Raw genomic sequence first — 144,179 nt, 5'->3', positions numbered from 1 at the left:
GGGCAGAACTCACAGCCCGGAAGCTCAGACAAGGATCTGAGTCCAGGAGAACGGAACTATCGCCATTGTTTTCTCCCATCCCTGCTCTCGCTCCCGCCCGGCCCCCACATATAACGTCACACACAATCTAGCGACTGGGGTGCCCAGCCCCAGTGAGCACCTAAGGCTCCGCCCCCCACCGTAACAAGAGCGACAAGACCAGGGGAAAATAAAAAAAAAGGAGAGACGGGGAAAATATGTTTTCAACAGAGCAGATCAGTCCCCCAGGACTCATCCTTTTGAGTGACCAAGAAATAGCCAATCTATCAGATGCACAGTTCAAAACACTGGTGATCAGAAAGCTCACGGAATTGGTTGATCTTTGGGCGCAATTTAAGTGAAAGGGTGCAGGTTACCATAAAAGAGATGCAGGAAGATACGCGGAGGACAGCCAATAGTGAAAGGAAGGAATATGAGTCTCAAAATAATAGAGTGGACCAGAAGGAAGATAGAATCAACCAAGCAGGAAAGCATGATGAAATAAGAATTCAAAAAATCGAGGAAAACCTTAAGAGCATCCAAGATACCTTTAAACGTTCCAATATCCGAATTATAGGGGTACCAGAATCGGAAGGGGAAAAGCAACAGATTGAGCACGTATTTGAACAAATAATAAAGGAGAACTTCCCCAATCTGGCAAAGGGAACAGTCTTCCAAGAAATCCAAGAAGCTCAGAGAGCCCCAAAGAAGCTGGACCCAAGAAGAAACACACCAAGGCACATCATAATTACATTAGCCAAGGTAAAAATGAAGGAGAGAATCCTAGAAGCAGCAAGAGATAAGGGGACAGTAACCTACAAAGGAGTTCCCATCAGACTGTCAGCTGATTTCTCCAAAGAGACCTTACAGGCAAGAAGGGGCTGGAAAGAAATATTCCAAGTCATGAAAGGCAAGGACCTACATCCCAGATTGCTCTATCCAGCAAAGCTCTCATTTAGAATGGAAGGGAAGAAAAAGTGCTTCTCAGATAAGGTCAAGTTAAAGGAGTTCATCATCACCAAGCCCTTATTTTATGAAATGCTAAAGGGACTTATCTAAGAAAAGAAGATAAAGAAAAGACATGTATAGTAAAAGGACAGCAAACTCACAAATATTAACAACCACACCTAAAGCAAAACCAAAAGAAACTAAGTAAACAATTAGAACAGGAACAGAATCACAGAAATGGAGGGCACATGGAGGGTTAGCAGCAGGGGGGTGGGAGGAGGAGAGAGGGGGAAAAGGTATAGAGAATAAGTAGCATAGAATGTAGGTTGAAAATAGATAGGGGGAGGGCAAGAATAGTACGGGAAATGTAGAAACTAAAGAACTCATAAGTATGACACATGGACATGAACTAAAGGGGGGAAATGTGGGTGGGAGGGGGGTACAGGGGGGAGGGGAGAGAAGCGGGGAAATGGGACAACTGTAATAGCATAATCAATAAAATATATTTAAAAAAAAGTTTATATTGAGGCCTTCACTGGGCTCAGTTACGTATGCGTCTGGATGGTCTAAACAACTCTCTCAAGGCTGTGTCTTTGAACGGGCTCTGGCTGTAGGAACAGAGAGTGGAGAACACACTCCAAGGACAGGTGAAGGGGTAAGGAGCCTCCAATTACCCAAGTCCAGCTCACAGGTCAAAAGGGGTCACATCCTTCTGATGACCTCATCCAAAAGAGACACTTTACAAAAGAAGACATGAATAGTCAATAAGCCCATGAAAAGGTGCTTAACAATGAGATACCACTATTCCTCCCATTAGAATGCTAAAACTTTAAAATATCAAATAGGATATGGAACAGAACTCTAATACATTGCTGGAAAGAGTGTAAAATGCTAATACCTTTTGAAAAACTGCTTAGTGGCTTCTTAAAAAGTTAAGAAAAAGTTATTCCTTTTTCAAGTTTTCCTATAGTGGAAGAGAGAAATAAGTCCTCTAGAAAAGGATATGGGATAAAGAAGCTTTTTATCTTAAAATGGGTAATATTACAGCCAATGTACATGCTTGTAGGAATGTTCTAGTAGGTAGGGGACACCGGATGATGCAGGAAAGGGAAACTGTTGGAGTAAGGTGCTTGAGAAGGCAAAGGAAGATGGCACACAAAGTAACAGCAGAGAAAGGCAAAGTACACCCAGGGGGAGCCATTGTGTAGATGTGCTGATGGGAAGTATGCAGGTTCTCTTTGATGGTTGAAAGTGAGAACGAGAAAGAAGGTATAGGAAGTTTCAAGGGTTAAAGAGTCATCTAGGAGAAATCCATTGCCCTCTTCCCATTTTTAGGGCCTGCTGCTCTCAGTACACTGTCTAAGAATTATTCCTAAGGTGTTTATACATTAGGCTTAATGTAAATACTTACTCTTCACCACTAGATAACAGAAGTGATGAACATTCCTTACATAAAGTAATTACACTGTACTCCCATTTGCTCTGTTCTCAACTGCATAGTTTAGAAGCTACTTATACTAAAATTATCCTTGTACACATCAAACCCATTACTTTAAGAAGCTAGTCTCTTTTATGAAAATGATCTAATAATCTATAAGAAGGAACTCATGTTCCAACTTCCCTATAAAGTATGTTAAGAGCAGAACTATGCTTTAATGCCAAATACATCTTTAATATTACATTTTAAAATGCATTGTGTTCACATAAACAACAAGATAACAGCCTGGAAATTCAGGAACAGATAACGCAGCTTTCAAGCATCAATCATGAAGGTTCATTTCCTCCACGCCAGCCCTGTCTCTATAGCCCACTCATACACGATGTATGAACAGCTTCCATAAACGTGATGCTTCTGAGTAGATTTTCCTCGCCCTGGTTGGTTTTGGGGTCAGAGGACCAAGACACTAAGAGTCAAGGAACTATGTGACTCAGCTTCCCTCTCCTACCATCTACACACTCAAATTGTAAGTAAATATACCTGCAGACAGAAACTTCACTAGACCCAGAACCAAGACCCCAGAACTCTGAGGATCCTGTCCCTCACCCCAACTATACACATATAGACACTAGGATTATGTTAAATATACCTGGAGATGTTGGGGTTCAAGGGCAACTACACTGGAGCAATAGCCAGCACTCCTAAGAGCTTATCCCAGTCTTGCCATAAAGGAGAAGTGGGCTTGATAAACTACAGTTGACATGGTCTTGACCAGACTGTGATGTGAACTTTAGCTCTGTTTCTAACTAGCTCCCTAGGTTGGTCTCCTTGACCTAGAATATCTTTGGACCTAGAATATTAATTTCCACTCTGCAGGGGTGCAGGGCACAACAGAGATTCAATGAATGTAAGTATTATCATTACTTTATCTCTCTTACCTGTTTCCTAACCTTTACAAATGCAGTGGCTCCTAATACCTGCTCCCCTTACTCTGAAGGGCTGCTGAGAGGATCCAGTAAAATCACATAGATGAAGTATGGGCACACTACAAGATGGTCACCCAAACAAAAAATTGTCACTGTCACTGAGGCTGAAGGAGAGATGAAATGGTGGGAGTGATATGATCATTTGTTGAACACAAATAAAATGTTTCTATTTTGGAGAAGTACACTTTGTCAACAGAGAGCCTGGATTAAAAAGAGAGAGAGAGAGGACTAACTAAAAAATGGATTATTGTGAGAGGAAGGCTAGAGAAAGCCTGCCTTAGCACATGGTGAAAATTAAGGCATAAATTCATATGTGCAGTCTATTCTTCCTACAGACTCCAAAGAATAATCTGTTAAGGTTGCCTGTAGCCAAAAGTGGTGTTTCCCAAAGTAGGGCCCTAAGGACCACCTTCTTTTCACACCCTAATGAGATTTTTTAAAAATACAGATGCCCGAGACGTTATCCCAAGGATTCTGACCTTTATATCTGGAGTTAAAGCCAGAAATCTACATTTTAATAAATCTCCCAGGTGATTCTGATATCTCCAAATATTAAAGACCACTAAAGCAGCCAGCCTGGCCCAATGGGCAGCCCACTCTGGGCTCCTGCTTACTCTGAGGACACCTAATGGTGAGCTCAACCCCTGCACTCCACAGGCTGGTATCTGCAGTGGCCTGGGTCTCCACCCACACTCTATAGTTCTGAAAATGGAGAGCTTGCTTTATGGGAATATAATTATTATTAAATGATTACACCTTGCCCTGGCTAGTGTGGCTCAGTGGACTGAGCACTGACCTGCAAACTGAAAGGTGGCCAGTTCAATTTCAGGTAGGAGCACATGCCTGCATTGTGGGCTGGTCCTCGACTGGAGATGTGCAAGAAGCAGACAGTCGAAGGCTCTCTCACACATTGATGTTCCTCTCCCTCCCTTCCCCTTTCTCTAAATAAATAAATAAATAAATAAATAAATAAATAAATTTTTTTTTAAATGATTACACCTTGAGCAGGAATGTTGAATATCCTGATACAAAACACTGCTAGCATCAGAGGAATGAGAGAAACTCCACACATCTGCATTTTCAGTCAGAGAGAACAAAGTTTACAATGTGTATCAATGTTTTAAAAATATCCAAACCTTTTGAGCCAGCAATGTGACTTCGAGAAAACTACCCTTAGAAAATACAGAAATGTGCACAAAGATATATGTACAAAGATATTCACTCCACCCTATATATAATAGAAAATAATTTAAACCAATCATCCAAAAATTATAAACTAGCTAGAAAAACAATAGAACCATAAAATGGTACTAAAATAGAACCACTATATAACTACTATTACTTTTAGAACTCATGTTCTAAAAAATATTTACTGATACAAAAAAAGATTCATAATACATTGCTAAGTAAATAGCTGGTTACATTATAGCATTATCATATATAGCAAATATTTTATATATACATATAAAACAAATACATATTCATCAAACATGGGAAGGAGATGAAAGGATACTGATTAAACTATTGAGTTTTCCATTCCCCCCACTCTCATTGCTGACAAAATCCACCAATGGATTCTAAAACTAGTGGGCAAAAGTTGAAAGAAAAACAAGATTTGCATAGTCTCAAAGATATTTAATACAAGGGAAAAGATAGCAACATGACAGTAGAGAACCCCAGCAGACACCACCATAACCAAGCGATTGAGGTTAATAAATCTCATTAAGGCATATTGAGATCATAAACCCTTGGATATGATGCACTGAGAAAATCACACTTCTGTGGTATTCATGCCAACAGTACATACTTCATTGAAATCATGTAGGAACAGCTAACAAACTCAAATCATTATATTCTACAAAATAACTAGTCAGTGTTCATCAGAAAAGTCAAGGCCATGAAAGAGCAGGGAACTGTCACAGATGGGAAGAGATTAAGGAGACATGAGGATTAAATCACTGTTCAATCCTAGGTAGGATTCTGAAACATAAAAAGGACACTAGTGGAAACTAAACTAATTATTTGAAATTCAAATAAAGTCTGTAGTTTAGTTAGTACTCCCAGCATCAATGTCCTGGTTTTGATCATTGTACTAAGTTATGTAAAATGCTAACATTAAGACCTTGACCAATGTGGCTCAGTTGTTTGGGTGTCATCTCACAAAGCAAAAGATCACCGGTTCTATCCTCAGTCAGAGCACATGCCTGGGTTGCAGGTTCTGTCCCCAGTAACTAGAGGCAACCAGCTGATGTTTCTCTCTCACATCAATATTTCTCTCCTTCTCTTTCTCTCTCCCCTCCCCTCCCCTCTAAAAATAAATAAATACAATTTTTTTAATGTTAACATTAAGGAAAACTGAATGAAGGATATACAGGAACTCTTTGTGCTGTTGTATGAGTCTTCTATTGCTGCACAAGTTATCACAAATTTCACAGCTTTTTTATTATCTGTATTAACTGTACTATCTCACAGTTATGTCAGTCATAAGTCTGGCATGGCATGGCATGTCTAGGGTCTCTGCTCAGGGTCTCACTAGGCTAAAATCAAAATATCCAAGGAGGCTATGGTTCTTATCTGGGACTCAGGATCCTCTTATAAGCTCACTCAGGTTGTTGGCAGGACTCAGGTTCTTACAGTTATAGGATGTTCTATTTCCTTGCTGGCTATCAGCCAGGAGCCACCCTTATGTCCCAGAGGCCTCCCTCTAGTGTTAGAACATGGCCCCCTCCATCTCACAGCCAGTAAAAGCATGTTGACTCCTCATGCTTTGAATCTCTGACTTCACCAAGAGAAAGTACTCTGCTTTTAAAGGCTCGTGTGATTAGATTGGACCTACCTAGATATTGCAGGCTATTTCCCTATTTTAAGGCTTGTAACCTCAAATACATCTGCAAAGTCTCCTTTACCATGTAATATAGTATATTCAGAAACTTGAGACTAGGGCATGAATATCTTTGGGAACCAATTTTTCCTACCACAGCTATATTTGCAAATTATTTTAAGGTTAAAATTATTCCAAAATTTTAAATTTCAAAAGAGTGATTATCTCTTGGTGTTGATGTTTGGGAGGACTTATTTTTTAGTTTTTTGTAAGTCTTCTACATTGAGTATATAATAGTTCTGCAGTCATAAGCAGGATTTCTCTGTTGTCTTAAGAATATGTATTTGGTGTTGTCTTAAGGATATGTACATGGCTCTTCCTGTTTCTCATCATGGCACAAGATCAAGGTGAAAAGGACAACCCCATGCAGAAACTTTACATCAGCAAGCTCTGCCTCAACATCTGTGTGGGGGAAAGTGGAGACAGACTGACCTGAGCAGCCAGTCTGAGCAGCTCAGACTGACCTGAGCAGCCATATCTGACTTTGAGTGTTCTCCAAAGTCAGATATGCCATCAGATCCTATGTCATCAGGAGAAATGAATAGACTGCCATCACCACACGGTCCGTGGGGCAAAGGCAGAAGAAATATTGAAGACAGGTCTAAAAGTGTGAGAGTACAAATTATGAAAAAATAACATTTCAGATACTGAAATCTTTGGTTTGGGTTCAGAAACACATCAGTCTGGGGGTCAAATATGACCCAAGCACTGGTATTTACAGCCTGGATTTCTGTGCAGTGCTGGGTGGGCCAGGTTTCAGCATCGCAGACGAGAAACACAGGACAGGGTGTTCTGAGGCCACACAGAATCAGCAAAGAGGAGGCCATGCACTGGTTCCCGCAGAAGTACAATGGGATAATCCTTCCTGGCAAATAAATTCCCATTTCCATCTACAAGGCCAATGAAATGTTTTCAGTGAAGTGTAAAAAAAGAAAAGAATATATATATGCTTTTCTTTAAATACATTTTACTGATTATACCTTACAGTTGTCCCTTTTTTTCCCCTTTATTCCCCTCGTCTCTCCACCACCCCTCCCTTCAGCATCCCCCCCTTAGTTCATGTCCATGGGTCGTACATATAAGTTCTTTGGTTTCTCCATTTCCCATACTATTTGTAACCTCCCCCTGTCTATTTTGTGCCTATCATTTATGCTTCTTACTCCCTGTAACTTTTCCCCCATTCTCTGCCCCCTCCCTGCTGATAACCCTCCATGAGATCTCCATTTATGTGATTCTGTTCCTGCTCTAGTTGTTTGCTTAGTTCATTTTTGTTTTTGTTTTAGGTTCAGCTGCTGATAGTTGTGAGTTTGTTGTCATTTTACTGTTCATGTTTTTTATCATCTTCTTTTTTCTTAGATAAATCCCTTTAACATTTCATATAATAAGGGCTTGGTGGTGGTGAACTCCTTTAACTTGACCTTATCTGAGAAGCACTTTACCAGCCCCTCCATTCTAAATGATAGCTTTGCTGGATAGAACAATCTTGGATGTAGGTCCTTGCCTTTCATGACTTGGAATACTTCTTTCTAGCCCCTTCTTGCCTGCAAGGTCTCTGTTGAGAAATCAGCTGACAGCCTGATGGGAACGCCTTTGTAGACAACTGTCTCCTTTTCTTTTGCTGCTTCTAGGATTCTCTCCTTAATTTTAATCTTGGGTAATATAATTATGATGTGCCTTGGTGTATGCTTCCTTGGGTCCAACTTTTTTGGGACTCTCTGAGCTTCCTGGACTTCCTGGAAGTCTATTTCCTTTGCCAGATTGGGGAAATTCTCTTTCATTATGTTTTCAAATAAGTTTTCAATTTCTTGCTCTTCCTCTTCTCCTTTCTGGCACCCCCATGATTCAGGTGTTGTAATATTTAAAGTTGTCCCAGAGGTTCCTAAGCCTCTCCTCATTTTTCTGAATTCTTGTTTCTTCATTCTGTTCTGATTGAATGTTTATGTCTTCCTTCAGATTCAAACCATTGATTAGAGTTCTGGTTTCCTTTTCATCACTGTTGCTTCCCTGAATATTTTTCTTTCATTTTGTGTAGCCTACACTTTTTCCTCTCTTTTGCAACCATACTCAACAATTTCTGTGAGCACCCTGATTACCAGTGTTTTGAACTGTGCATCTGATAGGTTGGCTCTCTCTTCATCACTTAGTTCTATTTTTGGAGTTTTGATCTGTTCTTTCATTTGGGTCCTATTTCTTTGTCTTGGCACACTAGTTATGTTGTAAGGGGCAGAGCCTTATGTATTTGGTAGAGCAACCCACATCACTGCCTTGTGGCACTGTATTTGGGGGGGAGGTCAGAGAGGGAACAATGCCACTTGCTTGGCTCTCTGGCTCTTGCTTGGCTCAGCCATCTTTCAGCTACTTTCCCCACTACCTACAAGCAAATTGGGACCTTCTGGTTCTGATTCAAATGTGGGACCATCTGGCCCACCAGCTGCCACTTGTCACATGTCTTCTCATCCCAGCTGCCTGTCTCTGCCCCTTCTACCAGTCTGGATGAATATTTCTTCTTTAACTCCTTGGTTGTTGGACTTCCATACAGTTCAATTTTCTGGCAGTTCTGGTTATTTTTTGTTTTTAAATTTGTTGTTGTCCTTCTTTTGGTCGTGTGAGGAGGCAAAGTGTATCTACCTATGCCTCCATTTGGCTGGATGTCCTTATATGCTTAAATAATGCTGTGTAAAGTCAAACTGCCTAAGAAAACTCTGCTGACTTCTTCACAACCAGAGTGGTTCAACAACTGCAAACAGAAATGTTGCCCCTCTGTAAATGATCAAACTCTATTCTTTTTCTCAGGCAAACACTGCTTAAAATGCAAACGGAATTTTAAAACTAACTTTTTCCATCAAAGGAGTCACTTGTCACTTCATGTCAAGGTCTTACCTGTCATAGAGATCCTGCAACATATTTTCTCAAGATAACTTGTCACTTGAGAATTTAAAGGCACTTGAATTGCTTTTAGTAATAAGTCAAAATGTTTGAGCAGGTTGTTATCATCAGGCCTAGAAATGTCATTTTCACTGATCATTGGATCAATTTAGATGTTGTTACTCATTGAATAATAACAGCACCATGCTGTCTTTCTAAAACTCCAACACAGAGTAATGAGACCAATTACTGGGTAAACTCAGCCCTCAGGAGGCCAAGAGGGCGAATATTCTTGGCAGCTATCCAATGTGGAGGAACTCCAGATGTTGTTCAGAGGCTGCTGACAATGCAGAGCTCAGCCAGAAGGCTCAAAGCATGAGGGAGAGGATGGATTTAAAGTATTTGCCAAATACAAAACAATTTCAAACCCTTTAATAATTCTGCAAGGCATTAACTCTTAGTCTTTCAATAAATAGCTATTGAGCATTGTTTTAGAGCTAGAGATACAGTAGTACAGAGCTTTCAGCCTAGTAGGAGAAGCAGATATTAAACTAATAACCACTCAAATAATTACAAAACCATAACAAGTGTTCCAAAGGAAAAGGACAGAGTTCAACAAGAATATTAGTCTGGAGAGTCAGGAAAAAGAATGCTCTGAAAATGTGAAAAAATTTTAATTAAAAATTTTATTTTGAGATAATTGTGGATTTATTACATGCAGTTATAAAAATGATAGGAATCTCTTTTTAACATTCATTTTTGAGGATTCTTTACATTTTGTAAATATTGGTGCTTTGTTGGGTATGTGTTTTGCAAATATTTTCTCCCACTCAGTAACTTGTCTTCTTATTTCTCTTCACATGGGCTCTAGCAGAGCAAATGTTTTTAATTCTCATGAAGTCCAATTTATCATTTTTCCTTCTGTGTATTATGCTTCTGGTATCAAGTCTAGGAACTCTACCTAGTTCTAGGTCTTAAAGATTTTTCTCCAATTTTTTTCCCTAAAAGCCTTGTAGTTTCTCATTTTACATTATAGGTTGAGTTTCATTTTCTACCTATGAATGTCATTTTGCTTCAACTCTGTTGAAAAGCTGTGCTTCCTGCATTGAATTGTTTTTGCAGTTTTTTCGGAAATAAATTGGGTATACATTTGTCTGCTTCTATTTATGGGTCATCTATTCTGTCCCATTGATCTATGTGTCCATCCCTTCACTGCTATCCCACTCTCTTGAATACTGTAGATGTATTCAATGCATCTTAATATTAGGTTGGGGTGATTCTTTTATTATTTTTTAAAATTGTTTTAGAGACTCTAGTCCAGTAGTTCAGTTGGTTAGAGTGCTGTCTTGTACACCAAGAGACTGCTGGTTCAATTCTTGGTTATGGCACATACCTAGGATGCAGGTTTGACCCCTGGGTTGGGGCACATACAGGAAGCAACTAATCAATGTTTCTCTCTCACATTGATGTTTTCTTTTTCTTTTTTTTCACTGTTTTAATCATTGTTCAAGTACAGTTTTCTGATGTTTTTCTCTCTCTGCCTTTCTTTCCAAAAATCAATAGAAATATTTTCAAGTGAGGACTTCTTTATTTAAAAATTAAAAAAATTGTTTTAGTGATTTTACAGCCTGTGGCTTTCCACATCAATTTTAGAATAAGAATAGCTGCATCTATAAAACACCTTGCTGGGATTGTATAGGAACTGCATTAACCCTATAGATCAATTTATGGAGAATAGACATCTCTACTATGTTCCAATCTATGAACACAGTATGTCTCTTCATTTATTCAGGTCTTCTTTTATTTACTTTATCAACATTTTGCAATTTTCAGTATTTAGATCCTGTACATGTTTTATTAAGTTTATACTAAGTGTTTCATTTTCTTTGGAGCAGCTGTAAAAACTGTGTTTTTAATTTTGGCTCCCACATTATTAGTATATAGAAATGCAATTGATGTTTGCATATTGACTTTGTACCTTGTGATCTTCCTGAACTTATTTATTAGTTCTAAAAGGGGTTTTTTGTAGATTTCTTGAGACTGTCTATGTAGATAACCATGTCATCTACAAAGAAAGACAATCTTCCTTTTCAATCTATGTATATTTTACTTGATTTTCTTGCTTTATTGCAGTGGCTAGAACTTCTAGTACTGGCTTAATAAGAATGGTAAAAATACACGTCTTTGCCTTGCTCTTTATCTTAAAAAGAAAGCATTCAGTCTTTTGCTATTAAGTATTTGTTAGCTGTAGGTTTTTGTACATGTTTTTATTCAGTTGAGGAATTTCTCCTCTATTTCTAGTTTGCCAAAAGTTTCTATCAAGAATGAGTCTCATTTTTTCAAATACTTTTTGTGTCAACTGATAGAAGCATATGATTTTTTTTCTTTAGCTTATTCACATGGTGGATTACACTGACCAATTTTCAAATATTGAAGTAGCCTTCCATGCCTGGAATAATTCCACTTGTCATGGCATGCAATTCTTTTCACACATTGAAAATCCTAATACTAAGACTAAATTTCCTAGTATTTTGTAGAAGATTTTCATATCTAACCTAATGAGAAATATTGGTTCATGGGAGAACTCCATCCTGTGGAGCTCTCCCAGCCGCCACGGATGAGAATAAGTTGTCCCGGACACAATCTTGTTGTTTCAGAGGGAAAGGAGGTGGCAATTCCCTCTAGTGGGGAATGCCCTGAGCCCTTCTCCAAAATGGCTTTTATTGGGAATGGTATGTATAGGGGTATACAGCATACATACATAGGTCATCAATCAATGTCAAAAGGCTATAGTCATACAAAAACAGGTATTATCTATAGATAACAATAGAAAGAACACAGAAATCTGCCTCAGGGTCTGTGTCTGTTAGTCATGCTGATGCCAGAGGGTCTTTAAAACGTGTTTCATGAGATAAGGAGTTTACTCCTTATGCCTTGAACTTAAGCATCCAGTTTATATCAATAGGGCTATACAAAGCAAAGCAAGCTTCAAAGGATACAATGTATTTATCAGGACTGATTTTTCCCATGGGAACCCTCAGTGTTGGTGTCAGGTTGTGCCTGCCACCTGCATCTCCTGGTTTTGCAGCAAGACTTACTGGCCTCTTTCAAGGCTTGCTCTCATGGAGCTACAGTCTCTGAAACCACACAGAGAGGTCCCCAACATTGGTCTATAGTTTTACTTTTGGTAGTATCTGATTTTGGAACAGGTAATCCTAGCCTCATAAAATGAGATCAAGGTATTCCCTTCTCTTCTATTTTATGGAAAAGATTATATAAAACTCGTCAATTCTTTCTTAAGTGTTTGGTAGAATTCTCCATTGAAACCATCTGGGTCTGGAGATTTCTTTTGGGGGAGCTTTTAATTACAAATCTAATTTATTTAATGATTATAGGACTATTCAGATTGTCTATTTCATCTTGCTTGAGTTTTAGTAAATTGTGGTTTTTGAAGAATTGGTTCATCTATTCTAAGTAACTGAATTTGAGATTGTTTGTAATATTCCCATATTATCCTTTATTGGCTGCATGACCGGCAGTAATATCCCTATTTTATTCTTGATATTGGTGATTTGTTTCTTCTCTTTTTTTCCTTCTCAGTCTTCCTTGAGAGTTATTAATTTTCTGGATTTTTTTGAAGAACCAGTTTTTTGTTTCATTGATTTTCCCCATAATTTCCTGTTTTCAACTCCACTGATTTCTGCTCTTTATTATTATCTTAATTCTGCTTGCTTTGGGTTTATTTTGCTCTTTTTCTGGTTTCTCCATGTAATAACTTAGATTATTAGTTTGAAATATGTCATCTTCTCCAATATTTAGTGCTATAAATTTCCCTCTCAGCACTGCTTTAGTTATAGTCCACATATTTTGATATATTGTATTTTCTTTTTTCTTTTTTTATTGTTGTTCAGTTAGTTATCCCCATTTCCCTCCCTATTATTCTCCCCATGCCCTACCCACCCAACCTCCCACAATCAATGCTCCCCCCATTGTCTTTGTCCATGGGTCCTTTATACATGTTCCTTGACAACCCTTCCTTTTCTTTCCCCCTATTACCCCACTCCCCTCTGGTTACTGTTAGTTTGTTCTTTATTTCCATGTTTCTGGTTCTATTTTGCTCACATGTTTGTTTTGTTGATTAGGTTCCATTTACTGGTGAGATCAACTGGTATTTATCTTTTACCACCTGGTTTATTTCACTTAGCACAATGCTCTCCAGCTCCATCCATGCTGTTACAAAGGGCAGGAGTTTCTTCTTTCTTTCTTCTGTGTAGTATTCCATTGTGTAAATGTACCACAGTTTTGTAATCCACTCATATACTGATGGGTACTTAGGCTGTTTCCAGCACTTGGCTATTGTAAATTGTGCTGCCATGAACATTGGGGTGCAAAGGTTCTTTTGAATTGGTGTTTCAGGATTTTTTTGTTATTATTATTATTATTATTTTTATTTTTCACATTTTTTATTGTTGTGAAAATACAGTTGTCTCCATTTTCCCCCTACCCCAGCCATCCCCACTTCCCACCCTTGATCCAACCCCCCTTTGGTTTTGTCCATGTGTCCTTTATAGTTGTTCCTGAAAACCCTTCCCCTTTTCCCCCCATTATCCCCTCTCACCTTCCCTCTGGTTACTGCCAGTTTGTTCTTAATTTCAGCATATCTGGTTATATTTTGCTTGTTTATTTGTTTTGCTGATCAGAATTCTTAGGTTATAACCCCAAGCAGTGGAATTTCTAGACCAAAAGGCAGTTCCATTTTTAGTTTTCTGAGGCAGTTTCATACTGTTTTCCTGTTTTCACACAGTGGCTGCATTCCCACCAACAGTGCACTAGGTTTCCCTTTTCTCCACAACTTCTCCAACATTTGTTTGTTGATTTGTTTATGACAGCCATTCTGACTGATGTGAAATGGTATCTCATTGTGTTTTTAATTTGCAGATGGCTAGAGATGCTGAGCATCTTTTCATATGTCTCTGGGCCCTCTTTATGTCCTCCTTGGAGAAGTGTTTGTTCATGTCTTTTGTCCATTTTTTTAATTGGATTGTTGGTCTTCCTAGTGTGATGTCATGTGAATTATTTACATATTTTGGAGATCAAACCCTTGTCCGAGGTATCATTGGCAAATATATTTTCCCATACAGTCCCTTTTCATTTTGCTGTTTTCCTATGTTTTCGTATGTATTCAATTCCATGTACTTTTTAATCTTTCTCTTATAAGACGGTGATGTGAAATTTAAACTGCAACTTGGAAAATGAGTTAGCCAAGACAAGTGAAGGGTAAAAAAAAAGAAAGCATTAGGTTGGTGGACTGAAACTACATCACCCAATCTTCCCTCTCAATAACTAACAAAATAAATGAAAACTCCTAAAAACTAGTAATCATATTCTCCATCAGGAAACAAACAGATATAAGTTCCTAATATAACATAATGCGGTCACCTTATATACCATAATAACTTCAAAAGCTGCTGGGTTATAGACATGGAAAGCACAATACCATTAGTTAGAGGAGGCTTTGAGAGCATTCAACCCATATAGTCACAAAGGGCCCATGCTCAAAAGGGACCCAAGTTCAGTTTAATGCTCTGTTGTCACCATCATGGAATTCACAATAATTTTATCTTTGAAAGTAAAGTCACATGGGACAATTGGGTGTGCTCATGAACAGAAAAGATAATGCAATATGCTTGACCCCCATTTCTTGCTCTTCTTTTGCAAATAGTGTTCATGACACTCCGTAATGTTTGAGAATTCAATGAGAATCAAAGCAAGTACAAGGTAAGTATGTTCCTTCTATAACTGAGTAAGCAGGAATACTGCTAACCCCAACTTTCCATTCAAAACAGAACTTGCTTCAAATATAGAAAGGAGGCAATGTTGTTCTAAGAAAACACTAATGACCAAGAAACCTTACTGTAACCTTTCTCATCCATGTCATTGCCCTGTACTAGCCAACCATTTACGCTGGAAATGATGACACAGAGGAAGAAGAAAATAAGGTAATCTAAAGTTCCTTTTTTTTCCCATTTTTACCCATCAGTAACCTGAAAGTTGATAGTGTGGGTGGAATGTACACATATAAATAAGTGAAAAAAAAAAAACAGTTCATTTAGTTGTGTGCCACTTTTCTGCTGTTCTGGTAAGAACAAAATACAGATACAGGCACAAGCTGTAAAATTTGTATTGTATAATTTTGGTAACTCTACATTAAATGCTTGTAGATATGCATTTAAAACTAGCATTATACAATATAAAGATCAACAGTAAGATTCTTGCTAATAACTTAAGTTTTAAATTTTTCTTTTCTTAGTATGATATTAAACAGCTAACAAAAAGAAAAAAACATTATGACAAGTCAAGAAAGAGCCCACTAAAGAAAAAAAGTGTTAAATATATATATATATATATATATATATATATATATATATACATACATACCTTTAATGGTACCCTTATTGTAGTATTTTTTAACATAGATCCCCATATTTTCATTTTGCACTGGGCCTTGTAAATTATGCAGCCAGTCCTAATTGTCGCAGCCTATGACTATTTTTAACAGTTCTAACATTGCATCAAAAGTAAGCTCTGTTTCAAAATCTAAAATTATCAAAAATATGACACCAAAAATATTATTTTTGCAATTTGTATGTATATGTTGTTATTCATTGACCACTATTGTCCTATTAGTTTTGATAAATAATGGAAATATTGTTAAAGAAAAAACTTTATATTTTGGTATGTGTTGTGGTACATTTTTCCTACTTTTTGAACTAGGGCCCCACATTTCCTTTAGCCCTTGGTCCCACAAATTATGTAGTTGACCTTGTTTGCAGATCAGGCTCTCAACTGAGCAATCCCCCCAACTCATACCTCCACGCCACCCTCCTCTGCCATTCCTTCAGGGCACAGAAAAGTGAATAACACAGGAAAAATCCAGCCCTCTCACTCTGTGGCTCCTGAAGGAAAACAAATTGCCCAGATACTGTAGAAACACTGTGAAGAAGTCACCTCTCTTGAGTCACCTCAATAATGGCTAGACAAGCTTACCCACATGCTGAGCTGCCCAAGTATGAGCAGGCTGAAAGGAAACATCACACAATATGCAAACACAATCCCAGGAACTCAGCATACAAAACTGACCCTGAAGAAAATTAACGCAAGCACACAGGAACACTTCCCCACAATTGCTTCTCACTATACAAAGTCCAAAAGTACATGAATTTAGAAAGCTCAAGGACACAATGGAAAACAACAGAATGACATAAAAAATTTAGATTGTAGACTTAAGGAAAATTTGAATTTGAGCACCATTACAGAACTAATTAAGACATTAGAAATGGCAAGAAGCAGACTAGAGCACAGCTGATGATCAAATCAATGACAAAGGTGGGCTGGGGAAACATTTTACAGAACAGCAGTGAACAAAGACTCAAACATAAAAATAAAAATAAAAACCCTAAAACAATTACAGGGAAACATATAACTGTGGAGATCAGATGAGGATGATCATGTATTAGGATGATCAGTGTCCCTGCACAGAAAAACCCAACCAATGGAACAGAAGTTTTCAAAGACAAAGCGCAATATAATTTCCCTGAATTAGAAGTCTACATAGTGGAAGGACATATCATATAACAAGAAATTTGATATAAAGAGCTCAATGTTCTATGAAGCTACTGAAATTCAATCATAAAGATTTCTTCAGGTAACAGATAAAAGAATCAGGATAACATCAGACTTCCCCACAGCAACATTCATAGCCAGAAGACAACACAGAAATGTACTACAAGTGATAAAAAAAAGGCTGTATACACATGTACACATGTGTGTCTGATATGATGCTCATTTAATGTTAACAAGAGTTATTTCTGGGGAGTGAATATAAGAAGGGTTATATATTTTTTAAATTTTATCAATGCAGTTTTCTCTATTATTTCAACTCTTTATAATGAACAAATAACATTATCAAGCTGATGGTGGTGTTTCCTTAACCCTGCAGAGGTCGCAGACAAAAAAATTACAGCGTAGGTACAATTTACTATCATATATCACACACCCCTCCAAAACACATGTCAGAACCAAACTGATAGCTTAAACATTATGATTTAACATTAGTTATGTACAAATGCGCAGCTAGTCATGACCTTAAACCTATGCGCTGGATATATGCAATGATGTTTAAAGGTTGTTTGTATGTCTCAGATTAGCTTCAACCCATTCAGGGTTATAAAAAAAAATTGACTTCCAATCAAGATGGCAAGCCCTGGCTGGTGTGGTTCAGTGGATTGAGACCAGCCGGAGAAGCAAAGGGTCACCAGTTTGATTCCCAGTCAGGGCACATTCCTGGGTTGTGGGCCAGGTCCCCAGTAGGGGGCACATGAGAGCCAACCACACATTGATGTTTCTCTCCTTTTTCTTCTACCCTTCCCATCTGTATAAAAATAAATAAATAAAATCTTTTTTAAAAAAGATGGCAGATATGTAAAATGCGGTATTTACATCCTCCCACAACCACATCAAAATCACAGCTAAATGTAGAACAACCATCATTAAGAACCACCTGAAATCTGGCTGAACAGAAGTTCTATAACTAAGGATATAAAAAGAAGCCACATGGAGACTGGTAGAGGAGGGGCAGAGACACAAAACTGCCAGTCCTACACCCATGTGTGGTGGTTAAAAATCAGAAGGAATACCTTGGCTACAGAGGTATTGCTGAGGAGCAAGGAGTCCCAGCCCCACACCAAGGCTCCCAGCCCAGGGTTCCAGTGCCACGGAAGAAAAGTCCCCATAACTCCTTGCTGTAAAAAAACAGCAGGGGTTGTGGCAGAATGAGAGGGAGGGCTTCTGGAGTCCCAGGCAGTTCCTCTTAAAGGGCCCACATACAGATTCACTCACACTGAGCTCCAGAACTGTGGCATCAGCTCAAAAGATGTATCAGGGACATGGGACACTGAATTGTCCGACTTCAGGGTGAGAGCTGAGGTCCAATCTTTCTCTCAGGCAGAAGTGCTGGCAAAGACCATTGTTCTTTGCTGAGCCCTCCCCAGACAGAGCCAGCAGGCTTTCACTGTATCTGAGTCTCCATCAACCTAGCTAACAGTTCCCCCCTGACCTGGTGATTCCCTGAGACCCTACCCCACCCAAGTTGCAGGTCCACCCCAGCCTTTTCCAGTGGCTTTTCCATACAAACACCCTCTGCTTACTCATGCTGAACTTCCCTAAAATCTCTCAAATATTCACAAAGCCCAAAAAAACATCATCTGGCCTCAATGTGCCCTGTACCTCTTGCTAAGTGGTCCCAGGCCCATCATTAGTGGTATCCAGCCTCAGTTTGAAGCTTGGCCTATCCTGGGCACCTCCAAGCCAAGCACAAATAGTGGCCACCTACAGATCACTTTGTAGCTCACGCCGAATAGCCCCAGGCAGGGCACAGGTAGCAGCTGATCTTGGCCTCTGCCTCCCAGGAGGCCAAGAGCCAGCAAACCTGGTGGCCAGCTTCAGACCACACTGGAGCACTACCCAACCACCTCCACCAGCAATACACTCAAGGGGCAGACTCATCAGGCACTAGAGCTCCACTGAACTGTTCCATAGGGTCAGCCCCTACATAACAGTTTCTCCACTACGGTCCAGCCAGTCCTTGAAGCAGATCAGCCTGGGGGGTGATCTGCTTCCAAGTTGCAGGCCCACCCAAGGCATTTCCAGTGGCTTTTTCATACAATGATCTACCTTGGTTCATACTGCAAACTTTTCTAAAATCCCTCAAACAAGCAGCATCAGTGTTCCCCCTACCTCTTGCTAAGTGGCCCCAGGCCTGGCACTAGTGACAGCTGTCCTTGGTTCACAGTGTGGCCTCTCCCAGACATCTCTAAGCCCACCAAAAGTAGCCATCATCTGTGGGTCACTCTGTAGCTTATGCTGAGTGGCCCCAAGCATGACATAGGTGGCAGCTGACCTTGGCAGACACCTCCTAGGAGGTCTCAGGGCCAGTGTACCCTGTAGAAAACTTCAGAACATACAAGAGCAACACTCAACTACCTGCACAAGTGACACATTTAAGGAACAAACTCAGCAGGTATCAGAGTCCTGCTGAAGCAAGTCCTCTGGTGGGTAAGTCCCTGCACAGCAGATCTACCACAGTGGTAGCAGCCAGTCTTCACAGCCAATCAGATACGAATAAATCCCTCCCATTGGCATGTCAACAGCAATCAAGGCTCACTATAACAGGAAGGTACACACAGCCCACACAGGGTCTCACATGAAACACCCAGATTAACTGACTTGGTAGCCTGTGCCACTGGGACACCTACTACCTAAGAACACTCTACAAAGACCAGGAGACATAGCAGTTCTACCTAAGACATAGAAACAAACTTGGGGAGGCAGCCAACAAGAGACAAAAAAAAAAATCCCAAATGTCTTTCCAGAAAAAGAACTAAACAAAATGGAAAAAATCAACCTACAGATGCAGAGTTCAAACTACTGGTTATAAACCAAAAAACTATTTGACCTAATAAGTGGATTTGGCAAAACAGTGGGATACAGAAAAGAGAACCAAAAAAAAAAAAGTGGGATACAAAGTCAATATTCAGAAATAGAAGGCATTCGTATATACCACCAACAGTGAAATATCAAAAACAGAAATCAGGGGAAAAATCTCATTTGATATAGCAACAAGAAACATCAAGTACCTAGGATTAAACCTAACCAAGGAAGTAACACACCTGTACTGAGAAAACTACAAACACTGAAGAAAGAAATTAAGGAAGACACAAACAAATGGAAGCATATACCATGTTCGTGCATTGGAAGAATTAACATTATCAAAATGTCCATACTGCCCAAAGCAATTTATAGATTCAACGCAATCCCTATCAAAGTACCAAAGGCATATTTCATAGATACATAACAAATGTTTCAAAAATATATATGGAATCATAAACGACCCTGAATAGCTGCAGCAATTTTGAGAAAGAAGAACAAAGTAGGTAGGCTCTCCATACCTGATATCAAACTATATTACAAGGTTGCTGTAATCAAAACAGTCTGGTACTGGCATAAGAACAGACACATAGTCCAACAGAACAGATTAGAGAGCCCAGAAATAAATCCAAGTTTCTATGGTCAACCAGGATTCAACAAAGGGGGTAAAAGCATAAAATGGAGTAAAAATAGCTTCTTCAACAAATGGTGGGAGATCTAGATGGCTACATGCAAAAAAGTGAAGCTCGATCACCAATTTACACCATACACAAAAATAAATTCAAGGTGAATAAAGACTTAAATATAAGTCATGACACCATAAGATTTCTAGAGAAGAAGGTAAGCAGGAAAATCTCAGATATTCCATGCAGCAGTATTTTCACTGACATGTCCCCTAGGGCAAGGGACATAAAGGAAACAATAAACAAATGGGATCTCATCACAATAAAAAGCTTTTGCACAGCTAAAGAAAACAGCATTAAAATGAAAGAGAACCAACTATATGGGAAAACATATTTGTCAATGACACCTTAGACAAGGGTTTCATCTCAAAAATATATAAAGAACTTACACGACTCCATGCTAGGAAGACAAACAATCCAATTAAAAAATGAGAAAAGACTTGAACAGACACTTCTCCAAGGAGGACATACAGAGGATCGAGAGACACATGAAAGGATGCTCAGTATCACTAGCCATCAGAGAGATGCAAATTAAAACCACACCACTTCACAGCAGTCAGAATGGTCATCATAAACAGATCAACAAACAAGTGTTGGAGAGGATGTGAAGAAAAGAGGACCCTAGTGTACTGTTGGTGGGAATGCAGAATGGTGCAACCACTATGGAAAACAGTGTGATACTGCCTCAGAAAACTAAAAATGGAACAGCCTTTTGACCCAGAAATTCCAGGGCTTGGATTAATACCGTCTTGTGGGAGAGCAGGCTCTGTATCATCTCCAAGCAAGGGGGAGTGAGAGGTAAGCTCTTACTGAGAAGGAGTGGGTTACTTCTGCAGGCTCAGAGGGTTCAGATGAATCTGGGGGCTCAAGGTTTTCAGGGACATAATACAGATCATTCCACCCCATTTTTCCCATCTGGGCCTAGCTCTGCCTGCATTAGTAACTTATCCTTCTTTGAACTTTGGATATTCTGACCATTAAACTTTGGACCTGATCCTCAGTTTCTCTGTCTTTCCATAGGAGATGAGAGTCTGTGTAATACCAAGGAGGGCCCTGGCTGGTGTAGCTCACCGGATTGAACGCAGGCTGTGAACCAAAGGGTTGCCAGTTTGATTCCCAAGCAGGTCACATGCTTGGGTTGTGTGCTGGGTCCCCAGCAGGGGGCGTGCAAGAGACAATGACACATTGATATTTCTCTCCTCTTTCTCCTTCCCTTCCCCTCTCTCTAAAAATAAATAAATAAAATCTTAAAAAGTACCAAAGAAGCTGTGGTGGTTTTAAGATATGTTCCCAAATTCTTTGACACTCCCCTCTTTAAGAAGTGGAGATTAATTCCTCTCTCCTTGAGTGTGGGCAAGATTGGCTACTTGTTATAAAAGAATAAAGTTAAAGTAATGTTGTACATTTTAGAAACGAGGTCACCAAAGGCCCTGAGCTGCTTCCCACTCATATTTTTCAGGTGGAGTATAAAATGGTACAAACACTTTAAAAACTGTTAAGTACTTTCTTAATTTAAACCTAGCAATCCCACTTCTAGGTATTTATCCAATAGAAATATAAATGTCCACAAAAATCCTTGCATAAGAATGTTCATAAAAGTTTTATTTATATCAGTATCAAAACTGAAAACAGCCCAGGTGTCCATAGGCAAAGAGATAAACTGTAGTGTAGTCATATTAAGAGAAAACTACTCAGCAATAAAATGGGATGAATTATTGATACACATAACAACATAAATTGATCTCAACAACATTATGCTAAGTGAGAAAAGCCAGGCCCAGAATAGCACCTAGTACATACTTCCATTCAGAAAGTCTAACACAGGCAAACTGAATCTTTGGTGATAGAAATCAGATAAACAGTTGCTCCTGGAGAGGGGATTGACTGGGGAGGTGCACAAGAGACCTCTGAGGGTGAGGGAAATGCTCTATATCTCGATAGGGCTATGAGTTACATGAGTATATGCATTTATCAAAATTGACTGAACTGTATACTTAAGATCTATGCATTTCATTATATGATTAAGAAAAACAATCAAACTCATCATTCTTCTTTCCAAACCTTTTCCTCCCACTTTTTATTTAGTTAAACCATCACCATCTATTTAGTATTCTTCAAACCCAACACAACCTAGACTCCTCTCTCCCTCTTCCTGACACCCTCATCTACACTATCACCAAACCCTTTAGAGTGCAGCTCCTAAATAACTCTCCAATCTGTCCCCTCTTCTCCATTACCAATGACCCATGCTTAGGTCACACCCTGGACTAATTAACAGACTTATAATTGGGCCTGGCTTTTCCTAATTAATTCTCTACAATGCCTACAGAATGATCCTCTTAAAATTCTTCATTTATTTTGTCACTCCCTCACTAAAATTCTTTAATAGATTTATGCTACCTGTAAAAGAATATCTAAACTCCTGGCAGAACAACAAGTCAAGAGCTACCTGGTATTGTCTCTGAACATTCACAAGGGATTTGCATGCCATCAACTAGTTCCCATTAGACCATGGTTAGATTTTCAGCCTCCTAGAGATTCCCATTTTCCCTGGGTATCACCATAACTGCTGCCTTAATTGAAGTTTTATAGTCTAAACTTCAAAAAGATTAACTAAAAAGTGAGGATTCTTAGTGATCACATCAACTGTCCATGTTTATGGTTTACTTTAAGTTAGCATCAGAGGCTGGTCCAACACCAAAACAAAGGCTTACTTTCATCTCTTCGAAAATGTTTGGGCAAATATTCAACTGCTTTTCTTAGGATTGTTATTTAGAAAAGCATCGTCCAAAATATGGCAGGTTAAAAGATATTACCTTTGATATTCCTTCTAATGAAAATATTTTTCTAATATTCAATGCAGTGGATTAAAGATGGTCATAAATTAACACTCCTCCCATTACAGGTGGGGTCTTTGTCGCCTCCCCTTACATTCTAGCAGATTCCACAACTGCTTTGACCAACAGACCATCACAAGAGTGAAGCCAGGCCCAGACCTCAAGAGACAAGCAGCATCCATTTCTTACGCTTGAAACAGTCGCTGTTTGAGCCCTCAGCCACCGTGTGGGAATTCCAACGACCCTAAGGCCACCATGCTCTGGGGAGGTACTGAAACTACACAAACAGAGAGAAACTGCCAGCCATCCCCAAATGAGGATGATGTCTGAGGGGCCTCAGACATCATGGAGCATAAATGAATCTTCCTCACTGTGTTTTATCTAAATTCCTGTCCCACAAAACTGTGAGAAAAATAACAATATGATTGTTTTAACTCACTAAGTTGTGGGGTAGTTTGTTATCCAGAAGTTGGTAACTGGTACAATAAAAACCTGATATCCCTGGAGGGTGTGGCTCAGTTGGTTGAAGCGTTGTCCCAAGGACTGAAGTGTTGCAGGTCAGGGTGCATACAAAAGGCAACTAAATCAATGTTTCTCTCACATCAATATTTCTCCCACTTTCTCTATCTCTCCCCCTTCCCTCCTCTCTTCCTCCCTTCCTGTCTGTCTCTCTCCCTCTCTCTCTGCAATGAAAAAAAATGTCCTCCAGTGAGGATTATCCTATAGAATTAACCCAGGCTGGTGTGGCTCAGTGGATTGAGTGTTGGCCTGCGAACCAAAGGGTCACTGGTTTGATTCCCAGTCAGGTCATATGCCTGGATTGTGGGCCAGGTTGCCAGTTGGGGGCACGCAAGAGGCAACCACACATTGATGTTTCTCTCCCTCTCTTTTTCCCTCCCTTCCCCTCTCTCTCAAAAATAAATAAATATAATCCTTTTTAAAAAAAAACTGATAAAATTAGAAGTTTTGAATGGAATTCTCATTCTACAGAAATATTTTGCTAATGAAAAGAATCTGGTCACATGACCTGGGGAAAATGCCTGCATTGACTGCAGAAAACTTTGCAGCACTCCAGAGTCTGCTGAAGGCCTCCTCCAAAGATGTTGTCAGACAGCTATGCCAAGAGAGCTTTTCCAGTTCAGTCCTTGGCTCGAAAAATCTCTTGGATATCATATGTTCCAGCTTGTCTGTGACCGAGGAGAAGGCAGAGCAACTGCTCCAGGCTCTGCAGTGCCTCACCAGGCTGGCAGTGTTTAGTGACCTGCCCTTCGCTGAGGCAATTCTGGCTCTCATTCCTGAAAACTTCCACCAGGACCTCAAAAATCTGCTGACAAAAATCATTCTGGAACACATACCTACTTGGAGACCTGAAGCCCAAGCAAAGCTGATCTTTCAGCCATGCCTGGTCAACCTCGACATCAAAAACAGCCTCGACAGCATCAGCCACATGACTGTCCCCCACCTGCCTATTCCAGATGAAGATCCAAGAAGATCCCAGTCTATACAGGGACAAACCCTTCATCTCAGCTGTCACCATAGAGCTGAGTAAGGAAACACTAGACACTATGTTGGACAGGCTGGGTCACATCCTAGACCAGCTTTCTACCATGGCCAACAAATGACCCAGGCCAGCTACCAGTCCCAGCTGCTGTCAACAGTGGAGTGCCTCGAGACACCTGGAGGGCTGCCCTGGCTGCTCTGGTTGCTCTGGTTGCAGCAGCTGCAGCTGACAACTGGCGCTGACAGCTGGCAGGGTGGTGGGACAGAATGGGGCTGCCATCTGGAAGGCACAATTGCTTTGGGAAAAAGCAACCATGGCCCCCACACTGTTCTCCTCACTCATCTTCTCTGTCCTCTTTCCAGGGCTGTTGACCAGAAGCCTCCATCTTTGAAAGGCTCCTGCAACATAATTACCACAGTGGTGGGTGAGAGGGCCTTTGCTTTGTCCACTGCCTCAGCATGGCTGCTTGGAGAGCTTGTCCCAGCATTAGCTCAGAATAATCCATTCCCAGCCCTGGAGCACATGGAAGGAGGCAGGTGGGTGATGCCAGCGGCTCCTGCTGCTCTGTGGGAGAAACCAAGCAGAGCCCACAGCTGGGTCACCACAGTGAGGCCTGCCTGCCCTAAGTCCAGAGACTTCCCAGCTCTCTCAGCCCTGCTGGGTGGCCTATCAGCACAGGAAGTCTGAGAGAGGGGCCAATTCCTTTCTTCGTGAAGCTGGGGGTCCCTTGGTAAATGCAGCTACTCCGGGGTGAAGAAGTGGGAGTGACTGGGAATAAATAGTAGTTCTGAAAACTTAAAAAAAAAAAGAATCTGATTATAATCCTCATAAAATTGTAAAGTAAATTAGTTAGAAATGAAACAAAGAGTGGAACGTTTTGATGTGTGTGTGGTCTTGTTTTTTTATGAGAAAATTAGAGGTTAATATTGGAATACTACCACATTTTGCTCTTTCAAATACACATCCTCGAGAACACATGTCAAATTCCACTTCTGAATGACTACCAAATTCACACTTTGACACACTCTTTTTCAAAACAAAGCATTTCATTCAATTATTTATCCAATGAATATGTATTGGATTCCTTCTACCTGTCAGGATTTGTTCTGATTTCTAGGGATACAGTGATTAACAAAACTGACCATTCCTATCCTCTGGGAGCTTACAATGAGTGGTAAAATATAAAAAGAGAAAACCAACAAGCCACAGCTATACTCAGAATGAGAAAATCATCTCAGTGGACAGCACACGGATATACACAGTGGTGACAGGGGCACACACCCAGGCCTATTGGTTGCAGCCCATCACAGGCAGCCAGGAATCCAATTCCTATAGAGTAGAGGAGTTTTACTCTCTGCAAGACAATAGTCCCAAGCCAAACTTGAAGACTGAGGCCCTTCCTCTTAACAAGAAGCTGAAAAGGACAGCTACCAACTGGAGGAGGTGCCCTGACTTCACAGGAAGCTGCGGGCCTGGGAAGGTGAACAGAGACTCCAAGCCAAGCTGGACCTGAGGGTCCCAGATATGACCACAGAACAAAAGCAGCAAAATATCATAAGATTTGTTTCTGAGCCAAGGGGGGGGAGAGGGAGCAGAGAACAACATGTGATGGCAACTATAAAATCATAAAACCACTCAGCAGGACGGAAGGAGAAGACTCATCCCTAAAACTATGCATCTGTTCCTAATACACACAAACCATACACCACTGAAAATATCACCAGAGCCTCTAAGGTCCACTTAAGACACTTGGCCCACATGGCAGAAAAGCTGTAGTACTACTTCATAAGGGAAGTTTGTGCTTTGGTTTCTCATCTATTGAGAGTTTTTATTTTTGTTCCTAAAGTGTTCAGCAATTGCTAGAGTGGGGAAGGAAAACTCAGCAGCCTGCCAAGCATCTAGAAAAGTCTGATGGTCATGGTCACTTGAGCCTATTCAGCAGGCTGGCAGGGGCAGTGGTGTCCCTGGGGAGGACTCTGGGCCAGCCCAAAGTGAAGATAGGGAGCTACTGTAACTCTAAGGAATGGACAAAAGTTGCAGGTATTCTCACAGATTTACTACTTTAAGACAAAAGTGAAATTAAGAGTGTTTTGCATCATAAATAAGTTTTTTATAACCTGATCTCAAGTAAAATAATTTCCTAACTAAGGTCTTTTAAATTCAGATATGAATGGAACACATCAGGTTACCCTGGGTAACTTTTTCCCCATATACTAGTGAGCCAAATTATTATCCAGGATCCAGGTCCCAGATTTTTTTAAGCAAATGAGGTAAATATTAGCCACAATTTGACAAGAAAATAATCTGGAGGCAATGCTGGATAGTCAAGAAGAAAATAAGCTCTAAAGTCCAAATGTTGAGACCCCGACCTGGGCTCTGCCACACATTAAGTGTGAAATATTTACAAGGCACCTTTGCTCCACTGTGCGTCAGCTTCCTCATGCACTCACCAACTGTATTGGCACTGACATCATACATTTTAAGGTGATCTTCACATAGCAAACTGAGTAGTAGAACAATAATAAAATATATTTTATTTTGTTTTGCCCGGAGAAAAAATATGAAAACATACGTTTTTGCGGCGATCTATATACCGGTATTGCGCCAGTCTAATTGAGCTGCTCCCTAAGACCTCTCCTTCATTTCCAAATGCGACTGGGGACTCTGTTTTAATTTTTAAATAGGTTATCTTTCACAAGCTCAGAAAGGAACAACTGTATTTAAACCTACAACTCCCCACCCAGGAAGAAGCAAACCACCCAGGTGCTGCGTTGTTGTTTTTTTTTTTACCGTAGGGCACCTTAAGCTGGCGGGAGAATAGTGGAAGCACCGCCTAGGTAGCTGTCCCACTCCCTATGGGACTTGAGGGCTTGGACCTAATAAGAAGAGGGACCCGGGGAGGGTTAAGGCGGCCCTGAGCAGCAGGCGCCAGGAGGGGCGCAGGGCACCCGGGTGCGGGGTAAGAGGGCCCAGGGGATCCGGGACTGAGGCATGCCCGCAGAGCCTCAGGCGGGGCCCCCTCCTGCCCCACTCTCTGCGTGTTGGCTGGAGCTTCTCTAAATGTTGGTTTTGCCATCCTATTCTGGCTCCTATTCTGGCTCTCTGAGCCTCCCAGCCTCCCCAGCCCTCCACCCTGGACACCCCTGCTGCGGCCCTCGGTCTCCCTGCTTCGGATTTAGGCAACCAGCCTCAGTCTCCCCAGTGGGGTCCGTCTACCGCCCCCTGCTCTTTCCTAGAACACCACTGATGCTCATCTCCTCACATGTACCTGGCAGTGCGCTAGTTACATATGCTGTGCCATTCATTCCCCTCTACAACTGAGACAGTGACACAGAGAAGTTAAGGAACTTGCTTAAAGTCATAGATCCAAAATGCACTAGAGCTTCAAGTTGATTGCAGGCTGCCTGCTTCCCTTCCACCTTGCATATTACCAAAAAAAGCTGAACGCCTAGCCAAGTTCCCTAAGCTTTACTTAAGTTTCCCCTGTTTCTTAAACTCAGAGAGGGCAGAGAGGGCAGTATTATTTCTACAGCCCAGAGTCCTAAGTGACTTGTCCAAGAACACCAGCTCAGCCTTTCCTGATGGCAAAATATGGACAATTTACAATATCACACTGGTATCTGTGTTTCTCCATATCTTTTTTTTAAGTTTTATTGGTGTGAATCCTGAAAAGAAATATATTTGCCATAAAGGACTGTTCATGTTTAACTAGACCCAAATTCATAACCAGAGTCTATTGCTGTTGCTAACTGAGGCCTCTCACACTCCATTTCAGGAGAAGTCCCAAGCTGAGCTGTCAACCTCCTGTACCGTGCTTGTGCCACCTGACTCAACCCTTATTTGTGGTTTCACCTTTCCACCAATGAACTGAGACCCGCCCTATACTATTGTATCAAAACTGGTCAACTATATCCTCCTTTGCACTTATACTGACCAATCAGGACTGCAGATTTGGATTCCTCATTTGCATAAAAATATATTAGTTGGGAACCAGGGTGGGACCTTTCTCCATAAAAGGTACTCTAACCTCTTGTCTTAGTGGCACACATTCTCAGTATTCAACTGAAGCTGCATTTCCCCTCTTTGCAAACTGTTCATCTGAATAAAGTTTTCCTTTCCACACCTCAGATAGGGAATTATTGTTGACATTGATATGACATACAAAAAACTACACATTTAAAGAGTGTCATTTGATGTTACAGTAAGTCCCTGAAACCTTCAGCACAATCGAGACAGTGAACATATCCACCAACCTCCAAAGTTTCCTTCTCCCAGTCACAATCTATCACAACACCTCCTCAAATAACCAGAGTTCTGCTTTTGGTCACTCTACATTAGTTTGCATTTCGTAGAATTGCACATAAATGGCATCATATAATATGTGCTTTGAGGAGGAGGGGAGAATCAGGCTTAATTAATTTGAGATTCATCCATATTTCTGAGTGTCTCTGCAGGTTGTTTCTTTCTATTACTGAACAGTAGTCTGTTACATGGACACACCACACCCTGTTTATCGTCACAGCATTGTTGGGCTTTAGCTCATCTCCAGTTTCTGGCTCTTGCAAACAAAGCCATCAACATTGATATACAAGTCTTTCGTGCACACATAGGCTTTATCTGGATTAATACCTAGGAGTGAAATGGCTGTCATGTTGTAGGTTTATGTTTAACTTTTTAAGAAACTACCAAACTATTTTTCAAAGTGGCTGTTCCATTATACATTCCCACCAGCAGTCAATGAGAGTTCTAGATTCTCCATATTCTCAATCATACTTGCTAGACAGTCTAAAATGCGTGCAGTAGTATCTCATGGTAGGTTTAATTTACATTTATTTAATGATGAATGATGTTAAGCATCCTTTCATATGCTTATTTGCCATCCACATATCTTTTTTAATGATGTGGCAATTCAAATCTTTTGCCCATTTTATAAAAGTAGGATCCTCATTCTCCCACTATTTAGTTTTGGAAGTTCTTTACATAATTTGAATATGCCTTTCAGATATGTGATTTGCAAATATTTTCTTCCAGTCTGTGGCTTGTACCTTCATTCCCTTAAGAGCATGTTGCAAAAGCTGATATATTTAATTTGATATTATTTAATTTACAATTTTTTATTTACAGATTGTGCTTATAGGAAGATATGTAAGAAATCTTAGCTTAACCCAAGGCCCCAAAGCTTTTGTCCATTTTTTCTCTACAAGTCTTATGGTCACAAATTTTAAATTTTTGCAATTTTAAATTTGTGACTATGATCTATACTACATTAATTTTTAAATTTTTTTATTGATTGATTTTAGAGAGACAGAAGAAGGAAAAGACAGAAACATCGATTTTTATGCATTCACTGGTTGCTTCTTGTATGTGCTCTGACCAGAGATGGAACCTACAAGCTTAGCATATCAGGACAATGCTGTAACCAACAGAGCTACTTGGCCAGGGTTTATGCTACATTAACTTTACATATACAGTAAGATATGGGTTGATGTTAATTTTTTTGCATATAGATATCCAATTGTTTCAATCCTTTGTTGAAAACATTATCTTTTCTCCACTAAATTGCCTTAGCTACTTTCTTGAAAATCAATTGGTCATAAATATGTGTTTACACAGAATCTCTTCTGTTCATTGACTTATACAGCTACCTTGATATCGATACCACATGGTCTTGACTATCATAGCTTTATAATAAGTCTTGAAATCAGATCATTTAAATTTTCCAACTTTGTTGTTTTTTCTCAAAGTTCTTATGACTATTCTACATCCTGTGCATTTAAAAATGAATTCTAAAATGAATTTTAGAATTAGTTTGTCAGTTTCAACAACAAAAAAATCTGCTTTCCTTTTGATTGGGATTGCAATGAATCTACAAATCAACTTAGTAAAACAAATTGACACCTTAAAAACTTTGAGTCTTCCATCCTGGTTGGTGTGGTTCAGTGGATTGAGTGCCAGTCTGCCAACCAAAAGTTTACCAGTTCTATTTCCAGTCACAGCTGCAAGCCAGGTCCCCGGTTGGGGACATGTAAGAGGCAACTGATTGATGTTTCTCTCACACACTGATGTTTCTCTCCTACTTTCTCCCTTCCTTCCCATTCTCTCTAAAAGATATATAAATCTTTTAAAATATATTTTATTGATTATGCTATTACAGTTGTCCCATTTTTCCCCCTTCACTCCCCTCCACCCTGCACACCTCCTCCCACCCATATCCCCCCCTTTAGTTCGTGTCCATGAGCCATACATATAAGTACTTTGGCTTCTAGTTTTCCATACTGTTCTTACCCTCCCCTTGTCTATTTTCTGCCTATCATCTATGCTACTTATTCTCCATACCTTTTCCCCCACTCTCTCCCTCCCACACCCCTGTTTATAACCCTCCATGTGACATCCATTTCTGTGGTTCTGTCGCTGTTCTAGTTGTTTGCTTAGTTTGCTTTCGTTTCTGTTTTAGGTATGGTTGTTAATAATTGTGAGTTGCTGTCATTTTACTATGCATGTTTTCATCTTCTTTTTCTTAGATAAGTCCCTTTAACATTTCATAAAATAAGGGCTTGGTGATGATGAACTCCTTTAACTTGACCTTATCTGAGAAGTACTTTATCTGCCCTTCCACTCTAAATGAAAGCTTTGCTAGATAGAGCAATCTTGGATGTAGGTCCTTGTCTTTCATGACTTGGAATACCTCTTTCCAGCCCCTTCTTGCCTTCAAGATTTCTTTTGAGAAATCAGCTGACAGTCTGATGGGAACTCTTTTTCTTGCTTCTGTTAAGATTCTGTCCTTAATTTTAATCTTGGCTAATGTAATTATGATGTGCCTTGGTGTATTCCTCCTTGGGTCCAACTTCTTTGGGACTCTGAGCTTTCTGAACTTCCCAGAAGTCTCCTTTCCTTTGCCAGATTGGGGAAGTTCTCCTTCATTATTTGTTCAAATATCTTTTCCACTTGTTGTTCTCCCTCTACTCCTTCTGGTACCCCTATGATTTGGATGTTGGAACATTTAAAGATGTCCTGGAGGTTCCTAAGACTCTCCTCATTTTTTTGAATTCTTATTTCTTCATTCTTTTCTGTTTAGTTGTTTATTTCTTCCTTCTGGTCCACTCCATTGATTTGAGTCCCAGTTTTCTTCCCATCACTATTGGATCCCTGTACATTTTCCTTTACTTCACTTAGTGTAGCCTTTATTTCTTCATCTAGTTTGCAACCAAATTCAACCAATTCTGTGAGCATCCTGATTACCAGTGTTTTGAACTGTGCATCTGATAGGTTGGCTACCTCTTCATTGCTTAGTTGTATTTGTTCTGGAGCTTTGATCTGTTCTTTCATTTGGGCCATTTTTTTTGTCTTGATGCGCTTGTTATGTAGTGAGGGGAAGAGCCTTAGGTGTTCATTAGGGTGGGATAACCCACATCAGTGCATTGTGATGCTGTATGTGGGGGGAAGGAGTCCGAGAAGGAACAATGGCGCTTGCTCCACTCTCTGCTGGATTTTAATCACTTCCCCCTCTTCCCACAAGCAAATTGGGCCCTTCTGGTGCTGATTCCCATGTAGGTGGGCTTGTGTGCATTCTAGGACCCTGTGGGTCTCTCCAATAAACTCTCCTGTGAGGCTAGGAGTTCCCGCTTCCCCTTTGTTTTGCCCAGTCTATCCGCACATGAATATGCAACTGCCTGGTCCACCAGCTGCAGCCTTGTGCACCCCGTTCCACAATCTGCCACCTCACTGGTGGCCAGCCACTGCTCTGTGCACCCTGGTCCACCAGCCACTACCTTACCGCAAGTCCTTTCCACCCCAGCTGCCCGATTCTGCCCCTCCTACCAGCCTGGATGAATATGTCTTCTTTAACTCCTTGGTTGTCAGGCTTCCATACAGTTCAATTTTCTATCAGTTCTATCAGTTTTGTTTTTAAATTGTTGTTGTCCTTCTTTTGGTTGTGTGAGGAGGCACAGTGTGTCTACCTATGCCTCCATCTTGGCCAGAAGTCCTAAATCTTTTTTTAAAGTATTGAGTCTTTTGATCTATAAATATGGCATGTTTCCATTTACTTAGGTATTCTGTAATTTCCCTCAGAAATGTTTTGTAGTTTTCAGTGTATAGGCCTTGCACATCTTCTATCAGATTAATCCCTAAGGATTTTGTACATTCTATGCTATTGTAAACAGTATTGTTTTTAAATGTTAATAGTTCGTTGCTAATATATAGAAATACAGTTGATTGTTGAATATTGATCTTGTATCCGGAACACTTGTTAAACTCACCTGTTAGTTTGAGTAGTTCCTTATACATTCTATAGGATTTTCTATATTAACAATAACATCATCAGTGAATAAAGACCTTTTCTTCTTTTCTAATCTAAATGACTTTTATTTCTTTTTCTTACCTAATTGCACCAGCTAGAACTTCCAGTACAATTCTGTGGAGAAATGGATTCCCCCCCAATTCTGGGGGGGGGGTCTTTTCAATAAATGAGCCTGGGTCAGTTGGATATTCACATAAGAAAGCATGGACCTTGGATTTCTGGCCAAGACAGAGGCATAGGTAGATACACTGCGCCTCTTCGCACAACCAAAAGAAGGACAACAACAAATTTAAAGACAAAGAACAACCAGAAGTGACATAAAATTGAACTGTTTAGAAGTCCAACAACCAAGGAGTTAAAGAAACATTCATCTGGACTGGTAGGAGGGGCAGAGATAGCAGCCAAGCACAGAGGAATCACAGCAAGGCACTGGCTGGACCACAGGGGCAAGCAAGGCAGCAGCTGGCAGAGTGGGCAATCCCACATTTGCGTGCAGATAAACTAGGAGGAACAACTGGGGAGCAAGGCAGGCCGCACAAACCAGGGTTCCAGTGTAGGGAAATAAAGCCTCAAAACCTCTGTGGGGGTTGCGGTGGTGGGAGAAACACCCAGCTTCACAGGAGAGTTCATTGGAGAGACCGAGAGATTCCTAGAATGTACACAAACCCAGTGACCAGGAATCAGCACTAGAAGGGCCCAATTTGCTTGTAGGAAGAGGGGAAAGTGAGTGAAATCCAGCAGAGAGCTAAACAAGCAGCATTGTTCCCTCTCAGACCCCTCCCCCACATACAGCACCACAACACAGCCACGTGGGTTGCCCTACCCTGGCAAATACCTAAGGTTCAGCCCCTTACACTGTAACAGGTGTGCTGAGACCAAAACAAAAAAAAGGCCCAAATGAAAGAACAGATCAAAGCTCCAGAAAAAATACAACTAAGAAATGAAGACATAGCCAACCTATCAGATGCACAGTTCAAAACACTGATAATCGGGATGCTCAGAGAAATGGTTGAGTATGGTCCCAAAACAGAGGAAAAAGTGAAGGCTATGAAAAGTGAAATAAAGGAAAATGTATAGGGAACCAAGAGTGAAGGGAAAGAAACCAGTACTCAAATCAACAGTTTGGACAAGAAAGGAGAAATAAACAGTCAACTAGAATAGAAGGAAGAAACAAGTATTCAGAAAAATGAGGAGAGGCTTAGGAACCTCCAGGACATCTTTAAATGTTCCAACATCCAAATCATAGGGGTACCAGAAGGAGTAGAGGGAGAACAACAAGTGGAAAAGATATTTGAACAAATAATGAAGGAGAACTTCTCCAATCTGGCAAAGGAAAGGAGACTTCCAGGAAGTTCAGAAAGCTCAGAGAGTCCCAAAGAAGTTGGACCCAAGGAGGAATACACCAAGGCACATCATAATTACATTAGCCAAGATTAAAATTAAGGACAGAATCCTAGAAGCAGCAAAAGAAAAGAAGACAGTTACCTACAAAGAAGTTCCCATCAGACTGTCAGCTGATTTCTCAAAAGAAATCTTGAAGGCAAGAAGGGGCTGGAAAGAAGTATCCCAAATCATGAAAGACAAGGACCTACATCCAAGATTGCTCTATCCAGCATAGCTATCATTTAGAATAGAAAAGCAGATAAAGCGTTTCCCTGACAAGGTCAAGTTAAAGGAGTTCATCATCACCAAGCCCTTATTATATGAAATGTTAAAGGGATTTATCTAAGAAAAAGAAAACCAAAAATATGAACAATAAAATGACAACAAACTCACAACTATCAACAACCAAACCTAAAAAAAAAAAAAAAAAAAAAAAAAAAAAAAACAGAAACAAAAACAAACTAAGCAAACAACTAGAACAGGAATAGAATCACAGAAATGGAGATCACATGGAAGGCTGTCAGTGGGGAAGGGGAGTGGGGAAATGAGGGAAAAGGTACAGGAAATAAGAAGCATAAATGGTAGGCACAAAATAGATGGGGGGGGGTTAAGAATAGTATAGGAAATGGAGAAGCCGAAGAACATATACATACGAAGACCCATGGGCATGAACTAAGTGGGGAGGGAATGTGTGTGGGAGGGGGTATGGAGAGCAGAGAGGAATAAAGGGGGGGAAATTAGACAACTGCATAATAGCATAATCAATAAAAATATATTTTTAAAAAAGAAAACATGGACTTTGACTCCTACATCATACCACATACCAAATATAATTTGAGAAGCATCATAGACCTAAGTGAAAGGAAAGACAATAATGTTATTAAAGAAAACATAGGAGACTATGTTAATGGGTAAGGGCAGGCAAAGATTTCTTAAACGGGACACAAATAGCAGTGACCATAAATGTTTAATAAATTAATTCAATTTAGTTATAAGTTAAATGAGTTTAGTTTATATAGTAATTAAATTAATAAAACTTCTGTTAGTCAAAAGATACTATTAAGAAAGTGAAAAGTTAAATGACAGGCTAGCAAATAATATTTGCAAAACATGTATCTGACAAAGGGCTTCTCTAGAGTAATAAGAAAACATCTGAATCAATTTTAGGGGAGGGAAGAGGCAGAAGATTCACACTGACCTTCACCAAAGAAGATATCCAAATGTCCAATAAATAGTTGAAAAGGCACTTAACATCATTAGTCATCATCCAGGAAATTCAAATCAAAACCACAGCTGAGACACAATTGTGCACTCAAAATGTCATTTTGGACCATGTTGATGACAACAGTCCAATGAGATTACAATGGAACATCACACCTAGTGATGCTGTAGCCATCCTAACCTAGCAGCACAGAAGCATTACTCCCATGTTTGCAGTTATGCGCGTGTAAACAAACCTATTGTGCTGCCAGTGAGTGTAGCTCATACAATTACATTAGTAGACTGTACCATCTGGACTGCTGTGAACACACTCTGTGGTGCTTCTGCAATGACAAAATTGCCTAATGCTGCATTTCTCAGAACGTGTCCCTGTCATCAACAGAGTGAGACTGTAATGCTGCAAACCAACACTCTCCACCACCACTACGGTGCAACTACTGAGGAAAACTGTCACTATCTACTAAGGCTAAACACATGTGTTTTTCCTATGACCCAGCAGTTTCATTTCTGGGTACATATCCAGCATAAATGAGTGCGTATGTCCACCAAAAGAATGCTTGAAGCAATTTTATTTGTAATGACAAAAATCTGGAAACAACCCCAATGTCCATTAAAAACAGAATGGATAAGTACGTTATGTTCATAAAATGGAATATTACTGTGTGGAATGGAGTACAGCAGCTTCTAAAGTAGTGTCATCCCATTCAGTGTCCTTCAATTATAACATTGACAGATGTCTGGAGACATGCCATAAGAACTTAACTCTTACCTATATTAATTAGCCTGTGTTAAAAATTGGTTTCATTATGTCATTTAACTTAAAGTTGCAGAACCTATGGATAACATCAAGTAAGGACTTATTGTATGACAGTGATGAAAAAGGACAAACTCCTGTCACATGCGAACTACTTGATAAATATAAAAAATAAATATTAGTCAAAATAAGCCAGCCACAAAAGCTTACATATGCATGATTCTATTTATGTGAAGTTCATAACCCCTATGTCTACTTTTGGTGGGGGCAGTGAAAGACTAACAGAGTACAAGCAAAGCTATTGGGGTACCAGAAATGATCCATGTCTTGATCTGTGTGGTAGTTAACCACATACATACATGGAAAAATTCACTGTGCTGTACATATAATAGTTATGTGTTTTGTGTGTGTCAGTTGTATGGCATTAAAAAGAAAACTAAACGAAGTGTCTGTTTTTGAGCATGATTATTGAGTTCTGTGGATATGTATGCCTATTTTCTGGGCCAAAGCTATACTCTTAGTCACTGAACTTTCTAGTAGGTTTCATGTCTACAAAATAAGTCCAATATTTTTACACATATATGCTTCCAGGTGAACTTTAGGACCAATTTTTCAAATTCTTTAGAAAAATTCTATTGGAATATTTATTGGGATTATGCCAATTTGTAGCTCATTAGAAGAGCACTTATGTCTCCACAATATCGACTCTTTCCATTCAATTAATATGGTTCATTTATTCAAGAATTAGGAATCAAGCATGAAACTATTCCTCACACAGGGCTCAAATATTTTTGGCATATTATGTATATGATGTATATTAAGCAATTATGGTTTCTGTTGCTATTTTAAAAGAAACATTTATCCCATAACATTCTCTAATCATTGCTGATAATTAAAAGACTGTAAAAAAAAATCTTGCCCTGGACTTCCGGCAAGATGGAGGACTAGGTCGATGCAACGTACCTCCTCGCACAACCAAGAATAGAACAACAATAATATACAGTCATAATTTCACGCAGAACTGTCAGAGGATTTGTCTGAATGGAAGTCGGACAGCCAAGAAGTTGAAGTAGACCCGTACATCCAGACTGGTAGGGGACGACGAGCCGGGCAGGCGTGGGGCTGGCACAGGTCGGCAGCGCGCGGAGGTCGGGGGAAATTTGGCACAAAATTGGCGCGACAGCCATCTGGGGTGCAAGAACGCAGCGGTGATCCCTGAGTACGCAAGCTGCGGCTGGGGGAACCAGTGGGGCAGCGATTGTGGACCAGGGCAGAGCTTGCGGCCCAGGATCCCTAGCAAGGGAGTGTCTGAGCCCAGGAGAATGGAACTGCCGCCATTATTTCCTCCCATCCCCACTCCCGCCCCCACATATAATGTCACAATCTAGCGACTGAGGTGCCCAGCCCCAGTGAACACCTAAGCCTCCAACCCCCACCGTAACAAGAGCAACCAGACCGGAAAAGAAAAAAATAATAATAATAATAGGAGAGATAGGGAAAGACATAAGACATGTTTCCAGCAGAACAGATCAGTCCCCCAGGACTCATCCTTTTGAGCGACCAAGAAATAGCTAATCTATCAGATGCACAGTTCAAAACACTGGTGATCAGAAAGCTCATGGAATTGGTTGACTTTGGGCGCAATTTAGATGAAAGGATGCAGGTTACCATAAAAGAGATGCAGGAAGATACGCGGAGGAGAGCCAATAATGAAAGGAAGGAATCTGAGTCTCAAAACAATACAGTGGACCAGAAGGAAGATAGAATCAACCAAGCAGGAAAGCATGATGAAATAAGAATTCAAAAAATCGAGGAAAACCTTAAGAGCATCCAGGACACCTTTAAACATTCCAATATCCGAATTATAGGGGTACCAGAATTGGAAGGGGAAAAGCAACAAATTGAGCACGTATTTGAACAAATAATAAAGGAGAACTTCCCCAATCTGGCAAAGGGAACAGTCTTCCAAGAAATCCAAGAAGCTCAGAGAGCCCCAAAGAAGTTGGACCCAAGAAGAAACACACCAAGGCACATCATAATTACATTAGCCAAGGTAAAAACGAAGGAGAGAATCCTAGAAGCAGCAAGAGATAAGGGGACAGTAACCTACAAAGGAGTTCCCATCAGACTGTCAGCTGATTTCTCCAAAGAGACCTTACAGGCAAGAAGGGGCTGGAAAGAAATATTCCAAGTCGTGAAAGGCAAGGACCTACATCCCAGATTGCTCTATCCAGCAAAGCTCTCATTTAGAATGGAAGGGAAGATAAAGTGCTTCTCAGATAAGGTCAAGTTAAAGGAGTTCATCATCACCAAGCCCTTATTTTATGAAATGCTAAAGGGGCTTATCTAAGAAAAGAAGATAAAGAAAAAACATGTATAGTAAAAGGACAGCAACTCACAATTATTAACAACCACACCTAAAGCAAAACTAAAAGAAACTAAGTAAACAACTAGAACAGGAACAGAACCACAGAAATGGAGGGCTAGCAGCAGGGGGGTGGGAGGAGGAGAGAGGGGGAAAAGGTATAGAGAATAAGTAGCATAGAAGGTAGGTTGAAAATAGATAGGGGGAGGGCAAGAATAATACGGGAAATGTAGAAGCTAAAGAACTCACAAGTATGACACATGGACATGAACTAAAGGGGGGAAACGTGGGTGGGAAAGGGGTACAGGGTGGAGGGGAGTGAAGGGGGAAATGGGACAACTGTAATAGCATAATCAATAAAATATATTAAAAAAAAAATCTTGCCCTGACTGGGCGGCTCTCTTGGTTGTATGTCATCCTACAAAGTGAAAGGTTGCCAGTTCAGTTCCTGGTCAGGGCACATGCCTGGGCTTCAGGTTCAGTCCTCAGTCAGGGTGCTTGCAAGAGGCAGCCAATAGACAAATGCTTCTCTCACACATTAATTTTTCTCTTCCTCTCTTTTCCCTCATGTCCCCTCTTTCTAAAAGTAAATAAAACCTTTTTTTTTTAATCTGGTCATCTTGCTTAACTCCTTCATTCATTTTTGTAGTTTTTCACTCAATTCTTTTAATTTCTGGGTTGTGAGTAAAGTATTAAAATCTTTCCTTCTTTGTATGAGAATCTGACTTCTGGTTAATTTTCTATGTTTTCCTCAAAACAGATAAAGATGGTATGTGTCAGCTATGTTAGTAGGCAACATTGCTTATAATAAAAGTGATTGCTGGTTTGTGAATTTTATTTGGACTGGGAGTCACCATAACCTTGGGTTCCTTTTCTCACCAGCAAGTCCTTTCAGGGGACCCTGGAAGCCAGGCTTGTAGAGTTGTAACTGGAGACACTGTTTACTGGATGACATGAAATCAGGGCAACTTGTGCACCTGCTCAGTGTGGATCTTGCCTTTTTCTAAGTTCTTAGTTTATTAATCCTCTCGTGAAAAATCTGCACAGTCACCAAAGATAAAGTCACTGAAGAATCTTTACTCCTTCTGTTGTTCCATCTCCAGCTCACTTTTCTAAAGATTTTATTTATTTACTTTTAGATAGAGAAAGGAAGGTAAAATGAGAGGGAGAGAAACATCCATCGGTTGCCTCTCATACACCCGCAACCAAAGACCTGGCCTGCAACCCAGGAATGTCCTGACCAAGAATTGAACCAGTGACCTTTTGGTCTGTGGGATGACACCCAAACCACAGAGCCACATCAGTCAGAGCTCCAGCTCACTTTTTGCCAGCACCAATACTGGCTTTTGTAGTTCCCCTGAGTTTCCTCATTCTGTTCTTGTGTTCCTTTCTATGATTTCTAGAGGTCTTCCTTTCATACAGGCCATGTCTTGCAAGTCTATATTTGGATTCTTTTTTCTCTGCATAATCCAAAGAATCAAAAATCATGCCAAAGCCAGTTGTCTTTACACCACCAGAATAAGTTCTGAACTCAAATACAAAGATGAGCCCTGGCCGATGTTGCTCAGTTGGTGGAGGCATCATCCCTTAAACTGAAAGGCCATAGGTTCAATTCCCAGTCAGAGGACATACCTAGATTGTGGGTTCAGTCCTCAGTCGGGGCACATACAAGAGGTACTCTATCGATGTTTCTCTCACATTGATGTTTCCTCCCTCTCTTTCCCCCTCCTTTCTCTTCTCTCTAAAATTGATAAGCATATCCTCAAGTGTGGGTTAAAAAAAAAAAGATGATATCTGGTATAGTCTTAAACATTTAGGCTTGTTTTTCCTGAATTTCTGTCTTAGGTATTATTGCTTTCCCCTTAGGGTGAAGGACGTTGATGATCATTTTTTCCACTGAAGTAGTCTGTTGGTCATGAACTTCCTGTTCTGGATAGTTACTGTGTCATTCATGATGGTGGCTGGTCTTCAAGCAGCCAGGGAGGAAAAGGATCTTGTCTTCTTGCACCTAAGAAGTCTGCTGAGTAAACTACTACAAAGATTTCCACTGCCAGGAATATCTGACACTGCCTTGCTGGCATGTGTGCTTCCTGTCCTACATCCTTACAGATAGGCTAGGTTGCGTGTGGCCTCCAGTAGTCTTATGGTTCTGATAGTCTAGTCGAATCTAAGAAGACCATCCTGTAGGCATTGCAGAGTGGTGGCAACAGTCAGATAGATTTTCACACCCTCAATTCAATTTGACCAATGGACTATGAGATAAAGGAATAAAGAATGAAATGCTGGCAAGGCACCAAAAGCCTTGTCACTTACTCTTTCTCTAATATTGAAAGCTCTGTAATATATGATAGGATAAATCATCCCCTTGAAGAGCAAATGCGGGTTGGAGTACAACCAAATTCACACTAAGAACTACTCACTGTTCAGGAAAGGGACGTGGCCAGAAACCCAGCTACAGCTGGGCTACAGGAATAAACTGATGTCTGGCTGAGTGGGTGTTGGACAGTGGCTGTGCACCCAAAGATTCCATGCTTGTGATGGGACTGCCATCTGATAAAGCAGGTACTGACTCCACATGCAGAAATGTTTGAGAGCACCCAAGAGAGTAGAGGACAAAAGCAGACAAATGACTGTGTGGTGGCCAGCAGGTCCAAGAAGGCCTACAATGAAAACAGTTTAATAGGATTCCCAGGCACCGATAAAAGGTTAAGGAAAGCTCTTCATGTGCGTTAATGACAGACCACCCCCAGTCCGGCAGAGGCTATGGACTGAGTGCTGAGTGAATGTAAGGCTGCGCTGAAGCCTGACTGGTGTCCTCTGCTGCCACCTCGTGAAAAATTGATGGGAATGCAAACATGTCTAAAGTGCCAGATGAGATTTTTAAAGCAGTAATTGGTTATTTTAGAGGCCTAAAATGTACTTTTAAACTAAATGAGACCCTTGATTTACACATGGTATATGGAAAAAAGACACTTTTTCTTAAAAAAGTTAAATATATTTTAGCAGTATTTTAGTTTTGCTAAAAACTATCATGTGATATCATTTGATGTAAAATATGTGAAATTCCCATAATAAAAAATGGCACTATAAAGACAGATGACCAAAGAATATTTCAGTCACACAGGATATTGAGGAGACAGTCTTACTCCACTGGGTAATAGAAATTTTGGAGATCACAAAATTCTCTAACTTGTCATATTTTTATTTAAGTGTTAACCAGGGGACTTCCAGTCAAGATGGTGGCATAAACACAAAACTTAAATCCTCCCACAACAACACCAAAATTACAACCAAACTACAGAACAACCATCATGCACAACCACCTGAAATCTTGCTGAATAGAAGTCTTACAAGTAGGTATTTAAAGAAACCTCATCAAGACTGATAGGATGGGTGGAGACATGGAATGGGCTAATTCCCCACTTGGGGTGGTTTAAAATTGAGAGGGATATCTTGGCTGCAAAAGTCCCCCCAGAAGAGCAAGGAGTCCCAGCCCCACACCAGGCACCCCCACCCAGGGTTCTAGTGCCAGGAAGAGAAGTCTCCATAATTTCTGGCTATAAATACCAGTAGGAATTAAGACTGAGGGAGACAGAGGGCTTCCAGAGTCCCAGGCAGTTCCTTTTAAAGGGCCCACATATGGACCTATTCAAACTCACTCCCTCTGAGCTCCAGTGCTCAGATATAAGCTTGAAAAAAAAAGGACATATGGGGGAAATTGAATTGTTCACATCAGGGGAAGAGTTGGGGGTCAGCTTCCCACCAGCCACAAGTGCTGGTAGAGGCCATTGTTCCTTTTCTGAGAAACCCCTGCCACAAAGCCAACAGGCAGATGCCATGTCTGAGTCTCCACCAAGCTGGCTCACATTGTTTGCCCCACCCTGGTATTCCCTAAGATCCCATGCCCCCCTCCACAACTTGCAGATCCACACAAACCATTCCCAGAGGCTTTTCTATACAACTGGCCTCTCTTGTCTCATGCTTCAGACTTTCCTAAAATCTCTCAAACAAGCACCAGCTGACTTCTGCATACCTTGTACCTCTAAGTGGTCCCAAGGCTAACACTAACAGTAGCTGGCCTTGGGTCACAGCTTTCCTTTTCCTGGACACCTCCCAGCCCAGCCCAAGTAACAGCCATCTGCAGATCATTCTATAGCTCATGCTGGCTGGCCCCAGGTAAGGCACAGACAGTAGCTGACCTTGAACCTACCAGGAGACCCCAGAACCAGTATACCTGGTGATCAGCTTCAGACCACACCAGGTTACAACCCAACCACCTCCATGAGCTACACACTCAAGGGGCAAAATCAGTGAGCACCAAAGCCCCACTGAAACATGTCCTGCTCCACAAGGTTGACTCCTCCACAGCAGCCCCTCTGCTGTAGTTGCTGCCAGTCCTCCCAGCCAATTAGCCTGGGAATCAATCCCTCCCAACAGCAATGATTGCTGTTGATGCCAACAGCAATCAAGGTTCAAACTACAACAGGACAGTGCACACAGCCCACACAGGGGACCACCAGAACACCCAGATCGAGTAACTGGGGCAGCTGTGCCACTGGGCCATATAGGACACCTACCACATAAGGCCACCCTACCAAGTCCAAGAGATGTGACAGTTCTACCTATTATGTAGAAACAAACACAGGAAATCTTCCAAAATGAGGAGACAAAGAAAAAGTTCCCAAATGAAAACACAGGCTTTCCAAATCTCCAAATTTCCAAAGAAATAACTAAATGAAGTGGAGGCAAGCAAACCACCAGATAGAGAGTTCAAAACAATGGTTATAAGGATGGTCAAAGAGCTTAGTTAGAACTTCAAAAGCATGAAAAAGGACATAGAAACCATAAAAAAGAACCAGTCAGAAATGAAGGATACAATGACTGAAATGAATCAACAGTAAAGTAGATGACGCCAAGAATCAAATCAGCGATTTGGAATAAAAGAAAGCAAAAAATTCCCAATCAAAATAGCAAATAGCAGAAAGAATCCCCCCAAAATGAAGATAGTGTAAGGAGCCTCTGGGACAACTTCAAGTGTACCAACATTCATATTATGGGGGAGCGAGAAAGAGAAAAAGAAGACTAAGAAATTGAAAACCTACTTGAAAAAATAACTCCAGAACACTTTCCTTACCTGGTGAAGGAAATAGACGCACAGGTCCAGAAAGCACAGAGAATCCCAAACAAGATAAACCCAAAGAGGCCCACTCCAAGACACATAATTAAAATGCCAAAGGTTAAAGACAAAGAGAGAATCTTAAAAGCAGCAACAGAAAAATAGTTAGTTACCTTCAAGAGTACTCTCATAAGACTGTGAGATGATTTCCCACACAAACTCTGTAGGCCAGAAGAGATTGGCACAAAATATTCAAAATGATGAAGAGCAAGAACTTTACAAACAAGATTACTCTGCACAGCAAAGCCAGTATTTAGAATCATAGGAGAAATAAAGAGCTTCTCAGATAAGAAAAAGCAAAGGGAGTTCATTACCACCAAACCAGTTTATATGACATATTAAAAGGTCTTTTTTAAGAAAAGAAAAAAACAGCCAAGATGGAGGTGTAGGTAGATACACTTTGCTTCTTCACACAACTAAAAAGGATAACAACCAATTTGAAAATGAAAAACAACCAGGACTTCAAGAAAATCAAATTGTATGGAAGTCTGACAACCAAGGAGTTAAAGGAATACTCATCCAGACTGGTAGAAGGGGAGGAGATGGGAGGCTGAGGTGGTGAGGACTCACTCAACAAGGCTGTGGCTAGCAGACTGGATAATCCCACATTTGCATGCGGATAAGCTGGGAGGAACAACTGGGGAGTGAGACAGACTGAACAACCCAGGGTTTCATCATGGAAAAATAAGCCTTCAAAAGCTCTGGCTGTAAAAATCTGTGGGGATTGTGGTGGTGGGAGAAATTCCCAGTCTCACAAGAGAGTCCGTTGGAAGGGCCCACAGGATCCTAGAATGCACACAAGCCCACCCACCCAGGAATCAGCACCTGAACAGCACAGTCCACTGTGGGAAGTGAGGGAAATGACTGAAAGGGGGCAAGAGCCAAGAAAGTGTCACTATTCTGTCTCTGACCCCTCCCCCACATATAGTGCCACAATAGGGCAAAGTGGGATTCCCTGCCCTGGCAAATATCTAAGGCTCTACCCCTTAAGACGTAACAGGCATTCTGAGACAAAGATATATGGCCCAAATGAAAGAACAGATCAAAACTCCAGAAAAAGAACTAAGTGATGAGGAGATAGACAACCTATCAGATGCAAAGTTCAAAACACTGACAATCAGGGTACTTACAGAAATGATTGAGTATGGACACAAAATAGAGGAAGAAGAGAAGACTATGCAAAGTGAAAGAAAAATATACAGGGAACCAACAGTGAAGGGAAGGAAACTGAGACTCATATCAAAGATTTGAACAGAAGGAAGAAATGAACATTCAACCAAAACAGAATAAAGAAACAGGAATTCAGAAAAATGAGGAGATGCTGAGGAATCTCTGGGACAACATTAAACATTCCAATATCTGAATCATAGGGCTGTTATAGGGAACCAATTAGTATGGCAATGGCGAATGTAGCCCAGTACTGATCAATGCTAGGTGGCACACAGGAGCCAAGTGTGCAGATCAGCTTTCCCATGGGGAATCAGCCATGCATTGTACCTAAGCTGCTATGAGACTTGCTTTTGGTAAAACTCCATCACCCTGAGTTAAGACTGCAGATGTTTAATGTATCTCTCTGAAGCAACTCTCTAAAGTCTGTGCTAAGATGTCCCAAGGACAAAATGTAACCAAATCAATCATTTTTATCATTCCCTTGCATTTGCAACTTTTCTCCTTTTTTGGTTATCTGTTAAGAAATAATCACTTAACTGAATCTAGAGATAATGAGAACTTTCTTTAATGTGATGTGACTGGAACCCAATAAAAGCCTGTCCAGGCAAGGGTTGAGGTGCTCTCCCCTTGAGAGAGTGGCTGTGCTATCCCTTTTTCTCCACAGGACTCAGTAGTCCATGTGAATTTGTGTACCGCATCCACAACACACAGACTCTGGAGGGCCAGAGTCTACATGAGGCTGCCAGAAGGAGAAAAGGAAGAGCAGAAATTGAAAACTTATTTGAAAAAATAATGAAGGAAAACTTCCCCAATCTGGCAAAGGAACTAGACATGCAAGTCCAGGAAACAGAGAGTCCCAAAGAAGGTGGACCCAAGGAGAAACATACCAAGACACATCATAATTACATTACCCAAGACTAAAGATAAGAAGAGAATCTTAACAGCAGCAAAAGAAAAGGAGACAGTTACCTACAGAAGAGCTCCCATAAGGCTGTCAGCGGATTTCTCAAAAGAAATCTTACAGGCAAGAAGGGACTAGAAAGAAGTATTCAAAGTCATGAAAGGCAAGGACCTACACTCAAGATTACTCTCTCCAACAAAGTTATCATTTACAATGGAAGGGCAGATAAAGTGCTCCCTGGATAAGATAAAGTTAAAGGAATTCATCACCACCAAGCCCTTATTATGTGAAATGTTAAAGGGACTTATCTAAAAAGAAGATCATCAAAACTATGAATAGTAAAATGGCAACAAACTCACAACTATCAACAATTGAACCTAGGAAAAAAAAACTAAGCTAACAACTAGAACAGGAACAGAATCACAGAAATGGAGATCACATGGAGGGTTATCAGCAGAGAGGGGGAGGGTGAAGAATGAGGGAAAAGGTACAGGGAATAAGAAGCATAATCGATAGTCACAAAATAGACAGGGGGAGTTTAAGAATAGTATAGGAAATGGAGCAGCCAAAGAATGTATATGTCTGACCCATGGACATGAACTAAGGGATGGGAATATGGGAGGGAAGGTGGTGCTGGGTGGAGGGGAATAAAGGGGGGGATGGGACAACTTTAATAGCATAATCAATAAAATATATTTAAAAGGTCAAAATATGAACATTAAATGGTAATAAATATATATCTATCAGCAATTGAATCTAAAAATCAAGCAGAACTGAAACAGATTCATAGATACAGGGAACATTGTGATGGTTACCAAAAGGGAATGGGGTTAAGGGGATGGATGAAAAGGGTAAAGGGATGGAGAAGTACAAACTGGTTGTTACAGAATAGTCATTGGGATATAAAGTACAGCATAGAAAATATAGTCAATAATATTTTTTTTTTAGTTTTTTTAAAGATTTTATTTATTTGTATTTAGAGAGAAGGAAAGGGAGGGAGAAAGAGAGGGAGAGAAACAACAATGTGTTGTTGCCTCTCATGCACCCCCCAACCGGGGACCTGGCCCGCAACCCAGGCATGTACCCTGACTGAGAATCAAACCAGGGAACCTTTGGTTCATAGGCCAGAGCTCAATCCACTGAGCCACACCAGCCAGGGCCAATAATTCTAATAACTATGTATGGTATCAGATAAGTATGAGATTTATGGAGATATTCACTTAGTTATATAATGTCTAATCACTAGGGTGCACATCTGAAACTAATACAGTATTATATATCAGCTGTAATTTTAAAATAAAAATGATTAAAAAATAAGTGAATGGGTATCAAAAAAAGATTAACAACAACAAGGAAAGAACAGCCCTGACTGGTGTGGCTTAGCTGGTTGGGCTTCATCCCACAAAGCAAAAGGTAGCAAGTTCAGTTTCCTCTAGGGCACATGCCTAGGTTGCAGGTTTGGTCCTTGGTCAGGGTGCATATGAGAGGAAACCAATCACTGTTTCTCTTTCACATCGATGTTTCTTTCCCTCTCTCCTACCCTTCCTCTCCCTCTATAAATAAATAAATAAATACAACTGGATATTCCTAGGGAAAAAGAACTTTGCCTCAACTCATTTCACACCACAAATAAAAATTTATTTGAAATGGAAAAATTAGGAAAAGATTAATTAGCTTTAAAATGGTTAGGATATAATAAGATGAAAATGTACATAATGATTGTAATCATGTTAAAACACTTAAGCATTTTGACAAAAACTAGTAGGAAATAAAAATGAAAATAGACTAGGGTGCCACACTCACAGATTATTTGCTTTTCCCTATTTTCCAAAACTTTGATTTTTATTTGTTTTATAATGTCCAATCTGGAACATAATAAAGTTCAACATCAGCCAGTGCAAAGTTCCAGGATAGCTCACCCCCAGTCCTTTAAGACTGAACAGTGCTTACTAAATTCTCCATGACACATCCAAATGGTAGAATGCTATGCAGATAGTTTTGAATTTAGAAAAACATATAATGACAGAGAGAAATATTAATAGCATATGGTTAAATATATGATTCCAATTTACTTGGACAAACAGATGATTGACTGATCGATAGACATGTGACAGAGCACTATGACTGTTGGAATATATACCAAAACTAATATCTCCAGGTGGTACAATCTCAGATGATTTTAATTTTCTTTTGTGTGTTTTCTTATAGTTTCCAGAATTTCTACAATGAATGTATTTTATATTTGTAATTATAAACTATAAACATTATTTTTAAAACTAAAAAAACCTTCTCTGGCTGGTGTGGCTCAGTGAATTGAGTACTGGCCTGTGAACCAAAGGGTCAAAGGCTTCCCTTGCAGAGACCTGGAAACCTATGCCTGTGAAACTGTTGTAAGAATGTCTCCTGTGAGGCATGGGGCTTTTAAATCAGAGCAGCTATCGCATAAATAACTGATGTGGATCTCACTGTCTTACACCTACTGAGTGAACTGTGGCAAAGACCCTGCTGCAAAGAACATCTGAAGCTGCCCTGCTGATAGCTGTGGGTCCTGCCCTATATCTAACTAGACTGAGTGTGGTTTGTGATCACCTTGTAAGTCTGAATAAGCCTAAGAACACCTCTGAGGGGCCTTGCATAGGTAATTACATCAGATGCCAAAAATGGGTCTTTTTCTTTTCCATTCCATAACTGTACTAATTTTCTTTTCATTTACTTATTATAAATTGTTGAATTATGATGAACATAACTTGGGGGAGGGGTGAAGATGAGACAGGAAACGCCTTGTTCCCACATTTTATTTTTTCACTTTTTATTATGAAATAATTTTGAGCTTGTAGAAAAGTTGCAAAAAGAATATAAAGAACTCCTAGAAAGACTTCACTAGCTGTTAACATTTTGCCACATTTGCTTTATTTCATTTTCACTTTCTCTCTACATAAATATGTATTATTACTATTATAGAGTAAGTGGCAGCCATCATATCCCTTTACCCTTAAACACTTTATTGTGTATTTTCTAAAAATAAGAACTCTATTTACATAATCAGAGTATAATTCTCAAGTTGGGAATTAACATTAATACAATGCTATTACCTAATTAACAGACCCTTGAAATTGTACCAGTTGTATCAATACTGTTTATTATAGCACATGTTTTCCTGGTCCCAGATGCAATATTCTAGTTGTCTCCTTGCTTTTAGTTGTCATGCCTCCTTAATCCTCTTTAGCTGGGAATAGCTCCTTATTCCTTCTTTTGCCTTTCATGGCATGGGCCTTTTGTTATAAGAGAATATCCTTTAGCTTAGATTTGTCTGATGTTTCCTAATGGTTGGATTCAAGTTTGGGGCCCCTAACTTAGGGAACTTCACTCTGGCCCTCCCCTAGCTGCATCCCTCAAGCCTGGAGCCAAAGAGGGGAAGTCCACTGGAGCCTGCCACACCCCTTCTAGAGCGGGTGTCAGCAAATTTTTTCTTTAAATGGCCAGAGAGTAAATACTTTAGGCTTTGCAAGCCAAATGATCTCTGTTGTAGCTGAGCCCTGATTGCTGTTTATACATCAATGGAAGGGATTAATTCCCATCTGATCAGCTGCAAAGATTGACTACTACCACTATGGAGGATCTGCTGTGCACAGGCCAACTCCACAGAATAGGACTTGCTTCAGTGGGGATCTGGTGAAACCATTCCTTGAGTGTGTTGCTTGTGGAGGTGGTTGGGTGGTGCTTCAGTGTGGTCTGAAGCTGTTCACTGGATATGCTGATGCTGAGTGCTACTGGGTGGTGCAAACCAATGTCAACTGCCATTCATGACCTATCTGGGGCCACCCAGCATGAGCTACAGAGAGATCCTCAGATGGCTGCTACTGGTGCTGGGCTTAGGGGTGCCCAGGAGAGGCCAAGCTGTGAACTAAGGGCAGCTGTGGCTAGTATGGGGCCTCAAGTCACTTAGAAAGAGATACAGGGCACATGGAGGCCAGATGTTGCTTGTTTGAAAGATTTTAGAAACATCCACAGCATGAGCCAAGACAAGCCATTTGTATGGAAAACCCACTGGAAACAGCTTGGGTGTGCCAACAGTGTTAGACAAATTGATGGAGACTCAGACATGGCACTTGCCTGCCAGCTCTGTGGGGGCAGTGCTCAGAAAAGAAATAATGGCCTCTGTCATCCAGCATTTCTCTCTGAGAGAAAGCTGCCCTCTTGGTCCTCACCCTGATGCCAAACTATTCATTTCCTCCCATAGGTCCTGGTGCCTTTCCAGATGCCGCCCCAGTGCTAGAGCTCAGAGACTGTGAGTCCAAGTAAGTCCATGCATAGGCCCTTTAAGAGGAATGCCTGGAACTTCAGCAATCTTCTGTCTCATTCAGCTACAATCCCCATGGGTTTTCATAGCCAGAAGTTATGGGGGCTTCTCTTCCTGGCACTTGAGCCCCCACTTGGGGGACCTGCTGTAGAGCTGGGACCCCTGGGTCCTCAGTGGAGACCCCTGGATCCTCTCCACGGTAGAGATAGCCCTCCCATTTTAACTGACATATGTGGATGTGGGACCAGCCTATTTTGTGTCTCTGCCCCACCTACCAGTCTCCATGTGGCTTCTTTTTTTTATCCTTAGTTATAGGACTTCTGTTCAGCAAGACTTCAGTCAGTTCTGAATGATGGTTAGTTATTATCTTGATGTGGTTGTAGAAAATGCAAGCACTGCATTTATCTACTCTGCCCTCTTCTAAAATTTCTGTTTTTGCTCTACCTCAAATACTAATTAATTGTATGGTCTGATGCTTAATCTGACTTATTGAGATATAAGTAAGTAAATTATGAAAATAGGAATAACTATTGGCAAATAAAAGTGATAGAGTAAGTCACTATATTATTACAAAATACTTTAATAAAAATTGCCTTTTCTTAAAAAAAGATTTCATTTATTTTTAGAAAGAGTGGAAGGAAGAGAAAACAAGAAGGAGAGAAACATCAATATGTGAGAGAAACAGTTCAAATGTGGGTAACTGGGGAGGCTGTTCTACTGGGCCCTATAGGACACCTACTACACTAGGCCATGCTACCAAGACCAGGAGATGTAGCAGCTCTACCTACTACATAGAAACAAACACAGGGAGGCAGCCAACATGAAGTAACAAAGAAGCATGTCCCAAATGAAAGAACAGAACAAACCTCCAGCAAAAGAACTAAACAAAATGAAAACAAGCAATCTATAGATGCAGAGTACAAAACACTGGTCATACGGGTGCTCAATGAACTTAGGGGAAGAGTAGAGAAATGTAGTGAAAACTTCAACAAAAAGAGAGAAAACGTAAAAAATAACCAGTCAGAAATGAAGACTACAGTAACTGAAATGAAAAATTATTATAGGGAATCAAAAATAGGGTAGGTAAAGCAAAGGACTAAATCAGTGATTTCAAAGAGAAGGAAGGAGAAAACACCCAATTAGAACATCAAAAATTAACCCCAAAAATATAAAGGATAGTATGACTAGCCTTGGGACAACTTCAAGCATACCAACATTTGCATCATGGGAGTGACAGAAGGAAAAGAGAAAGAGCAAGAAATTGAAAACTTATTTTATAATATAATAATGAAAAACTCCTCTAACCTGGTGAAGAAAATAGACACACAAGTCCAGGAATGCAGAGAATTCCAAACAAGATAAACCCAAAGAGGCCCACACCACAACACATCATAATTAAAATGCCAAAGATTAAAGACAAAGAAAGAATCTTAAAAGCAGCAAGAGAAAACAGTTAGTTGCCTACAAGGGGGTTCCTGTAAGACTGTCAGCAGATTTTTCAACAGAAACTTTGTAGGCCAGAAGGGATTGGCACAAAATATTCAGAGTGAGGAAAAGCAAGGGCCTAAAACAAAGATTACTCTACCAAGCAAAGCTGTCATTTACAATCAAAGGACAGATGAAGAGCTTCCCAGACAATAAAAAGTTAAAGGAGTTCATGCCACAAAACCAGAATTTAAAGAAATGTTTAAGGGTATCTTTCATGAGGAATAAGAAAAAAATAAAATATGAATAATAAAATGGCAACAAATATATATCTATCAACAATTACTTTAAATACAAATGAGTAAATGCTGTAATGAAAAAACCTATGGTGGCTCAATGGATAACAAAACAAGGCCTTTACATATGTTGTACAGAAGAGACCCACTTCAGATCAAAAGACACACATAGAGTGAAAGTAATGGGTTGGAAAAAGATATTTTATGAAAATGGAAACAAAAAAACTGAGGTAGCAATACTTACACCAGATGAAACAGACTTTAAAACAAAAGCTACAAGAGGTGAAGAAGGATCCAGCAATTTCAATTCTGTGTACTTATTTAAAAAACCCCAAAACACTGAATTGAAGACATATACACTCATATGTTCATTTCAGCATTATTTATAATAGCCAAGATACAGAAGCAACCTATATGTCCATCAATAGATGAATGGCTGAAGAGATGGTACATATATACAATGGAATATGACTCAGCCATTAAAAAGAATGAAATCTTGCCATCTGCAGCAACATGGATGGACCTAGAAGGTATTATGCTGATTGAAATAAGTCAGATAGAGAAAGATAAATGCCAGATGGTTTCACTTACATGCATAACTTTTGGGAACCACCCTACCTGGTTTCAAAAGCTGTAACCTGCTCCCATGGCTAAGGCTGAATGAACGACCTTTGGACCATAAGCCACTAAGGAGACGAAGCTTATCTCCCTGGCAGGGGCATCACTTCTGCTCCTTTTTCTTCACCCTTCCCAGCCCCCAATGCTTGATTGGTTAGCCATTGACGGGTAAGACTCCTCAAGGGAAGAATGATCTCAGACAGTCACGATCACAGGGAGCCCCCAGGGAAGGACTTGGGGGGCTATAGCAAAAGGGGGTGATGGACCCTCGCCCCTTGACTTTAACGCAGCCTGAGTCCTCATTCTGTCTGCAAGAAGCCTCTTAGCTTCTAATCTCTTCACTGCCTTACTGCCACTGCCTGACTTAAGCCTCAAGAAACAGTGATAAAGGGCGGTTCAGCCCTGTGCTGGAAAGGGCGGTTCCCCGGGTGATCAAGCCTAAGAAAGAATACATAAAATCCTGTGAAACCTACTTTGCTAAGAATGCTCTCAATTAAATGATAAGGATCCAAGCAGGAAATGAGTGTGTTTCCCAAAGTTTTGTAGCCCTTTAGCTAACAGACCCTGACTCAGAATAGGCCCTCTGAGTTCTTTGTATGCTATCTATTGTTTGACCCTTACTGCCTAACAATGATTAATGAGCTTTACCTGTATTCCTGTGCAAAATGAACCTAATAAAAGCCCGTTGAGGAAAAGGCTCTTGGCCCTTCTTTGAGAGATAGGCCACCTTTCCTCCCCAAGCAGATTGTGTCTTGGTAGACTTATTCTCATCCATGGGGGCCAGCAGGGCCCTGCAGGTGGAGCCCTGCAGGTGGAGCCCCCACCCACATAATACACAAAACAAAATAGAACAGAGACAGACTCATAGATAGAACATTTTGACAGTTTCCATATGGGACAGGATTAGGAGGGGTGAGTGAAAAAGGTGTAGGGATTAAGAAGTACAAATTGGTAGTTACAAAATAGTCACAGGATGTAAGAGATAGCATAGGGAATACAGTCAATAATATTGTCATAACTATGTGTGGTGTCAGCTAGGTACTAGATTCATCAATGTGATCACTTCATAAATTATGTAAATGTCTAATATACCTGATGCCTGAAACTAATGTAATGGACTTTAACTGTAATTGAATTTTTTAAAAAACAGGAATTTTGCACATGATAAAGTAGAGCTGAACTAGTTATAGAGTAGATTGCTTTCTCTTCTAACTATAATAGAAAGAGCTGAGATTTGGAGTGAAAAGACTTGAGTATAAGTCTCGGCTTAGTTATTGACCACCTAAGGTCAAACCATCACCTTCCCTGGTCTTACTTTTCCATTCTAAAGAGAGGAGCATAATAATATTGTACTTGCTGTCTGCTCAACAACACTGGTCACATGAAGATCACAAATGAAAAAATGCTTTGGTTTTGCTTCTTTGTATTATGTTTAACTTTTTGTTGTGTTTTTCCCATTACCATTTAGTTTGCTTATGCCTCCTGCCCTGCCCTCCTGCAATCACTTCACTGTTGTCCACATCCCTGAGTCCTTTTTCCTTTTTGACTCAATCCCTCCACTCTCTAACCTCCCCTGACCTTAGCTGTTATCCTGTTCTCTATCTATAAATCTGTCTGTATTTTGTTTGTCAATTCGGTTTGTTCCTTAGAGTCCACATATGAGTGAGATCATACAGTATTTGTCTTTCTCTAACCGTTTATTTTACTTGGCACAATGTTCTACATGTCCATCCATACTGTCAAAAAGGGTAAAATTTTCTTCTTTTTTACAGCCAATTAGTATTCCACTGTGTAAATGTTCCACCGTTGTTTTATCCACTCATCTACTAGTGGACATATGGGCTGCTTCCATATGTTGGCAATTGTAAATAATGCTGCAATGAACATAAGCATGCTTAGGTTCTTCCAAATTAGTATTTCAAAATAGTATCTTTTGGATATATTTCCAGAAGTAGGATCACTGGGTCAAAAGGCAGATCCCTCTTTAATTTTTTGGAGTATCTCCATACTCCTTCCAGATAAAATACTTTGTTATTAATTAATACATAATACTAGCATATTAATGTAATATGCTAGTTGTTATCATCTTATGGACCTAAAGTCTGTTCATTGGATCATAATCCCTAATGCTATAGTTGTATGGCTTTCCTTTGACAGATTTTATCTAGACTTCCCTAAACAGTAGCCATGTGCTGGAGAAGTCCTCTCTCTCTCTCTCTTTACTGGAGTTATACCTTGGCAGTGAGTTCTTCCTTAAATGTTGCACCCTAGGTACTTACCTTACTTCACTCTAGCCTGGCCCTGGTGTCTTAGAGAGAGATGCTTACAAAGCCTGCAGATGCAGGAATAAGCCACTGTAACTGTTTTCTGGCCTATTACGCTCTGATTACTGAAGTTCCATCATAGTGGGTATGGCTCTCTACATTCCTCTGCATGGGACTGACGGTGGGCCTAGAACTCATTGTTTTTTAAAGATTTTATTTATTTTTTTTTCAGAGAGGGGAAGGGAGGAGGAAAAAGAGGGAGAAAAACACCTATGCACTCGAGAGAAACACTGATTGGTTTCCTCTTGCAGGCTCCCAACCAAGGACCTGGCCAGCAAGCATGTGCCCTAACCAGGAATCAAACCAGTGACCTTTTGGTTTGTGGAGGGATGCCCAACCCACTGAGCCACACCACTCTGGGCTAGAAATCATTGGATTTTAACTTCATGTCCCCAGTGTAGCTGCCCACACAGACTATTTCCCTATACAAACTTTATACCTTCACATACACTTCAGGAAAAAAAAAGTGCAGAGGCAGCTATGAAGCCCTGCTGTAGACTCCCTTTTGATTCTTGGACATGTGGGTCCATGCATCTCACTGAATTTGGGGAATTTTGAAATGCTCATCTTTGAAATATTTTTTCTGTTCCATCCTTTTCCCACTCTCCTTTTAGGACTCTAAATACACACATATTAGAACACTTGATATTGTCCTGAAAGTCCCTGAGAATATCCATCTTTTTCAATCACTTTTTCCCTATACTTTATTTGAATAATTACTAATAACCTGTCTTCAAGTTGAGTGTCCTGTATTCTACAGTTCTGGTCTGCAATTAAATTTATCCATGGATGTTTTGATTGCTGATAACCTTTATCCCTAAGCTTACTTGTAAGGCATAGCCATTTTGGATTTCAGTAGAAAGCTTTAGGAATTCACCAAGCCCCTCCTATTTTTCAGAACTAAAACTTCAAACTTGTGTTGAAGTTTCTGCCTAAAATTCTAGCTAAACTTGCAACTGGGTTTCCTGAAGTCTTGCCCTGAGCATATTCCCTTTAGGAGTCAGCCAGAGATTTAAAGGGAATTTATATGCATATTTTATAACTTCTCCCTATGACTCCCTCCTTTCTGGGATGCCCTCCCACCTCAATTTCCAGCTGTTTTGGAAACCCTAAAATCAAACTTGAGTCTCCAGCTAATAAGACAACCACTTTGTATTTTAGCTCCATTTTTTTTCATGTGTCATGTGTTGCTGATAACTGGAAGTACCCTCAGAGGAAAAGCCTGATAAATTAGAGCTAACCCAGTTTCCTTCCCTTCTTACAAGACTCAGTATCACATGGACAAAAACTAGGGAGAGGGTGGTAATGGGAGGGAAGTGGAGAGGGTTGGGTGGGTGGGCTGGATTGGGAGTAAAAGGGAGAAAACTGTACTTGAACAATGATTAAAATAAAATTTTTAAAAAAGACTCAGTCTCTTCAGTTCCTACCTGCTTTAGATTGCTCACCATTGCCTTCAAGAAATAGCTTTTTGTTTTTTGGTCCTGGGCTAATCATTATCATCAGCAGGTAAATGGGTCCAATACAACGAGATACTGTCATTTCCAGAATTAAATCCCCATCTTTCACAGCATTTTGAAGGAATTACTTTCCATCAGACACTTGATTATAGTAAAATGATACACAGTAAAAATAGAAATTTTAAATATTACTTTTCTTTAAAAATAGTTTTTATTATGATAAAAATATGTATAACATAAAGTTTACCATTTTTACCATTTTCAGTATATGATTTAGTGGCATTAAAAGTATTTACCTTATTATATAACCATCACCACCATCCCACCTCCAGAACTTTTCTGTTATCCCAAACTTAGATTTCATACCCTTGAAACAATAAAATTCCCCACAACTCCCTACTCCCAGCCTCTGGTAACCACCATTTGACTTTTTGTCTCTATAAATTTGACTATTCTAGATACCTCATATCACTGGAATCATATAGTATTGATCCTTTTGTTGGAATATTCCTTTTTCAAAATGAATAAACTCCTGGTAGATGATGGGTCTTTAACCCCAGACTCTTATTTTCAAGTCCTCCCCCTTCTAAAATAATATAAAGGAGATAAAAGTGCAAATCCACAAGAGATGAGCATTTCAACAGAAATCAAGAGATGAGAAATTTCAACAGGCTTATTAAAGATGGTAAGGGTGGACACAAAGAACAAATATTGTATGATTTCACTTACATGAGGTATCTAGAGTAGTCAAATTCATAGAGACAAAAAGTAGAATAGTGATTTCCAGAAGCTGTCGGGAGGGGAGAATGGGGACAGAGTTTTGGTTTGAGTTGATGAAAAAGTTTTAGAGGTGGATGATGATGATGGTTTCACAACAATGTGACTGTAGTTAATGCCACTAATATGTATACTTAAAAATAATGAAAATTATAAATTTTATGTTATGTATATTTTACTAAACACACACAAATGGGAAGTGGAGGTAACTGATAAAACCAAGTACAGGAGGCTAAGAACTGGAATGCACAAGGTGGGGAATGGAGGGGGAGGGAAACAGCAGCCAAGCAGGAGCAAATTATCCTTTTATCCCTATTACAGCCCACTGTAGCAAAGGGCAGGAAAAAGTCATGGGGCTGAATCTTAGATGCAGCACCCAGAAAAACTGCAGAGGTAATTCTGTAAAAAGTAACTGAACACCCCAAGACTTTCACAGTCAGTCTGACATTTAGAGGTTCACCAGTTAAACGTCTAGAGAGTGGCTTCCCACCTAATTACATTAAGCGAAGTCTCTCAATCAATGAAATTGCTACACAGAGGCCTCATCACAGAGATGATTTATGATCTCCTTTTCATATATGCTCCAAAGAAAGCATCCAACTTGAACAACTCTAAGATAAGCAAATAAAAAACATAACCAAGAAAGGGGCATCTGCATATATGGAACTGTCTGTATAGCAAAGGCCTTACACAATCAGAACAGGTGCCACCTGGGCACAACAGGTGCACCTTACAATGCATACAACCTAAACCTCAGTCCCGCATGGATGAAATAAAAACCACTCAGGAATGCAAAAGAACTTTGAAATATCCCTAAGTACTTGCCCTGTGAAATAAACCTTCACTTATTATAGCTGAAAGTTAATAGATAATGCTTAAAATGGATGAATCAAGAAATGATGTAAACATATTACTTAGACACAAAGATAACCACCAAGAGAAACAGCTGAAAGAGTTAAAAGTGGTTGTTGTCTCTTATAGGACCATGGTTGGGGAGAGGTAGGCTGGGAATAATTGTTATGCATCATAAGCCCTTCTACATGATTTGATGATTTAACCTTATGCATGTATTAACAGCACTTTGATTTTTTTTCCAAAGAAAATGACTGGAAGGTTTTTTTCTTGTGTAGCATTGTCTCATTCTGGAATTTTCCAATTAAGCTTTTGGCTAAACACATACATATGATAATGATAATTATTCAGGAATACAGGGGTTTGTAAAAACATTGTGTGCCATTAGAGTAATCAAACTCAGCTCTAACACATCTTGGCTTCTGAGAATAATTAGACCACACTGGGGGCCCAGATGGGGTGTTTGAGAAAGCCATGTGCATCTTCCATAATAGTAACAAGAAAACATCACACAGAACTGCTCAACTGACAATTGAAATTTGCATGTTAACTTAGCATACAAGAAGTGAATAAAAATGCTTAGGTTGGGGCAAAACATTAGTTTAAAAACCAAACATAGGAAATAGTTGCAGCAATAAATGTCCTACACAACTTATTTTAAATCCATGTGTATTAAAATACAATCTTTAAAGCTAGAAGTAGTTCCCTCTATACCTTAATTTTTTATTATTTTATTTATTTATTTTTAGAGCGAGGGAAAGAGGGAGAAAGAGAGAGAAACATCCATGCAATAGAGAAACATAGATCTTTTGCCTCTCATATGCATCCCAGCCATGACCAAACCCACAACCCAGGCATGTGCCCTGACTGGAAAATTGGACCTGTGATCTTTTGCTTTGTGATGGAACACACAACCAACCACACTGGTCAGGGCATATATCTTCTATTTTCAATAAGGGTCACCTCCTACAGTGAGCACCTTTGTTGTGAATTCACAAAATTCTTAAAAAATCGTTAATCTATTAATTCATCAGACAGAGATATATTGCAAGTCTGTCTACTCTGTGCAAATTTTGGCATAGGTAGGTAGCTAGTTATTAGTAAAATAAGGAAGCAAAAGAAATCAGATATTAAGAAGCCTGCTTGTTTCACCAGGAAACTACAGCTTTACACACTCCAGGGATTGCAGCATTTCCCTGCCAAGGAGATTAATATCCCTCCCTCCCCCATACAGGGACAAAAAAACAGCTTTCAATCTCCCCAGTCCATCCACCCAGACTACAGCAGGGAGTGAAATGCTCATATGGCACATGCACAATGGGAGCCAAAATGGCAACCATAGTGGCTTGTCAGTCTAACCTGGGAAAAGAATAAATACATTGGTTAGGTGGCGGACCCATCGGAAGCTCATGAAAGCTTGAGAAGTTGATTGGTTACTTTGAAAAAGTACCCAGTCCTTCCCAAGCCCAAGATAATATAAACAAAGCTAACAAAGCCCTTCTCTCTTGTCCAGTAACGCTTACCCCCTTTTGTTCTTGCCTTTTCTTTGTAGCGCCATGTGGATCTAGCAGCCACCAGAGGCTGGTGGCTGACGGGCTCCAGAGAACTAAGCTCTAATGTGACACAGAAACTCTGGACATTGGCCTTTGTTTTGGCCTTGATGAAGACATGACTGTGCCTTTTCCATGGTAGGATGCACAGAGGCAGAACAATGGGAACCCAGAAGGGGCACTCTTTTGGTTTTGCATCTAGCACCACAAATAAATCTTACCATGCCACAATCTCCCATATGTGAGTCTCCTGGAATGTTTTCCTTGCAATAAAGCAAGAATACTACTTCCACCAGCAACACAAGGACCTGAGTTGGTGCTAAGAATGCAATGGTGGAAGGTACAAATAGTCCCTGCCCCCAGCACAACTTACAAACCAGTGTGGAATATAGATAAGTAGCAGCAATTTTACTACAATGTGATTAGCACAATGGCAGAGTTAGTACAGGCTGGATAGGATCATGTGGAAAGAGCAACTGTCTCCAATGGCTGCTCTCATGATACAGTGAGATGGCTCCGGGGCTGAAGTGGTATATAGGCTGAGAGCTACAATGGGAAGTCTCCAGGGAAGAATCTGAGAGACCTTTAACACACCTTCTGGAAGGAAGGACAAAGGCTAGGGGTAGAGGGGAGAGTGGGGGAAAGAAATGTGGAGTGGCAAGAGGTCAGATAGGAGAGTTAAGCAGGAGCCCATTCACACATTTATGTTTTATATATATATATTTTTATTGATTATGCTATTACAGTTGTCCCACTCCCCCCGTTCATTTCCATCCACCCTGCACACCCTCTCCCACCCACATTCGCTCTCTTTAGTTCATGTCCATGTGGCATAAATTCTTTAGCTTCTACATTTCCCATACTATTCTTGCCCTCACCCTGCCTATTTTCTACCTACCATCTATGCTACTTATTCTCCGTACTATTTCCTTGTCTCTCCTCCTCCCATTCCCTTGTTGCTAACCTTCCATGTGATCAACATTTCTGTGGTTCTGTTCCTGTTCTAGTTGTTTATTTAGTTTGTTTTCATTTTTGTTTTAGGTGCGGTTATTAATGATTGTGAGTTTGTTGTCATTTCACTATCCATGTTTTTTAGCTTCTTTCTCTTATCTTCTTTTTCTTAGTTATCTAAGAAATGTCCCTTTAACATCTCATAAAATAAGGACATGGTGATGATGAACTCCTTTAACTTGACCTTATCTGAAAAGCACTCTATCTGCCCTTCCATTCTAAATGAAAGCTTTGCTGGATAGAGCAATCTTGGATGTAGGTCCTTGCCTTTCATGACTTGGAATACCTCTTTCCAGCCCCTTCTTGCCTGCAAGATCTCTTTTGAGAAATCAGCTGACAGTCTGACGGGAACTCTTTTGTAGGTTACTGTCTCCTTATCTCTTGCTGCTTCTAGGATTCTCTCCTTCGTTTTTACCTTGGCTAATGTAATTATGATGTGCCTTGGTGTGTTCCTTCTTGGGTCCAACTTCTTTGGAACTCTCTGAGCTTCCTGGACTTCCTGGAAGTCTATTTCCTTTGCCAGAATGGGGAAATTCTCCTTTATTATTCGTGCAAATAACTTTTCCAGTTGCTGCTCTTCCTCTTCCCCTTCTGGTACTGCTATAATTCGGATGTTGGAACATTTAAAGATGTCCTGGAGGTTCCTGAGCCTCTCCTCATTTTTTTGAATTCTTATTTCTTCATTCTTTTTTTAATATATTTTATTGATTATGCTATTACAGTTGTCCCATTTCCCCCCTTCTCTCCCCTCCACCCTGTACCCCCCTCCCACCCACATTTCCCCCCTTTAGTACATGTCCATGTGTCATACTTATGAGTTCTTTAGCTTCTACATTTCCCGTACTTTTCTTGCCTTCCCCCTATCTATTTTCAACCTACATTCTATGCTACTTATTCTCTATACCTTTTCCCCCTCTCTCCTCCCCCCACCCCCCTGCTGCTAACCCTCCATGTGCCCTCCATTTCTGTGGTTCTTTTTCCTGTTCTAATTGTTTACTTAGTTTCTTTTGGTTTGCTTTAGGTGTGGTTGTTAATATTTGTGAGTTTGCTGTCCTTTTACTAAGCATGTCTTTTCTTTATCTTCTTTTCTTAGATAAGTCCCTTTAGCATTTCATAAAATAAGGGCTTGGTGATGATGAACTCCTTTAACTTGACCTTATCTGAGAAGCACTTTACCTGCCCTTCCATTCTAAATGAGAGCTTTGCTGGATAGAGCAATCTGGGATGTAGGTCCTTGTCTTTCATGACTTGGAATATTTCTTTCCAGCCCCTTCTTGCCTGTAAGGTCTCTTTGGAGAAATCAGCTGACAGTCTGATGGGAACTCCTTTGTAGGAGGTTACTGTCCCCTTATCTCTTGCTGCTTCTAGGATTCTCTCCTTCATTTTTACCTTGGCTAATGTAATCATGATGTGCCTTGGTGTGTTTCTTCTTGGGTCCAACTTCTTTGGGGCTCTCTGAGCTTCTTGGATTTCTTGGAAGACTGTTCCCTTTGCCAGGTTGGGGAAGTTCTCCTTTATTATTTGTTCAAATACGTGCTCAATTTGTTACTTTTCCCCTTCCGATTCTGGTACCCCTATAATTCGGATATTGGAATGTTTAAAGGTGTCCTGGATGCTCTTAAGGGTTTCCTCGATTTTTTGAATTCTTATTTCATCATGCTTTCCTGCTTGGTTGATTCTATCTTTCTTCTGGTCCACTGCATTGTTTTGAGACTCAGATTCCTTCCTTTCACTATTGGCTCTCCTCCGTATATCTTCCTGCATCTCTTTTATGGTAACGTGCATCCTGTCATCTAAATTGCGCCCAAAATCAACCAATTCTGTGAGCTTTCTGATCACCAGTGTTTTGAACTGCACATCTGATAGATTGGCTATTTCTTGGTCGCTCAAAAGGATGAGTCCTGGGGGACTGATCTGCTCTGCTGGAAACATATTTTTCCCTGTCTCTCCTTTTTTTTTCCCCCTGGTCTTGTCGCTCTCGTTATGGTGGGGGGCGGAGCCTTAGGTGTTCACCAGGGCTGGGCACCCCAGTCGCTAGATTGTGACGTTATATGTGGGGGTGGGGGCAGGAGCAGGGACGGGAGGGAACAATGGCGGCAGTTCCGTTCTCCTGGGCCCAGACCCTTCTTGGGATCCTGGGCTGCGAGTTCTGCCCTGGTCCACAATCACTGCCCCACTGGCTCCGCCAGCCGCAGCTTGCGTATTCACGGATCACTGCTGCATTCTTGCACCCCGGATGGCTGTCACACCGATTTCATGCCAAACTTTCCCCGACCTCCGCCCACCGCCGACCCACACCCGCCCGGCTCGTCTTCTCCTACCAGTCTGGATGAACAGGTCTACTTCAACTTCTTGGCCGTCCAACTTCCATTCAGATAAATCCTCTGTCAGTTCTGGGTGTTATTCTGTCTGTAAATTATTGTTGTAAATTATTGTTGTTCTAATCTTGTTTGTGCGAGGAGTTACGGTGCATCCACCTATTCCTCCATCTTGCCGGAAGTCCCCTCCTCATTCTTTTCTGATTGTATGTTTTTTCTTCCTTCTGGTCCACTCCATTGATGTGAGACCCAGCTTTCCTTCCATCACTATTGGTTCTCTGTGCATTTTTCTTCATTTCACTTATTGTAGACTTCACTTTTTCATCTAATTTGCGACCAAAATCAATCAATTCTGTGAACATCCTGATCACCAGTGCTTTGAACTGTGCATCTGATAATTTGGCTATCTCTCGGCCACTTAAATGTACTGATTATGGGGATTTCATTTGTTCTTCTGTTTGGGCCATCATTTTTTTCCCCTTTGGTCTGGTCGTACCTGTTACATATGAGGGGCAGAGCCTTAGGTGTTCACCAGGGTGGGGCACTTCAGTCACTGGGTTGTGTGTGGAGGCGGGGTCCAAGAGGGAACAATGGTGCTTGCTGTGCTTTCTGTTGGACCTCAATCCCTTCCGCCGCTTCCCCTGAGTAAACTGGGCCCCTCTGGTACCAATTCCCATGTGGGTGGGCTTGTGCACCCCATGGGACTTTCCAACAACCTCTCCTGTGAGGCTGGGAGTCTCTCCCTGCACCTCAACTCCCACAGGTGTTTTCAGTCAGTGCCCCAAGGCTCTATTTCCCAGGGCTGGGATCCTGGGTTGTGCACAGTGCCTTGCTTCACAATCGCCTTCTCGCTGGGTCTGCTGGTTGCCAACCCTCGGCCGGGGTCTGCCAGCTGCCACTTGCCCTCAGGGTCTGCCTGCTGTGATCTTGCATGCCCCAGATGCCTTACACACCTGGTCCCAATGTTCTCTGCTCTCTGCTCAGAGTTGGCCCAGCTGTCCAACTCTGCCCCTCCTACCAGTCTGGATGAATGTGTCTATTTTAACTCCTTGAATGTTTGACTTCCAAACAGTTCAGTTTTCTGTCAGTTCTGGTTGTTATTCTGTTTCTAAATTGTTGTCCCTATCTTGGTTGTACAAGGAGGCACAGTGTGTCTACCTATGCCTCCATCTTGGCTGGAAGACTACACAATTATGTTTTGAAAATGACATACTGCAGGAAATTTGGAGAACAGAGAGCAAGAATAAGCCATTGAAAATTTTTGGTGGGGTTTGCTAGCCAGGTCTGGCATCATAAGATTTTCATTTTAGAAATGTATAAATTAATTATAAATTAATTTCCATTATTTTACTTACCAATCACCGACCCTTCTTAAGCACTTCTACTGTTTTTTGTTAAGACCACTTGAACAAATATTTGGGTGATGGTAAAAATAATATAATTATAGATGCTTACAAAGCACTTTACTATATGCACCCTCACTGTATATACTTACACAGCAGATGGAACAGAGAGAGATTTGGGCCTGGTTTCATCACTCCTCCATCCTGTGTCCATGGAAGATCCTAATAATTGTTCATGACACAGTATCCTGATTGTCTCAAGCACAACCTCAAAATTCTCAGCACAAATCTCCCAGCAAGCAGTGTCATCTGCTTGAGTTGTCACTTGATGAAAAATTCAATTTACCATCCTAAAATAGTGTAAAGCACATGTATTATGAAATCATACCAGCTTCGTTGAAATCCATGATTTTCCACCTCAATCCTGGATCTAAATTATTTTATTCCTCTAAGCTTCAATTTCATTATTTTAAATTAGGAATAAAGACATTCCTAATTTAATGGTTCTGGTGTTTGAAGGGATATGTTTCCCCAAAAATACAACCCAAATGCAAGCCAACAATGTCATATGTTATTTAACTGAAGGACTAAGCAATCTATCCCAACTTTAGAGGAAAACATGGTTGTAAGGGCCTCACTACAGATGTAATGGATATAACCTCAGTGGTTATAAACATGGACAAAAATTCTTCCAAATTCCTCTTCCAAGTAGGCTGTAATCATAGGGGAAAATGGGTAAAATATAATATTTATTTCTACAAAGATCACAAAGTGGTGTAAAGGAACTAAATTCTGAAGCAGGGGACAGTTTCCTTAAGTGAGAAAAGATTAGTGGCCACTGAGGGCATTTGCCAAGTCTTGGCATGGGCAGGCAGGTGATGGTGCCTGCCACAATCAGATAGTCTGCTTGGTTAGGAAGAAGCAGGTGATAGTTTTTCTTTCTTTTTCTTTTTTTAATATTTACATTATTACAGATGTCCCCATTTTTCCTCCCTACCCCCATTTCCCTCGACTTCACCATATAGTTGTCTGTGTCTATGGGTTATACATATATGTTCTTCAGCTAATCCCTGATACTTTAAATATCTGTACAGGCTAAAGCAACAGATAAGAATATATAAGAACCCAAAACACAGAGCTATTCCTCCTCTTTGTTTAAATGGGTGGCAGAATAGGAGGCTGGGGCCTGCACTGAAAGAGAGAGATCTTCAATACTCAGTGCTTGGGTCCTAGTCCAAATAGGAAGAGGGGCCCCTAAGGCCCTCAGGACATATCTTGCCCTTAAGACATTTGAAGCCCAGGTGAACTGAAATTAACTAAAGCTGCACTTCAGCCTTAATTCAGCTCAGCTCTTGTTTGGAACAGAATGATCAGCCACTCTTTCCAACTGACTGGCAGAGGAAAAGGTATATCCTCTCTGGGGAAAAAAATATATATTTGCTCAATTCACTTTGGTTCTTTTAAATACAATGTCCAGCCCTAACTAGTGTGTTTCAGTGGATTGAGTACTAAAGGGTCATAGGTTCTATTCACGGTCAGAGAAAACGCCTGGGTTGCAGACCAGGTCCCCAGTAGGGGCCCCACATTGATGTTTCTCTCCCTCCCTTCCTCTCTCTCCGAAAATAAATAAATAAAGCCTTCTGAAATATTAATAAAATTAACACAATGTCCAAACATACAATACAAAATTATGAGATACAAAGAAGCAAGAAAATGGAACCCATAATCAAGAGGAAAAAAAAATCAATCCATGCAGATCCTCAAGTGACCCAAGTGCAAGAATTAGCAGAAAAAATTTTTTTTAAAAATTGTTAAAGAAAACAGATCATAAGAAGGACAGAGTAAAAAAGATGCAGAGTTTCAACAGAAAACAATAGACTCTCTTAATGGATATCCAAATTGGCGGTCGAACTAGAGGTGTCCCACCTGTGGCCTACAGGCTACATGCAGCCCATGATGGCTATGAATTCGGCCCAACACAAAATCTTAAATTTACTTAAAACCTTATGAGATGTTTTTGTGATTACATGTCACAATGTATTTAATATGTGGCCCAAGACAACTCTTCTTCCATTTTGGCCCAGAGACACCAAAAGTTTGGACACCCCTGATTCAGTCAATTTATATTTCATATAATTACTGATATCAATCTTGAGTCAGGGCACATACAAGATTCAACCAATGAATGCATAAATAAGTGGAACAACAAATAAATGTTACTCTCTTGAAAAATGACCCGATTTCTTTTTTTAGTACATTTTATTAATTATGCTATTACAGTTGTCCCATTTTCCCCCCTTCACTACCCTCCACCCTGTACACCCTCTCCCACCCATATCCCCCCTTTAGTCATATTCATGTGTCATACTTATAAGTTCTTTTGCTTCTACATTTCCCATACTATCCTTGCCCCCCCATCTATTTTCAACCTACAATCTATGCTACTTATTCTCTGTACCTTTTCCTCCTCTCTCCTCCTCCCACTACCCTGTTGCTAACCCTCCATGTGATCTCCATTTCTGTAGTTCTGTTCCTGTTCTAGTTTGCTTAGTTTCTTTTGGTTTTGCTTTAGGTGTGGTTGTTCATAATTGTGAGTTTGCTGTCCTTTTACTATACATGTTTTTTCTGTATCTTCTTTTCTTAGATAAGTCCCCTTAACATTTCATAAAATAAGGGCTTGGTGATGATGAACTCCTTGAACTTGACCTTATCTGAGAAGCACTCCATCTGCCCTTCCACTCTAAATGAAAGCTTTGCTGGATAGAGTAATCTGGGATATAGGTCCTTGTCTTTCATGACTTGGAATACTTCTTTCCAGCCCCTTTTTGCCTTCAAGATCTCTTTTGAGAAATAAGCTGACAGTCTGATGGGAACTCCTTTGTAGGTTACTGCCCCCTTATCTCTTGCTGCTTCTAGGATTCTTTCCTTCGTTTTTACCTTGGCTAATGTAATTATGATGTGCCTTGGTATGTTTCTTCTTGGGCCCAACTTCTTTGGGGCTCACTGAGCTTCCTGGACTTCCTGGAAGTCTATTTCCTTTGCCAGAATGAGGAAGTTCTCCTTTATTATTTGTGCAAATAACTTTTCCAGTTGTTGCTCTTCCTCTTCCCCTTCTGGTACCCCTATAGTTCAGATGTTGGAACATTTAAAGATATCCTGAAGGTTCCTAAGACTCTCCTTCTTTTTTTTTTGAATTCTTGTTTCTTCATTCTTTTCTGGTTGGATGTTTCTTTCTTCCTTCTGGTCCACACCATTGATCTGAGTCCCAGTTTCCTTCCCATCACTATTGATTCCCTATGCATTTTTCTTCATTTCACTTATTGTAGCCTTCACTTTTTCATCTAATTTGCAACCAAATTCAACCAATTCTGTGAGCATCCTGATTACCAGTGTTTTGAACTGTGCATCTGATAGGTTGGCTATCTCTTCGTTGCTTAGTTGTTTTTGCTGTGGAGCTTTGATCTGTTCTTTCATTTGGGTCATTTTTTTGTCTTGATGCACCTGTTATGTAGTGAGGGGCGGAGCCTCAGGTATTCACCAGGTTGGGGCCACCCACATCGCTGCAGTTGTGATGCTGTATGTGGGGGAAGGGTCTGAGAGGGAACAATGGCGCTTGCTCCACTCTCTGCTGGATTTCAGTCCCTTCCGCCTCTTCCCCCAAGCAAGCTGGGCCCTTCAGGTGCTGATTTCCATGTGGGTAGGCTTGTGTACATTTTAGGACCCTGTGGGTCTCTCCAGCAAACTCTCCTGTGAGGCTGGGAGTCTCTCCTGGCACCTCAACTCCCACAGGTGTTTTCAATCTATGTTTTGAGGCTTTATTTCCCAGTCCTGGAGCCCTGAATTGTGTGGTCTGTCTCACTTCCCATTTTTGCCTGGTTATCTGGGTGCGAATGTGGTACCATCGGGTCTGCCAGCCGCCTTGCACTCCAAGCCCCTCCACAATCCACCCACTGGGTCTACCCACTGCCACCCTGAGCACTCGGGATCTGCCAGCCACCAATTTTTTTGCCGCAACCCTTCTCTGCCTGGCCGCCCAACTCTGCCCCTCCTACTGGCCTGGATGAATATGTCTATTTCAACTCCTTGGTTGTTGGACTTCCATACAGTTCAATTTTCTGTCAGTACTGATTGTATTTTTGTTTCTAAATTGTTGTTGTCCTTATTTTGGTTGTATGTGGAGGCACAGTGTGCCTACCTATGCCTTTGTCTTGGCCAGAAGTTGTTTTAGGTCTTTATCTAGAAGTTTTGTGATGGTTTTGTGACCAAAAATATGCTGTAGGAAATTAACTCTTGTTTATATCAATTAACCTATGGTAAAATTGGTTTTATTATGGGTCCTTTTACTTAGTCACTGTTTCCAAGATCCTATTGGTGACATTAAGCAAGGGCTTACTGTACAATAAAATGGTTTTTGTCTTAAATTATAGAATTTTGGGATGACTTGTTAAATAGCAATAGATAACCAGAGCACATCTCCTAACTAGTACAGAGAGAAAAAAAACTATCATAAAAACCTTATACCTAATACTTTGATGCAAAAGCACATGAAAGGTATTTTTCTGATTGATTTTCATATGCTGCCTGTTTTTTTCTTTTAAAAAATCTTTTATACCGCCTTGGCTGGTGTAGCTCAGTGGATTGAGCACGGGCTGTGAACCAAAGTGTCCCAGGTTCGATTTCTAGTCAGGGTACATGCTTGGATTGCAGGCCATGACCCCCAGCAACCGCACATTGATGTTTCTCTCTCTCTCTCTCCCTCTCTCTCTCTCTCTCTCTCTCTCCCCCTCCCTCCCTTCCCTCTCTAAATAAATAAATAAATAAATAAATAAAATCTTTTTAAAAATTGAAAAAAAAGAAAAAATCTTTTATACCCATATAATTTTGCATTTAGCTTTTTAATTTAAATATTATACGTATGGGCCCATGTTGCTACATAACCTTGGTCATAATATGAGAAGACTTTGAGTTTTTTTTATTGTCATGCAATTCACATTTCATATCAATGGAACTATGCAATATATGGCCTTCATGTCTAATTTCTTTCACTTAAAATAATGTTTTTTAAGGTTCACCCATGTTATAACATGTAGCAGTACATTATTTCTTTTTGTGGCTAAAGAAGTTCCCATTTATGAATATACCAGTATTCTGTTTATCCATTTATCATCTGGTGGATATTTGAGCTATTTTCACTTTGGCTATTATAAATAGTGTAGCTATCAACATCTGTGTAAAAGTTTTTGTGGAGGCGTGTGTTTTTAATTCTCCTGAGAATATACCTAGGAAATGGAACAACTGCATCATATGGTAACCCTACATTCAACTTTTTGAGGAACTGTCAAACTTTCTTCCAAAGTGGCACAAAAAATATGTGAGGATTTTGACTTCTCCACATTCTAACACTTATGATTATCTTTTTGAGTACAGCCATCCTAGTAGGTATGAAGTGGTTTTAATTTGCACTTCCTTAATGATAGATGGTATTAAGCATCTTTTTCCTTGTTTATTTAGCCATTTACAAGTCTTCTTTGGTGGAATGTCTATACAAATACTTTACCTATTTTTATTTTTTAAATATACTTTATTTATAGAGAGAGGGAATGGAGGAAGAAAGAGAGGGAGAGAAACATCGATGTGAGAAAAACATCAATGACCCAACCAGGGACTGACCCTGCAACGCAGGAATGTTCTTTGACCAGGAATGAAACCAAGGGCAACCTTTTGCTTCACAGAACTATGCCCAACAAACTGAGCCACATCAGTCAGGGCTTTTACCCATTTTTAAAATGGGCAACTTAATTTATGCTTTTATTGTTGATTGTAAGAATTCTTTATACATTCTGGACACAAGCCCTTATCACATTTGCAAATCATGCTTGCTTTGATTTGCAAATATTTTCTCCCATTTTATGGGTTATCTTTTTCACTGTCTATATAGTGTCCTTTGAAGCATAAAATTTTATATAAACTCCAATTTACATACTTTTTCTTTGGTTGTTTAAGCTTTTAGTGTTATATCTAAGAATCCAGGTCACAAAGATTTACTCCAATGTTTTCTTCTAAGAGTTTTATAGTTTTAACTCATACATTTAGGTCTTTGATCTATTCTGAGCTAATTTTTAATCTCTAGAATCAGTGTGACTGTATATTTTTGCCTGTAAAATGGAGTTAGGGTAGAGAGTAGGCTATATCAACTTGGAGATTAAGAAATGAGTAAAGGAGGAAGAGTGAGATATATGTTCTGAGAAGCAATTAATTCAGTGTGACCATAGCCTAAGACATGCAGAGGTTATGCTGGGAGTTACAATGAATAACAGCAACCACACCAAAAGATGGTGAGGCACAGGGTCCTTGTTTCTTCCCTTTTCTTCATTAGCCACTCCCCTGTTTCATTGAGCAAAGACAAATGTAAGAAAAAAAAACCATACTAGATAGAAAATTAGCTTTGGACAAAACTTCAATCCTCCCCATCATCCCTTCTTACAAGATTGCCTCTCCTTAACCCTTCCAATGTAGAAATTCTAGAAAATCTATTTCTGAAAACACTCATGGGTGGGAGTTCTTTTTCTGTAGGCTACCAGAAGTCATTAATGGCTCTTAAGCTGGGAAGAAACACAGGATTTGGGTTTTAGGAAGCCATGGTAGTGAAATGTGTTACACTTCTCAACTTTTTTTCTGGCATATAAATTGAAAAGTCACATGGTTAATACACTACGGTCTACCACACTGATTAGCTGCATGTGTACATAGTTTCTGTTGCCCTAGGGTGCAGGAAACTATGGATTACAAAACATAAAGTAGAATCAGCAAGATTGGTGATTGATTGATATAGGTAGATAGGGACTCTTGGTTTCAGGATTGGACACCCAGGTGAGTCCTTAGGCCAGTTAAGGAGATGGGGAATGAAAGGTTTTCTTAGACTCCGCCAAGGAATAAATGCTAATCAGCCACAAAATTAGGCAGTATAGAGCTTTATTGGGGTTTTGTGCCCGGGAGAGATTTCCTGGTCTGCACGGTGGGGCTGAAAAAGCCTTGCCGAGCAGGGAATAGGGCAGGGTTTTATTCCAGTCACCTCTCTTCGTGGGAGCTGGGGATTGGTCCCCTCCAAATAAAGTGGCAACATATCATTGGTGGTTCTCCTCACACCCTGGTTTTACGTCAGCTGTCTCTTCCAGGTTCTAGTTCGGACGCCATTTTGTCCTACCCCACCCATCCTGACAGGGAACATAGGTAAAAACAGGTTTATGACTTCCAGTCAAGATGGTGGTGTAGGCAGCCATGGCTCACGTCCTCACACAACCACATCAAAATTACAACTAAAACATAGAACAACTATCACTCAGGAACATCAGAAATTGAGCTGAATTGAAGTCTGACAACAATGGTCTCAAACAACCTCAGATTACAGAAACCACATTCATCCAGACTGGTAGAAGGGGTGCAGATGCAGAACAGGCTGGCCCCATACCCATGTGGATAAAAATTTGAGAGGGATGTCTCTGGAGTGAGGAGTCCCAGACCCACACCAGTTTCACCAACCCAGGATTCCAGAGCCAGGAAAATAAGTCCCCACAACTTCTGGCTGCAGAAACAGCAGGGATTGAGTTGGTGGAAGACACTGCTGGAGCCCCAAGCAGTTCCTCATAAAGAACACACACACGAACTCACCTACTCAGACTCATTCCCTCTGAGCTCCAGCACTGCAGTAACAGTTTGAAGGGCTCCACTGGTATATAGGGAGACTGAAATGTCTGGACCGGGGACGAGATGGTGGTGAATGATATAGTATTACCGAATAGACCTCCCCCCTCTTGTGTTCCCAGGGTTCCCCCGCCCATACTAGGTTCACCTTGCCCACCGCAAGGGAAAGATATTTCTCAGTGCCAGGGATTGGTGAAAAGGGAAGGAATTATTTATTTAAAAAGTCATACAGACTTAGAGTAATAACTTGTTTTCATTAAAACACTAAAGTACTTTAGAATACCCACAAATGCACACAGTCCTTCCTTCTCCCTCTACCCAGTCCAGGGTACCATATCTCAGGAAAAGAAGTAGACGTCCATGGCTCAGGTGGTTTCTTCGTTCCCGGCACCATCAGCTGTGTCGACACTGTGATCTCCAGTTAATCTTAAACCATACAGCACCTTCTCATGGCAGACCAGCAAGATGTCCTTTCACCCCTTTCCTTCCCAGCAAGGTCTCTCCTGCTTCCTAAGCCACGTGGCAAGAGGGAGCACCCGAAAGCCACCTGGTCCCGACTCTCACCCATGTCACATGGTCCCAAACATCCCACATAGCTGCCATGCCCAGGTTTTTAAATCCCAGTGCCAATCTTCCTCTGCAGTCCCATTTCTGACTCCTCCCACAATCAGCTACACTTACCAGCATTCCCATATTTTTCCAGCTTTTCTGGGCTGCCATAAGAAGTCTGGGCAGGCGTGGCCTTGTGGTGTAAAGCCAGTCATCTCCAAGCTCTCACGCAGGTCCTGTAACCAGGGGGAGTTGCCTTCCAGTTACATCCTGGGTGGATGTCACTCCCATCCCCCTGGCTCAAAGCGTGGCCACAACTATTTAATATATCCATGAAACCAGTTAAAACTTATAGATATGTTAAGTGACCATGCCCAAGGTTATTTGCAAAACCGTTGCTATGCAAAACTCTCAATAGCTCCGTTCCATGTGTCCCACCCCCCCAGTTCAGACCTACAGGGGGTGAGGACATCCCATATTTTTAATATTTCTTGAACACCCTGAGTTCTGGACCCACATTACAAATCCTTCTTTGGAGGGCCCCTGGCTGCACTCTGTTACAAACATAGTCCATGGTCCTTTTGTTGAGCCCTCCCGCCACAGAACCAGTAGGTTAGTGCCTTAGTGCCCTATCTGAGACTCCATCAACCTGGCTAACACTGTGTGACCCACCCTGGACATCCACAGAGGCTCTACCCAACCCAATTTATGGGCCCACCCAAGCTACTTTTCCAGAAGAATGGCTGGTCTTGGCCCCTAAGTCCTACCAAACAAGCAACAGCTGGCTTCAGTGATCTCCAGCAGCAGCTAGATTAGAATCACAGCTTGGCTTCACCTGGGAGTCTCCATGTCCAGCACGAGTAGCAGCCATCTCAGATTGCTTTCCAGCTCAAACAGGGTGCCCGTGACAAAACACAGGTAGGGACTGACCTTGGCCTGCACCACCCAGGAAACCCCAGGGCCATTGCACCCAGTGGACAGCTATAGACCACGTCAGAGCACCACCACTGTGCCCCTGCACAGCTGATCCTCCATGGATGGCAGAGGTTAGTGGTCAGTGGTCACAGCCAGTCTTTGCAGCTGGCTGGCCTGGGTAAATCCCTCCCATTGATTTGGCAACAGCAACCAAGTTTCAACTACAGAAGCGGGTGTATTCAGCCGACATGGAAACCACACCTCAAATACCCTGCTTGGGTGATAGGAGAGGCTGTGCCACTGGACCCTACAGGACACCTACTACTTTAGGCCACACTGCAAGATACAGAGTCAAAGCAGCTCTACCTAATACATAGAAACAAACACAGGGAGGCTGCCAAAATGAGGAGACAAAGAAACAGGGCCCAAATGAAAGAACAGATCAAAACTCCAGAAAAGGAGCTAAATGGAGATAAGCAATCTATCAGATGCAGAGTTCAAAGCAGTTTATAAGGATGCTCAACTCAGTGAGGACCTCAGCAACATAAAAAAAAGACATAGTCAGAACTGGAGGATATAATAATTGAAATAAAGAACAATTTACAGGGAAACAACAGTAGAATGTATGAAACTGAGAATCAAATCAATGATTTGAAACATAAGGAACTAAAAAACAACCACACAGAACAAGAAGAAGAAAAAAGAATTTAAAAAAAAATGAAAACAGTATAAACAGCCTCTGGGACAAATTTAAGGAGTCCAGCGTTTGCATTATAGGGGTGCCAGAAGCAGGAGAGAAAGAGCAAATAAATTGGGAACCTATCTGAAAAAATAGTGAAAGAAAACATCCCTGATTTGGTGAAGGAAATAGATTGCAAGTCCAGGAAGCACAGAGAGCCCCAGTTATGATGGATGCAAAGAGGCTCACTCTAAGACACACAATTAAAAGGCCAAAGGTTAAAGATAAATAGAGACTCTAAAAGTAGGAAGAGAAAAGAAGTTAGTTACCAGATGATTGCCAGATGGGAGGAGAGAGGGAGAGAATGGGTGAAGAAGAGGAGATTAAGAAGTATAGATAGTGCCCTGGCTGGCGTAGCTCAGTGGATTGAGCGCGGGCTGGGAACCAAAGTGTCCCAGGTTCGATTCCCAGCCAGGGTACATGCCTGGGTTGCAGGCCATAACCCCCATCAACCGCACATGATGTTTCTCTCTCTCTCTCTCTCTCTCTCTCTCTCTCTCTCTCCCCCCCTCCCTCCCTCCCCTCTCTAAAAATAAATAAATAAAATCTTAAAAAAAATTCACACAACTCAACAACAAAAAATCATATTAAAAACGAGCAGAAGACCTGAATAAACATTAAAAAAAAGAAGTATAGATAGCTAGTTACAGAATAGCAATGGGGTTATAAAGTACAGTATAGGAAATGGAGTAGTCAAAGAACTTATACACATGACCCATGGACATGAACAATGGTAGGGGGATTGCCTGAGGAAGGAGGGGACCCTGAGGGGAGTACGGTAAAGGGGAAAATCAGGACAACTCTAAAAGCACAATTAATAAGGTATAATTACATTTTTTTAAAGAACATGTTTGTTTTGGAAAAGGAGGAAAGATAGATCTAGATAATTTTTAAAATGTGAAGCTGGAACTGCTAGTGGGACACCCAAGCAATTGCATCTGGTAAATATGTAGTTTATGTGACTCTGGAAGTCAGGAGATCTGGAATGGAGATGTAAATTTAGAAACTGTTAGCTTATTTCAATAGATGGAGGAAAAATGAGCTCACTCAGCAGGCATGAGAAAGTAAGCTAGGTTCCAGGCTGGGAAGGGGGTGGAAGGAACAGAAATGAGAGTTCAACTCCCTGGCTGCAATCTTGCACTTAAGCTCATATTTCACAGCCTTCCTTTGAAGTCACTGTGTATCAGCTCTAGTACAGCCTCTATTGCTTTCCTTTCTCTTCTGCTTCCCCATCATAGTGTTGCCAGGCTTTTCACCATTTGTTCACTCAGCTCACCAGACATCCTGCCTATGCTCTGCCTTCCTCTAACTGTTCACTCATACAGCCATTTACCCGGATGCTTCCCTGTGCCAGGGACTGGACTTGGTCCTGACCATCCAGCAGTGACCAAAACAAAGTCCTCCCCTCAAGACATTTACATTCCAGTGAAGAAAACAGATACACAGAAATAATTAAGTAGACATATTGGGGAGAGATAAATGCTTTGAAGAAAAAGCAAGCAGCAGAGTAAGAACATGCAGAGTGATGCAGGTGTTCTTATTTAAAGTAGGACAGTAGAGAAAGTCATCCCTGGAGAAGACATTTGAGCAGAGATCTGAATGAATTGTGAAAGCTCTGGGTAAAGAAGGGGTGGCTGAAACAAATGGGAAAGTAGGGTAACCAGGGGCTAAATCATGCATGCCTTTATAAGACAAAGTAAGGAGTCTGGCTTTTCACTCTGTGTGACATGGGATTATTGGGTAGAGGAGCATTGAGTGGAGGAGGGATATAATCTGATTTAGATTTTCACAATATCCTTCTGCCTGCTATGTTGAGAATAAACTATTGGGGGCAAGGGCAGAAACTGAGGGAACTTTTAGGCCATTGCAATAATCCTGACCAAAATAATGGTATCATGTTACAGATAGTAGCGGTGGAGATGGCTGAGAAGCGGTTAGATTCAGGTGGGCAGTTAAAAAGCAAAACTCCAGCCCTGGCTGGCGTAGCTCAGTGGATTGAGCTTGGGCTGGGAACCAAAGTGTCCCAGGTTCAGGTTCAATTCCCAGTCAGGGCACATGCCTGGGTTGCAGGCCATAACCCCCAGCAACTGCACATTGGTATTTCTTGCTGTCTCCCTCCCTTCCCTCTCTAAAAATAAATAAATAAAATCTTAAAAAAACAATATTTTGCTTTAAAAAAAAAGCAAAACTCCATTAGACAAGAGTGAAAATTCAGGATGGTGGGAGCTTCTCAGCTGCTGAGTGTGGTGGTTTCTCACTTGCTAGGCTGTTACTGGACAAGGAGAAAACCCTTCCTTCCTCCTGCGGGTAGTAAAGTAAGCTTCTTCATGCCCAAATTTGTAAGGTAAACTGTGATGGGTGGTATCTTCCAGAAATTTCCTGTGCAGGGCTTCCTCACTCCATTTTTAATGAGGTTTTCCTTTAATCATTTTCACACCTCAATGGAGAACCATGGTGAAAGGTTAGGTTTAGACAGGAAATCAGGATTAGGGCTTTGGACACACAAAGTTGCCAATTAAACATCCAACTAGAGAGTTTGGGTCTATTGTTTATATAAGTCCAGAATTCACAGAGTAAATACTCGGGATTGGTATGTGAACAATGACTTTGAAAGCTGTGGGACCGAATGGGATCATCTCAAAAGTCTTAGAGTCCCTGCTCCAGCAACCCGGGGCGGGGAACCAGACGGAAGCTCGTTGGCCAGTGGATGCTATAATGGAGTCATGAACCTCTGTAAGGTGCACAGTTGCCTAAATGGGTAAAGGACCGGGTCTTACACGAAATCGTCAGTCTAGAGGCGGGTCAGGCAGAGGGATCAGCGTTTGCAAAGACATAGGACTCAGGACAAAATACGACGGGTATGGAAATGGTGAAGGCCACAGCTGAGGTCAACAGGGCCGCGCGCACCCACAGTGTCGGGGCGCCACGAAGCAATTCGCCTCTCCTTAAACTCTTCTTAGCCGGCTCAAGCAGGGACGCGCCAGACCAGGCCAAACGGCGTCCGGGAGACTAACCAGTCGGTGGAGAACGGCGGAGCCACCAGCAGCCGGCCGAGTCTCGCGAGAGCGCGGCCTCCCTGGCCCAGCATACCCCGCGCCGTCACCGCTGCCGCCGCCGCCGCCGCCGCCGCGACGCGGCTTGAGGGCGGAAGGCTGGGGGAGGGTAGCGGAGCCGGCGCTGCCGCCATGTTGGGTCTGAGGCGGCTGCTGTAGGCGCTGACGGAGCGAGCGGGCGTGCGGAGCCGGGACCGCGGCGTGGTTCTGCCTCTCTGCGAGCAGCCCAGAGCGGCAGCGGCGCCATGAGTGGGGGCACCCCTTATATCGGCAGCAAGATCAGCCTTATCTCTAAGGCGGAGATCCGCTACGAGGGCATCCTCTACACCATCGACACGGAGAACTCCACCGTAGCCCTCGCCAAAGGTACTCCGGGGTGGGATGTTGGTCTGTGCGCTCCACTCTCGGCTTGCGGCCTCCTCGCTCCCTCCCTGTTCCCTCCGTCTCCTCTGAGAGGCCGCTCCTTTCCCTCCCTCCCGGCCCTAGCTTCGTGGGCCGGGCCGCGGCCTCCCCCAGGGCTCTCCCTGGCTTCCACTGCCGAGGTCCGCGCCTTCCATCCGGGAACTACACCACCGAGAGCTGGGAGGGCGGGGCGACCCTGAAGTCCCAGAACGGGCCGGAGAACGCGGAGAGACGTGTCTTCCAACTCTGAAATTCGGTGGTCTGTCGTCTCACCACAAAACAAAGCCTGAGTAGTCAAAGAATTTTTCCGCTTCGGTTGAGTTTAATGCCGATTTCTTGATTCTGCAGCTCCATTTTCTCACCTTCTTAATTTCAGTTTGTTGTGATATTCCTCAGGTGAACTGTAAGTAATGTGCTAAAACTTTGGATTTGCTCTGCGATGCACATTACATCCCTCTTGTCTCCTATGTGGTATTTACCTGTTCAAGCCGACTCTTTCTCAAAGCCTGTTCAACCATATCTTTAAAAATGCTTGCTGTTCTCGCGTCAGCCTTGTTTCTGGAAACCCGGTGGGGAGGAGGGATCAGGCTTGAACCAGGACCCTTGTTCCAGAGGCAGAACTGAGTGGTCCGTGGGCGCTGACTGGCCCTTGTGAAGGCTCCCTCTGACGTGGAGTTCTAGGTGTTGAGAAGGAAGGTGTCGTACTGTATAGTGTTTAGCATCGCCATAGTCCGTGTGTGGGTTTTGTTTCCTTCCCGCACGCGCTGGGCCTTCCTTCCGCCAGGAAACCAAGCGTAAATAAACTTTTTAGCTCCTGCGCTTGAAAGAATTCTCCCAAGTTTGGCGTAATTGTGAGAGGGAAGCACGCTAACTAAGGTAATTTTCCCAGCATATCTGGTAGACTTACGGAATAAGTAGCTTGATAGGGACAGAAGTCCAGAGCGAGAAAGGAATTTTCTAATTCTGTTAAAAAAATTAATCTTTAACTGGTAAGAGACTCATTTCACAGTATAAAGCAAGTATTTAGTGACATTTTGGGGGTGCTCTGGTAGATCTTTTTCAATAGCACGTCTGTTGAGACAAATTTGACTTAGTTTTCTTTTCTGTTTTGTTTCCAGATGGATATTTAGCCATATAATGTTTTAGTTTTAATAACTATGAAATTATGAAAAAGGTTCTCTGAAGTTCTTGGTGAGAGTCACATACAGATTGAAAACACTTTTCCTTAGTAAAGTGGTTTAATAACTTTCTAAAAACCACTGTTTCACCTAATCTGAATTTTAAGGTTTGTTAGTTTAGTGACTTCTCAGTTAATTGCTGTCACCTTCTCTCAAAGAAAAAAATCTATACATTTTAAAGATTTCTCATGTATTGACTCCAGTCTATTAAAAATCTAGGAATATACTCTTCTATTCAAGAATCTAAAGCGTCTATATCTTGTTAATGGCTCACATTTTTTTAAAATTGTCTTTTAAACAGCTTCTAGAGTCAATAAACATTTTATTAATCTGCAATAGTTAAATTCATATGCCAAATATAATTTTTATCTTGTTATGACTTAGATTTTAAATATGTGATATAAGGACAGCAATAAAATATTTTGTATTTAATTTATGTGGCTTTAATATTTAATCCCACATACATAACATACACTTTTTTAACATTAGTATGAGTTATTTAATGTGTTTGGGGACTTATGTTTGCAAAAAATTAAAGTTATAAAATCTTGGCATATGTATTGTTCTACTTAGCAGTGTCTAATCTAAAACTGCTTTAAAACTGTCCAGTCAACACTGGACACTTATTTCAGATTTCAAAAATAGAAGTGGGGTGTTTGGTATTAAGATTTTAGAATTTGCATGACTTCTTGAGTAATTCGATTACTGAAATCCCCCCTTTATTTGGATGAAGAATGACATTCTAATGCTAAAGCTCAAAGTTTATTTATAGAATTTAGAATACAGTATGTATTTGGATTTAGAGGTCCTGATTAGTTTCTTCAACTATAAATCGAGTTGATCTTTTGAATAACATTCTTAGAATTCTCTTTAGAATATTACTATTTTTTTAAATCCTCTCTAAGGAGAGTATTTTCCCTTTTTTATTGCAAAATATAACCACAGGTATTGAGAAGATACATAGCCCTGGCCAGGTGGCTCAGTTGATTAGATTGGCATTCCCTACATGAAAAGGTTGTGGGGGTGTGGGTTGGATCTCTGGTAAGGAGATACCTAGGTTGTGAGTTTGAGCCCCATTTGGGGCTAATGGGAGGCAACCAGTTTGATTGTTCTCTCTCTCTCCCACCTCTTCCTCCCTCCTCCTTCCATTGTCTTTTTAAAAATCAATGAAAACATATCTTCGGGTGAGGATTTAAAAAAAAAAAGAAGAAACACAGATAAAAATGAAATATTTTAAAACAAAGATCCTTTTACATACCACCCAGGGCAAAACAGACAATGCCAGAATCCCAGAAGCCCGTCACCACCTGCATCTTCCCACATGACTACTACCCTTTTAGGCTAGATGTAAACATCATTCTGACATTTATAGTTTCATCACTGAAGTTTACATCCCTAAATAATAGAGTTTAGTTTTGTCTACTTTTTAACTTTATATAAATGGAATCATCTTGTATATAAAGGGGTGGGCACAAGCAGGTTTACAGTTATTCATATGGAAAATATATAACACAAGAATAATGATAATGATAGAAGAATAAACTTGTGTTTCACATACAACTGTAAACTACTTTTTCACACCTCTGTATTTCATTTTGGGTTTCATCGTAGCATAGTATTCCGTCATAAATATAACAGGTTTATCTATTCTGCAGTTGTTTTGTATATTCTGCATTTGATGTTTAAATTGCTTACATGCTTTGGCTGTTAAGAACAGTGCTTTTATGAACATTGTATTTAACTACACTGGTACACATTTATGTAATTTTTGAGGATATATACTTTTAATTGCAGGATCATGAAGAATGTATGTCTTTATTAGGTAATGTCAAGTTGTTTTCCAAAGTAGTTGTTTACTAGTTTTTGTTTCAGTTATTAGTACGTGAGAATTCTAATTGTTCCGCATCCCTCACCCACAATAAATGCTTAGTATCAGATATTTTAATTCTAGTCAATCTGGTGGGCAGGTAGTTGCACCTGGTTTTACTATCCCTTATTACTAATGAGGTGCACATCTTCTCATACCTTGGTCATTTAGATTTCATCTGTCATGAAATGCCTTTGAAATCTTTTGCCCCTTTTCCTGTTGAAATGCGTGTCTTTTTCTAGAGTTCGATCTTCTCACTGTGAATCTTTTGCTGGATCTATCTGCTGCAAGTAAATTTTCTCATTTAATGGTTTCTTTTGGTGAATAGAGAAGTTCCTCATTTTGATGTAAAGGTGTTTATCACTCTTTATCTTTATGGCTAGTGTTTCTTTTCTTGTCTTTTTTTTTTTTTTTTTTTTTTTTAAGGGATGTTTTTTCTACCCCAAGATCATGGAGTTATTTTGATGGTATTTTCAAAACTGTTTTGCTTTGTCTTTTCACATTTAGGTCTATAATGCATCTGAAATTGATTTTGTGTATGGTGTGAGGTATTTAACTCTTTAAATTAGGAAGGGACTTACTTGGTTTATATGGTCCAGATGAGAACTTAAATCCTTTACTTGGATATTACTTATAATTTAAATTCACCTGGAACTCTAAAATACTCTTGAAATTTTGGGCTAGTCACATTTGTGGTGCATAATTAGGATGACGATATGGCCTTGTTTGCCCTAGTAGAAAAGTCCTTGTTTGCACCTATGATCTGGCATAATTATTAGAACGTCCCATTTCTCTCTTGAAAGTATTTTAGTTTGGGCAATAAATTGCATGGTCAAAAACCCTATCCCAAATGTATTGCTAAATAGGTGATGCCCTTTATTTTCTGTTAGAGATTTCACAGATTAGCTCTTAATTCTGTTAAAGTGAAATTGAGTTAAGTTTGATAGGTTTTGGTGCTTAGAATTTTCTAAATGAATGTCAAGAAGTCTTACAAGAAAGACTTTGATGTGAGTCTGAATTATACTTTGTCAACACATCTCTGAGTTTCTTTTATTCCTAGATCATGACCTAAACACAGTCTTGTTTGCTTATTTGCATGTGTGTATTTTCTGTCTTTGCCTTCCCTCCCACATAGAGTGAGCTCCTGGGATAAACAAATGTTTATTTAATGAATGTGTAAATGGAAATTATTTAGCATTTTAGTTTATTAATCTTGTAGAATTATCTTGGGCGTATCTCCAAATAATGCTTCTTTATATTCACAATTGTATTTCTCTTTAAAATTAAAATACCTAACATGTTTCTCCCTTCCCCCCCAAAAAGTAAGCAGTTTTGGAGGACTGGGATATAAGAGGGTAAAATCTTATGACAAAATTGATATTGTTGGGGACACAGTTTTATTTTATGGCTCAAGCTCAATTGTAATTTTCAAGAATCAGTTCAGGATATTTAAGAGAAAGCTAAAGTTGTGACATGCATGAATAGTTTGTAGAATATTTCCAATTATATATGTGGATATGATGCCCAAGCACATAGTAGATCCTGGATACCGAGAGATCCCCCACAGAGTGGAAGCTCAGTGAAGTCAGGATTTTTATCTCCGTTGCTCTATCTTTAGTGCCTAGAACAGTGCCTTGCAAGCACATAGCAGGGTCTTGGTAAATATTTGAATAAATTAAGGATATTTGTAGTTATTAAAGTTTTCTAACTATGGGAATTTCAAAGTTTGGGGAATACACATTTCTTATAAGCAATATATAGATTTTAACACTTTCTGGTTTCATTTCTCAAGTGAAAACCAGATTGCCATGGTATTAGGAAAAGAAATGTTGTGAAGAATGATTATATAAGCTGCTTTTAAAATGGCGTGTCCTTAAAATCAAGAGATTAGTGGGAGAATATAAAAACGGGTAAATTGGTAATAGAATATTTCCTTAATTATCTTCTAAGTGTTGCCTATTGGCATTGCTTATGCACTTTTTGACTGTTAATTAGCCACATAGTCATAAACTCCAGTGAGAGAATGGGAAGGCTTTGTATGATGAATGAAATAACTGTGAAGTGCTGTAAGAAGTATTGATTTCTTGCATTCTCACACTAGTTAGGGATCTAAAGTTAGCAATTTACAAAATTACTACCTAGAATGTCAAAGATTTAGTGAAACTTTAAGTTGTAATTTTTTTTGGTTGCCCTATTTAATCAGGTTTTCAGAACTTGGGAGTGTCGGAAATAGTTTATTCTTTCTGTGTAGTCCACATAAATACTTGGCAATTATGGGAGTCTGAAGTCAGGTACCAAAAACTAGCTGCATTTTCCAGTAGAGTAAGATGAGCTGTGATTTTCTTTTTTTTCTTTTCTTTTCTTTTTTTCTTTTTTTTTTTTTTTAATTTTATTTTAATCATTGGATTTTCTGAATCAGAGTAGAGAAAACAGCAGAAAGCCTAAAGAAAATAATAGAAGGCTGGAAATAGGAAGAATAAAGAAATCTTAATCTTGGTATGTGCATGACATAACAGCAGTAAGTGCAAATGGTTTAATTTGGATTTATTACTCCATGATAGAAGATGCCCTCTACAGGGGTAATTTACCTTTCATTTTGTCTACGATGCTTTAAAGTAATATTTCAATTAACCATTTTTAAATATGGATGTGATAGAAAGTAAAATTTTTAATGGGTAAAGTGTTAGTCTATAAAGTAATTTATTCTCAAGGTTCTTATTCTAATTTTGTAGGGTGTGTTTTTGTTTCTGGAAGAAAATGTGATCCCAGAGGTCAGTTGAATATTTAGTGGTTCTTTGACATTGGACAAATTATTTAACCTTAGCTTTAACTTACGCCTTTTAAATAAATATATAAATAATAAGTAAGTATGTATAAACTGGTTTATTGTAGTTTCTCAGTAGCATAGCTATCTCATTGTTAATCATATCAACATAGGATGCTGACCAGTTTCTCTCTAAATTTATGTTCGCTAACACCATAGTCTCATATTTCCATAGTTTGTTCACTGTGTTTTTCTGCTTGACTCTTCCATTCCTTCTGTTTTCCTCAGACCTCTAACACTTCCTCCCTCAGCTTCACTTTTAGTCTGAGAACTTGCTTCCTATTTGATTGAGAAAAGAATAGCAAACAAAAGAGAATTTTAATCAACTTATCCTGTATGTACGCAGTTACCTGCATCTGTGCCCCAAACCTTAACCTTTTCTCAATATAAATTATTCTTTCTTCTAAGGCCCTTCACTTGTGCAGTAGGTTTTATCCTTTCTTGATAATTCGAGGCCACTGTTCCATCAATTCCCTATTCTCTCTCCTGTGTATTCAGTTTTTACTTCTCTACCAAATCTTTTCTGTTTAATTACAGATAGGCTCTTGTTTCACCCATCTTAAAAACAGCAGCAACAGCAAAATACTACTCTTAACTGCATTTCCTCTTTTCTGCCTTTCATTTCTATCTTTCCTGTATACCAAAACTCCTTGAAGGAGTTTTTTGCACCACCTGTTTCTATTTTTTGAACCCACTTTATTTATGTTTTTATTCCCACAGATGAGAAACTGTTCTTATCAAGGTTAGCAAAGAGTTCTTTGTTACTAAATCCAGTGATTGCTTCTTATCCTCAGAATGATCAACAGTATACTGAACAATTGTTCTTTTCACCTTGAAACACTTTCTTCACTTGACATCATCCTGATTTTCGCCCATACCCTCACTGGTTGCATCTCAGCTCCTTTGTTGATTCTTGTGAATCTCTAAATGTTGAAGAGCTCCAAAGCTTAGTTCTCTCTCTCTGTCTTTTGAAAATTTACTTATTTTATCATCTGTACTTTTCTCTTTATGATCTCATCTGGTTCATGGTTTCAAATACTATCGATACGTTACTATTATCTATAACCTGGACCTCTTCTCTTCACTCCTGACTTGCACAGTAAGTCCTCACTTAAGTTTGTTAGTGAGTTCTGGGACTTTAAGTGAAACAACACATAATGAAACCAATTTTTACCATAGGCTAGTTGATATAAAAAAGAGTTAAGTGCCTACAGCATCAGTGTTAAAATGAAAAGATGTTATTCTAGAACCCGCTATATATCCAACTGCCTTGCTAACATCACCTGGAGGAATGTCTATTGGGCATGTACCCTTCTATGTGTCTCAAACCTGCTTCTCCATCTCACTGAATAACAGCTTATTCTTTTAGTTGGTAAGACCTCTGAGTTCTCCTTAATTCCTTTATTTGTCTCACACCTCATGTATTTCTGAACCTGTCAGCCAGCTCTACTTTGAAAATATATCTAGAATTTGACCTTTTATCACCTCTACAGCTCTACTTTGGTCCATTATCTCTCACCAGTCTATTTATACCCAAGGGTTCCTGTTTCTTGTTTACAGTGTTGACCTCTCACTTGATCCTCTTTTCCCCCCAAAATTGCCTGAGTGCATCTTTGTCATGGCAAAAACAGAAAACATAGAATGTGTGGGTCACAAATTTTCTTAGTGAACCCGTAGTTTTCTTGATTACTTGATTGATTGGTTGGCTATATTCTAAATTCAGAACCTTTTTTTCCACTGTAACTTTGAAGTTATTGATTTGTTATCTTCTAACATTTTAGTGTTGCTGATATGTGATTCACAGTCATTTTTCTCTCCAGAAGTTTTATTCTTAGATTTCAGAAGTTTTGCAACACTGGTGTGTTTTTTTTTTTAACTGTGAGTGGTTCTCTGGGACCTTGGAAATCTGAAGACTCGGTCTTTTTAACCTAATTCATTCTCTCTATCTTTGTGACTCTCGGATTAGTTTCTTTCCCACTTAACCCCTGTATGTGTTTTGGTTTTTATTTCCTATTGATGCATTTACCTTATTCTCTTACGTCATATTTTCTCTCTCTGTCCCTTGGTTTTAATATAAAACCAACCAGAAGGAAGAATACCTAAATGAAAGCAGCTTAAGAATCAAGTTTAAATTTAGACTGCAGAGTGGACATGCTTTTACTTTTCCTTTCTATTGATAAATCCTAGTAAAACTATATAAGAGGGACTTCCTTTTAAAAGATATAACCCCATTAAGGGCACAGTCAGTTTTGAAAGGAGGCAATAGCAACAAAATTGTGGAGGCTGAACAGCAAATGGATGAGTGTAAATGACTTCTTAGCAGAATTGAGAAATCTGAAATCTAAATAAGCTGTGGGTAAATCCAATAAATAACTTGATTTGCACCTAGTCTCCTAAAAGGTTTAGGAATTGGCATGACCAGGTGCTACACAAACTAGATGACTGGGAAGTAATTAGGGGTAAAGATGGAACTAAACGCTGGAAAATTAACTCAAATTTGTTTGATTAATTTTGTTTCAACAGTGGTGATGTTTCCAGTCCCCTTTTGCATTTCATACAGTTGGATACTTATTCTGCAATTCTGGTACTCTGGAGAGGATGAGATAAAGGGCCCTCATGGGCTGCATAAGGCTCCGGATGGCTCTGAATGTGGCCCAATACAAAATAGTAAATTTACTCAAACATTATGAGATTTTTTGTGTGTGTGATTGCATGTCAATGTATTTAATGTGTTAGCCCAAAATAACTTGTCATCTTCCATTGTGACCCTGAGACGCCAAAAGTTTGGACACCCCTGCAAGACAGCATGAAGCAAATGGGGCAAATAGAGAAGAAGCTTGTATCTGTGTGGTGCTTATTATTTGATAAGCTATTAATTCAGGAGAAGTATTGACTGCCTGCTATGACTACATGCTAGACACAATGGTGTCTAGAAACAGAAGAGAGCAACACAGACAAGTTTTTTGATGACACAGCATCTAAGCTAGGGCCTGACAGATAAGTCACAATTAGCCACATGAAGGGGATATCTAGAGAGAAGTGTTCCAGTCCCAGGTCACAGGGAGTCCGCAGTCTGTTGGGGAAGCAAACACACAGACAACTGCTAAGTCCAAAATTGTTATCCTGGCTCATGACACCTTTCAGTTCATTTAAGGTGGGACTATACTAGCTGTCATTTAGAGAGGGTTTCAAGTTAGTCGAATTCCTTCAGATTTGGGACCTTTTCACAAGGTTCCCTTGAATTGGATGTTCTTCCCCTACTCTTTACATGGCTGTGTTAAAGAACTGAACAGTGTAACATGTTGAGAGAGGAGTCACAAGGGAAAGAGAAGAACTAACAGCTCTGGAAGGCTCCAGTGCCATTGAAAATATGTCAAATAACAGACTCAGGACCACACCCCTGCCCATTCCCTTTTACTTAACTTCCTTTGCTAAACTGATCTTAATTTATTCAGTTTGTTATTTGAATGGCAGGCTAAGAAGTCTTCAGTTTTCTTGGTAGATTGTAGGGAGCCATTGAAAGTCTTAGCCAATAAAGTGGCATTCCCCAGTCCAGCTTTAGGAAGTTTATGCTGGCAACATTGTAGAAAAATTGACTGGGGGTGAGGGAAGAAACTGACAGTAGTGAGGTCATTTGGAATCTTTTAAGAGTTTGGAAAAGATAAAAATATAGGCCTAAACTAATCAAAATAGTGAGGAAGGAAAAGATACATGAGAAATTAGGAGAATGGGTTGGACTTATAAAAATTGCCTGGACAAGGAACAGGGAGGAAATGAGCGATGGTAGATTAGTTTCTATCAACCAAAATTGGATATGGATCAGGAGGGAATGAGGTTTATCCTTTTGGATTTTGTTTGAGCATTAGCACTCCTGCAAAGCATTCCCTGATTATCCTAAATAGGAATTGTTAAGTGCACCTGTGTTCTCACTTTATCTTCTATTTTTTAGGGGTGTGCTTATCAACCTTTTTTTATTGGTTCACTACTGGACTTCAGCATCTTTTCCTCCCTTGTATCCCTTGTACATAGCAAATTAACTATTTGTTGATCACATGAAGGGTTATTCTTTCTGGAAATTTATCTTGTTCAGAAAAATTCATAGTTGAATAACTATTTTATAGAAAAGGTGGGATAAATGAAGACAGTATTAAGGATGGTGTATTACAGGTTTGTAATAATAAACATAGATCAGTTTTATTATGTCATCCTGTGACTTCCATGTCAAGACATTTCAAGATCTTACCTACAGTTTCAAAAGGGTTCTTGGAAATGGGTTTTGCATTATTAGTTTTGTTATTGTATTACCATCTAAATTTTTAAGTAGCTTTCTTAGTTTTACAAATTCTCTTTTCATGCCACACTCCCTAAATTTTTTTTTAATTTTTATATATCTTTTAAGATTTTATTTTTTAGAGAAAGGGGAAGGGAGGGGAAAAGAAAGGGGGAGAAACACTGATTGGTTGCCTTTCACATGCCGCCCAACCAGGGACCTGCCAGGCAATCCAGGCATGTGCCCTGAGTGGAAATAGAAACTGCAGCCTTTGGGTTCACAGGCTGGTGCTCAACCTACTGAGCCATACCAGCCAGAGTGACTCTCCCTAAATTCTTATTCTCACTAATAATTTTCCCCTTGCATTCAGCCTGAAATTTTCATGGTCGAGGAAAGATATGTCTGAGTAAATCTACATATATTAGTAATCCAAGGGGAAGAATCTGGCATGGAGGAAGCAAGTGAAGTTGCAAATGAGAGGAGCTAATTAACTGAGGAAGGTCTCAGTCTATAATTGTGGGAGATGACTTTGGGTGAAAAGAAATAAGGGTTCTGCTGGCAGCAGCTCGCAGTGGCGCAGGGAAGAGCTAGAGGCACTGACTCATCCCCAAGGCCACTCACCAGAACCTGGTGAGCCAGGAAGGGGGAGCCTTTTAAGCTCCTAGGAATCTTAGCTGTCAGGAACATTCCCTGTTTCTGGCATGGAACATGGTATTATATATGGCTAATTAGGATCTGTTGTGGCTGGCCTTGGACTTTTTTTGTTAGTAGAATTAGAAGATCATGTGATATTGGAGTAGGAGGATTTATCTTAGTAACTTTAGGATGCTGGTTCCATTGTAGGTATAACAATGCAAAGCTCAGAATCCAGGAAAGAATTGCCAGAGAAGAAATTAAAAATAAGATTTTATATGAAAATACCCACCTTGACCCTAAAAGAAAACAAACCATCAGCAACAGCAGCACTTTAGCAGAGTCGCGAGCATAGAAACCCAAATACAACTCACTGAACAAAGTAGAGATCAACTACGTAAAACGTTGTATGTACCATAGATGACTTTAAATCAAATAAATAATGTGTAAGTTGTAAAAATGAAAAGAAGGAAAGGAATATAAGGGTCTTTCTTGCCCCCCAAGACTGTAAGAAAGCTTGAAGAACATGTTATTTCCACCTGGGAATATCACTGGTAGAGTAATGTGATGGTAAATTTGTGTCAGCTTAGCTGAGTCTCAGTGCCTAGATTTTTGATCAGATATTCTGGATGTTTCTGTTTTTTGGATGAGATTTAAGTCTGTGGGCTTTGAGTAAGCAGATTACCCTGCATGGTGAGGGTGGGCCTCATCCAGTCAGTTGAAGGCCTTACTAGAACAAAGACTGATTTTCTCAGAGTAAAAAAAAATTCTGCCTGCAGACCACCATTGGATTCCAACTACAACTCTCTTAGGTCTCCCGCCTGCCAGCCTACTATGCATATTTAGGGGTTTCACTGCCAGTTCCTTAAAATAAATGTGTGTGTGTGTGTGCATTGCATCATGTTGGTTCTGTTTCTTTGGAGAACCCTGACAAGTACAAGTATCAAAGTATATCTAAGCTGAAATTTAGGATAGGTTGGATGTGGGGAGGAGTTATATATAGCAGTGGAAAGAAAACCTGCTCTGCATATTGAGAATAATGAGCATGGTTGAAACTTAAGTTAGTATAAATGGGTTTGGACCAGATCTTACAACTAATACTTGACAGGAATTTTAAATTTAAAACTACGTCATAGATCTTATTCTCATTTTTTATTTGAATTTAGCCTTAGTCTCCTTACTTTGGGGCATTTCTTCACTAATGCAGTCTTTTGTTTATTGCTATCACATACTGGTATTGGACAAAATAGTTTTTCTTCTTTACCAGTGTATATTAGAGTCTAATTTATAATTTTTAATTTGTGTCAAAAAATGAAGGCCCTGGTGTGGTTTGGTTCATTGGAGTGTCATCCCATGCACCGAAGGGTTGCATGTTTGATTCCTGGTCAGGGCATATGCCTGGGTTGTGGGTTCAGTTGCTGGACAGTGTACATGCAGGAGGTGGCCAATAAATGTTTCTCACATCAATGCCTGTCTATCTGTCTCTCTCCTGCCCCCTTTCCCCCCACCAAAATGTATCTTCAAGCAAGGGTTTAAAAAAATAGGTTTGTGGAAAATATTAATGATGTCATTTGGGGGTACTGTGTATACATAATTACATGTATGTTTATCATATTAAACTTAGAAAGTTTGGAGGTTTTATGCTATAGATGCTGTATTGGAAAGTTGATCACTACAGCTCTTCCCTCTAGCCATGCGCTGTGACTTTGTATACAGGTGTTAATACACTGGTAACTAGGTTTGATTTGTATGATGTTTGAACTTGCCTTGATCTGCAAATGAAGGTTTTTTGGATGAATGATTTTGTCAGAAGTTTGGCTCTATGAATTAAAACAAACAAACAAACAAACAAACATTTATCTGATGCATTTCTGTTAATAAAACTTTAGTATTTGTACCCATACCAGGGACTTCATTATATTCTTTAAGTCTAATAAAGAAAATTCTTTTCCCTGTTTCTCACTCCCTTTTATTAAAGTTTGGCCTAAATGTAGCCTTTTCTAGTTTGGGGAATAAGAAAAACTAGAATACCTATTGAAGCAGTATGGCAACATTATGAAGGTCAGAATGTAGAGAACAACCACCCTAGTTTCAACATTCTAACCTATTACCATTTTGTGTATTCTCTTCCAGGCTATGTTTGTAAGAAGGGGCATACCTGTGTGGTTTGTTGAGGTAAAATTTATATGATGTACAGTAACTATTGTAAAATAAATGATATAAAGTACATGATTCAGGGGCATTTAGTCTAGTTACAGTGTTGTGCAACCATCACCTGTTCTTAGTTTCTTTTTTTTCCTCACTTTAGAATACCCCTACCCATTAAGTAATCCCTCCCCATGACCCCCCAGTCACCACTAATCTGCTTTCTTTCTGTATGACTTTTCCTATTCTGGATATACAGTCTCAAAGTTAAGGGATCATAAAATACGTGACATTTTGTGTCTGGTTTCTTTTACTTAGCATAATGATTTTTTAGCTTCATTCTAATTGTAACAGGTATCGGCATTTCATTCCTTTTTTTAGAATATATTTCATTGATTATGCTATTACAGTAGTCCCATTCCGCCCCCCTTTATTCCCCTCCACCCTGCACACCCCCTCCTACCCACTGCCCCCCCACCCCCCTTAGTTCAAGTCCATGGGTCATACATATAAGTTCTTTGGCTTCTACATTTCCTATACTGTTCTTGCCCTCCCCCTGTCCATTTTCTACCTACCATTTATGCTGCTTATTCTCTGTACCTTTTCCCCCTCTCTCCCCCTCTCTCCACCTCCCACTCCCCTGCTGATAACCCTCCATGTGATCTCCATTTCTGTGGTTCTGTTCCTGTTCTAGTTGTTTGCTTAGTTTGTTTTTGTTTTCGGTGTGCTTTTTAATAACTGTGAGTTTGTTGTCATTTTACTGTTCCTATTTTATATCTTCTTTTTCTTAGATAAATCCCTGTAACATTTCATATAATAAGGGCTTGGTGATGATGAACTCCTTGAATTTGACCTTATCTGGGAAGCACTTTATCTGCCCTTCCATTCTAAATGAAAACTTTGCTGGATAGAGCAATCTTGGATGTAGGTCCTTGCCTTTCAGGACTTGGAATACTTCTTTCCAGCCCCTTCTTGCCTGCAAGGTCTCTTGAGAAATCAGCTGACAGTCTGATGGGAACTCTTTGTACGTCTCCTTTTCTTGTGCTGCTTTTAAGATTCTCTCTTTATCTTTAATCTTGGGTAATGTGATTATGATGTGCCTTGGTGTGTTCCTCCTTGGGTCCAACTTCTTTGGGACTCCTGGACTTCCCGAAAGTCTATTTCCTTTGCCAGATTGGGGAAGTTCTTCATCATTCGTTCAAATAACTTTTCCACTTGTTCTTCCTCTTCTCCTTCTGGTATCCCTATGATTTGGATGTTGGAACATTTAAAGATGTCTTGGATGTTCCTAAGCCTCTCCTTTTTTTTTTAATTATTTTTTCTTCATTCTTTTCTGGTTGAATGTTTCTTTCTTCCTTCTGGTCCACACCATTGATCTGAGTCCCAGTTTCCTTCCCATCACTGTTGGATCCCTGTACATTTTCTTTTATTTCACTCAGTGTAGCCTTCATTTTTTTAATCTAATTTGCGACCAAATTTAACCAATTCTGTGAGCATCCTGATTACCAGTGTTTTGAACTGTGCATCTGATAGGCTGGCTATCACTTAGCTGTATTTGTTCTGAAACTTTGATCTGTTCTTCCATTTGGGCCATTTTTGTGTGTGTTGGCACACCTGAGCCATGAAAGGTTAAGTGCCTAAGGCAGGTTCTGCTGAAAGGACAGATGCACCTGACTGACTGGGAACATGCAGGTAAAAATGCTGGAGTAATTTGTCCTAGTGTAAAAAGTCTACCCGCATCCACACAACATCAGCATGGTTCCTTGGAAGAAAGTACGTTCTCGGTGGAAGGGATGGATCACAGCTCTTTTCTTTCCAAGTTTTCCTCCTGCCGCATTCCTTCCCTCCAGCATGTCAGCCCATTTCATTCCTATTTATAGCTGGTGTGTGTGTGTATAAATATTTTAAAAAATAATTTGTGTATCTATTCATTTGTTGATAGGAGTTTGGGTTATTTCCACCTTTTGGATACTATGAGTAACACTGGGGTTTTGGTTTTGTTTTTTGTTTTCTGTTTTGTTTTTTGGTTTTTTGTTTTTTGGGTTTTTTTCAAGATTTTATTTATTTATTTTTAGAGAGGGAAGGGAGGGAGAAAGAGAGAGAAACATCAATGTGTGGTTGCTGGGGGTCATGACCTGCAACCCAGGCATGTACCCTGACTGGGAATCGAACCTGCGACACCTTGGTTCGCAGCCCACGCTCAATCCACTGAGCTACGCCAGCCAGGGCTAGTAATACTGTTTTAAACATTCATGTGCAGGTTTCTATGTGAACATAGGTTTTCATATATATGTAAGTGAAATCGTTGAGTCATTTGGTAATTCTGTTTCATTTTTTGAGGAACCACCAAGCTGATTTCCACAGCAGCTGCACCATTTTACATTTCCACCAGCAATGTGCAAGGATTCCTGCTTCTCCATATCCTTGCCAATATTATTTTCCGTTATTATTGAAGCTATCTTAGTAGTAGTGAAGTGGTATTTAATCATAGTTTTGATTTAAACATTTTTTCATGAGGTTGTCTGTTTGTATAATCTTTTTATGAGAAGTGTTTCTAAGTTTTTGTACATCCTTAATTGGGTTGTCTTTTTAAGAATTCTTCATACATTCTTGATATTAAGCCCTTATATGTGGCTTGCAGATATTTCTCCCATTCCATAGCTTGTTTTTTAACATTCTTGATACTGTTTTTTGCTGCACAGGTTTTAATTTTTATGAAGTCGAGTGTATTTATTTTTTTCTTTTGTTGCTTGTGCTTTTAGTGTTAAATCTTAATAATTTGTTGTCAAATTTGAGGTCATAGACTTCTGTGCTTTCTCCTAATAGTTTTATAGCTTTGGCTCTTGTTTAGGTCATTAAGCCACTAAAAGGAAAATACCTGTGGTTCCCCTCTACTCACCAATTTACTCAGTACATCTTGCCACCGACTGTGTGAGGGTTTTACCCATATCAACTAATTCTCCAACTCTTGGATACCACCTATATAGGGCACCTTGAACTGGGTGCCCTATAGTTCAGTTCAATTCTGACACTATCTGACATCTTTTTGGTGTATGGGGTGACGTTCCAATCCACTGAGCAACCCAGCCAGGGCCAGATATTTTATCCTTTTGGATAATGTTGTAAGTGGAATTGTTTTCTTAATTTCCTTTTTGGCTTTATCATTGTTAGTATGTAGAAATGCAGCTGATTTGTGTGTGTTGGTGTTGTGACTGGTTCTTTTTAATGAATTTTATGGGGGGGGGTTTCTATATATGAAATCCTATCATCATCAAAGACAGTTTCACTTCTTCCTCTGTAATTCAGATACATATTATTTCTCTTGCCTAATTGTGCTGGCTGGTACTTCTAATCCATGGTTGAATAGCAGTGGTAAAAGTGGGCATCCTTATCTTGTTTCTGATCTTAGGGGAAAGCTTTCAGTTCTTCACTGTTGAATACATTAGCTGTAGGTTTTTCGTATATGCCCTTCATGTTAAGTTCCCTTCCATTCCAAGTTCACTAAGTATTTTTATCATGAAAGGGTGTTAGGTTTTATCAAAAAAAATTTTCCTGCATCTTTTAAAATGATCGTGTGGGGTTCCCCCCTTTCTATTAATATGATATATTATGCTGAATTTTTTTTTATGTTGAACCACCCTCGCATACTTAGCATAAAATACTAATTGATCTTGGTATGTAACTTTTTTAATGTATGGTAGGATTCAGTTTGTTGGTATTTTGTTGATTTTTGCATTCATATTCGTAAGAGAGATCAATTTGTAGAATGCATTAGAAAGTGTTTCCTTTTCCCTGTTTTTTGGAGACGGTTTGAGTAATTTTTTTTTTAATGCACAAGTGGCAAGCACAAGGCCCAGGGGCCAAATCCAGCCATCCCCCTTGTTTTGACCTAGCAGCGCTGAGCTCCTTGCCCCTAGTTAAGGAGTAGTTACATTTATACAGTCCTAAAATTACATTTGGCCCTTTGAAGACAACTGTGAGGCTGATGGGGCCCCCGGCGAAAATAAGCTTGATACCCCTGTTTTAATGGGAATTCACTAGGGAAACCATGTGGTCCTAGTCCTTTTCTTTTTCCTCCTTTTTGGGTTGACTTTTTAAAATTAAATTTATTAGGGTGACATTGTTTAATAGGGTCATATAGGTTTCAAGTGTACATTACTGTGCTACATGTTCTGTATATCCTTTTGTGTACCTACCACCCATAGTCAAATCATCTTCTGTCACCATATGTTTGGCCCCCTTTACTCTGCCACCTCCCCATCCCCTTCCCACAGGTAACCACCATACTGTTGCCTGTCTGGTCTCTGAGTCTCCATTTTATATCCCACATATGAGTGAAATTATATGGTTGTTAGCTTTTTCCAACTGACTTATTTAACTTAGCATAATATTCTCAAGGTCCATCCATGTTGTCGCAAATGGCAGTATTTCATCTTTTCTTACGGCTGAGTAGTATTGCACTATTTATATGTACCACATCTTCTTTATCCAGTCCTCTATCAAAGGCTATCTTGGTTGTCTTCCTGTCTTGGCCACTGTGAATAATGCTGTAATTAACATAGGATGTATATATCTTTACAAATAAATGTTTTTGAGTTCTTTGGGTAGATACTCAGAAGAGGGGTTTCTGGGTTATATGATAACTCTATTTTTAGGTTTGGGGGTGTTTTTTGTTTGTTCGTTTGTTGTTTTGTTTTGTTGTTGTTGTTGTTGTGTGTGTGTTTTTGTTTTTTGTTTGTTTGTTTGTTTGTTTTTGAGGAACTGCCAAATTCCTTTCCATACTGGTTGAACCAGTTTACATTCCCACCAGCAGTGAATGACGGTTCCTTTTTTCTCTCCACAGCGTCTCCAACACTTGTTACTACCTGTTTTGTTGATAGTCATTATAACAGGTGTGAGGTGGTATCTGGTAGTTTTGGTTTGCATTTCCCTAATAGCTAGTGAAGTTGAACATTTTATATATCTGATGGCTGTTTCTGTGTCTTCTTGGGAGGGGTGTCTGTTCATATCCTCTGCCCATTTTTTTTAATATATTTTATTGATTATGCTATTACAGTTGATCCATTTCCCCCCTTCTCTCCCCTCTACCCTATACCCCCTCTCCCACCCACGTTTCCCCCCTTTAGTTCATGTCCATGTGTCATACTTATGACTTCTTCAGCTTCCACAGTTCCCGTACTATTCTTGCCCTCCCCCTATCTATTTTCAACCTACATTCTATGCTACTTATTCTCTATACCTTTTCCCCCTCTCTCCTCCTCCCACCCCCCTGCTGCTAACCCTCCATGTGCCCTCCATTTCTGTGGTTCTGTTCCTGTTCCAGTTGTTTACTTAGTTTCTTTTGGTTTGCTTTAGGTGTGGTTGTTAATATTTGTGAGTTTGCTGTCCTTTTACTATACCTGTCTTTTCTTTATCTTTTTCTTAGATAAGTCCCTTTAGCATTTCATAAAATAAGGGCTTGGTGATGATGAACTCCTTTAACTTGACCTTATCTGAAAAGCACTTTATCTTCCCTTCCATTCTAAATGAGAGCTTTGCTGGATAGAGCAATCTGGGATGTAGGTCCTTGTCTTTCATGACTTGGAATATTTCTTTCCAGCCCCTTCTTGCCTGTAAGGTCTCTTTGGAGAAATCAGCTGACAGTCTGATAGGATCTCCTTTGTAGGCTACTGTCCTCTTATCTCTTGCTGCTTCTAGGATTCTCTCCTTCATTTTTACCTTGGCTAATGTAATTATGATGTGCCTTGGTGTGTTTCTTCTTGGGTCCAACTTCTTTGGGGCTCTCTGAGCTTCTTGGATTTCTTGGAAGACTGTTCCCTTTGCCAGGTTGGGGAAGTTCTCCTTTATTATTTGTTCAAATACGTGCTCAATTTGTTACTTTTCCCCTTCCAATTCTGGTACCCCTATAATTCGGATATTGGAACGTTTAAAGGTGTCCTGGATGCTCTTAAGGTTTTCCTCGATTTTTTGAATTCTTATTTCATCATGCTTTCCTGCTTGGTTGATTCTATTTTCCTTCTGGTCCACTGTATTGTTTTGAGACTCATATTCCTTCCTTTCACTATTGGCTCTCCTCCGAGTATCTTCCTGCATCTCTTTTATGGTAACGTGCATCCTGTCATCTAAATTGCGCCCAAAATCAACCAATTCCGTGAGCTTTCTGATCACCAGTGTTTTGAACTGCGCATCTGATAGATTGGCTATTTCTTGGTCGCTCAAAAGGATGAGTCCTGGGGGACTGATCTGTTCTGTTGGGAACATGTCTTATGTCTTTCCCTGTCTCTCCTTTTTTTTCCCCCCTGGTCTTGTCGCTCTTGTTATGGTGGGGGGCGGAGCCTTAGGTGTTCACCAGGGCTGGGCACCCCAGTCACTAGATTGTCACGTTATATGTGGGGGCGGGGGCGGGAGGGAACAATGGCTGTAGTTCCGTTCTCCTGGGCTCAGACCCTTCTCTGGGATCCTAGGCTGCGAGCTCTGCCCTGGTCCACAATCACTGCCTCACTGGGTCCGTCAGCCGCTGCTTGCGTACTCAGGGATCACTGCTGCATTCTTGCGCCCCAGATGGCTGTTGCGCTGATTTTGCGCCAGATTTTCCCCCACCTCTGTGCACCGCCAACCCGCACCAGCCCCGCGCTCCCACGGCTCATGGTCTCCTACCAGTCTGGATATATGGGTCTACTTCAATTTCTTGGCTGTCTGACTTCCATTCAGATAAATCCTCTGTCAGTTCTGGGTGTTACTCTGTCTGTAAATTATTGTTGTTCTAATCTTGGTTGTGCGAGGAGGTACGGTGCGTCCACCTATTCCTCCATCTTGCCGGAAGTCTCCCTCTGCCCATTTTTTAATTGGATTGTTTCATTTGGTGTTGAGTTTTATGAGTTCTTCATAAATTTTAGATATCAGCCCCTTGTCTTAGCTGTTGTTTGCAAATAACATCTCCCATTCAGTTGGTTGTCTTTTTGGTTTTGTTGTTGGTTTCTTTTGCTGTGAAGAAGCTTTAAATGGTCCTGGTTTTTTGGAGGTTTTTGATTACTGGTCCAATCTCCTGTTGTAGATCTGCTGAGATTTTCTGTTTCTTCTTGCGTCACCTGTGGTTAGCTAGGAATTTTTCTCTTTCGTCTGGATTATCTAGTTTGTTTTGGCATACAAATTATTATATCTTATAAGCCTTTAATTTCCAGAAGGTTAGTAGTGAGTCCTTTTCTACATTTCTGATTTTAGTGATTTGCATCTGCTTATCTCTGTCCTTAGTTACTCTAGCTAAAAATTTGTCAATTTTGTTGAGCTTTTCAGAGAACCAACTTTTGGTGTTGATTCAGTTTTTCTATTCTTTGTGTTGTTCAATCTCTGTTCTAATCTGTATTATTTCCTTCTGCTGGATTTGAGTTTAATTTGTTCTTTTTCTGGTTTCTTAAAGTGTAAAGTTGATGTATTTTTTTAAAGTGGCATTCACAAAGTTGTGGCATTCACAGCTTTTCCTTCTTGAGTGTAGCATTCTCTGCATCTCATAATTTTGGCATGTTGTATTTTCTTTTTCATTTGCCTCAAAAAAATTTTTCTATTTTCCTAGTGATTTCCTCTTTGACTCATTAGTTGTTTAAAAGTGTGTTGTTTAACTTCCATGTACTTGTGAATTTCCCAAAATTCTCTCTACTATTGATTTCTAACTTTATTCCATTGTGGTCAGAGAAGATACTTTGTAAAATTTCTTTTGTAATTTGTTGAGGGCTTTGGTGTAATATGGTCTGTCCTGAAGAATGTTCCATGAGAAAATGTATATTCTGCTGTTGTTTGGGGAAGGGGGGAGTATTCTATCTCTCTTAAATGCCTTCACCAAAAACATTCGGCAAAGTGGGAAGAGAGGGAGCATTCCTCAACATAATAAAGGCCATCTATGAGAGACCTACAGCCAACATCATACTCAATAGGCAAAAACTAAAATCTTTCCCACTAAGATCAGGAAAAAGACAAGGTTATCCACTTTCACCACTTTTATTCAATATAGTATTGGAAGTTTTAGCCATAGCGATCAGACAACAAAGGGGAATAAAAGGCATCCAAATTGTAAAGGAGGAAACAAAACTGTAGTGTACGTAGAAAATCCTATAGACTACCAAAAAAACTGCTTGACCTAATAAACGAATTTGGCAAAACAGTGGGATACAAAGTCAATATCCAGAAATCAAGGGCATTATCAAAATGTCCATACTACCCAAAGCAATTTACAGATTCAATGCAATACCTATTAAAGTACCAATGGCATATTTCACAGACATAGCACAAACATTTCAAAAATTTATATGGAACCATAAATGACCCCAAATAGCTGCTGCAATTTTGAGAAAGAAAAGCAAAGTAGGAGGGATCACAATACCTGATATCAAACTGTATTACAAGGCCACTGTAGTCAAAACAGCCTGGTACTGGCATAAGAACAGACATATGGACCAATGGAACAGAACATAGAGCCCAGAAATAAACCCAAGTCTCTACGGCCAATTAATATTTGATAAAGGGGACAGCAACATAAAATGGAGTAAAAATAGTCTCTTCAACAAATGGTGTTGGGAGAACCTGACAGCTACGTGCAAAAAAATGAAACTCAAGCACCAACTTACACCATACACAAAAATAAATTCAAGGTGGATAAAAGACTTAAATATAAACCGTTACACCATTAAAGTCCTAGAGGAGAACTTAGGCAGGAAAATCTCAGATATTTCACTCAGAAACATTTTTACTGCTACATCCCCCAGAGCAAGGGACATAAAGAATAAACAAATGGGATCTCATCAAAATAAAAAGTTTCTGCACAGCTAAAGAAAACAGTATTAAAATAAAAAGAACCAACTGTATGGGAAAACATATTTGCCAATGATACCTCAGACAAGGGTTTAATCTCCAAAATATATAAAAAACTTACACGACTCCACTCTGAGAAGACAAGCAACCCAATTAAAAAATGGGCAAAGGACCTGAACAGACACTTCTCCAGGGAGGACATACAGAGGATCCAGAAACACATGAAAAGATGCTCAATATCGCTAGCTATCAGAGAGATGCAAATTAAAACCAGAGGGATGAGATACCACTTCACACCAGTCAGAATGGCCATCATAAACAAAGCAACAAACAACAAGTGTTGGAGAGGGTGTGGAGAAAAGGGGACCCTAGTGCACTGTTGGGATTGCAGACTGGTACAACCACAATGGAAAACAGTATGGAGTTTTCTCCAAAAAACTCAAAATGGATCTACCTTTTGACCCAGCAGTTCCACTGCTAGGATTATATCCTAAGAACCCTTGACACACCAATCCAAAAGAACCTGTGTGCTCCAATATTCATAGCAGCACAATTTACAATAGCTAGATGCTGGAAGCAGCCTAGTTGCCCATGAGTAAATGAATGGATCAAAAAACTATGGTACATTTACACAATGGAATTCTATGCAGTAGAAAGAAGGAGCTCCTACCCTTTGCAACAACATGGATGCAACTGGAAAGCATTATGCTAAGCGAAATAAGCCAGGCAGTGAAAGACAAATACCATATGATCTCACCTTTAACAGAAACCTAAACAACAAAACAAACAAGCAAGCAAAATACAGCCGAAGGCACTGAAATAGAGAACAGTCTGACAGTGTTCAGAAGGGAGAGGAGAGGGAATTTCAGGGGGAAAGGGGACGGGTTTACAGGAAAAAGTATAAAGGACACATGGATAAAAACTAGGGGTGGGTGGAAATGGGAGGGAGGAGGGGAGGGTTGGGTGGGTGGGTTGGGATGATGGGAGATGGGAGTAAAAGATAGAAAGTTGTACTGCAACAGTAATTAAAAGTTTTTTTGTTGGGGTTTTTTTGTGTGTTTTTTTTTTGTTTGTTTTAAATGCCTTCACCAACACTACGGGGGAAGCTGCTTTCCCCCCTGAGGGTTGAAAAAACAGCCATCCTCTGTGCTGGCCCCTTGGTGAATTGCCAAACAGGTCAAATCATGCAGCCCCAAGTTTTGGAGGACAAGGTTTCTATTACTCACCTCTCACCAGTAATCTGTACCTAGGAACATGGACTGCCATACCCATAACTGCCTGTCATGGGGATAGGAGGTGATGAATGGTAACAGCCATCCAATACGCAAAATGTCATTCTTAACCAAAAGTTACCAGCCTCTCTCTTTATGAAGTACTCCCATAGATTTTACAAGTATTTGACTAAACTCTATAATTCCAAAATGGTTTACAAGCTGTGCTTGTCTTCTCAGTAGTTGTGTTTGGTGTTGCAAATAATGTATCAGTCTATTATAGGGGTGTGTGTGGTCAGAGTTGTAGGATTTTAAGAAAGAAATTTTGTTCAATAAGTCATGTTATTTTGGTGAGCTTGAGTCTCTTTAAGACTGATTCCCCCTTATCTTGAAACACCATTACTTGCCCAGTTATTTCCAAACTAGTCTGCTTCCATTTATTTCCCATAGTTACAAGACAAATACTGTTGAATGTGGTCGCCAGAGGCTGGAGGGAACAAAGAGTTCAGCAGGTATAAAGTTTCAGTTAAGCAAGGTGATAAAGTTCTAGAGCTCTACTTTTCAGTACTTTGCTTAATGTTACGATATTGTACTATACACTTAAAAATTTAAGAGGGTAGATCATGTTATATGTTCTCAGCACAAATTTTTTTTTAAATAATTGAAATGCAAACATTAACAAAAATGCTGGTGAAATATAAAATATACCCAACAATTAAGTTGTTGGTCAGCTTAAAAGAAAAAAATTGAAGGTAGTCTGATGGAAAAAGGTATAAGAAGAGTTGAGGCCACTGCTGGAAGAGTACATCAACATCAGGGATGTTACAGAACACAAGGGGGGGCCAAAGGCAGGCTGAGGACAACCCCCCAGGTTCGTTATGCCTGCCACCAGAGGAAAGACGTCTCTCAATGCCAGAGATTTGTGAAAAGAAAAGGAAATGTTTATTTAATGCTGTACAGACTTAAAGTAGTGACCTAATGTCTTCATCAAAATCCCAAAGTCCCTCAAAACACTCACAAAGACATACAGTTCTTCCTTACCCCCTTTGCCCAGTCTGGGGTACTGTATTTCAGGAAAAGAAATAGAAGCCTGTGGTTCAGGCAGCCCCCAGTTCTTCCCAGTAATCCGTCTTGGCTGGTAGGCCTCCCTCAGTTCCCGGCACCATCAGCTGTGTTGCCAGGATCTCTGCTAAAGCCAAGTGGTGGTTCCCCCTTCTAAAGCTGCAGGGGTCCCCACTCTGGCAAAGCCGCGAGATTCTCTCTCCACTGCCCCAGCCCCGTGGCCCTCTCTGCAATGGCCATGGGAGTCTCTACTCTGCCAAAGCTGCATGGTTCTCCCTCCACAGTGGCTGCAAGGAGGAGGGTCACCACTCTCCCAAAGCTGAGTGGCGATTCTCTGCTAAAGCCGCATGGTGATTCTCTCTCGCAGGCCTGCGAGAATCCCCACTCTGCTAAAGACGGAGTGGTTCTCTCTCCACTGGCTGCCGTGTCTGGGTTTATATCCCCATGCCAATCTTCCTGTGCAACCCCATTTCCTACTCCTCCTACAATCAGTTACACCTGCCAGCACTCATATCCTTCCAGCTTTACTGGGCTGCCATCGTGAATCTGGGCAGGTGTGTCCCCATGTCATGGAGCCAGTCTTCTCCAAGCCCCATGCAGGCACTGTAACTCAGGGGACCTGCCTCCCAGTTACATCTTGGTGAGGAAGTCTGGACACCCCTGAGTTCTAGACCCCATTCCAAATCCCTATTTGGGGCCCCTCTCCTGGCTGCACCGTTACAGGGAGAACCATGGAAGAAATACTTGTAAGACTGAATATGTAGACAGATTGAGCCAAGAAGAAATTTGGTGTGTGGGCATCTTACACCATTCTTAACATGGCTTGCTCTTATTAGCTATTTGTTACCTACAAGTGCAAAAAATAAACAATAGGTTAGGGGAAATTGGGTGAAACAACATGATTTCTGACTGTACTGACGTTATTTTTATCAAGTGACTCTCTATAAAAGATAAGAGTATTAGTTTTTGTATTACCTTTTATGTTTTTCTCTTCCACTCATTGTCATCTCGCAATTCTTGTTAGAATATTATGTGCTACTGTGATGTAGGATTCAGAAGTCTCCTAAGACGGACCTGACTTACCTGGTCACATTTTGTAACTGTAGCCTTTTTTCAGCACTGTTAAAGTTACAATTTGTCTAGGACCATAGTAAATTGTCATATATGTTTATGTGGTTAAATGAACTTATTGTCCATCTCTTACCTTTGGTACCACTGTTTCTCTGAGTTGTTTGTTTGGATATAGCAAAGGATGAGTCCCCATATGTCTTACAGTGCACTAAATTTTTTTCTGGAAGTACAGTCAAACCTTGTGATCAAATTTAGGTCTTCATGTCAGAAAATTTCTGCTCTATCTTTCATTATATTTTTTTCCTATTTATTTTCTTGTCTTTCTCAGATAGCAATTAACTATTAGGTCTACCAAAAATCATTTTCTAACTATCCGATTGCTGACTTTTTCTTTACATTTTGTTTGCTTCTCTCAACACCGTTAATGCATTGGTTTTACTGCTTTGACTGTTCTGTTGTTGGTATGTACTTAAGAGTTCTGTTGTTATATTTGTGTTATCTGTTTTTCTCTTAACTCTGTATGCTACCTTTTCATTTTAGTGTTATTTTGATCATAAAAGTTTTATTTTTCTTGAGAACATAAAGCAATCTTTTTAATATGTGGTTATAGATTTGATAAGCTGTGGAAAACTAATGGAACTTCTCTATTATTTTATAGAGTGGGGGGCAGCCTTTGACTTTTCCCTCCTCAGCTTCGGGATGAGCTAATCGATTACTTTGGAGGGCTGGGACATTATACATTGGTGGTGGTGGTGGTGGTGGTGGTGCTGATGTTAGGAGGGAGATTGATTTATTTGTAATCTTGTTTGTTCTGCTTTTTTAAAATACATATATTTTATTGATTATACTATTAACAGTTATCCCATTTCCCCGCCTTCATTCTCCTCTACCCTTCACACCCCCTCCCACCCACATTCTCCCCATTAGTTCATGTCCCTATGTCGTATAAGTTCTTTAACTTACACATTTTCCATACTGTTCTTACTCTCTCTACCTTTTCCCCCTCTCTCCTCCTCCCACTCTCCTGTTGCTAACCCTCCATGTGATCTCCATTTCTGTGGTTCTGTTCCTGTTCTAGTTGTTTGCTTAGTTTGTTTTTGTTGTTGTTTTAGGTGTGGTTGTTAATAATTGTGTTTGCTGTCATTTTCCTATACATGTTTTTGATCTTCTTTTTTAATTTATTTATTTTTAGAGAGGGAAGGAGGGGAGGGAGGGAGAGAGAGAGAGAGAGAGAGAAACATCAATGTGTGGTTGCTGGGGGCCATGGCCTGCAACCCAGCCATGTGCCCTGACTGGGAATCGAACCTGCAATGCTTTGTATCTTCTTTTTCTTAGATAAGTCCCTTTAACATTTCATAAAATAAGGGCTTGGTGATGATGAACTCCCTTAAATTGACCTTATCTGAGAAGCACTTTATCTGCCCTTCCATTCTAAATGAAAGCTTTGCTGGATAGAGCAATCTTGGATGTAGGTCCTTGCCTTTCATGACTTGGAATACTACTTTCCAGCCCTTTCTTGCCTGCAAGGTTTCTTTTGAGAAATCAGCTGACAGTTTGATGGGAACTCCTCTGTAGGTTACTGTCTCCTTATCTCTTGCTGCTTCTAGGATTCTCTCCTTCATTTTTACCTTGGCTAATGTAATTATGATGTGCCTTGGTATGTTTCTTCTTGGGTCCAACTTCTTTGGGACTCTCTGAGCTTCCTGGACTCCCTGAAAGTCTATTTCCTTTGCTAGAGTGGGGAAGTTCTCCCTTATTATTTGTTCAAATAAGTTTTCCAGTTGTTGCTCTTCCTTTTCCCCTTCTGGTACCCCTATAATTCAGATGTTGGAACGTTTAAAGATGTCCTGGAGGTTCCTAAGACTCTCCTCTTTTTTTTTAATACTTGTTCTTCATTCTTTTCTGTTTGGTTGTTTCTTCCTTCTGGTCCACTCCATTGATTGGAGTCCCAGTCTCCTTCCCATCACTATTGATTCCCTGTGCATTTTCCTTCATTTCACTTAGCATAGCCTTCATTTTTGCATCTAATTTGTGAATGAATTCAACCAATTCTGTGAGCATCCTGATCACCAGTGCTTTGAACTGTGCATCTGATAGGTTGGATCTCTCTCGGTCACTTAGTTGTATTTGCTGTGGAGCTTTGATCTGTTCTTCCATTTGGTCCTTTTTTGGTCTTGTCGTGCCTGCTACATATGAGGGGCAGAGCCTTAGGTGTTCATAATTTAGGTAACAAAAGACAAAATGACAGGGCGGGGCAACCCAGTTGCTGGGTTGTGACGTTGTATGTGGGGGCACGGTCCGAGAGGGAACAATGGCACTTGCTCCACTCTCTGTCAGACTTCAATCCCTTCCACCGCTTCCCCCAAGCACGCTGGGCCTTTCTGTTGCTGATTCCCGTGTGTGGGTTTGTGTACATTCTAGGACCCTGTGGGTCTCTCCAGCGAACTCTCCTGTGATGCTGGGAGTCTCTCCCTGCACCTCAACCCCCACAGGTGTTTTCAGTCAGTGTTTTGAGGCTTTATTTTCTGATGCTGGGACCCTGGGTTGCTCAGTCTCACTCCCCAGTTTCACTGGTTTAAATGTGCACAAATGTGGGACCTCCTGGTCAGCCAGCCTCCTTGCGAGCAGTGTCTCACTTGATAACTGCCGCCTCACTGGGTCTGCCTGTTGTCACCCCGCGCCCAGGGTCTGCCAGCTGCCACTTGTGTGCCCAGGGTCTGCCCGCTGCCGTCTTGCACTTCTGGGGTGCCTTGCACACCCAGTGTCACTGCTTATTGTGCCTCGACCCCTTTCAGCCCAGCTGTCTGACTCCTCCCCACCTACTGGTCTGGATGAATGTGTCTATTTTAGCTCCCTCTTTGTGGGATTTCCATACAGTTCAATTTTCTCATAGTTCTGGTTATTTTTTTCCTGAATTACTGTTATCTTTATTTTGGTTGTGCAAGGAGGCACAGTGCATCTACCTTCACTTCCATCTTGGTGGGAAGTCTCTGCCTTTTTTTTTTTTCCTATTCTTATATTTAGCCCTCCTTTTGGATAAAGGACAAAATGTAGAACCTTGACACTTACTTACTCCTGCCCTGATAAAGTAGTGTTTGGCAACCAGGGAAGGGGAGTTTCCACTCTTCATCCATGTTTTCTGTCTTATCACATCTGGGTTTCTATCCCCATCCACCAAGTTGCTGGATGCCTGTGAAAATTTTTAAGGGCATGTTACATATGGTTTCTAGGATTCACCTTCCATTGAATCCTAGCATCTGGTGATACTTTGTAACAAAATTTCATGGCATGTGTTTGAGATCATTTCCTAGAGTTAGGGGTATTTTTAACTTTGTTGTTTATTTTGTATAGTTTTCAGGAGGAATACTTTTCAGCAAACCTATACTTGTGTCTACAGTCTTCCTTGGAAGTCTTGTAAGGACAAGAAAAAATTTTTAGGGTTAAAAAGGGCATTATTTAAACAAATAATATTTACCTTCACTCTAGCTCTGGATCGGTTCTGTGGGAAAATGTATACATTCTAAACTTTCTACAATGCTGAGGGGTTTACTCCTCTAGAATGCTCTTTAAATGGACAATATATGATTTTTCAAACTTTCTTATCTGGAACTAGTTCTATGGAAACTTTCAGAAGTTTCCTAAGACAGTGAACATGCAACTTTAATAGTCATAAGAAACTCTTGGGGAACTGTTCAGATTTATAGCCCTTCCATCCAGAAAATCTGATTCAGTATATTTGAATAGGAACCCAGAAGTCTTTTTAGTTTACCCTGATACAGGTGGTCCACTATTTCACTTTGAGTGATGCTATTATCTTAAGTGTTAAAATAATCACATTTAATTTTGAGATACATAATTTAGGTGACAAGAGCATTTCAGGCTGTCCCAAGGAGCTGAATAGCTGATAGCTGCTTGGCTCAGCTCCAGGTGACCTACTACTCACCAAGATAGATGTTCCCTTCGTTGTCTTCTCTTAATCCCAAAGTTTAGTTTCCCAAACTTTGGGATTTAGTGGACTAGGTAAGTCTTCACGCCCTGCCCCCCCCCCCCCCCCCCCCCCCCACACACACACAGGTTTCCAATTTTTTTTATTTTGCTGAATGAGGACATTAAAAACAAATCAACAATGAAAGAAAGGACATTATAACACTTCCTCTTACCACGAGTACCAAAGATATAAATGTAGAAAGAACACCACATTGTAATACAGTCTTTTAAACAATACATTTATAGCTCTAGGCAAAACCCACTCATTTTTCTCTTTTGTAAAAAAAATTAGCTACAGATTAATGAATACTTTCTCTTGGATGACATTTAGGAACTGCTGCTTAGTACTTGAAACAGTACACTTATAAAAGGCACTACGTGAATATGATAAGTAGGCACATGTCTCATATTCTCTGTTTTCTTACCAGTGCGGTCCTTTGGTACAGAAGACAGACCAACAGATCGTCCAATACCACCTCGAGATGAAGTCTTTGAATATATTATATTCCGTGGAAGTGATATTAAAGACCTCACTGTTTGTGAACCACCAAAACCACAATGTTCCTTGCCTCAAGACCCAGCTATTGTTCAGGTAACTCATAGTAAATTTGTCTTGGAGTTCAAGTAAACTTAATACATACATGGTTAGTCATGGCTTTTGCCCCTCCCTGGGTTTTTAGGTTTTTAAATTTTCTCAGTTGAATGCTCATATAATTGACCATTTTACAGTTCCCTGGATACCTAAAATACCCGGATAATGTTTTCATCTATATCCTAAAATATTTCCTTTAAAGACAGTTAAAATACGTAACATTTATTGAGGTCTAATTATATGAGAAGCACTATCAATACCCTCTGAGTTTGGTATTATAATTATTCTCAGTGTTTACAAGTGAGATTGCAATAGCGCCACAATCTGAATGCACCCAGGCAGTCTGGCTCTGGAATCCAAGATCCATGCACTATATTAATTCTCATATGGTTCATAATAGAAAACAAGGGTGGTGATGACTACTCTTTGGTAAGAGTATTAGGTTTAAGGGGATGGGGGAAGCTAAATCACTTTATATTGTGTATTCTATGTATGTATGTATGTATGTATGTATGTATTACTATACATACATTTTAGAAAATAGCCAAACATAAAAAAGTTTAACATACAGCCATGTTCAGTTCCCTAAATAAGGCATTAAAAAAGACTAAGTGTTCTCAGTAAAAGAACTAAAAGAATTGTGTTTTATTAAAAACAGAAGCACATGATGTCTAAAAGATTTTAAATTATGGATTAAAGAGGGTGTCCATTATAGTACCTGTTTACATTTTAATTGGAAGCATATAGAAATTGTCTGTCAGGGTTCAGAGAGCCAGCTCTCTCTCTTGGATTCCTGCACAGAAGACACACCCAGGATTCAGGTCTTACAGCAGAATATACACTAGCTGCCTTTTGGCCTTTGTGTCTTGGGCAGTGCAGCCTTTAATTCCGTGCAGTCTTATTTTCTATCAGTGGTCAGTTTTTCCAGGTCAAGTGTAAACTTGTTGAAGGCAGGACCACCTATTTATAACAAGACCTAACTTTTTAGCCTAATCTCCTTATTTTGTTTAATCTTTACAGCATCAAATGAATCACTTAATAAGATTTAAGCTATGAAATCTTACGTTAAAATAGAATAATTAAAGTATTTATGGATGAAAAAATTGTCAGCTATAACAGCAGAGGAAGCAGATTCACATAAGAGTACCCTTTTTGGACTATAAGACGCACCTCCCCAGATTTGGGCAGAAATGGGGGTGTGTCTTATAGTCTGAATGTAGCTTACCTGGCTTGCTGTGGGAGTGGGGGTGGTAGAGCAGGGTCACATGTTATTAAATATTTTACCACATTTTTTGCTTCAATTTTTTTTTTCCTATTTTCTTCTAAAACCTAAATGCGTCTTATGGACCTAAAAATACAGTATTTGAGGACAAAGCTGATTAAAAGCTTGTGACCCCCTTAGTTTTCCTCTGAATCCATTTCCTTCTCAGCCTTTTTCTTTATTAGAAGTCTTTGCACTAAAATATGTTTATTAATTTCATCAGTGTAATACTTTTAAATCAACTTTCCTGTTTTGTGCTGAGTGATAAAATCTTAGTTTTCCACAAAACAGAATCTTAATATATATACAGGGTAGGGCATGAATAACACCCCTTTTTTAATTACAAAATCATAAGCATGTAATCCTGTAACATAACAAAATCACATTCAAGCACACCTTATGGCATTGTAGGTGAAATGTTCAAATTAAAATTATATATTATTACACCCATATTATTACCCTACCAACCACACTCAAGCATGTGTTACTTCTGCTGGGCCTTGTAATATCTTGCATAGGCTTTGTCTTCTAGTTATTAAAATATCTCATAAACTCTTCTAATATGAAATTAAAGGAGGAAAAAGACCTTATAACATTTATTTACTATTCATTTTTGCTGAATATAAGATAAGCTTTTTAATAAGAAGTGGTGAATTTGATTGTTGTAACAAACTGGAGAAATCCTTTACTCTCATCTATCCTCTTTTTAAGTCTTACTTTTGAGGAAGTAAATGTGAAGGAATCCTGAGAAAACTGAACTTTTTAAATGGAGATAGTAGAGACACATTCTAATAGAAATAGCAGCCAATACCAGCGACTTTCAACCTGTGTGTCACAAGAATTTTTAAAACTTGCAATACCTGACTTAGGGACACTGACCTCTTTTTCCTAGTATTGTCAAATTTAAAAATGACAACAGCCAACCTAACAGTAGTCATCCAGTATGAATGGATCAAAATTATACTTCTTTTGGGGGGGTCAGATAGGCAAAAAATAGATAATTTTGATGCACTGCAGAATTTTAGTAATTAGTTTATATGTGCCAGGAGATGAAAAAGGTTTAAAATCTCTGGCCTACACCAAAGAGTGGTGGTACCTGTCAGATGATAGATAGATAGATAGACAGACAGACAGACAGACAGAGTAATTTTCCAGGGAACCAGTTATTTAAGTAATCAGCTTTATGGAATGAGAAAAATCAAGAGCAAAGATCAAAATGGTATTGAATAACTTCTAACTGCCATATATTTTGATTCATCCTTTTGGTAGTATTTATTGAGCACCTAATACTAGCAGTGAATACAAATACAAGGTCTTGCCATCAGTGAGCTTATGTCCTAGTAGTTATGAGTATACTTCATATTTATATTATGAAATATATTAAGATAAGTTTATATGTAAACTTTGTATATATACATATTAAATTATGTTTCAGGTTCCGTAAGTTAAGATTTTTTAATTTTTAACTTAATGGAACTATATTTAAAAATGTAAACTTTTATGTGGGATAGTTTGTTTTTGCATCTCTTCCTTGTAAACTTAGTAGTATACCTCAAATAATCAAAAATAAGAGTAAAATCAAAAGTGAGATATCTTATTTGTCCGCACCAGACTTAAAACTCATGATAACCAATTATGATTTTTCTTATATATTTTTAAGCAGTTACTTTACTTGATATTCAAATAACATTTCTTCAGTTCTTCCTAAATCTACTATAAAACGCTTTACTCAAAGGAAGAGTTTATTGCAGAAAAAAGTTTTTATAAATCATAGTGAGTATAATTTGCACATACAGTAAACCCTTGAACAACATAGAACTCAGAGACGCCAACCCCCACACAGTCAAAAATCCACATGTAACTTTTGACTCCTCCAAAACTTAAGTACAGTTGTCCATCAGATTGCATAAGAGGTTAGTTCCAGGACCACCTGTAGATACTAAAATCCATAGGTGTTCAAGTCCTTTATATAAAATGTCTTAGAATGATGTATAGAGTTGGCCCTCTCCATTTGTGGTTTCAACCAACCAGAGATACAGAGCGCCAACTATATTTACTGAAAAAAATTTGCATATAAGTAGACCACAGTTCAAACTCCTGTTGTTCAAGGGTCAACTGTATATATAAATTGTGAAATTAGAAGGTTATTCAGCTGTTGTGATGTTAAATGTATCTTTTAAGTTATAATTGCTTTTGTACCTAGTAGTTATAATTTAATAGTTTTCTTAAAAATGTAAATATCTAAATTTCTCTCCATTATATGCATGTTGTTTAGAGCCTGGAAAAATAACCCACAATTTTTCTTCAGTCTTCACTAGGCTCGTCTACTTCTTCATTCCAGTCAGTGGGTTCCTATGGACCTTTTGGCAGGATGTCAACTTACAGTCAGTTCAGTCCAAGTTCATTAGTTGGGCAGCAGTTTGGTGCTGTTGGTGTTGGTACGTTTAGCTTTTATCTTTTTCTTTTTTCTTACCACAAATTTTTAGATATTTCATTTGGTGTTCCTTTATGTTAAAGCCTTTTGTATTAAAGGCTTTATTTAATGTCCTTATTGACTAGTGATTCTAAAATGGTCATCTCTCGGTCCTGGCCACATAGCTCAGTTGGTTAGAGCATCTTTATGATAAACCAAGTTTATGACCAATGAATGTATAAATAAATGGAACAACAAAATTGATATTTCTCTTTCAACTCATTAAATAAAACAGCCTCTCAGAATATACTTTTTAAAAACTAGATATAACCCATTATCAAGTTTCATTGAATTTTTTTTTAAGTTTTTTTAAAGAGATTATTTATTTTTAGACGTAGGGGAAGGGAGAGAAATGTCAATGTGTGGTTGCCTCTCTTGCACCCCAGGCATGTGTCCTGACTGGGGACCTGGCCCACAGCTGAGGCATGTGTCCTGACTGGGAATCAAACTGGTGATCCTTTGGTTCACAGGCCATCTCCCAATCCACTGAGCTACTCCAACCAGGGCATGGATCTGGATTTTTATAAAACGTTGATATAAAGAATGTCATAGGAGTGTTGCAGGTTCAATTCCCAGCCAGGGTACATGCCTGGGTTGCAGGCCATAACCCCCAGCAACGGCACATTGATGTTTCTCTCTCTATCTCCCTCCCTTCTCTCTCTCTCAAAAAAATAAATAAATAAAATCTTTTTTAAAAATGTCATGGGGACTACTGAGAAACACTGAATACAGACTAAATGTTGGATGGTGTTACTGTTAATTTTCTTAGAGGAGAATGTTTTTGTTTTGGACTAATGGTTTTGAAGTATTTAAGGGTGATTGTACTCTATCCAGACAAAAGAGAAGTGTGTACTTCATGATATAAAGAAATGAAGAAACAGAATAGGCCTGGCGAGATGTTAGCAGTCGGTGAAACTAGATAAGGAATACATAAGTATTCAGGTGTACACTTTCAATTTGACTTAGGTTTGACATGTTTTCAAATTAAAAATTATAAATATTTAATTCCTTTTAAACTTATTCTTTAATAGGCAAAATAATGTAACTTTGGTTCATGTACCTCCTACACCTATTTAAGTAGTAAGAGCAATGTTAATTATACATGTTAAATCTGTATATATTCTATGTTAGCTATAACTATTAAAACCCTATTCTTAGGATTCAAATAAGAGACAGTTGCAAGTTATATTATTCTTTTGAAATTCCTTTCACTAAATTGAATAGTTGGCTGATGCTGGGATTATTATTATTATTGTATTGAGATGGCCAAAAAGCACATTTAGTTTTTTCCATATGATGGCTCTAGTAGTGCTTAGTTGTCCATAACTTCATTTGAAACAATTTTGTTAGGTTGTATTATGACAGCTGTCACATCAGCGTGCATTTTTTAAAAAAACTTAACAAAATTAGTGAATATTTGTGCAGCCATTTTAATACTGAAGATAGAAGAAAATACGCAACATTTTCGGCATATTATGCTTTATTTCAAGAAAGGTAAAAACAGCTGAAACACAAAAATTTGTGCAGTGTATGAAGAAGATGCTGTAACTGAAGGAACATGTCAAAAGTGGTGTGCCAAGTTTCTTGGTACTATTGACATTTTGCCCAAATAATTCTTTGCTATGGAGCTGTCTGCATTGGAAGATGTTTAGCAGCACCCCTGGGAGATAGCCAACATACTGAAAATATCCAAATCAATAAAATGTGTCTTTTATTTTATGGAAAAAAACTAAACGGACTTTTTGGCTAATCCAATACTTGATTTCCTACATTACTATGAAGTTTGCATGACATAATATGTGTATGTATAAAGCATTTGGTCAGGGTCTAGTACATAGTGTCTGTATAGTAAATACTGCTCTGCCATTCTTCAGAGCCTCCCCCTCTAATTAAAGTATTTTGTGGTGGTGAAATATATGTTCCTTGTGAATGATTTTATTTAATTTTAAAACTACTAGAGGTTGCTGGTTAGTATTTTTTAGGTATCACAAAGGTGCAGAAGGTTTTAGTTGTCCTTTCTGTGTTAGTTGAGTAATTTTAGCAGTGGCAATTCTTTTTAGATTGTTTGATTTCTGTATTGATGGGATAATTTGTGGCGCAGCTAATTTGAGAATATATATTTAAAAGTTGTTAAGTAAGTAGGAAAACTGTAGTGTTGATTAAGGCAACAAATGTTTTATAGAAAAAGATTTAACTCAGAGTTTGTGTTGGCACAAATTAAGCCAGATTTTAAACCATGTGTCTTGTTTTCATTTTTGGTTCCTGGTATTCTGAATTTTTTTAAATTGATTTGAGGGGAGGAGGTAGAGAGAAACATTGATTTGTTGTTCCGCTTATTTATGCATTCATTGGTTGAATTCTTGTACGTGCCCTCACCAGGGATCAAACCCACAACCTTGGCCTATCAGAACAATGCTCTAACCAACTGAGCTACCCAGCCGGGCCTAGTATTCTGATTTTAAATCAAAGTTTAAATAATTTAGGATTACACTATTGCTATTTGATTAGGGAGAAAAAATTTCCACTTTAATTTTCATATATTGTTATAGTTTTTCTACAGTTTTATTTGTAATTTATATCATGAAGGGCTAATATCCTTATAGAGTTTTTAAAAATGACTACAACCCAACAGAAAAATGAGCAAGGGTTAAAAACTAACTTTCCCTTTTTCAAAAAAAAAAAAAGAAAAAGAAAGAAAGAAAGAAATACAGATGGCCCTTAAATGTGGGAAGATGTTTAAATCTTGCTTATAATAAGAGATATACAAATTAAATCTACATACTTTCCCTTTTTCAAAAAAAAAAAGAAAGAAAAAGAAAGAAAGAAATACAGATGGCCCTTAAATGTGGGAAGATGTTTAAATCTTGCTTATAATAAGAGATATACAAATTAAATCTACATCAAGACACCATTTTTCACTGTCAGTCTGACAAAACCCAAAATATTGAGTATATTCTTTTTTGGCAAGATTATGGAGGAACAGTTACTATCATACATTGAAAGGAATGATGTATCAGATGGCATTAAAGCACTACTTATTTTAAGCTAAAATAATTGTTATATGCAAAGATTAGGTCATTGTTGACTTTGATAATTTATGGATGCTTAGGAAAAATTAATTATCTCACACTGTATCAAGCAGCAAAGCAGCCATGGCATGCTAAGCCTCATAATGCTGTTATGGGCTAGATGAAGGAATATTGGCTGAACAAACAGATTGGGTACATTGTAGCTGGTTAAATAATCAAACCATATTGCACAATGATTCTTTTAGGTCTCCAGTATTTTGTACAAATTGATTTTTAATCACTGAGTTTGATGAATACTTAGAGGCATGCTTATGAATTTTATAGTTAGCATAAAACCAGGAGGGTATTTCATGCATTATGGGTGACAGACTAAAGGATTTTTAAAGATGTATTTTAATGGCCCTGGCTGGGTATCTCATTTGGTTAGAGCATCATCCTGATACGCCAAGGTTGCAGATTCAACTTGCCATCGGGGCACATACAAGAATCAAACAATGCATAAATAAGTGGAACAACAAGTCAATGTATCTCTCTCTTTTTTCTCTGTCTCTCTCTAAAAATTAATAAAATTTTATGAAAGTTTTTTAAAAATGTACTTTGGTAAAGGGTAAAGGAATTAAACATTCTAGTTAAAAGGCAGAGGTTATCAAACTGAATTTTTAAAAAACGATATCAGGCTGTATGATGCTTATAAGAGATACACTGTTTATAAGAAAGATAGTAAAAGAAATAGGCATGATGTACTACACAAACTCTCATGACAAAACTATGTTAAGTAAGTGAATATCAGACAAAATAGCTTAAAGATCAGGGGTAGTATCAGAGATAAAGGGGGATTCTTCATAATGGCACAGGGGGCAGTTCATTAGGAAGCTGTAACAATCCTAAATGTGTGTTTAACTTTTTTTTTAAGATTTTATTTATTTATTTTTAAAGAGAGGGAAAGAGAGGGAGAGAAACATCAGTGTGTGGTTGCCTTTCGTGTGGCCCCCACTGGGGACCTGGTCTGCAACCCAGGCATGTGCCCTAACTGGGAATTGAACCAGCAACCCTTTGGTTCACAGGCCTGTGCTCAATCCACTAAGCCTCACCAGCAAAGGCCCCATCAGATATTTTTAAAATAGTAATTGACACATCGATTCTAAGGATTTTATGGAAATAAAAACCTAGAATAACCAAAATAGTCTTAAAGAAGAAGAGAATTGGAGGTTTTTACTCAATTTCAAGATTTATTATATACTTATAGTAATTAGAACAGTGAATTATTGATACAAATACATCAAGAGTAAAGAATAGTGAGTACAGACTTCTGGTCAAGATGGCGGTGTAGGCAGACATGACTCACCTCTTCACACAACCGTATCAAAAGTACAACTAAAATATAGAACAATATCACTCAGGAACAACAGAAATCAGGAAATCTGACAATTACGGAATTAAAGAAACCACATTCCTCCAGACTGGTAGGAGGGGTGCAGACGCAGAACAGGCTGGCCCCACACCCACGTGGATAAAAATTTGGGAGGGATGTCTTGGGAGCAAGGAGTCCCAGACCCACACCAGGTTCACCAACCCAGGATTCCAGTGCCAGGAAATAAGTCCCCACAACTTCTGGCTGTAGAAACAGCAGGGATTGAGTTGATGGAAGACACTGCTGGAGCCCCAAGCAGTTCCTCATAAAGAATTCACACACGGACTCACCTACTCAGACTCATTCTCTCTGAGCTCCAGCACTGCAGTAACAGCTTGAAGGGCACCAGTGGTATATAGGGAGAGACTGAAGTGTCTGGCTTATGGTGAATAGAGGCCATGGTCCCTTTGCTGAGCCCCACAGAGCCAGTAGGCTGGTGCCATACCTGAGACTCTCATCAATCTGGCTAACACTGTGACCCACCCTGAACATCCACAGAGGCTCTACCCCACCCAACTTATGGGCTCACCCAAACTACTTTTCCAGAAGAATGCCTGGTCTTGGCCCCTAAATCCTACCAAACAAGCAACAGCTGGCTTCAGTGATCTCTAGCAGTAGCTAGATTAGAATCACAGCTTTGCTTCACCTGGGAATCTCCATGTCCAGCATGAGTAGCAGCCATCTCAGATTGCTTTCCAGCTCAAACAGGGTGCCCCTGACAAAACACAGGTAGGGACTGACCTTGGCCTGCACCACCCAGGAAACCCCAGGGCCATTGCACCCAGTGGACAGCTATAGACCACGTCAGAGCACCACCACTGTGCCCCTGCACAGCTGATCCTCCATGGATGGCAGAGGTTAGTGGTCAGTGGTCACAGCCAGTCTTTGCAGCTAGCTGGCCTGGGTAAATCCCTCCCATTGATTTGGCAACAGCAACCAAGTTTCAACTACAAAAGGGGAACCACACCTCAAATACCCTGCTTGGGTGATAGGAGAGGCTGTGCCACTGGACCCTACAGGACACCTACTACTTTAGGCCACACTGCAAGATACAGAGTCAAAGCAGCTCTACCTAATACATAGAAACAAACACAGGGAGGCTGCCAAAACGAGGAGACAAAGAAACAGGGCCCAAATGAAAGAACAGATCAAAACTCCAGAAAAAGAGCTAAATGAAATGGAGGTAAGCAATCTATCAGATGCAGAGTTTAAAGCACTGTTTATAAGGATGCTCAAGGAACTCAGTGAGGACCTCAGCAGCATAAAAAAAGACCCAGTCAGAACTGGAGGATATAATAATTGAAATAAAGAACAATTTACAGGGAAACAACAGTAGAATGTATGAAACTGAGAATCAAATCAATGATTTGAAACATAAGGAACCAAAAAAGAATTACACAGAACAACAAGAAGAAACAAAGAATCCAAAAAAAGCAGCCTCTGGGACAACTTTTAAGAGAGCCAACATTCACATCATAGGGGTGCCAAAAGCAAAAGAGAAGGAGCAAGAAATTGGAAATCTGTCTGAAAAAATAGTGAAAGAAAACTTCCCTAAGTTGGTGAAGGAAATAAATAGACTTGCAAGTCCAGAAAGCAGAGAGTCCCAGTTATTATGGATGCAAAGAGGCCCACTCCAAGAAACGTAATTATAAGGCCAAAGGTTAAAGATAAAGAAAGGATCTTAAAAGCAGCAAAAGAAGTTTGTTGCAGGATGGGAGGGGGGAGGGAGAGATGGGTGAAGAGGCAAGGGGATGGAGAAGTGCAAATAGGTAGTTACAGAGTAGCCAAGGTGATGTAAATGGAGTAACCAAAGAACTTCTACACGTGACCCAAGGACTTGGATAATGGTGGGGGGATTGCCTGAGGGAGTAGAGGGGGCAGGTTGGAGAGGGAGACAGGAGGGAAAGTCAGGACAACTCTAATAGCATAATCAGTAAAATATAACTTTTTAAAAAAGAATAGCAAATACAGTAATAGACCCATTTAAATACTGATTTAAAACAAAGATGCCAGTATAGTACAACGGAGAGGGGGGACGTCTTTTTTTCTTTTTCTTTTTTTTTTTAAGACAGCATGTGAGAGAAATATCAGTTTGTTCTACTTATTTATGCATTCATAGGTTGCTTCTTGTATGTACCCCAATTGGAAATCAAACCCTTAGCCTAGACATATCAGGATGACACTCTAAGCAACTGAGCTTCCCTGCCAGGACCCTAGAGATGGGGATATGTGACTTTTTTCTTCCTTTTTCCTTTTTTTTTTTTTTTTTAAGAGAATAAAGATTTTATTCAGGCTCCAATAAAGGAGAAGGGCAGGGTGTGGAGAGATACACCAGCTGGGGATGTTTTTAACAAATGATGTTGCAGCAGCTGGATATCTATTGGGGGGGAATTTTCATTGACCCTCCCTTCACACCATACATTAAAAAAATAATAATTTGAAATAAATTAATAGCAGAACTGGGGAAGGGATGTGGGTGTGGTATGACCAGCTCAGAGAAGAGATGAAGGATATAGAAGAGTTTGCTAACTGGGGGGCAAGCAGTGGGAGGTTGAGTCAGGTGAGGAAACACAGAACAGCATGGAGATATATATCATCAGAGTGGCTTACATCTTGATCATTGCCCAGAAATAGTAGTAATAATGGGATGAATTCTACTTCCTACAGAGTTACTAAGAGCACTATCCCAACATTTCTGGGCATGTTGTGGGAGGTTATATTAGGCCTCTCTTGGGCTAGCTGGGGCTGCATCCTAACTGAATCACACCTGCAAGAGAGTCCCATTAGTTCTTATCTGAGATACTGTGCTAGACCCTGATACCCCATTTTAGGATCGCTATTCGTTAACTTAGGAGACAAAGGGTGGGGAGTAAATACCATGTGAGGGTGAGTCATGGTTGAAGGAACAGGAATTGCTTAAAAATGAGAAGATTGTGATGGGTATGATTATAGTCTTCAAATATTTTAAAAGAGTAAATGGATAAATCTGTGGAGTAGACTGGTGAAAACAAGCAAAGTGGTAAGAGAAGTAGGCATATAAGGGGAGATGTGTAGGTAGTTTGAACTTTTTATCTTGAGAGCAGTGGAAAGCTTTGAGCATTGTAGTAATATGCTTATGCAATATTTGAGTTACATAAAAGATTACTCTGGCTACCATCTTTAGATTGGATTTTGGGTAGGGAGAAGGGTAAGAGAAATAGTTCTTCTCAGAGAAAACCTACATAGATTGAATAGTAAGTAAGAGGACAGCACAGCATATGAAAAGTGAATGATTCGTAAGTACTGTAGAAACTTAAAGAAGATTGTCCTAACCTAGCATAGCAAAAAATTTAGTCCTTTCTAGGAATTTGTTACTTGCATTGCCAAAACTTTGTAGTTGCTGTAGGCCAGGGGTGTCAAATTCATTTTCACTGGGGGCCATATCAGCCTTGTGCTTGCCTTCAAAGGGTTGAATGTAATTTCACCTGAGGAGATGAAGGATATAGAAGAGTTTGCTAACTGGGGAGCAAGCAAATGTAACTTCATTTGTATAATCCTAAAATTATTTTGGCTCTTTGAAGGCAACCACAAGGCTGATGTGGTCCCCAGTGAAAATGAGTTTGACAGCCCTGTTGTAGGCAGAATGCAGCCCCACAGTGCCATCCTAAATAGAAGCATTAAAATGGACTGGAGTCTGTTGTCTTACCTTGGAAATGCTGGGAAAGCACTTCATAGACCTGTCTGCTGATTTGGCTATTTGTGCAGATACTTGGTATTAAAATTATTGAATGTTAATGTTTGTATAGAATGTACTATTTCTGCTACTTCTGTCTGATGTGGGTCCCTGCTGTCTTATCCGTACAACTGCTTAGAACAGTATGGCATATGTTAGAAAAATTTTTGCATCTGGGATTCTAGAGAATATATTGGCTTGCTTTTCTCCCATACGTTATTGTCAAAGATTTCTCAAATTAATTTTTAATGCACTTTCATTAATTTCTAGGATAATTAATTTGTGTGATACAGGAAGGTGATGAAAATTATTAAAATGGTATGTTACTATATATACTTGAAAGAGTTAACGTTTTAAAAAAGTTTTTTTTGTCATTAAAAAATCTCTTAAAGCTGGAAGCTCCTTGACATCCTTTGGAACAGAAACATCAAACAGCGGTACCTTATCCCAAAGTAGTGCAGTTGGTTCAGCCTTTACACAGGATACAAGATCTGTAAAAACACAGTTATCTCAAGGTAAGCTGTTTTTTCCTTCAAATATTTTCATTCTAAACTTCTATAGTGGTTTTGTCTTTCTCTGAACGTAAGAACTTTTGCAGCTTGCAAATCACATGTATAATTTCTATTTGATTGTTTTAAAACTTTTCTTCTAATTGCTGTTGCTATAAGGATATTACTGAATGATTTCCACTATTTAGACTTTACAATTCTTAGATCATAAAACCGAAGGGGTGAACTTTCTGTAATCCAGTTTGCTATTTTTTTTTACAAAGCAAGCATAATATAAATTATATAGTAATACTTAAGTATATTAAATTAATCCCAGAGTCATCACTGAAGATGAACTCTCCTTAATGAATTTGAATTAACAGCTGATAAAACAAACTATTCATTATGCTCTTGCATCTTTCCTACCATCCTCACAGAATTTAAAGCAGTGGTTTTCAGCCAATGTGCTGCAAGAATTTTTAGGCCCTGGCTGGATAGTTCAGTTGGTTAGAGTGTCATCCTGATATACCAAGGTTTCAGGGTTGATCACTGAACAGGGCACATACAAGAATCAACCAACGAATGCATACATAAATGGAACGAAACAACAAATCAATTTCTGTCTCTCCATCTCATGATCTCACTCCATTCCTCTCTGTCACCAAAAATAAAAATTAAAAATTAAAAAAAAAAATTTAGTGTGTAATTCCAGACTGCTTATTCAGGGGCATTGACCTCTTTTCCCTTAAATTGTCAAGAAAAATGACAACAACCAACACAGTAGTTGTCCGAGAGTGAATGGATCAAAATTATATGTACTTTTGGTCAGATCAGCAAAAAATACATATTTTTGGTATGCCAGAGTTTTGGTATTTAGTTTATGTGTGCAGTGAGATGAAAAAGGCTGAAAGGTGCTGACCTAGAGCAGTAGTTCTCGTTGTGGACCACCCACAACCAAATAGTCTAGAGTGCTTGAAAAGGTAGATTATGAGAACTGCTACAACAGAATCCCTGGGGCTTGTGAGGTCTGCATTTAAATAAGCTTCTTCTTTTTTTTTTTTTTTTTTATGATTTAATTTATTTATTTTTAGAGAGGGAAGGGAGGGAGGGGAGAGACAGACATCAATGTGCAGTTGCTGGGGGCCGTGGCCTGACTGGGAATCGAACCTGAGACACTTTGGTTCGCAGCCCGCACTCAGTCCACTGAGCTACACCAGCCAGGGCTTAAATAAGCTTCTTAAACTATCCTATTTCTTTTTCTTCCCCCACTCAGTCTTAAGTGGTCCCAAGATTTCATATCTGTTTTTATCTGCTACCAAAGTGGATGTAATTATAATTAGGTCATTGCTTTATGTAGACATTTACTTTTTTGTTTTAAATACAGAGAGGGGAAGGGCAGGAGAGAGGGAGAGAAACAGCTGTGTGCAAAACATCGATCCAACTGTGGACCTGGCCCACAACCCAGGCATGTGTCCTGACTGGGAATTGAACCGGCAATCTTTAGGTTCCTAAGCCGGTGCTTAATTCACTGAGCCACACCAGCCAGGGCTGGATGTTTTCTTTTAAATAAAAATAATGTGAAGTCATTTCAGATACTATAATCACAAGACAATTATTTTTTAAAGCCACTGAAGGTAAAATCAAGCTAATGCTAAACATAATTCTGTCTACTTCACTTTTGAAATATCTGTAGTTACTATTATTTATATTGATTTAAAATAACGTTTAAAATATTCTAAAGATTTGTTGTAGAAGATTTAGAAATACAGTAAGCATAAAAAAGAAAATTAAAATACTTAGTCTCCCCACCCAAAAATAATATTTATATTTTCTTGCGCATAAGTTTTTAATGTATGCAGTGCCCTTAGCATAGTGCCTACCACATAGAACATGATCAGATGTTAGCTAACTTAATCAAAAACAGACATTAACCTTAATATGAAAGCACCAGAAGAATTCTTATTAAAACCATAAATAAGGATGCCTATTGTCAGTGCTGTTCAACCTTGTTCTGGAATTTTTAGCTTAATTAGAACACATGAAAAAGGAATCTGGCACAGATACTAAAATTAACATTATTTGTCAATGCCATGACTTTCTACTTTGAATTAAGAAGAATTCTCTGAAAAGTGAATTACTAGAACTAATAAAGGACTTAAATTAGAGGGGAAATGTAAAGTAAATGTACAAAAGTCAGTAGGTGTTCTAATCTAACCTACTAATTAGATAAGGGGATAAAATATGATGTTCCTAATAATGAGAAATAGAAATTATGTGTAAAATACATAATGAGAAATAAGACCAATTTCTGTGAAGAAAAATACAAATAGTAATAGAGATACCTAATAAGATAATATATATAATTAGAGAAACATCTTAGTCCTAGATACAGAGATAAAGTATTGGGAAGGCTTTATTTGTCATATTAATTAAATTTACTATACTTTTAATAAATCTAAATGGAATGATATGAGAATTTAAACCCATATATGTACTGTCTTACACATAAATGTGGATGCCCTGACCAGTGTGGCTCAGTTGGTTGGATGTCGTCACATAAAGCAAAACATTGCCAGTTCGATTCCTGGTCAAGCACATACCTAGGTTGAGGGTTTTGTCCCCAGTTGGGATGCATAGGAGAGGCAGCTGCCAATCGATGTTTCTCTCCCTTTCTTTCTCCCTTCCCCTCTTTCTAAAAACAAATAAATAAAATCTTTTAAAAAATAAACATGGAAGTATAACTAGACATAGTTTAAAAATAAAAAGTAATCCCTGGCTGGCGTAGCTCAATGGATTGAGCACGGGCTGCGAACCAAAGTGTCGCAGGTTTGATTCCCAGTCAGGGTACATGCCTGGGTTGTAGGCCATGACCCCCAGCAACCACACATTGATGTTTCTCTCTCTCTCTCTATTTCCCTCCCTTCCCTCTCTAAAAATAAATAAATAAAATCTTTTTTAAAAAAGTAATGAGGTAGGGCTTACTTATTACCTCATGATAAAGTATACATAAAGCAGTGTAGGAATAAATTGAGATGAATGAACAAAAGTCAGAAACACATCCAAGTGTAATTAACTAATTACTACATGATAGAGATACTGGTTTTAAATTAGAGAAAAGGTAACTCTGGCTGGTATAGCTCAGTGGATTGAGTGCCAGCCTGCAAATCAAAGGGTCATTGGTTCAATTCCCAGTCTTGGGGCACATGCCCTGGTTGCAGGCTAGGTCCCCAGTAGGGAGAACATGAAAAGCAACCACACATTGATGTTTCTCTCTCCCTCTCTTTCTCCCTCCCATCCCCTCTCTAAAAATAAGTAAATAAAATCTTTAAAAAATAAAATAAAAAAAGAAAAGCTAGCTGTTCAATAAATAATGTTGGGACGGACAAAATTGCCTAATCATTTGGGGAAAATAACTAGATTCCTTCCCTCATAGTTAGAACTAAACTAAATTTTAAAGTTTTTAAATTTTAAATACATATTTCTGTTTATTAGAAGAAAGGGTATATTTATATAAAGAATGGCAGAGAAAGCCTGTGAATTTGCATTTTAATATTGCCAACTATAATTTCTGGATTTTACAAAATTAAAATAGCTAGAGTTTTTTAAAATCTGTGTTAAGAATGGGAAGAGAGTGCAAGGGGTGTATTTTTATTATGCTAAAATAGCTGTTGTGTTTATTCCTAATAATATGTCTAGTATGGCCTGTATTTCCATATTCATAACAAAATTGCCATCATGACTAATAGACTTTAATTACAGTGGTTTTAAAGTACACAAATAATTGAGTTCTTGATGTGATTGCCCTATTGCATGTGGTTGTGCAATACTTGCAGTAGGGTCTTTTCTTAAAGAAAAGCCTGATAAAGTAAGTTTTATAAACTTAGAAGATCATTTAACGTAGAATTATAAAACTTAACTGAACAATAGGATTTTTTAAAAACTTAGTACTTATTTTATAAATTAAGCCCCTTTATATAAGGTCATCAGTGATTACAAAATGTCTTCTTGTAGGACAAAACTTACATAAACCGCCATGTTTCCCCATTATACCCAATGGGAAAGTTATGGTGTTTCTATTAATGCCAGAGTAAACTTTGGCATTAATAGTGGGAAATGGTGATACACATTTGCAGTTGCATACTATAAATTACTTTTGAAACCATAAATTTTGACAGTATTACTGGTAAGTGGTTCCTGAAGCATCCAGTGCATAACAACCAATGCTTTGTTGCCACTCGCCAGTTCACCAGTTGTTGGGGGCCTGTGCAGACATGCACAGGTGGGTAGTGACATTTGCAGCATATTTGGGATTTTTTTAATAAAATGAGCATAATTTATTTTAAGCAAAATATTTTGGTTCAGTATCATGGGATATGAGAATACCTTGAACAGAGATTTATCACAAACATAGGGACAAATATGACGGGAGCACCTGATGTTGCATTCTTCTGTTCATTTTGTAAGTACAAAACCTATATTAAGCAAAAACTTGATGAGGGATCTTTTAAATGGCAAGGAATGAGTATCACTGCTGTGTAATTATCCAAAGGGCCTTTTTTAATACTGATGCTTACCTAAACCCTAAAGTATTGAAGAACTTCACCTAACTTTCTAGTTCTTTACTTCCTTTATAGAAGTAATTTATTGGAACTAGTACCTGTAGACAAAGATACCACTTTAGACATATCTCCAAAAAGTACTAAAAATATTAAAGCCTCTGGAAATAATAAAGTACCAATAGAATCTTGTGGTTATTCTTACTGGAGGAAACTGGCATCCAACCTACAGCATGATCTTTGGTAATACTCCTAGGGAATCTTGTACTAGGCAGAAATTTTTGAAAAACTATTTAAACCTTATTTCAATGGGTAGAAATACAAATAAAATTCCAGACTTTTTTGTTTTGGGGTTTTTTGTTTTGTTTTTACTTTTTTTTAAGTGACCAGCACATCAAAGATAATCAGTTTTAAACTCTGGTCTAGTAAGTAGATGAATTCAAATTTGTGCTAAGGATTTGAACTGGTAGAAGTAAAACTAGACTTTTTTTTCAGGGTCTAGTTTATTTTGAAATCCCCAAAGGATAGGGTAGTTTCTTATCTTTTGGTTACGTTTTAGGTCGTTCAAGTCCTCAGTTAGATCCTTTGAGAAAAAGCCCTACCATGGAACAAGCAGTACAGACCGCCTCGGCCCACTTACCTGCTCCGGCACCTGTTGGGAGAAGGAGCCCTGTATCAACCAGGCCTTTACCATCTACCAGCCAAAAAGCAATAGAGAATCAAGAGCACAGGCGAGGTAGAACTTTAGCTATTTACTAATTCCTTAATTGACTCATCAACATTTTCCATTCACCTTATTTTCATTAAAAAGATACACTTTATATGAATGATCCTAGAAGGTTTAAACTGAACTTGATAGAATGTTCATTCTTTCAAATTTGGCTCAAAGTAGTGATGGTGGTGGGGGTGTAGATTTGAGGGTGGTTGTTTTGGGGTTTTTTTTTTCTCATTTCTAACTTGACAGAAATTTTTGATTATGTGTCCTGAGTTAATTTTTTACTCTCTCTGTTCTTTATAGCTGAAGTACACAAAGTTTCAAGACCAGAAAATGAGCAACTCAGAAATGATAACAAGAGACAAATAGGTAAGTTACTTGGATCTGAAATCCATATTTTATGTTTCTCAATAGAAAGAGCATTTGAAATGTGTAGTGAAGAATTACAGTAAAAAATGAATGGCAGGGATTGGTGGCTATAAAGCAGTAGCTCAGTGGAGTTTCATTGTGGTAACAGTTTTTTATCTTATTTTTTGGTGGTAGTTGTGTGGATCCATATGTATGGCGAAATATGGAGCTATACATAAAGACTACCAAAAAATGAGTGCATGCAGTGTTGCTGAAAACTGAATGAGATCTGTAATGTGGTTGATTGTATAGTACCAGTGTCAGTTTCCTGGTTTTGATAATATATAGTAGTTAACTAAAATGTTGGCTTTAGAAGAGAAGCTGGGTGGTGGGGGTGAGTGTAGGACCACTCTGTACAATTTTGTAGGTTTTTTTCCCCCTAATTATTCTAAAATAAAAGTTTCTTTTTAGCATCACTACATTTCTGGAATAAACCCTACTTGATAGTAGGCATTTTGTCTTTTACTGTATTCTTGAATGTTAATCTGCTTATAGGATTTGTACAGTTATTTACGTTGCTGTGTGGCTTTCTCTTTTGTATTCATTTTTTATAGTTTTGTGTTCATTTCATATTAGCATTATAAAATTGTTTTCATTGTTTATGCTTTTAAGAATGAAATTATCTGTACCTTAAAAGTTTGGTGTTTTCTCATTAAAATCATTTAAGCCCTAAGCCTTTTTTGAAGTAATTGTTTAAGAACTTTAACTTTCTTTCATGGTTACTGATTTAATAAAGTTGTATATTTTATCTGCTTTGTAATCTATATCATTTATCCCAATTTATCTATTTGATTAATATTTTCTAATTTATTAGTATAGAATAAATTATAATTTAAAGCTCTTTCAAATTAAAAAAGGCAACGTGTAATCACCTGACTTAGATAAGAATTGGAAAATGATCTTTCACTTAATTTTAGAAAGCTAGACGTATTTTAAATGTATAAACACCTCATTGGTCCTGTACATTTTTTGTATGTGTTTTTGTTTGTGCTATGTGCCATAGAATACAGAGTTTAGAAGGTTAATTTATTATATTGTACTTCTTTTTAATTTGGAAAAAGACAGAACCCCTTCTCTCAAAATGAAATAATTACTACACTTTCATCATTTAAAAATTATATAAAGTAGTCCCAGTCAGGTAGCTTAGTTGTTTAGAGCTTTGTCCCATGTACTGAAGGGTTGCAGGTTCAGTCCCCTGTTGGGGCACATGTGGGAGGCAACCAGTCAGTGTTTCTCTCTTGCATCAGTGCTTTCTTTTCTACCCAACCCCGGTCCCTTCCTCTCTTTAAAAAAAAAAAAGATATACGATATGCCCTGTCTGGGGTGGCTCAGTGGATTGAGCACTGGCCTGTGAACCAAAACATCACAGATTGAATTCCGAAGCAGGGCACATGCCTGGGTTGCAGGCCAGGTCCCTAGTTGAGAGTGTGCAAGAGGCAGCCAATTGATGGTATCTCTCACACATCAATGTTTCTCTCCCTCTCTTCCCATCTCTCTAAAATAAATAAAGAAAATCTAAAAAAAAAATCTATCAAGTACTAAATAAAAGTATCTTCCATTCTTCAAAACTCATCATCCAGAGGCTCATTAACAGAGCAGTAGTTAATCTGTTAGATTTTTTCCTTATAAATTTACAGATGAAGACTATATTAAAACTTTGTTTTGAAATTTTAAAGGTTTTTATTTTTTAGGCAGAGGGGAAGGGAGTGAGAAAGAGAGGGAGAGAAACATCAATTGTGGTTGCCTCTTGATTACTCCCAACTGGTGACCTGTCCCTCAACCAAGGCATGTGTCCTGACTGGGGATCAAACCAGCGACTGTTTGGTTCACAGGCCAGTGCTCAGTTGGCTGAGTCACACCAGCCAGGGCTAAACTTGTTTTTTTGTTTTTATTTTGTTTTGTTTTGTTTTGAGACAGAAAGATCATGCTGTACTTCCTGGCTTCTGGCCCATGGCATTTTTATAGTAAAGTTTAATGTTTTAAATATCCTGTTTAACTAGATTGAAGTGTCTGCATATACTGCTGGGGGTGGGAGGGGTGTGATTTGTTTTCTCAGACTTGGGCAGTTTTCCAGACTTTAGTGAACACAAATCTGTCACTCTGTAGTCACTTCTGATCTTTGTCAGTATGTATTAAACATTATACATAACTGTAATCTTTGAATTCATACTGCTTTGTGCTCTGTTTCTGTTAACTCACATCAAGTACTATTCCATGTTCCTGTTTTACATTGTTTCTTTAGCTATTACTCTTACTTTGGATATTTGGATTCTCAAGTTTTCACTATAATTCATGCTGCTTTGGTGTTGCTTTATCATATCTTATAAATCCTGTTATCATTATATTACAGAAAAAGACTAGGTACAAGAAGACTTGAATAATATGGAGCCACTTAGAGAGAGACAATAAAGATGGAATAGGAAGTGGTTGGAGTGGTTGAGACCTGGTGCTTCTTGTCTTTGTGATATCTGTGATGTAGAAATAATACCTCCTAATACCTCCTGTAGTCTGTTCTTACTCATGTTCATTTATTTCTCTTACTGTAAACCTTGGTCCCTGTGATCCTTTCCACAAAAGGCCGCCTAAATTTTGAGAACCCACTTCGTGTTTCATACTCTAAGTATTAGGGATATGAGCAAAATATAGCCCCTGCCCTCAAGGAGTATACCGTGATTTTGTACCAAATTGTCTGGCTGTGCATTGTATCCGTTACATAATATGAGTGTGGACTTCATAAATATAAATTTCATGTGTGTTATATATTAAATGTTAGTTAAGATTCATTTTTATATAAAAATACAATAATATATAGAGACTTGTAAGCATTTCTGTTGACCATTTAATATAAAACTATAATAATGACTTCTGTCTTAAACCAGCTTATTTTATTTCTTTATTAACATAGTTCCAGGTGCTCCTTCAGCTCCAAGGAGAGGGCGTGGAGGTCATCGAGGTGGCAGAGGAAGATTTGGTATTCGGCGAGATGGTCCTATGAAATTTGAGAAAGACTTTGACTTTGAAAGTGCAAATGCACAATTTAACAAGGAAGAAATTGACAGAGAGTTTCATAATAAACTCAAATTGAAAGGTGAATTTTTATTTTCTACTCAGAAAATACTCTTATTTGACTTGTGGATCATCGATGATTAGTACAAGTCATAACTTTTATGGTATGTGCCCTTTTTTTTCCCAGTAGAAGATAAACTTGAGAAACAAGAGAAACCTGTAAATGGTGAAGATAAAGGAGACTCAGGAGTTGATACTCAAAACAGTGAAGGAAATGCAGACGAAGAAGATCCACTCGGACCTAACTGCTATTATGACAAAACTAAATCCTTCTTTGATAATATTTCTTGTGATGATAATAGGTACAGTCTTTTAAGCTGCCTCTTAAGTTCTTAGGAGGTTGAAGTGTGAAATAATTTCTTATAAATTCACAAAGTTTAATGACTGCTTAAAAATACCTAATGACTATTATTTTATAATGTTTTGTTAAAAGAAAATAACTGTACTAAAATTAAAATTAGTAATTAAAGCAGAAGTGGTCATCTAACATCTAAGTAAGACCTTTTACTTTACCCCTCTACCATGTAGTTCAAATAAAGCCAGTGCCAAAAGTACCAATGCTACTTTGAAGTTTGCTGATGTAGTAAAACTCTGCCACATTTCAGTGAATGTGGATCCAGAAAATTGCCAGGTTAATTAAAGGACATAGCATAACAAACTGAAGAGTTTCAGGGTTTCTGCTGACCAATCCAAATTGTCCTTCTGCTGGCTACACTTTAGTGCCACCTGATGGCAGTCGTCTACTTCAGTTTAAACGGGATTCTGAGCCCTGTGATTGGGCGCTATAATAGGAGCAACAAGCAGCAATTCAGAGGCTTGCTTCAGGCATCAGGTCCAGGAATTGGACCAGGATCATAGTGGGAATTCAGGGACCCACCCTTCTGCTCCCAGATTCCTGAGACGGTTTCTTTTACTGGCTTTGCCTTCTCTTCCACTGGGGCTGAGTGGAGGGTGGAGTTAATTGCCAATCCCATTATATCAGTGCTGTTACCAGGTTCCTTGTTTTATCAACTGTATTTGCAAGAATCTAAATACTAGTCATATTTTCACATGAAATTTAACATTATATTAGGAGATATTGCCGTACATAGCTTGTGATAATTTCAATAAGGTGCTTGTTCTTACTTGATCTTTAGAGATTGCTTCAGCTTAATTTAGAAATTAGTGGTACATAGTTTTGCTTGAAAATGTCCTTTAAAACTTGATATACACTAAAGATTATTTGTTCTTATAATAGAGAACGAAGACCAACCTGGGCTGAAGAAAGAAGATTAAATGCTGAAACATTTGGAATCCCACTTCGTCCAAACCGTGGCCGTGGGGGGTACAGAGGCAGAGGAGGTCTTGGTTTCCGTGGTAGCAGAGGGCGTGGTGGTGGCAGAGGTGGTACCTTCACCACCCCTCGAGGATTTCGTGGTGGATTCAGAGGAGGTCGTGGGGGCAGGGAGTTTGCAGATTTTGAATATAGGGTAAATATATGCTTTTCATAAAACTACATCCCAGACAAACAGCATGCATTTTAGTGAAACTCAAAGTGTTTTATCTATTTTGAGTGAACATTTTTAGGGCATTTGCATAACTTTTATTTTTACCTGATTAGGATATTTATATAATTTTACAGAGCAGTAACTTCTTGGCTAGTAAGTGTTTTTTGTCTATTATAAAACTATGGCTTTAGATTTTATGGACTGGTAAAATTTTCTCCAAAAAAAACTATTAGAGACTGACTTAGGATTATTTCTTTTTTTGTTGTTTTTATTTCTTTTAAAACTATTTTTTGCTAGAGGGTCAGGAGATCATTAAAGGCATTATCCAAAAAAGTATTATATCATACCATCTGTATTTCAGATTACAAAGTATGCTTTAACACCAAAAGAGTCTAGGAAGGATGTACTTTACGATGGAAGACAAACCTATGCATTTAATAGCAACTAACATTTACATAGTACTTTTCATGTACTAGCCATTGTTCTAAATGTTTTTCATTAACTCACTTAAACCTAATAGCAACTCTGTGGTATAGGTTTTCTTTTTTAATCCCCATTTTAGAAATGAGGAAATAGGTATAGAGATATTAAATAATTTGTATAGGTATAGAGATATTAAATCACTTACTAAATTATCTAGTAAGTGATGATGCTAAGTCTTGAGCCTAGTAAATTTGTTTCTCAGTCAGTGCACTTAATTTAGTTTTGTGGAAAACTCAATTACATTTTCTTATTTTGTTATGGTCTTGAAAATCTCGATATACTGACATTTGGGAACCATTGCTAGAAAATTGTATAGCTCTGTATAGTATATTTATATGTATTATTTATTTAAAGGAGTCTGTAAATCAGTTTCATTATCCTAGTTTATTGATTTGTAGGGATAGTGGAGAGGAAGGTATATAATCACAGAAAGATCAAAATCCCCTTGTAAAGAAGTCTAGGGATTGCCAAGGGCAGCTAGAAACAAAAAGATCTGCTGGCAGGAATTTCACTGTCCAATATTTAAAACTGACGGTTGTTGAGATCCTCCTTAAATGTTCAGTTTTAGTGGCTTTTGGATATGGTGTATTAATTTTGATGCCTTTGGTATGGTATTGTCTCATCACACCCAGGATGGCCTCTTCATTTGCTCAGTCTATCCAGTCATGGTAGCCTATGGATCCTGCAGCACTTCTAACTTGCAAAACTTTTATTGCACCTGGGAGACAAGAAAATGTCTTTCACATGTCACTATTACTGCTCTTGCCAGTGACATTTTGCTTACACAATTCGGTAGCCTTTTCACAAATATTTGCCCTTAATTCCCCTGCAATAATTGACACTGATGACCATCCCTATCTTGAAATCTGTCTATATTTTTTTAACACTTGATTTTTTTAAACACAGCAACACGTTTCTCAACACAGCCTATAAGGTGCTTCATGATCTTCCTGTTTTTCCAGTTGAAGTCTAGTGCTGTCTGTAGTCCTTTTTGCCATTGGGTCTCCCCTTCATTTACTCTGCCACAGTTAATGTGGGCCTTCTTGCTCTTGTTTAGTGACAAGCTTATTCCTATCTCAGGATTTTTTTTTATCTATTCTTTCTGCCTGGAACATTCAGTTTGCTTCTTACTACAAACATTCATCCTCATGTTTGCACTCTTGCAAGTGCTAAGCCATGCCTGAATGTGTTCACTCTCTCTCTTTCTCTCTCCCCCCCAACCCCCCGCCTTCCCTCCTCCCTCTCTCACTTTTTCCTTTTCCCCTTTCCCTTTGTGAACTCGTGGATGTATACCTTCTAATCAGTTTTTCAGCTTGGACCTGGTATGCTTCTACCTGCATTGCTCCATTTCATCTGCTGTATGTCTGTGATCAACTTAAACTTACCCTCTTACCCTTCCTCAGAATGACCTCATCATCTCCTTGCCTTCCCATCATCTCAGCTTTGCCTCTTCCCAATGTTTGATTGGCTAGTAATATACTGTTCCTTTTGTGTCCTGGGTGGTGGCAGTATGCACAATCATGACCCATTTCCACATCATAAATTCATTCCTTTGACATGTCCCTGCCAGCTGCCACAGTCACCCACTGATAGATCTTCAGACCTTCCATCTCTTTACCTCACTTCAGGCATATCATCTACCTGTTGAAGACATTACTACAACTCCTTGTTGAAGACTACACTGAGTCAGCTTGGTTTGAGGAGAAAGTACATTTAAATTAGACTTGGGTCAGAATGAGAATTTTAGTAATTATTGCTAGTGTGACCTCAGCTGAGTAGCTAAACCTTTCAGGCTCTCAGTGTTGACATTTGTGGAAAGAGAATTGCATAGTCTTTATCTCAGATGCACCTTTTAAAGATCATTAAGTCTCAGAGTTGGAAAGTGAGAGGTCTGACCTCCTGGCCAAATTGTCCACCATTTCTGTAGTATCCCTTGTAGGAGCTGTGACCTTACTCTTCCTGAGGGCATCATTCCACTCCAGGGATGCTCTAATTGTTTGAGTTTCACAGGCATACACACAATCTGAGTGAAAATTCTTTTCCTGTATCTTCAAACTATTAGTTTAACTCTGTCTTTGTAAACACACAGACTATATATACTCTTCATAATTTTTTATATATTTGAAAGAATTAGCTGTCATGTTGTCTGTAAGATTTGACTGTTACTTCACTATAACTAAACTTGGAGTAACCACTGTACCGCGTGATATATGCATGCGTAAATATCAGTGCAAACATGTTTTTGAAGCCATATCTCACTGTGGAGTCATTTTGAGCCTTTAGTTAAAACCCCTATCACATACAGGATGGGGCAAATCGGTTTATAGTTGTTGAGTACACAAAAGGTTATTCTTATTACTTACTGAATTATTTTCCATATGAACAGTTATAAACTTAGTTTTGCCCAACCCTGTATATGGCAGAATTAGAATGCATTGTAGAGGTAGTCTTTATAAGTCTTTATCTGCACTAGTGTATCCCTGACAAAATAATCTTGAATGTTTCAAGGAGTGACAGTCACTGGATCCTAAGGCATTGCCCCAGTGGTTAAAAGATTTTAATGTGACATTGCATTGTCTCCTCTTCTTACTGTGAGGGTCCCACTTGACATAGCCAGCCCCATTTCTCATTACCCTTTAACTTATTCACGGCAAGGTAATTCATGGTCATCTCTTACTGTGCTTGATTCCAACTCTGACCTCCTTCATTGACCACATATATTGAATTTTTCATAGATGCCAAGCCCTGGGCTGCACATTGGTGCAAAGCAGAACAGACTTGGCCCCAGCCTTCTTGGTGTTTATAGTCCAGTGGGAAGTCAGACAGCCAAAAGTCAGGGTCTCCCTTTCACTTACCCTTCACATTCTTGCCTAAGGTTTCCTCTATCCCTGGAAACTTCTCTTTCTTCCTCCACTGATTTCTCCTTTTCCTCACGTTCTTGCAATATTTGCTTTCATTAGCATACATTGTAAATACATTCATGTTCCTTATTTCCTGTGTTTTGTTTTTCATCACCAGCTAGAACAGGGGTGTCAAACTCATTTTCACCAGGGGCCACATCAGCCTCATGGTTGCCTTCAAAGGGCCAAATATAATTTCAACTCTAACAGTTAAGGAGCAGTTACATTTATACAGACCTAAAATTATTTTAGCCCTTTGAAGGTAACTACAAGCTGATGTGACCCCCAGTGAAAATGAGTTTGACACCCCTGGGCTAGATACAAGCCTCTTGGCATTGTTGAATATGTATTCTACATTTTTTTACCAAAACACTTTGCTCACCATGGAGCATAATGAGCTTGAAGTAAATGCTTAGCATTTGTTATGTAGGAGTACACTACTTTAGCCTTTAAATGATGCTGAAGTGCGGCTAGCTCTTGACTGTCTATTCCAAAGTTGAATGACCCTTCTGTCTGCCAGAAAAGCCCCAGCCTTCTCAGCAGCCTATGCCTTCTAAATTATGTCATCTGGCACCTATAAAGGTAGAAATAGTGATGACTATTAGATAAAGATTTACCTGCAAAGATTAAACTCATTTCTCAAGCATCTGATACCTCTCAGAAGTTGATGTCAGTGGAATTTGCAGCAGCCTTCATGTAATGGTTGGCTTTGTTTTTTGTGGCATGAAGCAATTATAGTTTTAATGTGAGCATAAGCAAATCTGATTGTTTAATGAGAACATGGGTTTGATAGGATTATCAGGTTTTAGAACTCTTTTAAAATATCAGCAAAACTTGAACCTCTCTCCCACCCCACCCCAACACGTGCTTAGGAAACCAAGGACCCAGAGAGGTTAACTCTCTTGATACAGGTACAAGCTGATAATATACAGTAAAGTCAAAACTTACTGTCTTTGATTTCCAGCCTGATTTTCCTTAAGAATAATGTCAGAAACATAAACCTATAATGATTTTGGTCCTATGGTGCTTTCCTTTTATTTCTTTTTTTGGGGTGAAGAAATCAGGCCAAGGGTAATAGGAAGACAGCCAGCTACTATTTTATATGCTGCTGTGAAGAGGTTAAGCCACCAGGGTAGATGAGACAGATTGCCTCACATTTGAGTATGTTTTTCTTCAGAGAGTGTCCGGAGACAATGAAGTATCCCAAATAACTCATTGTGGTTCTCTCCATCCCTTTCACCCTTTTCTCTACCTCTGTCTCCCCTTTTTCCTTCTCTCCTCCTCTTTTTTTTTTTTTTTTCTCCTTTTAGAAAACCACAGCTTTTGGACCTTAATATGTCTGGATTAATCAAGTAGCTTTCTGAAAGACTTAAAAAAAGAAATTGGGGCATATGAAGAAGGTTGGCTTTGGTAGGGAGTGGCAGGACCATTAGCAGGATCATCTTCAGCTTAATTCTTTCAGGACCAACTTACACCATGCTATATGTATTCCAACTTAATAACATTGTACAAATGGTTTGGTGTTGAATGAGGAGATCAAGTTAAGTCCTTAACAGGGTACGCGTATTTCTAATAATCAGGATGAGAATCCGCAGTAAAAACAAGGTACTTGGTAGCATCCAGTCCTGAGGAAAATGGAAGCCCCTGGCTCTGATATTGTGTGTGTACAGGCCTTTAGTTTAGGGTTAGTCTCACTGGAAAGCTAGAAGCTCCTTGGGATTTTTACTGTTATTTCCCTAGTTACTTTTTGGAATTTCCCAGTCAACTCTCTGATTTTCAGAACTTACTTCAAATGTAAAAGTTATCCTTTAGAATGCATTTCTGAATCACTGCTTTCTTCTGTTATGACCCTTTGGCGAGAAATGTTATTTTACTGTCTGAATATTTTATTACTTAGTAAAGATATCAAAGACTTAGACTTTATTATTTTATTAGAATTTTATTAACCTTCCAAAATACGTTGTTGGTTGTATTTGATGAATTTGACTAGTATGTTGAAGGTTGAAGTTTTGTCATTGTTCTTAAAGATTATTGGGGTGGCAAACAAAGGTAGTGGGGTACACCTGTATCTTAGAGGGGGGTGCTTCTTACAGGGGCCAGCCTACAACAACACTGCTTTAAACTCTGCTAATGAGAAAATGCAGTTAACAATGAGATCCTGCTATGTGTGGAAGTTGTTAAAAGTACTTCCTGGAATTCAGTGGTACAGATTTTTGTACAAGTAAAAGGAGGGTATATTTAAAGTTAATATAAAATACACTTAAGCAAATTAGAAAGAAGTAATTATTAATAATGAGTAATTTGAAGCATAAGCTGATTTTTTTTTCCTTTTTTAGAAAGACAACAAAGTTGCTGCATAGTCTACAAACAAGTCTTTGAAAATAGGTGAATTTCTAGTTCTTCATGGTCCTGAGAATTGGTTTCAGTCTTTACCAAGAATGAAGAAGTGAATTCGCTGTATATTTGTCACCAGCACTGGGTTTTTGTTATTTGTTTGTTTGTTTGTTTTTCTGCTTAATTTCAAAGATATAATACAGTTATATTGGGCAAGGGGGGCAGCTCATCTTTAAAAATGAGCATTAAATATATTTGAAATAGCAGAAGGTTAAGTAATTTCTTATGTATAGTTAAACTAAAGCAGTACTTGGACTTATAAAGTATTTTTTCATCATTGAAAGGGTTTTTCTTATCATTAAATTGTATTTGGCAATTATTGCAACTTGCCTGCAGATAGGGCCGTGATACTGTGTTTTGAGCCACAGAAGGTTATGTGTGCGTGTGCGTGTGCGTGTCTTTTTCCCTTCCTTTTATTTTTTTTTTTATTTTTATTTTTATTTCGGAAACCCTGTAACATCCTTTTTGAGGTAGCTTATTTCGTCAATTAATTAGGTTGCTGGGTGGTAGAGAATTTTGTCAGTCAATGTACACACAGTAAATACTGTTTCTTAGGCAAAGGTAACTTTTTTATATAGTTGTAAAATTCCATTATATTCCATTGCCAAAGAAACATTAAGAACTTTGTATAGCTGTATAAAAAGCAACTAATTTTTTAAAGAATAAACATTTTAAAGTCAGCAAACATACTGTGTCCTTGCAGAAGTTGATGTTCTGAGAAGCAGAGTTATGGGTGGGTCTTTTATTCATAGTTTTCCAGGCTTAAGATTTTTTATTTTCATTTTTAATGTTTGGAACACAAAGATTTGATACGTTCTTTCTTTACATAAACAAATAAATTACTCATGCTCATTGGAAGAACTTAATTTTATAGTAAATGGCACATCACAGGATTTGTCCAAATAATAGATATTTTCAGTATATGAATGTAAATAATCATAGATAAGTACGTACTTAGCTGTATTTTCAAATAAGTAATTCCCCTTCCTTTTTAAGACAATAAAACTAGGCATCAACTAACCTGTTCTTCTCATAATGCCTGGAATTTTGTTGTAATAAGTTGACTCATTCCATTCCTATTCAAGGGGAGTCAAAGTGTTAGAAATTATTTTGGCAACCTATGAAATATAACACAGGTCTTAGGCCAATAATCCACAAATGACTCAGAATAGAGTTCATTGCTAATACAAAATACTAATAAATCTTTTATGATATTTTAAGCTATAGCAGGGAAAAATCTGGCCACTTCTGTGTTTTTATGGATGCCATGGAATAAAGGGATCTAAAGATTTTGATATTTTTATCTATTTTTATTTTATTAACTTTCTCCTTAAACTATTTAGTAGTGATGAAGATGTGGGAAACGGCACTGTTTAAGAATTGGAATCCTTAAAGATGGTTGATATTTTTAATTTTATATCTTTTGTATAGCTGTACAAGAAAATGTTTTGTAATTTGGTTTCATTATTAAGCTTTAGTACTTGGCAGCCATAATTTAGATAATATTGCTTAATACTGTTTGCTTGCTTGTTAACAAAACCTTCTGGAGAACCCACAAATCATGACATTGAACACATTTCTGAGTCATTCTGAACATCAAAGCAAGTGCTATGGCAATACCTGTAGATTGTTTCAGATGTCCTTGGCCGATTTCAAGAAGAAAAACTGTAAATACCAGTTTTACATGCTCTAAAAGTATGAATTCACACATTTTCAAAGCCCTCTGGGTCACTGACTTACGGCACTTGGTGCCCCAGTAATAACTAACAGCATGGCATACCTGCAGTGCACCTTACAATATTGAAGCAAGGTTATTAATCTGAGACAGAATAAAACTCTTCAATAAAAAATGTTCGTCAAAGTTCTTTCTCTTTGAACAGTAATATTCTCTTATATAGAAAGATAATGAAAGACATCTTTAAAGTGTCAGCAGAATTATGGTCGTGTTTATATTCTCTAACTAAATTAATTTCTCTTATTCTAAGATTTGTTTATTGCTGTAGGAATTTAGATAAAGGCAGAAGTCCAAGCACCCTTTTCTCCCTCCAGAGTGGAGACCACATCTAAGTTCAAATCTGACAGGAGGAGACAGCCAAGTGGGAGACCTCAGGATAGAATGCTCCCTCTGTGGGCAGGCAAGTGCAAAAGAGGGAGGAAAGGACTGGCTCCTCTTAAAATCACCTATTGGACAGACCCTTTCTCCCACCAAAAGTGGAACTTAATGTGAAGTGTAGGGAGAAAGAGATACTAATCCAGCATCCAGCTCATTGACTCTATTGGGCTGAACTGACAATCCTGGGAGTATTTAGGACTGTGAAGGAGGTGGTTTTGGTTGTCCCAATCAATGACTAAGAAATACCGTTGTCATAAAAAGTAATGGTCAGGCATGGTAAATGTCCTACACTGCTGGATAGCACCACATAATCAATAATCCAGCCCAAAGTGCAGCCATGGCCTGTCCACTTAGAGAAATACTAGCCAAATTCAGAAGACAATCAGTGGGGAATTAACTCCACTCTGCTCTCTGCCCCAACTTTACATAGGACACAAAAAGACAGGTGTAACAGAACCTTCAGTAGCAGTGTCAACATTTTGGAAACCAGTTATCACAGTAGAGTTAGCACTCCATCCAGTTTTCTCTTATTCATAAATCTCTTAAAAGAATCATTTGAGAAACGTTTTTAAAGTACAAATATCCATGCTGCATACCTGGAGAGTCTGATTCTGAAGTTTAATAGAGCCTGGAAATCAGGTTACCATATTTTGGGGGGACTGTAAGACACACCTAGATTTTAGAGGAGGAAAATGGGGGAAAAATTTTTGAAGCAAAAAATGTGCTAAAATATTTAATAACATAAATAACATTTCACCAATGTAAATGTAAACAACTCAACAGCAGCATTAACAACTGTTATTCTTTCCAAATTTGGGGCGGGGGAAGTGTGTCTTACAGTCTGAAAAATACATAAGCCCCACAGGTAGTTATGGTCAGCCAGGTATAGGAAGACAGGGTTTTTTGGGGGGGAGGGGAGTGTTTTGTTTTTTAAGTTGTTGACCCTATTACAGATGCCCCCATTTTCCCCATCTTGCCCATCTCCAGCCTGCCCCCCTTCCCTCTGCCATCATCACCACATGGTTGTCAGCGTCTGTGAGTTATGCATGTATTTTCTTTGGCTAATGCTGTCACCTTTCATCCAGTCCACCCCCCTCCCCCACTGACACCTGTCTGTTCCATGTACCCATGCCTGTTTCCATCCAGTTTGGCAGTTTTATTCATTAGATTCCACATACAAGTGAGATCATATGGTATTTGTAGAAAGACAGTTTTAAAACATTACAACTGGTTCATCTAATCTAACCGTGTCACTTAAGAGCCTTGGTGAAGTTTTCTCAGGATCAGGAGGATTCTTTTTTCATTTCCCCATCCTTCTAAATCCAGTATATTCAGGTTGTGACTGGGGTGTGAAGAGAGTGAAAAGACTACATGCAGGGTGGTGAGGGATGGGACATACCTGCAGGACAATTTGGGGCAAAGAGTGAGACTTAAGATTCCTCCAGGGTTTGACTGCTGTGAGTACTGAGATTGAGTATTATGTTCCTAGCACACAGGAAATGGACATGTGTAGTGTCTGTGTCTCAGATTTACATGTTGACATGTTGTTCCTGGGTTATCTGCCTGAAAAACCTTTTCCTTCTGTAAGCCCCTTTGTTAACAGTTTAGATCTAATGTCTGGATTCAGTGTTGCAGAATACTTCTGCCCTATTAATTTAGAGACTATAAGCTGGTTTAAACTGACAATGGGGAGAGTCACAATATAATCAAGATGAGTAATTTTTTTTTTTAATTTTTTTTTTTTTAAGATTTTATTTATTTATTTATTTATTTTTAGGGAGGGAAGAGAGAGGGGGGAGAGAGAGAGAGAGAGAAACATCAATGTGCGGTTGCTGGGGGTTATGGCCTGCAACCCAGTCATGTACCCTGGCTGGGAATCGAACCTGGGACACTTTGGTTCCCAGCCCGTGCTCAACCCACTGAGCTACGCCAGCTAGGGCAAGATGAGTAATCTCTTAAAGGAGCTCAGATGTCTCCAGTTTGCTTAGTTTACCTGTTTTAACTGTGTTTTTAAAGATGACAAGTATTAGTACAGTTGGACTCAAACTTACAAAAGTAGAGTAGTACCATTTATCCTTGATTCTGAGGATGCTAAATAGGGATTTGCTCAGAGAGGCTGCCTTACCTTCTCTCAAGATGGAGACACAGGGACAACTTCTTTAAAGGTATCTCCTGCGTAGGAGTTGATCAAGTGAGGGAAGTATGGGAGAATGTAGCTTTGAGCAGCAGAGGCCAGCAGCAGGCAGCCAACCAATGTGCCCTAGGAAACTAGACATGGAGGTTCCAGTCTCTGACTGCTCTTGTAATTCCACCCTTTTGAGGAAGAGTGCTGCAAACATACCCTGTCCTTCAGAGCCAGTATTAGTGAAAGCAAGATTATGGTTTTGGAACATTTATAAGTCTGGCTTCAAGAGCACGTGGTGAGACTGAATCTCCTGTGGTTTCTGTTTTCAGTGGTACAGAGCTGTGAGCCAGTGGTATGGATGTCATTTAAATTTCAGCTGTCCTCATATTTAATGAACTTGGCTGACTGGTAGAAATGTTCTTAGATTCAACTCATAAACATCAAAATAGACCCCAATCTGATTCCAGTTCATAATGAATGTTGGGTTTGGTTGGTTTTTTGTTTTTTGGGGGGGAGGGGTTGTGTTTTGTTTTGTTTTTTAAATTTTATTTATTTATTTATTTATTTTTAGAGAGGGAAGGGAGGGAGAGAGAAAGAGAAACATCAATGTGCGGTTGCTGGGGGCCATGGCCTGCAACCCAGGTATGTGGCCTAACTGGGAATCGAACCTGCGACACTGGTTCGCAGCCCGCACTCAATCCACTGAACTGCGCCAGCCAGGGCTCGAATGTTGGTTTTAAAATGCACTGATGTCCAGTGTTGTGGTATATGAAGAAACAAAGCAATTTGGTGAGACCAAAGCCCATTTCAGTTCAGAAATGAGGCAGGCTTAGAGTGATTCATGTTTTAGGTGCACAGAGACAACTGAGAGCAGCCAGTAAGGAGCTCATGTCCCAGAAAGTCTTGCCTTTGCCTCCAGACTTGATGAGCAGCCTAGGAGTACAAGGGGGAGAGCAAAGAATGCCAAACCTGAGAAGCCATGGCCCAGGCAAAATCGTAGTGGTTGTAAATGGCTTACAGTTATCCTAGTACAGAGGGCATTAAACATGTTTACTAGATGTCTGGAGTGTGCTTTCTGTAATCCTGGTACTCACCTAATCTTGATAATCCTTGGGTGTTAGTGTCACACAGGATTGTTGAGAATATAAATCTCAATGTCGCAATTCAGGATTTTTCTTGTGCTGGAATGGTTCTATAAAAAGTTTTTTATTTTTTTATGATTGAGTGATGGTTAATCCCTTTCTCCATTCCCCAGTATATAATAGCATTTTTTTGTCCCAGAGTAGGTGTGGAGTCTTACATGTTGCAGTTCATAAAATGCAATTAGGTATAGTTTTGTTTTTGTAAAAGTAAGACACTGTAGCCCTGGCCAGGTGGCTCAGTTGGTCAGAGCCCTCCTTACACTAAAAGGTTGCAGATTTTGACTATACAAGAGTCAACAACCAGTGTTTCTCTCTCCCTTCCTCTCTCTCTAAAATCAATTTAAAAGTATATCCTTTGGTAAGGATTTTAAAAAGAAAAAGGTTATACATTGTAAAAAGAATATGGGAAGTATGGAAGATTTTTTTTAATACGTAAAAGAAAAGAAAGGGGAAAAAAATTTACCCAGAGCTAACCATTGTTAACACTATTTAAGTGTATATTCTGCCCGGCATTGTTCTGTACAGTCATGTGCTTTTCAACAAAAATGGATCTATGGTAAATGTACCATTGTGAAATAAGTATTTTCTTTTTTTTTTTTACATATATTGAGTATCTGTTTTGAAATAAATACATGCAGAAAAGTACACATACCGTAGTTAACCAACATAACAAGCACCCAGAGTAGGAGTCAGAATATCAACAGTACTCCCATCCCATAAGCCATCCCAACATACATACACAGGGGGCTTCCAGTAGCCCCCCCGCATCCTCAACGATAACCACTATTCCGACTTCTTACAGCATAGGTTGTTTTTTGTTCTTTATATAAATGGAATTATATAATATATACTTTTGTTGTGCTTTAGCTTCTTTGTTCAACATTGTGTTTTGGGGAGTTGACCATATTGTTGCATTTGGCTGTGGATTATTCATTTTCATTGCAGTATAACATTCCATTGTGTTAAGACCAGAATCTATCCGTTCTGATGATGTCACATTTGGGTAATTTTTATCTTTTGGCTGTTAAAATAATGCTGGCAATCTTTTCCTCCGTGAGAGAATCCAAAGCTCAAGTGAGTGAGAGGAACATTGGTTTACACTTGAGGACTTAGAATATGGTGAAAGGTTGTGCCCAGCTACAGTGCCACTCCACACCAATGTGCTCAGCAGGTAATTTGTTACCATAGAGTACCAAAAAACCCTGATGTACTGTCAATGTAGACATAGATAGATATGTATATTAGAGCAGATTCTGGGTTAATTCTCTATATGCCTAACCTTGGACCCCTAAGATTACAGTTCCTACCAACCACCTTTCCTAGTGGTAGCACTGGAGTATTTCTTGCCCTACAAACCTATGTTTAGGATGTGAGCCTGATGTCCTTGCTCCCTTCCCTCTCCTGGTAAAAACCTCTGTTGTTCTGTTGAGACTTTTGTGATCCTCTCACTCTCCCGATGTGATTATCTAATTACCTGATTACTGCCTACCATCCTGAAAAACCTGATACCTGCCATCCTCTTCCTCTACATTGCTATCCTTCCAAGTGATTTTAATTTCTGTGTGGTTTACCCATGATAACCATACTCATGACTATGATTTCTTATAGCAAAAGGATACAAAGCAAAATTAGCAAAGATGAATGGGCAAAGTCTAGGGGAAATTAGGCTCAAACTTTCAGAGGGGTCTTTGGAAGGAGTCACGTAGGATATGCACAGTTTGGGCTCAGTGAGCCACTCTTAGTAGTTTGGGGAATGGTGAAAAACCTGAAATCAAAGTTTCTAGATGTCAGCCAAGGGCCAAATTTGTACGTAGGCCTTATAAAGCATAGTGTTCGAGCCTGCTATGTTGACTCTTCTGGACCCACCCTGGTTTGCGTTCCTTGTCCTGTGACTTTTTCCTTTCATCCACTTCCACCCAAAACTGGATATACCCGGACCTTGTCCATCAACCTCAACTGCATCACCTCTGAATCATGGATTTAGACACCCCATACTTTGATCTTCCAAATGGCTTGCTCAAGAAAAAAAAAGTTTAAAAAACAGAGCTTTCTACTTAGGATTCATTAATTCCCTCCCCTTTTTTTGTGTGTGTATATGAATATTTTTAATTAGTTCCCTTCTTTCTTTTGCTTTCCCTAATACTATATCCAACCAACCTAGACTCCATGATCCTTCATCTGTCTTGTAAATACTCTTAAACTCCCTTGTATCTCTTTTGAGCTTCTTGTGCTCCTGCCAAGAGAGGCTTCAGCTCTGAAAGCATCTGCCCATCCACATTGTTACTGTTCACCCAGAGGGCTGAGTCCTATGGAAGAGAATCACAAATGAGTAAATTAATACCACTGTAAATCTGATTACTGCTCTTGGCCCTCAACATTGCCCACAAAACTTAGTACTTTTTTGTAATCACTTCTCTGCAGTCAGCAAATAGGCTTGCCATCTATTTTAAAGAGAACTACAAGAGTAAATGGAAACTGTATCATGTACTTAACCATACTCTAAACCAACCTCATCTGCAATCCAGCCTTGTCCTGGTAGCCTAATAAAAATAGAGAAAAAAACTTACCAAAAAATGGCTTGTGCTCTTGCTCCCTAATTCTCAGACTTAAAATACTGGCTTATCTCTATTTCTGCCTATATCTTCAACTTCTTTCTTGATAATGGATCCTTTCTATTCATATTTAATTTTTTAAGCTGGCATGTTATATAGTATATTAATGTGTTAATATTCACATGTTAATATATAATTATAATGTGGCATGTTAATTACATTGCATCCTATTTGCTCTTACTTAGCTCTTTATCAAGATGCCTGATCTCCCTTTCACTTCTTTTTTTTTTTTTTTTTTTTTTAGATTTTATTTATTTATTTTTAGAGAGGGAAGGGAGGGAGATAGAGATAGAGGCAGAGAGATAGAGAGAAACATCAATGTGCGGTTGCTGGGGGTTATGGCCTGCAACCCAGGAATGTACCCTGGCTGGGAATCGAACCTGGGACACTTTGGTTCCCAGCCCGCACTCAATCCACTGAGCTACGCCAGCCAGGGCCCTTTCACTTCTTAATGCTCTTGATCTGCTGCTTTTGATAAGGTCACCAGTGATGTCCAGTGAGCCTTTCCAGTTTTCTCGTTTGCTTTTTAGAAGCATTCCATACAGTTGACCTCTTCCTTAAAATACTCTTATCTTCTTGATTGCTGTGTTTATCGGGTTTTCCTCCCCTCTAGCTGCTGTT

General features: G+C 39.4%; 2 protein-coding genes, 1 long non-coding RNA gene and 1 pseudogene across 6 annotated transcripts; all 4 read left to right on the top strand.

Moving 5' to 3' along the window:
* The first annotated feature begins 6,587 nt into the window (after positions 1 to 6,587).
* LOC114511728 lies at positions 6,588 to 7,202 on the top strand (annotated as a pseudogene).
* A 16,962-nt stretch (positions 7,203 to 24,164) lies between these two features.
* LOC114511730 (COMM domain-containing protein 9-like) lies at positions 24,165 to 24,832 on the top strand. Its single transcript, XM_036011904.1, is given in 2 exon segments — positions 24,165 to 24,597; positions 24,599 to 24,832. Coding segments are annotated over 2 exon segments (585 nt in total). The 5' UTR covers positions 24,165 to 24,177; the 3' UTR covers positions 24,764 to 24,832.
* Positions 24,833 to 77,188: 52,356 nt separating this feature from the next.
* On the top strand, positions 77,189 to 137,544 carry LSM14A (LSM14A mRNA processing body assembly factor). 4 transcript variants are annotated; one of them, XM_028529323.2, is made up of 10 exons: positions 77,189 to 77,505; positions 107,020 to 107,183; positions 110,753 to 110,882; positions 119,462 to 119,584; positions 124,673 to 124,849; positions 125,132 to 125,197; positions 128,142 to 128,324; positions 128,433 to 128,604; positions 129,540 to 129,771; positions 135,509 to 137,544. In XM_028529323.2, exons 1-10 carry the CDS (start codon positions 77,385 to 77,387, stop codon positions 135,530 to 135,532), a joined length of 1,392 nt encoding a protein of 463 aa, XP_028385124.1. In that variant the 5' UTR covers positions 77,189 to 77,384; the 3' UTR covers positions 135,533 to 137,544. The 4 variants fall into 4 exon arrangements, with proteins under 4 accessions (XP_028385124.1, XP_028385123.1, XP_028385128.1 ...); XM_028529322.2 differs by having other exon boundaries at positions 128,430 to 128,604; XM_028529327.2 differs by lacking the exon at positions 124,673 to 124,849.
* On the top strand, positions 79,920 to 99,868 carry LOC118497661. Its single transcript, XR_004900183.1, has 3 exons — positions 79,920 to 82,363; positions 82,729 to 82,731; positions 99,857 to 99,868. It is a non-coding gene; the product is annotated as an uncharacterized LOC118497661 (long non-coding RNA).
* Positions 137,545 to 144,179: the final 6,635 nt, after the last annotated feature.

The sequence above is a fragment of the Phyllostomus discolor genome, chromosome 12 (assembly GCF_004126475.2).
Source record: "Phyllostomus discolor isolate MPI-MPIP mPhyDis1 chromosome 12, mPhyDis1.pri.v3, whole genome shotgun sequence".
NCBI classification, from domain to species: domain Eukaryota; kingdom Metazoa; phylum Chordata; class Mammalia; order Chiroptera; family Phyllostomidae; genus Phyllostomus; species Phyllostomus discolor.
Note: the sequence above shows the minus strand (reverse complement) of the source record. Positions and strands in the feature narration are given on the sequence as shown.

Coding starts and splice junctions, on each gene's coding strand:
- LSM14A (XM_028529322.2), top strand. CDS start 77,385: ATGAGTGGGGGCACCCCTTATATCGGCAGCAAGATCAGCCTTATCTCT. Junction 125,198..128,141: donor TGATAACAAGAGACAAATAG/GTAAGTTACTTG, acceptor TTATTAACATAG/TTCCAGGTGCTCCTTCAGCT. Junction 129,772..135,508: donor TTGCAGATTTTGAATATAGG/GTAAATATATGC, acceptor TTCCTTTTTTAG/AAAGACAACAAAGTTGCTGC.